The sequence below is a fragment of the Dermacentor variabilis genome, chromosome 4, assembly GCF_050947875.1.
Source record: "Dermacentor variabilis isolate Ectoservices chromosome 4, ASM5094787v1, whole genome shotgun sequence".
NCBI lineage: Eukaryota > Metazoa > Arthropoda > Arachnida > Ixodida > Ixodidae > Dermacentor > Dermacentor variabilis.
Genome location: NC_134571.1, coordinates 233,008,463 through 233,152,641, shown reverse-complemented (window position 1 = coordinate 233,152,641; position 144,179 = coordinate 233,008,463). Strand labels below are relative to the sequence as shown.

Sequence of the window (144,179 nt, the reverse complement as noted above, 5' to 3'; positions counted from 1 at the left end):
TTTTATATTACTAGAGAGAGGTGCCACATTATATATTTAAAGGCAGAGCAGCGCCAGTCAAAGCAGATGAGCGCTGGCGGCAAGGCCCGGTTTAGTCGTCTGCAGCGTAAGTATAAGAAAGAATTCAGTTGAGTACAAAACTCACATGCAAGAAGGGACTACGTTGTGAAACAAACAAATCACTCGGCGTGTTAAGTTTGCTCAGGCAGCATCGAGGTGTGATGACTTCCCAAACGGGATGCGAACTTTTCAGCGAGAAATTGAACAAAAATATCATATGCAGCAGCTATTAGCAATTCTCGCCCTGAACTACCTATTTTCTAAACACTTTTCCAAAAACGCAAATATCTAAGATGCCCTCGGGCGAAAAGAATAAAGCTGTTAAAGAAGCACTTCCTTGGTATCATTCCGATAAGACACAGCGTGATTTATACCCCTTACAAACAAGGCAGGGTGAAAACTTAGCGGCTCAAAAGAATCGACAAGAGTTACGCATGGAGCGACTAGCAACAATTAAGCATGTGTGAAGCCACGCATAAAATAGATGTAAAAACATGAAGTGCGCGACAGCTGGTGCGAGGATTTACCGCGCCACATGAAACCAACAATTTCAGTTCTTGCAAACTTCAGTAGTTTTAGCATACAACGCAATGCGCTCGTGCAGTCGTGCTGCCTAGCTAGCGCAACACGGTAAAGAAGCAGAAAACAATATAAGCGGCAAACAGCATTTCGAATTTTAGCTAAATGCCTTTAAACCTCATGCTGCACTGCAGACGAACTTCGTTGCTCACGCGTCTATGATCGAGTGAAAAAAAAAAAAACAGCGACGAAACAAAGGAAAGGATGAGAACAAGAAATTTCCCTTCGAAGCGACGATCCATTTTTGCTACCGTTGCTCCCGCTGATGAGGCTTTGCCGGGAATGATTAAAACCGTATCGCCGGCACGTTTTCACCGGTATTTGTGCCCCCCACCCTGCAGCAATTCTTCTTCAACATTCCCTGAAGCTTTGGCCACCCCACACGTGCGACTGATGTTGCCTATCTTGCTCTGAAAACGTGAATAAGACAGAGAAGCACGATCGACGACACAACAAACTACGGCGCGCGCCAGGCTCCTCTCCCGCGTGTTTTGCGCAAAGCCGCCACCAGTGGCGCGTCCGTCGGCATGCACGGCGCGTATACAGAGAATTTATCCTAGCGATATCCTCTGGAAAGAGGATGCGCTACGAAATGAATGGGCTTGTAACATGTAGCACAACATCTTTTAAGAAAGCGAGGACTGCTTTGGTCCTAAAGAGCGGTTCTACACCAAGAAACATGGCCGGATGCAGAGGGACGTGATGGCTGTATGCAAGAGGAAAATGTTTTCTCCTGTCTCTTTCGCCTTCCCGGCACTCCAGGAAGACGTGGAGGACGGAAAGCCTGTCGCCGCATCTACCACAGGTTGGTGGCTCGTTACCGGTCAGGAGAAAGTTATGAGTGCCGAATGTGTGTCCTATTCTTGTCTAGTGAACAGGACGTCTGTTCTACGTGTTTTCGTTGTTGGGTGCCAGAAACCTAACTTAGGAGGCTTAATTACGTGAAGCTTATTACTCGTTTCTGCGTCCGACAAGCGTTGCCAGTGGCTTCGCAGTTTGTTACTGAGGAAAGGCTTCCTGTCTGTGGCAGGGACTGCAGCAGAAGGAATACCCCGCGATGCCATTGATTTGGCCATCTCGTCAGCAAGCACATTCCCCTCGATTCCTCTATGGCCAGGAACCCAGCATAATACTACATGTCTATGTGATAAGTAGATGTTACATAAGTGTGTGTAGAGTTCATTGAAGACGGGATTTGTATGCTTTTGTAAAGAAATGAGTGTTTTTACAAGGCTTAACTAGTCTGTGAATATGACTGCTCTGTCAAGTTTTAGTTTATGTGTTTTACCGCAGACAGTACTGCATACGCTTCTGCAGTGAAGATACTTGTTTGGGGGTTTAGCACGTCACATTTAGAAAAAGAGGGACCAATAGCAGCGTAAGATACGCCACCATTTGATTCTGACGCGTCTGTGTAGAATTCGCAGCAGGAGTACTTTAATTGGAGTTCACGGAAGTGCATAGCGATTTCGAGGTCAGCGAATGCTTTGTGACCTCTACAAAGGATATGTCACAGCCTATCACCTGCCACTCCCAGGGTGGTAATAGCTTAGCTGGAGGCATTAGGCGATGGATCGAGAGGTCGGACATCCATTTCCGCGCTAAGTTCTCTGGCACGCAGTGAGAAAGGAAGTCTAATAGAGGGTCTATTCCGAAAAAGTGTTTCACACGTCAAGTCTTTAACGGTTGTGAAACACGGATGTTCCTTATTAGGGCGTACCTTGAGAAAATAGGTTAAGCTGATGTATGTTCTCTGAAAATGGAGGGAACACTCATTTGACTCGACGTATAGACTTTCGACAGGGCTTGTTCTAAATGCACCAGTGGCCAGGCGGATACCGAAATGGTTAAGGAGGCTTTAAGCTCAGAATGATAATAGCTATAATGTGGAGCATTATACTTGAAGTTTACTTGTTTTCGTTGAGCCATTTCACATAAAAGAATCTTAATAATGTGCATCACTATAGAAAATAGGTTCGAAATGTGAAGCTCCCACCCTCCCCAGGTGCATTCTTTGCCTGACCTCGTAATGTGTTCCCTTAATTGATAATTAGCCAATGGAAATTGAAGATTGGGTTTGCTTCTGTTTAAGCCTTCCAAGCCCAACAAGCAAGGCCTACGACTGGGTCACCTTTCATTATACATTCTCTTGAAAACATTTTCAAGATCTTCGGGACCGGCCGAGTTTACTATTACTCTTTCAAGGATCCGCTCATTTTACTCGACGATACGCACGAGGACGCGGCTAATCCCGGGAACTCACGAAAAGAAAGCTTCTAGTTTATGATTGAGCACAATTGTGGCGGCCGCATCAGTTTCTCCGTGATCCGAGTCAGGAATATTTGCGCAGCTATGATGACATTAAGACGCAAGGCGCTGCAGGAAATGGGGTGTCAAAACTGGTTCACTGGTTGCTTCTATCTCGAAAACGAATCGTGGTGACGGACTTTTGTGGTAGACAGGTAGCAAAGAACTGGTATGGGCCCGACCCTTTAAGGAAACATTTGAGTGACAGTGCGAAGACTGCAGTTTCACGTATCTGTCACACTGTATATATATGCATATTGCGGCGTTCGGAGACTGCTGTAAACGCAGCGTGTGGCGACATAAACGTGGGCATGTACGCTTGCAGCGCTTGTCGTGTGCTGCTCCAGAGTGCAAACGGGGGAGAAGCGTGCGTGTGCTTGCTGTCCCACTATAAAGGCTAGAAAGGTTCTCCCGAGGTCCTCCGAGCTGTGATACAACGGGCTCGAAACATCGCCGGAATCATCTTAGGGACCCTGGACCGAGGGTTCCTCCCACACTGCTCTCGCCATTCAAATATTATTAATAAAGATGTTTTACTCTCTCTCTAGTGTCGGGAGAGGGCGCCCTTTCTCGAAACGCCGGAGAAAACAGTTTGGATGCTTGGCGGGGTAGTTCGAAGAGGGCGCTGCGCTTCGGTGGTGGGTTACTGACGCCAGCCGAAGGAATGCAGACACAAGTCGTCGAGAGTTTTGGGTAGCACGTGCACCGACGTAGTTCACTTTGTTCCAGCCTTTATTTACGTTGGCACCGTAGTGCCACTGCTTGGTGCGATGCGACGTGCCGAACTTCTGTGACAATGCCTTGGACATGGTTTCACTAACTCAAAATAATGCCACACATTACCCGCTCGCACATTGATCCAAATGCATTTGAAAAAATTCGCGTGAACTTAGCCTTCCATTTATTTAGCGAGGAGATACTAAAGGGGATTTTTTTCTATAAAGTTCATTTGGACAGACACTTTAGAACAACTGAGCCTACAAAAGAGCTTGTGAAGCTTATGGAAAGGTTAATATTTATAATGACTTCAAGAACGCAATCTAAAGGCCTCCGACCCTATTCTCCAAAGCAAAGTTTCTTGGAGAGCTCATTGCATTCCTTGCAGAATGGGAATGATTAATGATTAAAACCGTATCGCAGGCACGTTTTCACCGGTATTTGTGCCCCCCACCCTGCAGCAATTCTTCTTCAACATTCCCTGAAGCTTTGGCCACCCCACACGTGCGACTGATGTTGCCTATCTTGCTCTGAAAACGTGAATAAGACAGAGAAGCACGATCAACGACACAACAAACTACGGCGCGCGCCAGGCTCCTCTCCCGCGTGTTTTGCGCAAGGCCGCCACCAGCGGCGCGTCCGTCGGCGTGCACGGCGCGTATACAGAGAATTTATCCTAGCGATATCCTCAGGAAAGAGGATGCGCTACGAAATGAATGGGCTTGTAACATGTAGCACAACATCTTTTAAGAAAGCGAGGACTGCTTAGGTCCTAAAGAGCGGTTCTTAGCCCAGGAGTTCTTAGCCCAGGAACTGCCCTTGGTCTGCGTGTGACCATAAAAAGCGCTCTGTCCCTTTTAGACTACTTAAGTAGCTCACTACGCTACAAGTACTTGTTAACAGCTAATCTTAGTCAGTACAAAATGGAAAATATGTTTGGTGTCGTAAGGCAATCCTTTGGTTGTAACGACCATCATTCACCTGAAGTTTTTAATAAAATTACTATAAACAGCTCGTCATTCTACAGTCTGGCAAGGCCTCCTAAAAATGGGAACTCACCAGGAGACTTTGTAACCGCGCTCTTAAAGCCATTTGATGTTGGTAAACGAAAGACTGACCACCTAACAGAAATTATTGATGAGCTATTGGATGATGGCAATTTGGAGTGTGCAGAATCTGTGTTAAAAACACAAGGCAATTGAGCAGTTGGATCATGACAACTGTGTCGAAAAGCACAGTGACAGTAGGTTATTATATTATATAGCTGGCTATATATGTTGTCAGAAAGTCTTTAAAAAAAATTTTTTAAAAGAGTGTGCCTTTCACTTTTGTATTTTTCCCCTACAAGCAGATTATTGTGATGGAAATTCCATACTAACAAGGCAGTTTGATCATGGGGGCTTGATCTACACTTCCAAAGCTGTTGAGGAGCTTGTTTGTAAAGTTGAGGACACATTTACTGTGTATCTCAGCAGGAGTCAGCTTCATGCTGAGAGCGTGGCCTGCTTTCTTCATTTGATTCATGGAGCGAAGCTTAAAGGAATGGGTTGCAGTGAGCCAGGGCGGAGTTTGACAACAAACATATAATAACGTTCTATGCACTGACGAGGCTGCACTCCTTTGCAAAAGCAAAGAATATGGAACGGAACGCAAAAAGAGAAAAGCAGAAGGTCCTGAAAATGAGGCTATGCTAGTAGAGCGACAGTCGCGAAAATGCTCCTCGCTTTTTTTTTACATATACAAATACCTTTATTTCAACATCAGGGATGTTAGGGGTGCACCCAAAAAGCCTATGACTGGCTTGACAGATTAGCGCACCCCTTTATACCATACCTACCTTCGTTGTGCAATAAAAAAAAAACTTGTGACATAGCTTTTGAAAGCGCTCCCCAGACAGCGTTTTTGTGGACCATAGTATGCAATTTTGTAGAGCTGCAATAAACTATATGCACGAGACGAACAGAATGCATTCAATTTCCTCTCTGCACATTTGTGGGCTGATTCCATGGTGTCGCATTTCCCGTAGAAAAAAAATACCAACCCCATTTTAATACGACTGCTTGTGTAGCTTCTGTCACTCTAGTTAAAATGGTAGCACAACAGAGACGAAGACAAGGCACATAGAAACACATGACGAGCGCAACGTCTCGTTTCTGTGTCTCTTCATCTCAGTTACGCTGCCGTCATAACCACTATGGGAGAACTAACCCAAAACAAAGTATTAATTCACCGCTCGTCGCGATAAGCATGCTCGCTAATTTTGTAAGGTTGACTGGTCCTCATAGATTATTGCATGCCTGTTTTCTGAACTTGCAAATCGGCGGAAAGCGCCGGTTACTTGCAAGCGCCCGCTGAAAAGCGCGCCGGAGCCCGCAAGAGCAACCCGCCAGTAAAACCCCTTGATAATTTGAAAGTAGCGACACTCTCCTCCTCACGGCGCTTGCCTCCTCGATTCTCCTCGCCCGCCGGCTGCGCACGGTGCGCTATTCCTCCTGGGCTCCCGCGGACGGGCCGCAGGATTCTATGGCGGCGTGTTATTTTGGGCCAGTTGCGCGCCCCAGTGGGGTTGAAAATTTTGAGAAATGCTAATAACAGCATCGATAATGCTGGAGGCAACGTTTATGAGGAGGTTACTTTTTTCTTGAAGCAGTATGAACGGGGTATACCGATGTAAAGGGAGCTTTGAGGCGAGTTCTATACTCCCCACAATTTTCCTGCCACATGATCAGATGCTTTACTTCTTCCGTCTGATCTAGTATTGCTTGTGGCACATCCCTTTGTGTGTGCCTTATTAAGCGAAAGCCTTAGACCTCTGTTTCAAGGTCCAGTTGTGAGGTACAGAAAATATCACGTGACCGAAGGAAGACGGGAAGCGAACCAAAATATGTGCAGCCGCGTATAAGAGATGATTACTGATTAGCAAAGTAATGATTGATTAGTGATTGGATTAAGATGAATTCGGGTGTATTAAGGAGAATTAAGGTGAACTAAGATGAATTCGGGTGTATTAAGGAGGATTACGGTGGATTAAGGTGCATAAAGGAGAACTAGGTTGGATTAATGTCGATGAGGTTAATTAGGGTGGATAAGGTGCGTTGATGTGCATTGAGGACGATTATAGTGGATTTCGGTGGATTAAAGTGCATGAAAAGGATAAGGGTGGATTAAGAGGGATTAAAGGGACCCTGAAACGCTTTTGACGATTTTCTACAAACGTATTGAGTCGTTAGAGTAGGTCCTTCTGATCATTAATTGACACATCGTCTAAGTGCTCCGCGTAAAGCGTGTAATTTATTATAAGGTTTTAAATATGCACATCGCTGCCGATCGCAGCGCACTGCTCGGCGGAATTTTAAGCCGCCCCTACGCATATGACGGAAATCACCCATACGACGTCAGTGGGGCGAGCTATCCGATTGGCTGACAAGGGCGCGTGATCGATAATTTTTCCAACTTTATGGTAAACAAATGATCTTCGTAATATTGGAATGTTAGTTAATTTGTTTTTATGAAAAGAAAGTAACATAAAGAGAACGTACAAGAATAATTTTTCAGTACACTTAAGCACTTCCGGCACACAGCATGTGTCGTCTGCTTGTGTTACAACGTACTCCATTTTGAAGAGAGCTCCGCGGTCAGAGTCGGTCTCAGTCTTTTCGCGAGCACTATGATTCGACTTTGTTGCCTTGTGGACTGCAAACGTAGCGACTGGCAATATGTCAAGCTGCGACATCGTGTCCCTCTGCAAGGCAGCGTACGAGCGAACTGGCTGCTGCGCATCGGACTGCCGCTATCCCATCGGCGCCAGGATTTGCGCGTTTGTGGCCGTCACTTTACACCGGAAGATTACTAACGCAATAGCGTTTCCCGAGTCCGGTATTAGGGAAAACGCAAGCGCAAGGGGACAGAGTCTGGCCGCTTGACTTTGCCGTAACGGGATGAGCCATGAGATGAGCAGAAGGGCAAATGCGAATGGTCTGCACGGTGCAGCCACCTGGTGGCACAGAGCTCAACCATACACAGTAGCAGCAAGGAAGTGTATTCTTCTTTGCTGCTGGTGTGTATTTGTCGCAGGAGTGTAATCATCAACACGTTGTTTTTATAAATCTTTAAAATGTTTTACACTTGGTTAGAGCAAATTAGCGCTTTGTTTGGCTGGTTAAACGCTGCACCAACAAGTGTATGGACCGTGCTGACCGATCAGGCCGCTCACGTACGTCTACGCTAAAGTTCCTTCATCAGCTTGAGTTTATGCCTACAGTCATTTGCCGAAATGACCAGCTTGCCTGTGGTTACCGGAATACAAGACACGTTCGGCGCTACGACAGAATGCTCGCAACGCACGCTGCTTCGATAGCAAGCGGCTAGCGGAGCGGTCTCGCGTGGGCGGTGGCGGGCTCCAAAACAACCAGAAGTGGACGATGTGACGTCGCATCGTGACGCTGAACCAGTGAAGGCGGAGCTTAGCCCCACTCGCTCGGCGAACGAGTTGAGGAGGAAAAGCATGGCTGGGGAGGAGGGTAGCTTCTAATCGCTTGTAGCTCCATTAATACGTAACGCTTCACTTAAATTGTGGTGCGAATGTTCTACTTAAGCTGTACCCTACGCGTCTACAAAAATTTGTCCGAACCGTTTCAGGGGCCCTTTAAGGTGAATTAAGGAGGATTATGGTGGGCTAGGGTGGATTAAAGTTAATGCGGAAGCATTACGGTTGATTAAGGAGGATTAAAGTGCATTAAGGAGGGTTAGAGAAGATTAAGGTCCACGAAGGGGGATTAAAGTGCATTAAGGAGGACTTTCGTGGATTATGGTGGATTAAAGTGAATAAAGAAGGATTGAGGTCGATGAATGTGCATTAGGAGGATTATGGTAGACTAATCAGTCTTACTACTCAATGAACCCCAATTCACCTTAGTCCACCCTAATCCACCTTAATGCTCCTTCATCTACCTTAATACTCCCAATCCACCTTAATACAACCTAATCAACCTACATCGCCCCTAATGCACCTTAGCCTACCCTATGCGGTCTTAATCCTCGTTTATCAACCCTATTCCATCATAATCCGCCTTAATCCTACTTAATCTTTATTCATGCACCTTAATCCCACTTAATCCTGCTTAATGGTCCCAATCTACCTTAATACACCCTAATCCGCCTCTATCATACCTAATCCAGCTCCATGGTCCCTAATCCACCTTAATCTACCCTAGTCCATCCAATACCCGCCGTGGTTGCTCAGTGGCTATGGTGTTGGGCTGCTGAGCACGAGGTCGCGGGATCGAATCCCGGCCACGGCGGCCGCATTTCGATGGGGGCGAAATGCGAAAACACCCGTGTGCTTAGATTTAGGTGCACGTTAAAGAACCCCAGGTGGTCAAAATTTCCGGAGTCCTCCACTACGGCATGCCTCATAATCAGAAAGTGGTTTTGGCACGTAAAACCCCAAATAATATTATTATTAGTCCATCCAAATCCGTCTTAATCCTCCTTTATCAACCCTAATTCACCTTAATCTACATTAATCGACCTTAATATTCCTTTATCTACCTTTATCCTCCCTAATCCTAGTTCATGAGCCTAATCCACCCTAATCAGTCTTAATACCCTTTCATCAGCACTTCACCTTAATCCACCATAAACCGCCTTAATCCTCCTCCACGCACCTTAATCTTTATTGATGCATCTTAATCGTTCATAATGCACCCTAATCCACCTTAATCTTCCTTAATACACTCTAATCAACCTTAATCCTCCCTAATCCACCTTATGTCAACAACTAATGATTCATTAATTAGCTTGGGTAATCATTCTCTTATACAGGGGTGGACATGCTTTGGGTCCCCTCCGGCCTTCCTTGGCTCACGTGATACTTCCAGTTTACAACGCGACCTTTAAACAAAGATCTACGGCTTTCGCCTTAAAACTTAAAGAAAAGAACTCAATGTTGACTAGCTAACGCTCATCACCTGCAATAATACCACGGGTATACTTGCCACAAATTTTTTCAGGGCGCAAAGCAGAATCTATAATGCTGCACTTCCGAATCAATAACAACAGTTAGCGATGTGGGAGGTGATGGAGCCGCCCCAGAATATTAAGCATACTGAGGACAACCGCAACAAAAACGCTGGTGAGCAGGCCGGAAGAATGAAAAAAAATATACAGCATTACGGGATGCTTTGGTATAGCGAGCTATAAGACGCCTCAGCTCGCAAACAACGCTGTTCTTTGTCGGAACAGTTCTTTCGACCAATGTTACGCAGCCACTGCGTCCTGCGCAAGCCGTCGCGCTTTCCTTGTGGTATCATAAAAACGGCATAACCATTTTCACGGTTCTTGCTGCAGTTATATGCGCAACAGCCCGGCAAAGCGCTAGCACATAGAGCACGAAACACAGCGTACAACGTTCGCTACGCCGAGCTAAAGCGCCGAGCCAGCCGTGCTCAGGAGGAAAATGGCGCGTACGAAAAAGAAAAACACAAGCAAAACTCAAGATCCGAGCGTTTCCAAGGGCAACGGCAGGGAGACCAATCGTCGTGCAGAAAAATGGGGGCAAAACTAGTTGCCGCGGGGGAACGCTCAAGGGGCGAGGAGGAGGCGAGGAGGTAGCGCGGCGGCGGCAGAGTTCAAAGAGTGTCGCTACTTTCAAATTATCGAGGGACTTTACCCGCCAGCGAGCGCTGGCGCCATCTGCCGGAGCATAGCAAAGTATTTCAAGTCGTCTCGCGCCTTCACGACACTAGGATAACCTTCTAGCACGGAGGAAGGAAACTAAGGAGAGGCGCTGACGTCACTCTTTGTGAAGCTAAAGTGAAGCCGGAAGTTGGCGTTGCTCATGGCGTTGCTCCGCCTATCCGGCCAGCTCTCCTCTCTTGTTTACATTTCTCGCGAAACCACGCCGCGCTGCGCGCAACCGTGCTGCTCGGACCCGCGCGCTCCGCAGCAATACTAAGCAATCGTTAGTATGATTCCGCGAAAGAGGGCAAGATTTCCCGCGAATATTCCTTCGTCCGTAGCCATTTCCGTGGCGCGGTACATTGCGTACAGCGTTGCATGCGCGTTCATTTCACGAACTTTAGCTCGTCCTGTCCCACCTGGCCACAGCAACATCCAGTAGAACACGGTCCAGATAACACAGCGCAACAAAACACGGAGACGATCGCAAAGCTACCCGCACGGCGCCTTTGCCACGGTACGAAACCTACGGAGCTACACGTGTGAGCGCACAGAACAATAACAAAGCCGCCATTGTGGCCCGAAAGGCGGGGCCACTACAGCAAAGAAATAAAAAACAGCAAAAAAGAGAACCTACTACGTCATTTCCTCCACACTTTTCTCCTAGCGCGCGGAGGGGGTAGGGCCTCTCCCACGGAGGAAGGAAACTAACGAGAGGCCCTGACGTCACTCTTTGTGAAGCTAAAGTGAAGCCGGAAGTTGGCGTTGCTCATGGGCATTGCTCCGCCTATCGGGCCAGCTCCCCTCTCTTGTTTACATTTCTCGCGAAACCACGCCGCGCTGCGCGCAACCGTGCTGCTCGGACCCCGTGCGCTCCGCAGCAATACTAAGCAATCGTTAGCACGTTAGCATGATTCCGCGAAAGAAGCCAAAATTTTCCGCGAATATTCCTTCGTCCGTAGCCATTGCCGTGGCGCGGTACATTGCGTACAGCGTTGCATGCGCGTTCATTTCACGAACTTTAGCTCGTCCTGTCCCACCTGGCCACAGCAACATCCAGTAGAACACGGTCCAGATAACACAGCGCAACAAAACACGGAGACCAACGCAAAGCTACCCGCACGGCGCCTTTGCCACGGTACGAAACCTACGGAGCTACACGTGTGAGCGCACAGAACAATAACAAAGCCGCCATTGTGGCCCGAAAGGCGGGGCCACTACAGCAAAGAAATAAAAAAAACAGCAAAACAAAGGAGAACCTACTACGTCATTTCCTCCACACTTTTCTCCTAGCGCGCGGGCGTGCGTCTAATTGTCGTACAAAAATCCCTCACGTGACCTGATCCTAGGTGCCTAGGGACGGGATTGTTTAGGGACATTTGAGAAGGCATGGTGGCGGCACCCAAGGAGGTTAAAGAAAATAGCTAACCCCCTTGGTGGCGCCGAGCGACGGCGTGGCGTGTTCGTTCTCGGCGTGATCGTTCACCGGCTCGCGCGGACCGCGCGTTGTTCAACGTTGCTTCTATGATTGTGCTTGCGTTGCTTGTGTGTTGCTCTGTTACTTGGCGGAAAGCCGCGAGTAGTGGTGGTGCGGCAGTGCGGCTTTCGCCTCGGTGAGCTCTGGCAGTACAGAATCTGCGTTGTGTGACCCGTGCTTCCTTGACAATTGAAATGTCGAAGTGGCCTAGCGCCTCGGCAGCGAAGTTCTGCGAACCGCGATGCCGTGGCGTGCGTTGAATCTCCGGCCCTCGCCTTCCGCTGGTCGTGTGTCTCCGCAGTGGGTTCAGTATTTGTTGGCTAAAAGTCGTGCAGTAGTAGTGCTGTGGCATGTCGCTTTAAGTCTCGGTGAACTCTGACGGTGTGAGATCCGTATCTCTGAAGAATTCAGTGGTGCTGACGATTGAAATATTCAAGTGGCGTAGCCCCTCGGCAATGCAATTTGCGAACCGGCGCTGCGCAGCAGCGTCGCCGTGTTCGCCCCTTTTCGGCAGCGTCATCACATCGCACATGCACCTTTACTTGACGGGACTCGTAGGCGGAAGTATTGCACGTGTTTTTCGCCACGGCTTACGTAAGTAATATAATGCTTAAGGTGGTGTTTGCTCACAACTGTTCACGCGTCCTTGAAATAGGGCAGCGCATGTTTTCAATCGTGTTCAGCGCTAGTGCACTATCCGTGACTTCATGTGATTTAATTTTATCGTGGGCTTTACGACAATTACCGCGTAGTGCTGTGAACATAACGGAGCTTTAGTGACGTCACATGATCTGCCAGAATTCCACGAAATTCAGAGTAGATGTTTATTATTATTGGTACTAAGGGCGCGGTAAGCACAGTGAGGTGGAGCTTAATACTGTGCCCTGTGATGCTCAGCTGCATTTCTGCCCGTTTTTTGCGCTCTTAGTTTTAGCAACGGGACGCAGGGTTCGGTGCAAAGTGGGAACGAATAATGTGTATATACGTCTGCAATAACTTCACCGCAACACATTTGTTACCCGGAAGATACTGCCCCGCCCGCTTTACTATAATCTCCGGTGCTCTCGAACTCTCTATTTGCCGGTATTTTTATTTTCACATGCTGAATGGTCCTACCGCAATACATATATATAGTGAGGTGAAGCTTATTAATGTTGCCAAATGCTTTGACAGTGTCAGATCTAACAGATTTAGAATGGCATGGCCAGTACAACAGCTAACACCTTCACTTTAACAATTCTATTAGGACTGTCAAACTAATCTTACAGCACAGAAAAACAACGTAAACACCTCAAGAGTTGATTAGCAAGTAATACTGGAAAGTACAAGTCTAGTGGCCAAGGGTGTGGTGAAGTGCTTTAAACATTCAACCAACACACCTTAAGTGCTTAAAAATTTGCAGCATATTGATGCAGGCTGATCAGAGTTACTTTGATATTGGTTGTTTTACAATGAAAATAATAGTACTGCATAAGAGAACGCAAGCGACTCGTGTGCTGCTTGGTTATGCAAACCACACGGGTGCCAGAAATACCCAAACATGGTGCTTCTTTGTGCATGCTGCTTGCGTCCACTAATGTAAACCTCTCTAATGTCAGCAGTATAAAGAGAGGCTGTAAAAATATGGCTTTGAATTTCACAACTCCAATTTTGTTTCTTCTGTACTTGTACAACCTACGGTTTCGTGACAGCATCTGCCTAGCTCATTGCCAAATTTTGCGACAAAAGCAGTGATGATTCAGTCAGAGTTGCCTGTCCTAATATTACTCCAATAATTCTTTGAACAATTCATTTTTTAAGCACGAAACATGTCATGCCCAACTAGAAAATTCACCACAAAATAAGCTACTAGAAGTAGCTAAAAAATCAGCAGTGTTCTGAAGTCAGCTTGATTTGCAGCTACTAAAATTGGCTATTATTGAATTAGGGGAAAGAAAGAACAGCTTGAATAAACATATGTCTCATCAGTGTGTGCTGCAGGCTAAGGCAGTGAAAGGGAAGCCATTTTGGCATGGGTCTACCTCTGTCCCAAAACCAGGCACCGCAACCGAGGTGACTTCACTTGGCTTTGACATCTTCAAATTCACTTTCCCGAGCACAGAATACTCAGTCGAGGTGAGCTAAATGCACATCATCCACATTGGGGATGCAAAGACATACGGCCAAGAGGATGCCACCTTGACGAAGCAGACACCACAGACCTCGAATTAACAAATGACACCAACTATCCCAACTGTTATACACTCCATTCAAACCAGAAGGGCAGTACACTTACCTAGCATGGGCAACTAGGGCCTTCATCCAGAGTGTCAGTGCGACTCTGCCCCAAGAGGCAGCGACCATTATGTGATATAATACTTGATGTAGGGGTGAAAATGTACCACATTCACAAAATCGGGGTTTCAGGCTGGGACCATTTCCGTGATGCACTTGAGTGTGCAGAATGTGAAGGTGTTGAAGAATCGCTAGCAACACGCATCCTTTACTCACTGCAAAGAGCGACATGCTAACTAGAGCTTACTGGTGCAACATCCAGCCCTTACAAGCACCTGCTGCAACTTTGGGGTGAGCAAGCCAAGCTGCATACTGCGTACTTAAATTGTGGCTGCATGCAACAAACCCTGATCAATGTTCTGCACAAGACTGAGCAGGCAAGATGTCATAGTAAGAAACTTGCCAGAGACTAGTGGATTGACCACTGCGTGTCATTTGAATGTATAGGTCTCAGTAAGCTGTAATACATTCTCGGCTATATCAGGATGCACCAAATACTGTAATACTATTGAAAACACGCTGCTCGATTTTCAGTGCACATCTGAGAAATTTGAGGAACAAGCTGCAGGTGCTTTCCCCGACCACCTCACAGTGACTGACCGTCACCTGAGTTGTACGCACCTTAATGGCCTCTTGCCAAGGAATGGAAAGCCTCTATGTACGATCGCAGAACCTGTCGTTGCTCTCGAGCATGTCAACACTTAAAGTGCACATGGCAAAGATAGAGTCATTTTTCAGATGTTGAGGAATCTTGCCGAAACAAGGAAGCAAGCACTATTGCTTGTAATCAATGAAATCTGGAATATTGGAATTCCCCACAGAGTGGAAACACTTGGTCATGATGCCACTACCGAAACCAGGCAAGAAACCTGACACCATAGACAACCTTTGATCAGTCTCACTCACATTGACAGTGTGCATATTGACTGAATGTGCCTCGCGAGTCTGAACCAGCATCTGAGAAAGACAATTTCCACCTGTGCCAGATTGTTTTCTGACCTAAGGTTGACATGTGCCACAATAGCCTCTTTCTGCATCAAACCATCGTCAATGCCAGCCGCTTCGGAGGAAAGATATATGGGTTCTTAGTCACAGTCCAACCAAGAAGGATGTTGAGCACAGTCTGCAACGAGGAGGTACTTGTGGCCTATCGGGAAGCCTGCCCAGGCATTAGTGTTGCCAAAGCCTCTTATGCAACCAAATGTTTGAATATGAAGCTACAGTAGACAGCTACAGACTTTTACAAACTGCACAGGTGGAAATGCAGGTAAAACCCGGACCAGCACACTTGGTTGCTGTAGTGATTCGCTGATGAAGTAAGAAGGTGACTTAACAGTTGGTGATAAGGTACACTGAATGCAGGTATGCGCAGTATGTATACATACTGTTGGGCTGAAACAGATTAATTTTCTCCAAAGCAATATCAAAAGCTCAATTTTTTAGGATGCCACTCATGTGCTTTAGGTAAGTGTGGACATCATCATCATCAGTCTGGTTACGCCCACTGCAGCGCAAAGGCCTCTCCCATGCTTCTCCAACTGCACCGGTCATGTACTAATTGTGGCCATGTTGTCCCTGCAAATTTCTTAATCTCATCCGCCCACCTAACTTTCTGCCGCCCTCTGCTACGCTTCCCTTCCTAGCAATGTGGACAGGGTTATATAAAGCGGCATAGGCAAAATGATACAACTAGATACAGCCGTTAAGCGTAATATTTTTTTCTGGGCTAAATTCTTGCTGCTTGAACTCATTCGAGATCATGAACTGTAGCACCAAAGTAGTGGAACACTACCAGAACAAAGGCATGTAGCGTGCACATCTCAATTCTTCTTATGCCAGTCTTCTTTTTTACACCAATAGCTGCTATGGGCCAACTCCCCTGGTTCTGATGTCTACTGGTGTTGTCACTCTAATTCCCAAGTTTATTGCTAGAATATTGCAGATAAAGTTCTCATTGTGATGCGTGGATTCAAACAAATGATAAAAAGATTGGCAGTCCACAATTCTACATTTCAGCCACTTTCTGAAGGTACAGTCATGGCGAATACTGATCCTGGAGAGTGCGATCTAGCCAACAGGTGCCATGACTAACACCTGTTCAATGTCTGCGTACTGTATATAGAGCTGGCGTCCACGCCTTCCAAGTTCTTACACATCACTTTCCCCACTTGTGAAGGCAGTCCTATGTTAATTTTTCTTCTTACATGTAATGACAGTGATTGGGTGCATCTGCTTCATTAATCTTCTAGTGCTTGGCTTCTCATATTTACTGGATGGGGCTGGTTGATGGGGCAGAGCGCGAGACTTAGCAATGGGTAGCTCAAATATAGATTTAAGAAAACCAAATTAATTCAGCAGTAAGAAGCTGAAGGGTTGTTTTTCTGGAGACCAGTGACCAAGTCTGGATGTGAAAGAGGAGGAAGAAAACTAGTCTTTCCACTTCAACACTGGGAGGCACAACTCCCACAAATAAGTACGACTCGTACTTATTTTACTTCTTTAAAGGAGATTACTGACTTGCACTGGCAAGTGTTCACTTCAACAAACACTGAATGAAGCAAGCTTCCTGTGCATATTTCACCATCTATTGCATCACTCACATTCACAGTATGAGCAAAACTCCAATTTTCGTTATGCCACAACTTGCCCAATCTTGTGTTTTGCAGTAGGATGTTAGCAGTGCTATTAAGGCACTTAAATATTCGTAAATAGTAGTAGAGAATAAAGTAAGAAAACAGTGGCTTTTTGTGCATCGACTATGCATACACCTGGTGCTCTCATGTCCATTTTTTCCGCTATCTGCTAAACCATTCTAAACAAGAAAAGCTCATACACAGTTATTGTGCAGAGTCCGACAACTAAACAAGTATCCTTGGTAAGCAAGGTTTATTTATTTGGTGACATTTTCTGTGACCCTGCTATTGGGCTTTCTTTTCCTTTTCAGCTGTGCAGATTCATTAAGAAGTGACAAGACAGTTTAACAATTTTAATCATTGAAAGACTTAGCGAAACCTTTTTTAGGTTGTTTTTCCTTGCTTTCAGACTCTGCACATTGCATTTTAAGGCATGTTTTAAGTGTTTCTTTTTTTATGGAGAGGGCATGTTAACATCTTTTGCACCATGTCAATTATGTGGTGCCATAGTGTGTTCTTGGACGGTCTTGCCCTTTCATTCAGTACAATATAATGTCGTTTTTTGTGTCGTAGACCGTTTTACATTTGGGTAATAGTGTAGCATTTTGCTAAGTTTTGCCTCTGTCAACCAAACTTGCTACCCACTGCTGTTGACATGTGACACACATGTGACTTTTGTTCAATAAAAGGAAGTCTGTCACTTATACTGTGCACTGGTTGTCTTTTTGAATTACAATTTGTTGCCTATATTACTTCTTTTGTTGTATCTCAGATTAGGAATGGCTATCACAGTTGACATCGTTTAACCATATTGCATTTGTATAGCTCCAGTTCCTGTGAACAACATGCATCTGGTGGAAGAGTGGCTTGCACCTGCAGTTGGGCCCAATGAATAGCCAAATTTCTGCCCGTTTTCATGTTATTAGCATATTAGTAGAGGCAGTCGTTCTTATAGTAGCCTGTTTGCCCAGTGTAGAAGCCACTGCGGGTGTCAGGATCTTGTACACATCTTCAGCTTTGCAGGGGACACAGCATCTGGCACATAGTTTGTCACAGGCCATGTCTTTGGGGCAAGTTGGGTTTACTCACTTGCAAAGAGAGAACCAAGCTTGTTGGATATGAATTAAACCGCCTGTACACTCGGTGGCCTTCATTTTGTGTGACATATATGGTTATAGCTACCCTTGCTTTATGCACTTCTTGTCCAGCAGCAGTGTTGCTTTTGAAACACTCAGGATAGCTTTCAGCAAGCTGGACAGGAATAGCACTGAAAAACCAGCAGATGTTAGTTGTCGCACTTGTCATGCGAAGGTTCATACAGTATGATGAGGACGGAAATTAATGAGGGTGTTCCTGAAGGCCTTCTAGCACGTCATGAGTTTGGAGCAACGTGATGTATAGCACTTTTCTGATCGCATACTATAGGTTCAGCAGGTGTGGCCATGGTTTAAGTGCAGTGCAAGGTCAAGAAAACAGATATCTTAGAGCAGCACACTGGTAAAGGAGACGCTGGGAAAACCAGTGGGAAGCCTGTTGAACATCTGACCAAGTTGCTGGCTTCATCAGGCAAACTGTGATAAAGAGAAGGAAGTCATCAACACATCAGAAGGTTTTTGCATATAGACACTGTGCTAAGGTTCTCAGGCACGTCTCTTGTAACACGCCAACAAATCTTAGTGCGCAGGCTATGCATGACCAACTACATATGCCTTCTGTTTGAACAAAGAACTGCTCATTGTAACTGATGAAGATGGAGTGGACAAAAAAAAAACGGCAGCTCCACTAATCTGGTTTCACTGGTATCAGCAGTGCTTTGTAAGTATGCATCGCCATACTCCCCACTGCCTTCTTGGTTGACATCAGCAAGGACCGGCTCGAGGCAAGGGGTAATAGACATCTTTACAAGCTAAAAATGCATGCATGTATGGAGAGCACATTGAGTCCAAAAAGTAGGCACTTCACAGGGGCACTGGAGAAGAAACAGATTGACAGTGGGCAAAGACAAGCTTATGTGCTACTATACACCCAACACTGTTGCCATGTGACACCTCTGAAACAATCCTTCTCAAAGAGGAAAACATCCTTGTGCATCCATAAAGAGGGCGGATAGGCAAAGCCCCTTCAGCAATGCGGCCAGCTTCAAAAGGCCCACTTGGCACATCCTGAATGCTTCCTTCTTAGACTTTGCTGGGTGCAAGCATTCTACTGTCCAAAAGTTGTCATTGAGAGCACTGTTGGTTTGGTGGCAATACAGTTCAGAAGCGATTGCAACAAACCTCCCTTCCGAGTTGGTCTGGAGGCTCATGGTGCTCACGATGCGACACCATAAGACAAGCAAGGTGACCGGATGCCTCCAAGCCCTTGTTCGTTTATCACACTGTTCTGTTAGTAACAACCATCAGATCTGAAATCAACAAGCTCAAGTTCAGCACTCGTGTGGTTACTGTGGAGGATCCATAATAAAAAGCACAAAACAGAAAACTGAAGGGAAAGGATAAGGCACCATTTAACACTTAGTATTGCTGCAGCCCACCCCCTTTTATTTTGTCTGGTCATGCTACATTTTTTTTCTATAGATAGGCATGAACTTATCCTGTGCACAGCTTACTGCAGAGAGCATAGGTGATGTTCCCAATCGGTGTCCGATTTTTATATACACTATGTGCTGGCTCAAGGAGGCTCGAAACACTGCAATGGAAGCTTCTAGTAGAAAGGTGCCTGGAAGAAAAAAAAGCTGTGCTGCAACCATCTCGGCAACATCTTGTCCCCTTAATAAAAATTGTGCTTTCATATCAACTTGAGCCCTCCATTTTAGAGTAAGGTACCAGTACACTTATGAACAATGAATCAATTCTCAAAGAGCATGTGCAGTCCAGCCAAAAGCAGCGGCAAGAATCCGCATTGTGCTCCTGCATTGAAGGTGAATAATGTTACAAAATGGCGAATGTGCTTTAGTAAGCTTACCTGCAATTTGAATTTGTAATGTAATGTACAAAGAATTGTCAATGAAGCTTACCAAGAGCACAGATGCACTTGAATATTATATCACAATTGAATATAATGAGTAAACCTGTGTGCCCTTTCCACTCATAGTATGCTTTACTGCACGATGCTACACTCCTGTATTGCGGTGTAGCAAGCTATGAAAAAAACATTGCATAATTGAGCTTTTTAAGATCACCTTTTTCGCAATACATTTATGTAATGCGGTGAAGCATACTAAAAGTGGAAAGGGGCCACTGTCACTGGACATAAAAAGAGTTCCTTAATTATACACTCTGTCATGTCTGGCATCCAAGAACTGGGCGGCGTAGACGTAGCGTCGAAAGAACGTTTATTCCTGTTACTTGGCAGGCAGCCAACAGGTTACATACTGCGCGCGGTGGGCCCGTGCGAGCGGTCTTTTAAAACCAGCACGGGCTACCCGATAAGAGATAGCCGGGCAGAGAGCATGCGCAGACAGCACGCGATAACACGCGTGCTTGGTTTCGCGCGCACACAACATCTCCTTCCTCCTAATGAGCACAAAGTCCTTTTGCCGCATTATACAATGCAACTAATGCTATGGCTGATATCTGTCAGGAGGTCGCCGGTCCCTCTGTGGATAGCGTCGCTCCCCTGGAGGGTCGGTCGTTGCCGCAGGGGCCGCAGCTGGAAATGGCTCGTTGGCGCTCTCAGGATCCCTGAAATCTGGAATAAAATCTTCCGTGATGCTCTGCTTTGAGCTGTCGATGCTGAGCAGTAGCTGGTCTTGATGACGACGCCAAATGAGCACCCCATGATTCGTTCTAACGCGAACCTTGTATGAAACGGGGCCAGACTGCTGAATGATAGTGCCAGGGACCCATTTCTCAGGACCTCTGTAATTCCTCACGAGGACCTCATCATTGATGTTGAAAAGTCGCTCACGTGCCTTGCGTCGCACCATATCGGAGAGCTGTTGCTGAGCCACTCTTCCCCCGACAGAAGGCTTGACTGCGTCGAGTCTCGTGCGCAGTCGTCTACCTATGAAAAGGTTTGCTGGAGTTTCTCTTGTAGTCGCATGCGGCGTGTTGCGGTACGTCACCAGGAACGTCTGTAAGGTTGCCTGCAAGGAGTCTTGGGGTCGTCCTTTCCGCAACGCAGATTTCATTGTCTGTACAAATCTCTCCGCAAGGCCATTCGTGCTTGGATGGTACGCTGCACTCACGATATGACGACCACCGAAGCCTTTGACGAAGCTCTTGAATTCTTCGGAAACGAACTGTGGTCCGTTGTCGGTCACGATGGTCTCGGGTACGCCAAAACGCGAGAACAGGTCTTGGAGACACTGAATTGTGTGGTACGCCGTAGTCCTCTGCATGACATAAACTTCCGGCCATTTTGAGTGTGCGTCCACAGCAACAAGGAACATTTTGTCTTTCATGGGTCCAGCAAAATCCAAGTGAACTCTTTGCCACGGCGAAGTCGGCCATGACCATGGATGAAGCGGAGCCGGTGCTGGTTCGTTCCGTTGCTGTTGACACTCTTCACATTTCTTCACGTGTTGCTCTAGGTCCGCGTCGATACCAGGCCACCAGACGTAGCTCCTCGCGAGTTCTTTGCATCTTACGATACCGGGATGACCCTGATGAAGTTCCTCAAGCAAGAAGGCTCGGTGTTTTGAAGGCACAACTACTCTCATGCCGTACATTAAACACCCTTGATGAACTGTGAGCTCCAAACGCTTGTCGAAGAAATGTTTCAACTCCTTCTCAGCGACATGCGACGGCCAGCCAGCACTTGTGAAGTTCAGTACCTTGCTTAGTAATGGATCACGCCTCGTTTCACGAGCGATGTCTTGGCCTGTGACAGGCAGCGTTTCCAAACGAAGCGAATAAAAAATTTCGCTTTCTTCTTCTGATTGCTTTTCGCTGCTGTCGAGCGGCAAGCGCGATAAACAGTCTGCTTCCGCATTATCGGAAGATTTCTTGAATTCAAGAGCATAGTTGTAGGCTGACAGCGTCAGCGCCCAACGCTGCATGCGGGCAGCTGCCATCGCGGGAATGCCTGTTTTCGGGCCGAGAATTGTTTGCAGTGGTTTATGGTCAGTCACAAAAACCTACCGTAGACGTAGAAGTGAAACTTCTTTACGCCGAATACGAGGGCAAGGGCTTCTTTCTCGATCTGACTGTAGTTCTTTTCGGCACTTGACAAGGTGCGGGATGCGTAGGCAACCGGTCGAACTGATCCATTTATCATTTTCTGCGAAAGAACTGCGCCTATACCGTACTGAGATGCGTCGCAGGCAAGTTGAAGCGGTCGCTTCGGATCATAATGGGCAAGAACTGGAGGGGAAGCCATAGCTGCTTTTATCTCCGTGAAAGCAAGCTGGCATGACGCATCCCACGTCCACTCCGTTGTTTGCTTTAGCAGCCTGTACAACGGCTGTGCCAAAGTCGAGAGACGCTGAACAAACTTGCCGTAATAATTGACCATCCCAAGGAATGACTGCAGTTGCTGCTTGTCTTTTGGAGCAGGCGCATTTAGTAGTGCCAGTACCTTTTCAGGCGATGCGCAAACACCCTCGGCGTTGATGACGTGGCCCAGATAACGGAGCTCTCGTTGAAAGAACGAGCACTTATCGCGCCGGATGCGCACACCGCGTTCCTGCAATCTTGACAAGACGGCTTCCAAGTTACGGAAGTGCTCTCGCTTGGTCTTGCCTGTGACCAGGATGTCGTCAAGGTAGCAACTGACTCCTTCCAACCCTTTCAGCATGTTGCCCATAATTCTTTGAAATATGCTTGGGGCGGACGAAATGCCGAAAGCCAGACGGTTCATAGTATACAAGCCCTTATGCGTGTTTATCGTCAGTAGTTTCCGGGAGCCTTCCGCCATAACTACCTGCTGGTAGGCCCTACTCAGGTCAATCTTCGAAAATTCCTCCCCTCCTGCAAGCGCTGCGAGAAGGTCATCTATCCGAGGTAGCGGGTAGCGGTCTACTTCTAGACAGGGATTGACGGTGGTTTTATAATCGCCACACAGTCGGAGGCTTCCATCCCTCTTCACTACCGGTACCAATGGCGTTGCGTATTCGCTTGTAGCAACAGGCGTTATGATGCCAAGCTTCTCCATTTTCACAAGTTCCGCTTCTACTGCACGTTGCAGAGCAAAGGGAACGCTTCTTGCCTTTACAAACTTCGGCTGTGACCCTTCGCGAAGGACAAGCTCGGCCTGCTCTTCCGTGATGGTACCTAGCTCATCCTTGAAAAGTTCGGAATGGCTTTCTAGCATGGCTTCCAGCTTTTCTTGCCAGTGCTTTGATATTTCTCGAGAGAGACCAAGGTGATTAAAAAAAACTAGGTTCTTCCAATCCAAACGAATATCTTGCAACCATTCTCTGCCGAGGAGTGCCGGTCCTGTAGAGTCCACGACGTACAGGGGAAGCTCCACGCACTGGTCGTTGTGGCGCACGACGACTTTCGCCAGACCCTTCGGTTTTACTATGGCCCCAGTATACGTGCGCAGCTTTAACGATGCTGGCTGAAGTCGCTTACGTGGAAACAACCTCTGGAATTCGCGCCATGATATGACGGATACGGCTGCGCCGGTGTCAAGCTCCATCGTCAGTAGGACACCGTCAACGTTCACGGGTACAGTAAATGGGTCTGCGTTGAATGATTTAAGTGAGACAGACGACTCGTTTCGGACGGACGTGAGCATCTTCACACGTTTCCGGAGCTTTGCCTCCCTAGCTTTCTTTCCTTTCCTGCAGGCGCGTTGAATATGCCCTTTTCGGTTACAATTGTAACATGTATCGCCGATATGAGGGCATGCTTCGCTAGAGTGATTGGGTGACCCGCAACGGAAGCAGCTTGCCGACATCACAGACTGCTTTTCGCCTCGAACCTTATTCACTTCGTACGCCGGGGATGCGCTGTTATGCGTGAACGCCGCGCTAATCGTTGCAGTTTCCATGGCAAGAGCTCTATCTACGGCCTTTTGGAAGGTTAGCTTTTTGTCTTCCGTGAACAACACACGCTGAATGTCCTCGCGGAGCAGGCCGCAAACGAAACAGTCCCGGAGCGCTTCATCCAAGAAACTTCCAAATTCGCAACTCTGCACCAGCCTTCGAAGTTCCGCGACAAATTCGGTAATGGACTCACCGCTTCGCTGTGACCGCTTGTAAAATTTAGCACGCTCTGCGATGACAGACGACTGCGGTGCCAGGTGATCGCTCAGGAGTTTCAGGAGACTGTCAAACTCTCGTGACGACGGTGCGTCCGGTGCGCGCATTTACATTCGCTCGCCTGTGCAGCCGGTCGACTGCAGCGCCGCCCCCGCGGCACCAACGGGAACTATATATCTAGGTAACTTTTCGCCCTAGGGGAGCGTAGGTCCCTAGGTGTCGTGTAAAAAACGCACCTAGCTCCTGAAACGCCCTAGTCCCCATGCGCTAGCTCGCGCGGGGCCCATAGAAATATACCATAGCGCAGATAGTATGTGGTAGTATCAGCATGTATCAGTGGTAGTATTGTTTGTGCCAACTCGCCGGAGTAGCAGAGTAGGCGGTTCATTGTGCGTGCACGCAAGCAGCACGACCACGAACGAAGCGATATAAGGTGGAACGGCGCGTTTACGGCAATTGAAGTTGTGTGTGTGTGACGCGCTTGGTGTGTGCAAAGAGCAATTTAGTTGCGCGTGTGACGAATGTGTATGCGCAAATAGCACGACCACGAACGAAGATGGAACATCGCGTTTTGGCGTGCGCAAACAGCAATCGAGTTGCGTGTGTGACGCGTTCGTTCGCGCAAACAGCACGACCACGAACGAAGCGATGCAACATGGAACAGCGCGTTTTGCGCAATCTAGTTGTGTGTGTGTGTGTGCGTGGCGCGTTTGTGGTGTGCAAAGACCACGACGACGATCGTCTTCTAACTGCGCCAGAGCAAACCGATTGTTGGATTCTACATAGGTATTGAACGGGCGTTAAACCTAGAGAAACACGGGATTGCGACGCGACTAGCCGCGATGTATAGCACTGTACATGTACGTACGTAAGTTTACAGCACAGACTTAATTCGGAGTGAAGGGACACGCCACGAGTGATTTGTATGTGGAGGTTAACTCATACGTGCATTAATTAGCGGCGGTATAGGAAAAAAAAAGGGGGGGGGGGGTCGGGAGCGGAGGGAGGCGGGATTGCTGAGACAGGTGCTCGAAAGCGTTTCCACGCATGTTTTGTCGGTGTACTCGATGAACTAAATGCCGCTTTAAAGAAATTGTGACGAAATGTTGGCATGTGCGTAGTGGCACAGTTTAAAATGTGTCGGAGAGTAAATCCGAAAAGAAGCGAAGCATACCATGTGTAAAAAATGTGTGAAAACTACAGCTGCAAGCTTATGTTATGCAGCATTGACCGATGTCGAGATATTGTTCTCATGAACGTAGCATCCATCGCCTTTGCACGCATGTGCTGGCTTCGGCGCACTATCATCAAGGCATTGATCAAGGTTAATAAAACTGTGCCCACAAAGAGTGCGTCGCCCTGGTTTCGGTTTCGGTTCTCAACAGTTTGTAAATTGTGCTTTTTGTTGGCGATTCTCTAGACAAGGGATGAAAACGAAAACTGGCAATTAAAATAAGCAACACGTAGAATATTTTAAACGAAAAACTGTTTCAACATTTCTTTATGTAACTCTAATTCTAAGGCTCTAAGCGCCACCTATTTCCGGTAGTCAAAATGTGCCATGGCGGCTTCCTGTCAATTGGATGTGAGCGTAGCATGGGAGCTTCAATGGTACATCTCAGCTTTTTTGGTTATCTCCAGCTGTTCCTTATATTTCCTCGTAATAACTCTTTCTTGTACCCAATAGAATACCGAATATGAATCGTATAGAAGCTCAGAGGCTGCACCTGTCATTCACATAGACAGGTAAGGTAGCTGTTCGCGACCACTTTCAACTCATCTGGGACGTACATAATTTTTTTGTTATTTATGCATGCTTAGGCATCATTTTTCACGCCGCCTGAAGTTCTCGCTAAAAGTACGCTTTAAATGCACTGCACGCCTTAAATTGACACCCATCTGTAACGTGTTTGAGCCGTTATTTATAGCCCATATTTTGCGGACTACGATTTTAACCTCATGCGCACTACCGCCCGTTTGTTCTGTTGCGCTCGCGATATCAATGTTTTTAGATCCAGAAGGCTGCTTCCGCATGAAAAAAGAGACTCGCCGTGTTAGATTGTACACATGGAAAGCGAACGCTGTGACACATTCTTTAAATTGGCCGACTTTGCAAGCGGTGGCATCATTGCCGTCGTCGAAGTGTATATACAGGCACACTATAACAGAGACATACGTATTTACAGTGCCAAATGAACAATTTGGTGTTTCGTCCCTTGGCGCTCTCCTGCTCGGCCTGACAGGCAGGTGTCACGCAGTGCGTTGCACTGAAAGCGCATGAGCATACCGCGAAATCTACGCGAGCGTTTTTATAGACAAATGCTCGAAGATTTCTATCACCAGCTGCCACTTGAAAGTGCGTTTAGCTAGCAGGCCAGCAGTGTAGTGTCTGCGCTTTCAAGCATACACTTGATCATACGAAGATAATGAGACAAAGTGTAAACACATGAATGACAGATTCACTGTTTCTTGACACTCGTAAATCCTCAAACCTGCCAATTGTTCGTTAGTGCGTGAAAAAGTGGAATTTTGTGATGTTTAAAAGCAGACATTGGTTCATCCAAACGTGGCTTTGCCTAGGCCGTCGCATTGTATGAATGAATTATCAAATGCATGGGCATTGGAGCAATGAGGTGATGTAGCTGAAAAATGCACCTTTGTTCTCTTTTCACTTTGCCTCATGGTATTCTGTCTCAAGTTTAGCCATTGTCAAAGCAGCAATTTCGACTGGCACAGCAACACTCATCTGAATGGCATCTGTCAATGTCGTAAGTTGTCATTGCTCCTTTCAGCACATATGTTACATGGTCTTTGACATCTTCAATACGACCTAAATGTGTTTCACAGCTGTGATTGCCGCAGTGCATATAGAAGCAACGAAGTGATCCCAAATACTTTTGCAGAATAACTGAAATGTGGGCAAGTTCATTCGGATTCATGATTATGGTAGATTTGAACCCAACACTGTGTAACACTACTACACAGACTGGCGTTTCGGGTAGTTGAGACAAGAGTCTTATTAAAACCTCGTTGAGATTTGACAAACTGTTAGCTAGGTGGGATAAAGTAATTGTGATTCAGAATGGCAGCCTCAACATTGAGCACAAGGCAAGAGGTGAGTTTTTTATTGTGATCATTTTCTACAAGCATGCACATTAGCGTTACAGTAGTACAAGCATCTTTGTAGCACATCCTTCCCTGTATAAAAAGGATCATGTTGCTTACTGCTTAGCTGGTGTTATGCATTGTCCACTTCTATGGTGTTGATGCCCAGGATCTCTACAAAACGGAACCTCTTCGGTACAGTCGTGTGGCTGCTTGTGTTCGTCTCCCCTAGCCAGAGGCATGAAGGGGGGTTCACGGTCACTGACCAAGTCTGATGTATAACCCGACGTTTTGGAACTACACACGGGTTCCTTGTTCACTGAGTAGGACAGGAAATCGTCGTCACTTATGTAGCCAGCATGTGACGTAATGAACATGTGTAAATGGCAGGCATAGTCCTTGGTGTCCGGTTCATCGTAGCTGGCGTCAATTGAACGATTAGCAATTCTAGCAGCCGCCAGGATGACATGTTCTTTTCTTTGGCAACAACAGTGGCATTGTCCCAGTCAATCTTGTGACTATGTTCCTGCGCATGCTCGGCAAATAATAGTCGTGTGACTATTATTTCTTAGATCACGTTTTTTTTTCGTTTCCATGCCTGACCAGCCGAACTTTCATCGAACCCTTGATTATGCAGCCAGAGGCAGTGGCACTCGTTGTGTCCTGTTTGAGATGAATGGTCTTTTTGTCCGTGTCTATCCACTATCACCTGGGCTTATCTCCTGGCTGCTGAAGTGTGCCTGCATTTTCCAGGTCAACTACTCGGACATTAATGTCTGGATACAAATTGGGTAGATCTTGTATGCCATGCCCAACATCAGAGTAAGTTTTCTGTTTCTGCTTGCACTTTTGCTCATGCACTTTCATTTTCCTCGGGTCCGGGAGTTGTGGAAAGAAGCTGTTTGCAGTAGCTGGAAGTGTAGTCCTAAGCCTTTGGCTCGTAAGCATTTGCACTAGCGAGGAGCTATTTTTCAGAAGGCTCAGTCTATAATCGTGTGTCTTGTAGGCATCACCTGACGTCTCAAGGGAGTTCTTGGATAAGTTTATGGTGGCTTCTGTGAGATCATTGCGCTGTTGGTAGCATGGACTGCACGCCATTTGTTGGAATTCTTATGAATTCTGCAAACAGCGAGCTGCGCCCTTTTGGAAGCTACAGTTTGTTGCGGTTCACGACCACTACACTATTGCACGCCTTGTGAAAACAAAGAGGCATTGAGTCGCAACCACAGGTCCTGTCAAACTAGCCAGTACTAGCTCAGGATACCCTTACTAGTATTTTGTGACGATGAGCCACCACACCCCTCCAATAGAAAATATGTCCATAGTGAACTTCTGTAACAGCTTTTCTCGGAATCCCAATTGCAGGAGTGTCACCCTTCTCTTAGCCCTGTGGTGCTAGCATGTACGACATGACTTGAAGACATTTGCTGTTTGTATGTATTTATGATGCAGCACTTTGTCATCTTGATAGGCATTTTTTGATTTCAAAGTGGCCTTCAAGTGAGAAGTGCTGGGTGGGTAAGCTCCTGTAGCTTCTTGGGCGCGATGGTTTTATTGCCAAAATATCAACATGTCTTGGACTACATTGTCCTTGTAAAGCCAGAATTCTTTCAGAGTTTGCAACACCTTGTCCAGCTCTTTCGAGTGAAAATGCAAAGTTGGCAGCAGCATTAATCTAGCACTTGTTCTTTCTTCAATTGTTGTAAAGAAGGTGGGGAGAGGCAGCATGCATAGCCTTCAATCTTGGTAGGCCCTTGTGGTGCCTGTTATTCTCCTTCACATGAGAACTTCACAGTGTATCAGCTGCGGGAAAGTCTTTGCCTAAGATGTACATTATGCCTCATAATGCATCAATCATGTGCTCATTTTATAGATTGGGAAACAGATTGTTGCCCATTTATAGAATTTATCTCGAGCTTGCAAGAAAGAAAGCACTTCTTTCTATATCTGGGCATAGCCAGGCATTCTGTCTCTGCAAAATATCTTGAGGCGTATCTAGTAACATGTTGCCCATCGTCTTGCTTTTGGCTGAGCACTGCAACTAGACCACAGCACAAAGCATCAGCTGTGATTAGCAGCTGGTCTCTCATTTTGAGGAGCACCAGCCAAGCACTGGATCTGAAGAAAGTATTTCTTTCCATTTTGAGAATTCTGGAACCTGTGTGGGTTCCAGACAAACCATGCTTTGAAAACAGCATGCTGGACAATGGGTGTAGTGTTTGCATGTTAGGAGCGAATAAACCTAGATAGGTGGTCATGCCCATTAGCAGCAGTATTTCTGGAGGATGGTCTTGGCATGTCTGTGACAGCTTTGAGCTTGTTTTCGTTCATGTGCCCCAAGTAGGATGTTATTGTGATGCCAAACTTACATTTCTCTTTGTGGATGGCAGCTCTTGCACAGTGGGTGCCCTCAAATGTACTGCAGAGTTCGTTGTGTTCATGTTTAGTTGAGCACCAACTGATAACCTCTACCATATGACAAGCAACACATATAAGTTCTGGATGAATATCATTTATATACCATTGTGTTTGATCTGGGGCACACCAGATACCAAATCGCGTGAGCAGTTAAAGCGAAACCAACGGAATGGTGCTGTGAAGGTGGTCAAGAACTTTTTGTAATTTTGAGGGATTTGCCAAAACCCTGAATTTGGGCATCAATTTTTCATACACCAAGCTGTGACTTGTAGTATCTGAAGGGTATGGTCTACTGCAGGAATTGGCTCATAGGGCTTGCTTGTTCAGTTTTTGTGTAATCCATAAAAGTGTGGAGTGCTCCTGATGGCTTCGTCACCATAAGCATGCACCAAGGAGTTGGCTCTGTCATAGCTGTCGTAAAACCAGTCTTAAACCTGGAGAAGTTTGGCTTTCGTCTTCTATAAAAGCAGCCATACAAAACAGTGAAATATTAGTGCACAGGACACAGGCTCCAGTTTCAACATTGTCATGCAAGCTGCGCAAAGTATTTGAGGATGCGGCTTTGAATCTCCACAACCATTAACATTCTCAATCTGTCTAAGCACTCGACTTCAGCTTCACAATCACCTCTGTGACCTATTTAGCAAATTTATTTGGAAATAGCAGCATTCTGCCTGATGCACAAGATGGAACTTTATGTTGTGCTAGTCGCCTTACACACTGACCACAGTAACTTGGAGATCACCACCTTCTCGAAATGTCACGAACCACATTGTTTTCAGGGTGAGACAAGCAATCGTGTCTAATTATCATCTGTGACAAAAAATAACTGATGCCTGTGGCAAGGTGCCATTCAAGTGGTTGAGTTCCTCCAGGAGGTAGGGAGTGATACGAGTGAGAACCCTCAAAAGCCAATTATGGCCTTAGCCAAGCAGCCCCAGGTGACATAGTAAAGCTTTTTGGGCACAATGTCATTAGGCACCACCCTATATAATTTATTTGCTTCCACAACATCTGCATGGCTCGCGAGTGTCCGGTGGTAAATTTCTGAAGCCACATCAACCTCGATGTAGTATCCCTAGTTCCAAATACTTCAATCTGCATGCCACTATGTATGGTGGGGGTTACTGGGAAGGAGAATAACGAACAGCTACACATAGATAAAAACTCCCTAAAGGCTGTTATTGTGGAAGGACTGCCCAACATCAAAACACGCTATATGATACAAGAATGTTGCTGCTATCAAAGATGAATTCAGTCAGTAATTGAGGATGAAGATAGTTTTACTCAATAGCCTTATAAAAAATGGTAAAAGAAAGCTAATAAATTTGTAACATGTTTTGAATCTTGTCTGAAAAAAAAAATCATTAGTATGTCTTCAAATATCTCGCGCAGCCGGTAATCCTGTTCTACTTCTTCATGACCTTCAGGTACGCTAGAGAAGTCTTTCTCATCATTGGACTAAAAAATGTAGTTGAGCAAAAGGAGTAGACCTAGGTGGCTGACAGGATGGCTCTTCTTTAAGTGCTGTGCGTAGAAGAAAAAAACATGCAAACATCTTCAACACTGTAATGGGCACTAACTGTTAGGGATGAAACATGAAAAACCCTAAGGAAAACATTTAGGTTTGGTGGATATGTAGAAAATACACAGAGACTAAAGACAGTGAAGGACAACGAAAAATGTTTGTGTAAGCTTCTTCACCAATGCGTTTGTTGCCTGTAGACAACACCAGGCAGAACTCGGAAAGCGACCTTCACCCCAAGTCGACGTCAATTCTGCGTGCAATTTGTGCATATTGACACAAAGGTGTGGGGCTCCTGCACTGCAGAACAGCGCGCGCAAAGGTCGGCGTCACGAAAGATAATAAAGTGCGTAAGCTGCACGCTCTTGTTCTGCCCCACCATTAAAGAGAAGCACACATTTTGCAAGACTGTCTCCAATCTACGTTACATTTTTCGGCGGAGGTGTAAGGTACGTGCTACCACTCGCAGATCGAACGCCGTCTACAAGCCCAGTACGAAGTCCGGTCAAGCTGACTCCCGTGCAGGTACGGAAAGCTGTCGACTTCAAGGACTGCCACCTGAGCACGAGCCTCTACGCAATCAAGTCAGAAGGATGAATACATTGGTTCCACCTTCTTCATCGACCGCCCCGACCGAGGTCGTCCTCAACCAGCCACGAATCCCCACGTCCTTCCATGGGGACACCTTTGAGGATGTAGAGGACTGGCTCGATCACTTTGAGCGTGTCGAAGAATTCAACGTCTGGACTACAGAGCGCAAACTACGCAACACCTACTTTGCCCTCGAGGACTACGCACGGACCTGGTTTGAGAACCGTGAGGCAGGGCCCTATCGACATGGGACGAATTCCGACGGCAGCTAATCAGCACATACGCCAGCTTCGATCGCAAGGAGCGAGCTGAATCTGCAATGCAGGTGAGAGTACAGAGGCCGAACGAAAGCGTCGCAATGTTTCTCAAAGGTATGTGCCGACTTTTCCGACACGCAGATCCGTCCATGCCAGAAGAAAAGAAGCTAAGGAATTTGATACGCAGTGTCGAGCAAGAGTTATTCGGTGCCCTAATACGCAACCCACCAAATATTGTTGCAGAGTTTCTCGCGGAAGCCGTATCGATGGAAAAGGCACTGCAGCAGCGAACAAGGCAGAACCGCGACGTGTCGACCCTATCGCGTGATTCTCTCGCTATAGCCCTGGACAATATTAATCCCTTGTGGGAGCTCCTTAGGCTTATCGTTCGAGAGGAGCTTCAAAAGCTTCAGGTGGCTCCAGCATCGGTACAGCGACCTGCTCTGTCTGAGGTCGTCCGGGAGGAAATCAGGCAGGCAGTCCAAGTCCCAGAGCGAAGCGAGACACCACAGCACAAGGTACGGCAGCCACAACCTCGCATGTCGTATACAGAAGCTGCACGAAGTTCGTTGTCCCCGATTTTTCGCGATGTGAGCGACGTCCTGGACCTTCTTGGTGTGCGCGCCGTTGAACAAGACACTCGCCTCGTTGCACGCCATTCATGGCTGAAACACACCCACCCCACAAGAGCGACGTATGGCGCCTCGCAGACCGGAGGCCCTTGTGTTTTCATTGCGGTGAAGCCGATCACCTCTACAGAACGTGTCCCTACCAATGAGCTGGGCTCCGTGAATTTTCACTGAATGCGCCGTGCCCGTGCAATGGTGAATGCGCCCTGGAGATCGACGCATACCTCGTTTGCTTTGCCCCACGATTCCGTGAACCCCGGTCACCGTCACCCGTAAACTTGAGCGTTGTGGCTTCCGCGGCCATGCACTATCGCTTGTGCAGTCATACCTCATGGATCGCAAACAGGCAGTAGCAATAAATGGTCTCCTCTCAGATATGCAATCTGTAGGCTGTGGCGTTCCACAAGGTAGCATTTTGGGTCCATTTCTGTTTAATCTTTACATCAATGACATTGTACATGCAACTCCATTCGTTAAATTTATCATCTATGCTGACGACACCAGTATTTTTCTTGCCGGAGATAATGCAGCCGAACTCACAGATACTGCAAACAATGCACTGAGGCAAATAGAAAACTGGAGTAGCAGAAATGCGTTGCGAATTAACACAGCAAAGACTAAAGTCGTTGTTTTCAGAGGTAGAAACAAGAAGGTCCGTCTCACTAAGAATATATTCCTTCAGTCCGTACCCTTAGAAGTTGTGCCTTCATTTAAAACATTAGGTATATTATTTAATGAAAGAATGTCATGGGATGATCATGTTAGCTTTGTAACAAATAAATGTTCACGTATTATTGGTCTTCTTTACAAGAACCGTGAGATACTACCGCGAAATGTAATGCTAATGCTATATAATTCATTGATACAATCGCATTTCAGCTATTGCCATTTAACCTGGGGTGCAACAACAGCAGGCAATCTTCAGAAACTACACTTGTTACAGAAAAAATTTCTAAGAATTGTTGAAAATGTTCCGCATACCTACCATACGGCCGCACTTTTCTTAAAGTATAACTTACTACCAATTACTAAACTTTATGACTATCGTCTGAGCAAGTGTGTGAAAAACGAGGTGTTGAAGAACATATCTTTTCTATCAAAATTAGCTGGTTTAGAAAAACGAGATGCAATGTACAGCACAAGAAACATAGCACAATGGAACGTAAAAACATACAGAACTTTCTATGGTAATCAAACATTAGAAAATAAACTACCACGACTTCTTAACAAACTCGCACAAAACGATATTGATCTCCAAAACACAACACGCCACAAACTGTTCGAGTATTTTTTACACTACACCTAACCTTTTTTTTTTTTTTTTTTTTTCTGTGATTTGTCTACCCAATTCTTCTTTCTTTCACCATCATTGTAAGTTTTCTTTCCAGCCAGGACAATGCTGTTGATTTTATGCTGACTACTGTAACCGGATAACAACTCTGCTATATGTATTTTTTTTTTTTTTTCCTTTGTTATCTGTATTTCCTGTATTTTCTTTTCTTTTTCGTGTGTGTGAAAAAAGGAAAAGGGAGGAAAAAAAAAAGGGAAAGAAAAACAACCACTGTATTGCTGTCAAAGTGGGGGCCTGTGGCCTTGTCAAGCTGTCCAACGGCAGCTTTTACTACGGGTCCCCGCCATCATCTGTACCATGGTGGCAAAATAAAATTTGAATTTGAATTTGAATTTGAAACAGGTCTTCCAGCCCCATATTCAAGCTGAGAGCAACGAGATGTCGCTCACTCAGCCCAGCCTCCCGGGAAAACCGAGTCCAACGACCTGCGGAGGAAGAGGTCGCTGATGTTGCGAACGCTGAAGATCCTCCACTGCAAGGACCGCGATATGACGTAATTGAGACGCAAAGAAAGCAGTGTAGTTCCGTACCAGTTACCACAGATGACCACGAGGTCATGGCGTTAATCGAAACGGGTGCGGACACGTCTGTTATGAGCCAGAATCTCGCGCGTATACTGAACAAAGTTTCGACGCAATGGACCGAAACTCAGATTCGTACTGCAGGAGGTCATCTCATAACTCCAATGGGCCGGTGCACGGCACGTGTCAACATTCGGGGCTTCATGTACATCGGCGACTTCGTCAATCTTCCTGAATGTTCAAAGGACCTTATACTCGGCATGAATTTCCTTCAGGCGAACGGTCCATCATCGACCTGCAAGAGTCTAGAGTCAGCTTCACTACTACGCAAGCCATAGCGAACAGTAATGACAACGACCGTGACATCGCGCTTCGCGTAACTGACGATCACATCACGTTGCGACCCAAGAGCAGCATGCTTACCCTTGTCCAATGCGACATGGAGGACGCCGCCGAAGGAATTGCTGAGGCAAACATGCCCCTGCTTCTTGAGCGCCACATTTGTATAGCCAGAGGGCTTCTTCAGGTGCAAAACAAATGTTCAGTCGTTTTGCTAACAAACTTTAGCAACGATTATCGGCATGTACTGCGAGGAACAACATATGGCCGAACTGAGCTCATTTCTTCACGAAATCACTAACGTTACTGACATTGCCACATTGGAAACCGCATCGTCTCAGCAGTCTGGGTTCCCCAGCCTAAAAGAACGGATTCACGTTAACGCCGCTCTGCCAGACCATCAGAAAGACCGTCTACTGAGTCTCGCGAATGAATTTGTGGACTATTTTTCAACGTCATCCAAAGTGCGGCGCAAGTGTATCACAAAACACCGCATTATTACGGACGAGTCTGCATGTCCTGTCCGTCAGCATCCTTACAGAGATGCTCCAAGACGACGTGATCCAGCCATCCACCAGCCTGTGGGCCTCCCCTGTAGTGTTAGAAAGAAAGACAACACACTATGCTTCTGTGAAGATTACAGAAAGTTGAACCGTGTCACCAAGCGTGATGTTTATTCATTGCCACGCATCGACGACACATCGGATCGTCTACAACATGCCAAGTTTCTTTCTTTGTTGGATCTTAAATCAGGATATTGGCTAATCGAAGTTGATGAACAGGATCGTGAAAAAACAGCATTTGTGACACCTGATAGGCTGTATGAGTTCAAAATTCTCCCCTTCGGTCTCTGTTCCGCACCTGCCACCTTTCAGCGGACGATGGATACCGTGCGTGCTGAACTCAAATGGCAAACCTGCGTCGTATACTTAAACAATGTCGTTGTGTTCTCGAGCACGTTTGACGAACATCTCGCATGACTCGAGGGTGTCCTGCGATCCATACTGCCAGCCTCACCATCAAGCCTGAAAAACGCTACTTCGGGTTCCAAGAGCTCAAATTTTTTGGCCATGTCGTTGGTCCTCAAGGCGTCCGACCAGACCCCGACAAGTTAGCTGCTGTCGCTGAGTTTTCACCACTCACAGACAAGAAGGCTGTCCAACGCTTCCTTAGTTTGTGCGCATATTATGGGCGCTTCGTCAAGGGCTTCTCGAGAATTGCTGAGCTTCTAACAGGGCTTACATGCGACGATGCGCCTTTCATTTGGGCAGACGAGCAGCAGCAATCGTTCAATGAAATGCGCAAGCGTTTGCAAGAGGCCCCGATACTTGCTCATTTCAACGAAGACGCTGACACTGAAATCCATACTGATGCCAGCAATGAGAGTCTCGGTGCTTGTGCAGTGGCAAGCTGGTGCGGAACGACCCGTTGCTTATGCAAGCTGCAGTCTCACCAAGTCTGAGAAAAACTACTCAACCACTGAAAAAGAATGCTTAACGGTTGTGTGGGCAATTGGTAAATTCCGACCCTACTTGTACGGTAGACCCTTTAACGCTGTGAGCGATCAACCACGCCCTGTGCTGGCTTGCCAACCTCAAGGATCCTTCAGGCAAACTAGCCCATTGGAGCCCTCACTTACAAGAGTATGATATTACAGTTGTCTACCGATCTGGCAGGAAGCACAGTGACGCCGACTGTTTGTCACGTGCACCACTCCCTACGACTTCATTGGACCCTGACCATGACTTGCCATTTGTCGCCGTTATCGACGCCATAAAGATGGTTGAGCACCAGCACGCTGACGCTGAGCTGCTGCCGTGGATCAAACACCTCCAAGGAGTTGAAGGTGTTTTACCCTGCTTGCTCATGTGCGGCTTATCATCATACTACTTGCACAACAACGTCCTTTACAGGAAAAACTGCGGAAGCGGCCCCAATACGTACCTCCTTGTCGTGCCGTCGGCGCTACGCCACAACATTTTGCGAGCCTGCCATCATGAGCCATGCGCGGGACACCTGGGATTCGCCAAGACTTTAGGCAAGGATACGACAGAAATATTACTGGCCCCGGCCATATTCTTCTGTGCAACGGTACATGAAGACCTGCCATGATTGTCAGTGCCGCAAGAAAGCACCAGTTAAACCGACTGGCTTTCTCCATCCTGTGGACCTTCCTCAAGCACCGTTCCAACAAATAGGAATGGATCTACTTGGGCCATTCCCAGTGACCTCTTCGCGCAACAGATGGATAGTCGTCGCTACCGACTACTTAACCCGGTACGCCGAAACCGAAGCTATTTCGCAAGTAAATTTATATGAAGTGCCAAGTTCTTTGTACGCCGCATCGTCCTACGACATGGTGCACCGTCTGTTCTCATCACTGACCGCGTTACAGCATTTACAGCGGAACTTATGCAGGATGTTCTCCAGCTGACGCATAGCTCTCACCGCAAGAACACTGCATATCACCCTCAAACCAATGGATTAATGGAATGTCTGAACAGAACACTGGCTGATATGCTCTCCACGTATGTCGACATAGAGCACAAGAGGTGGGACGCGATCTTACCCTATGTGACTTTCGGGTATAACGCTGCTGTACAGGAGACTACATAGCTTACGCTGTTCGAACTTGTGTAGGCGCCACGTCAGGTCAACACTTGACGCCATGCTACCTATGGCTGATAATAGCCCGACCAGCGAACACGTAGAAGAGTTCGTACAAAGAGCCGAAGAGGCACGCCAGCTTGCTCGGCATCGTATCCGGAGCCAACAGCATACCGCCACCCTTCGATACAACCAGGGTCGTTGCGACATCCATTACAATACCGGCGGCTGCGTGTGGGTCTGGACGCCCGTCCGCCACCATGGACTCTCAGAAAAGTTGATCCGCTAGTATTTTGGTCCCTACAAGGTTACACGCCGCCTCAGTGACGTGACCTACGAAGTGGTCCCCTGCAGTTCTGAGCCCAGTTCACTACGTCGTCGTCCTCCCGCTGAAGTTGTTCGTGTAGTGCGCATGAAACCCTACTATATGCATACCTGAATGCTGAGATGCACCTGAGGAGCTCCATTTCTTATGTAGCTGAAAGAGCTTTTTGAACCGAGACGGTCGCTCTTCTCATGGGAGGCAATTGACACAAAGATGTGGGGCTCCCGCACCGCAGGACTGCGCACGCAAAGGTCGGTGCCACTACAGACGATGAAGTGCGTAAGCTGCACGCTCTTGTTCTGGCCTGCCATTAAAGAGAAGCGTATGTCTTGCAAGACTCTTGTCTCCAATCTACGTTACAATGTAATTGTTGTCGGGTGTAAAATTAAGCTTTATATTGCATGTTTTACACATTACTCATCTGATGCCTTAGCAGCGAAGGCTTTCCTCTGCCTTTCTTGTAAAAGAATTTTGGGAAGTGCCCACGTGCATCTACTTTTATTTATTTTTTTTGTGCACGGCACATGTGCTGTTGGCCTGGAACTGATTCACAATGGTATTAACAGCCATAGCGTTCAGGGCCCCGTGTCGCTGAAAATCCAGCAGTGGTGTTGGCGACCTTTTCCATATGAGAAAATTTATCCCGAACCATGCATCCTGATTCGTGCAGGCCCTCCACGTGGCATATAGGCGTTACTGAACTAATTAAAATTCTCAAAGTATAATGTGTCAAAATTTCATAAAGTATGGCTTGCACACAACTTTGAGACATGATAGCGTTGGATTGTAATTTGAATATGCGAGAAAACATCATTCTGTTGCGCGGAAACTCAAACACAAACCCCTTTTCCAGCTGCCATTTCAGGTATGTCTTAGGAGTGGCATGCCCCAGAAAGCTCGCCTTCGCGCATAGCGTTTGCCACCAGCATTTCAAGGGAAACATTACAGAAGCATAAGCTGCAGTTGCCCGGAAGCGTGAGAAGCAGCCAGGGATCTTTTAATGCTATCGTGTTCCACTCTTAAAGGCGCAGCTTAAGTGTCCTCCAACCTTTTTTTTTTTTCCGCTGTTTGGGGACAGCCTTCTTGAAGGTGTTGCTTCGTTTCCTTTCTGCTGTAGGGTGAATGCAATATCTGCTTTGAACAACAGCAAAGCCACGTTTTGATTGCACTTGATGCTGGCCGCACTAGCGCGGCATCTCTCCTATCCAACAGTTCACTATGATGTTATCACTGAAATAGAATACACAGGACACCTTCGTGTACCACTTCATCTACCTCGAAGTAATATGCCATAGCTCTATGATCATATCCTTAACATCCACTACTTTCTTGGATTCATTTCAGATAGCTGGAATGTACAGACTAAAAAAGCTCGGAAGCGCTTGCACTCTTTGGAGAATTTTGTATGAGCATTTTCAGGCTGTTCTGGTGACAATAAAAAATACTGGGTCTCCTGTAATCGAGAATAGATGTAAGCATGAAATGGCTGCCGACAAAGCAGATTGATTGTAGATGTTACTAGCCACAATCTTAAAATGGGTGTAGCGCACATTCGCAATGGCACACCCCACCCCCCGCATCACGCAACTGTACACTGGTCCATATGGAAGCAAGTTCCCTGTCAAAGACAGAACCCCATTGCAAGTCTCATCTCGGTCCACCATATGCGCCGTGGACCTCGCGGACTGCTGGCATTGAAAAGAGCACAAGCAACTGTGTCTCAGTGCCAAAAAATGACAAGTGTACAGTGCCTTGTATCTGCCTCTGAACGTTGCTATTAGAAGTGACAAATAAAACTTCAGCATACTAGAAGTTACAGCTTGAGTGATATTGTGAGCAAATATTTAGAACTCAAAAGCAATATTTTTTTAACTTGTTTGGGAAGTAACTAGCATATGTATTGCAGTCTTGACTGTTTGCCCGGATGAGCTGGTTTGAGTGCCAGGATAATGGCTCTGGCTTTTGGTTCATTGAAGGTGGCTGACAACAGGAGCTAAAAGCATTTCATGCTTAAAATATCTGCAGCAGCGGCACTGTTCGGTTAGTCAAGGACCTCATTTCATGGCCCTCATTCTGACACCTTCGAACACTGTTTCTGCCTTTGTAACGCTTCCTAGAATTTGTCCTTCAAATTCTTATGTGAAAGAACCATGCATCAATTTTGGCATATTTCTCAAACTGTACGAGCAGAATTGCTGCTGATTTCATAAATACAACCTGTAAATCAATACAGCAGAATTGTTAGTTGAAATATGTAATCCAAATCAAGGAGCCATTCTCAAGACGATGTTCCCGCTGGCACTAATGCGTGTCATTCCTGGCGTTGGTGAAATCTTTATTCTACATTATAAAGCATGAAACGTTCGCACATGCTCTTATTTCCTTGTTTTTTGGGCTTTGCTGTTTCAAGGAGCTTTGCCCTTTGAGTGGCAGCAGCCTGATTGACATAACTTCTCGCTCACATATTTAACATTTTTGCACGGATTGGTCAAGGAGTAGCCAGATTTTGAGAAGTACATCTTTAGCAGAGTCTATAGGTGCTGGCTTTTGGTGTGGAGAGACAAGCAGCTTCATAGCTTCCCTCCTGTCTCTTGTCATTGTGTCAGCAAACTGAAATGAAAACTCTCGAAACAGTATATTTGTTAATGAGGAATCTTTGCAAGGCACATTGTCAAGCACATGCCGATGAATTGCTTCAACCTTTTACATTAAACAAATTATGCCATGTGCTGTCAAGAGGCAAATAAAGCTGTTTGCTTTAAAAATTAACAATAATCTCCACAGTTTGTGAAGTGATTGAGATATTGTTACCTAGTACCTTCAACAAAGATGTTATGGGAAACAGTGCAAGGAACTAGCATACTTACACTAATTGCATGTATTTGGCGGAGTTGTGTGGGAGACAAGATAGCCAACCAATTTTCCTTTAATGCATGTGAGCTTTGTCATCTTCATGGTGTAATGTAATCTTTTCAGGTAGCAGATAAAGAATGTGTGGCAACATGAAATGGCCTTTGATGACACAGGCGAGTAGTGGATGCCACACTTCAGTTCTAATTAAAGTTACATCAGCACAGAGCATGTATGCTACGACCAAGTTGGGTCCATACTTTGGATTACCGTGTACAGTGTCACTCTCTTCTGCATTGCAGAAGATGGAAGCCAGTGTTTCTTTGCTGTTGCTATTTCAATTTAGTATATTTTCATGTTTTCATGCTCTGCAATATACAGCCAGAGGTTGCACGGTCTTGAAATGAAGACTACTTTTTGTGTTTTCAAGATAAAATTTTAGCTATAATAAACGGAATTTCCAAAAAACAAATTTTATGTTTGGCCTGCCTTCTTTTGGGTGATCAGACATGGGAGCTATTGAGGCATCATGGCTCATACGTGCTGCCTTTATGCTTGTGAGGTGTGTGCACAATGCTCCTTACATGTTGAAAAAAAAAATGGAGACCATCCATAATTGGTCTTGGGTTGCTTTCTTAGCCACAAGTGCTATCTGAAAATATAGCTGCTTTTTGTTACTCTTTCTGGCGGTGCGTTTTAGATACATAAAAATTATGATGGACGTGCATGTTCAGTGTGATTGCAGGAACGAAAAACTTTACTGAAAGATCCTTTGCAAGAGATGCAAGTGCTTGCCCATTTCATGAAAAAAAAAGGCTTTGTTTTCATTGTATACAGTAATCTAATGGTCAGGCAGACTTGATCACAAAAGCAAAGAGAGAAATTCAAAGCCTGCTGACCACATCGTAACTGTCTAGTGCATAGACAACACTTGCACGTTGGCCAACAGCATGGGAAAGGAGAAAGAGATTGCCATGAAGCACATGTGGTGAAAAGGAGAATGAAGCAAAAATTGGTAGCATTCAGAAAAAGCTAGATATTCTTGATGAGAAAACTGAAACATTGGACAAATAAATAATAGCAAACTTTATCAAGTCTTACCGCCGTATTCAGCAATATATATTGAAGCTCATGCTTGACTTGATATAAATGACGCATGGTGTGAATGCGCCCAAGATGCTCATTGCGTTTCTTTTGGTGTGTTCATGACAGGCGTCATTTAAATCGAGTCAAGCATGGGCTTCAAGTTAAGATGCATTTATGAATACGGGGGTTCGTGTTGCGGCATGGTGAGGCTCTCTGGAATGAAGACTTCATGAACTAGAGAATAGATGTGCCCGTGAGAACCTACTTTTACGTGTTATCGCAGACATCTGAATCACAGGAGCAGTCTGAAGCATGTGATAGGTTTGTGAAGACTTTCCGAGAAACGTGCATGGGTTTTCTCTGCAACAGTTTGCTACAATCGGGTTATGACTCATTTTACATTTCCTGATCACCTTGCATATTTCCGCACAATGCTTTCGTCATTACTGTTCAGTGGCACTGAAAAGGCAATACAGGCATGAATGTCAAAAGAGGCACTTGTAGGCAGGGTAAATGCAAGATTACCTTGTTTACATGTCCATAGTTTGTGCTTACAAAGAAGGCAGAAGAAGGATGCCAGGAAAAAAAAGCATTTCGTCTGAGGTTCCTCTCATTATGAAGCTGTTTACAATGATGAGAGCTAAAGACAAAAAGTGTGGTCCTAATGAATGGACACATTCTCCCAGTTGCAATTCATAGTTTAAGATATTGAGGGACTTCAATCGCACTTCAAAAAGAAGTCCATGATCAATAAACAGTGCAGGAAGCCAGTATAACAGTTTTCATTGACAGTGAATTGGCCCTAGGATATGATCCAGTTTGCATCTTCAATAAAATGGCTATTGATTGGCTACTATTGATCTGTACAATAAGTGCAGCACGCAGTACCATTTATGCCTTGGGCCTCACTTATGCCATGTCAAAATTGTGGAAATACAACAGATTCATAAAACCAGCTCTCTTTATCACCTTATCTTAGGGAGGTACTTGTCAATGTTACAGTGCAGAGCACGAACATTTCCTTAGGAGAAACCTTCCAGTTATTTATGAATTATATGGGAGAGGTTCATTACCTCTTGAAAACTGTTCTGCATAACACTCTTGCTTCTTCACACATCTATCATGATCCGCCAAATACGGGATAAGTTGGGTGCTGCAGATAAATGGTTCCTGCAGAGCCTAAAGCTACAGCATCAATAGGTAGCTAAATTTTCATTCTTCAAGTTTGGTCCAGTTCTCTGAAACATAGACATAGAACTGAAACTGTTCAATCTGAGTACCAATATTAAATGTGTTATTTTGGGGCTTCAATGATTTGCTGAAGTTGATGGAAAGTGAAGGACTGTATAAAAAACATGGCTGTAAGGTCAGCTATCATCTTCTGCGCATAAACTTTCAGATACTGCACTAAATATAATCTAAAACACATGAAAAGTTTTTATACATTAAAGTACAGCCACACTGGATCACGCTAGCATCATTATCATATGTCACTGGTGTGGCACTTCAACACAATGTGGGAACTACCATGGCTCGTACAATGCTCCGAAGGATACATTGCAATAGCGCAACTATGCTCAATGGCATTTGAACTGTTTCTTGCAATTTACAACTTCTAGCCATGCACTTATTCATTTATGACTTGGATGGTCGTGAAGCCTAAGTGCTTTTCTACCTAGCAATACTGCAAGCTTGTCTGCTGACACTAGCTGCACAAAAGAGCAACAGTAGCTTGTGCTCCAGCAGAACTTGAGGGCGGATTACAAGTTCTTGCCACACTATAGATGAGAAATATGAACATACTCCCAAGCTTCAATATCTTAGCCGGTGTAAAGCTGCAATACAGGTACTGCACTCCCTTAATTGCACTGCTTACAGCTGTCAAACTATACCTCTGGTGCTATGCACATATTGGGGATGGCAAGAAGTTCCACTAGACAAGGTATCAACCACACAGGCATTTAAAACATTGAGTTAAGGGTGTTTAAGACTGACTAAACACAATTTGCCACTTGGCTTGGATCTCGATTCCTTTCCCCTCTAGTGTCATTGACTGAAGAGCCACAACAGGAGTAGAGTAGCAATGCTTTGTTGTCTTGCCTGTTTACTAATAGCAAGAAACTACGCTCTAGCACTGTAGCATAATCAAAGAACAAAAGGTTAAGTGCAAGCTTGATCAACCAGCTCTCCAGTAGTCTGGGCCCCACGTCAGAGGGTATCGTCGTATGGTGTCAGGACTACAAAAGTGCATGAAGACTACTGGAGGCTGCAGTTTCAGTAGAAGGTAGGGGATAACCCCTAATTTAAGGGTAAGCCTTTGCTTTTGACAATGATCGGCCAAATTTAATTACGATTTCCCACTTCTCCGCCGGTGCAGAAATGCCATCGTCCTTTTAAGATTGACCACATTACAAAAACGTACGTACGTACGTACAGTCCTATACACTGCGGCTGGTCGCGTCGCAATCCCGTGTTTCTCTAGTTTTAACGCCCGCGCAGTACGTATGTAGTACTCAACAATCGGTTTGCTCTGGCGCAGTTTTAGAAGACGATCGTCGTCGTGCTCTTTGCGCATCACAAACGCGTCACACACACGCACGCACACACACAACTCGATTGTGCAACACGCGCTGTTCCACCTTGCATCGCTTCGTTCGTGGTCGTGCTGTTTGCGCGAACAAACGCGTCACACACGCAACTCGACTGCTCTGCGCACACCAAACGCCAAAACGCGATATTCCACCTTCGTTCGTGGTCGTGCTATTTTGAGCATACACATTCGTCACACACGCAACTTAAATGCTCTTTGCACACACCAAGCGCGTCACAAACACACCACCCACCCACACACACACACACAGCTTCGATTGCCGTAAAATCCGCTGTTCCACCTTGGTATCGCTTCGTTCGTGGTCGCGCAATGAAACTCCCACCCTGGCGCTCCGGCGAGTTGGCACAAACCCTGCGCTAGCGCATATATCTATGGGCCCCGTGGCGCGCGCATGGGGACTAGGGCGTTTCAGGAGCTAGGCGCGTTTTTTACACAACTAGGGACCTAGACTCCCCTAGGGCGAAAACTTACCTAGATATATAGTTCCCTTTGGTGCCGCGGGGGCGGCGCTGCAGTCGACCGGCTGCACAGGCGAGCGAATGTAAATGCGCGTCCGGTGCCGTCAGCGACTTGAGCAGCGCGTAGGTCTTCGCGCCGATGAGACTCAGGAACGCAGGAACCTTCTTTGCTACTGGAACATCGTTGACCAAAAGATAGGCTTTCAACCTTTCCTCGTACGAGCGCCAGTCACTCGTGGTCTCGTCGAAAGGTTCAATGTGGCCGATGTGACTCATGACTCACTTGGAAGTTTCGGCTGCCGTGATGCCAGTTTCAGGAATTTCACCGCAGGGAAATCTTCGTGGCGGGAAGCTTTTACACAGAGGCCAGGTTCTTCACACTGCGAATTCCGTACGGCGGTCATCCCATCTTCGTCGCCAATATGTCATGTCTGGCATCCAAGAACTGGGCGGCGTAGACGTAGCGTCGAAAGAACGTTTATTCCTGTTACTTGGCAGGCAGCCAACAGGTTACATACTGCGCGCGGTGGGCCCGTGCGAGCGGTCTTTTAAAACCAGCACGGGCTACCCGATAAGAGATAGCCGGGCAGAGAGCATGCGCAGACAGCACGCGATAACACGCGTGCTTGGTTTCGCGCGCACACAACACACTCGAGCAACCACCGCCTCTGAGGTCGCCTGAGTGGACATACTATGCTGGGTGATAGCGGTCCCCTCCCGCTTTTAGTATCCTTCAGCGCGTAATTAAAACGTACTGCGGCGAAGAAGCAGTACATTTGTATTGGGTGAATAAACAAATGGTTTTTACAACAGTACAGAAATAAACGCGCACCATGCATCAGTCTACCACATGTAAGAGCGTCGCAACAAAAGGTAGCTGATTCACACAAGCTGTGTAGCCCGCTTATCAGTCGTAAAAGCTATTATGGGAAATTCGAAATTTCAGACACACAGAAATATGTTTATATGTTTACGTTCGTACTCCTTGCGTAATAAGACTGCCAGAACTTCCACAATAGGAAGTAATTTACAACACACAAATGCAAACAACACAGACATATGCCTTGTTTTCAACTCGGTCGTCATGCAAATGACATATAGCACGGAAAAACGTGAACATGCTGTGTGTTAGCATCGTAAACTTCATACTAGGCAAGGAGCACACCACAATTCCGCGACAGCCGCTAATGAGACCGAAACGGGAGCACATATCTGTGAACGCGTGCAAATGGAGACCACCAAGGCACTCTGCTCCTCCAACACCCCCCCCCAGCTGCACGGCTGCATCACTCGTTTCAAGCACAGCACACCTAACACACATTCAGCGCTGAACAGTGCATGGGCGGTCGACGCAGTCACATTTACATGACTTGTAGCGAGCAGCACATCCCCCGATGTCCGTTAAGCAAAGTCGGACACGGCGACGCCACATCGCGGTTCGCAGAACTCCGCTGCCGAGGCGCTAGGCCAGTTCGACATTTCAATTGTCAAGGAAGCACGGGTCACACAACGCAGATTCTGTACTGCCAGAGCTCACCGAGGCGCAAATCACACTGCCGCACCACCACTACTCACGCCTTTCCGCCAAGTAACACAGAACCTACCACTAACACACAAGCAACGCAAGCACGATCACATAAGCAACGTTGAACAACGCGCGGTCCGCGCTAGCCGGAGAACGAACACGCCACGGCGTCGCTCGGCGCCACCATCATGCCTTCTCAAAAATCCCTAAACATCCTGTCCCTAGGCACCTAGGATCAGGTGACGTGAGGAATTTTTGTACGACAATTAGACGCACGCAAGCCTGCGACGTCTGGAACACGGTGTAGTCTAGTCAGGTCTAGTCAACAGGAGAGCACCGTGAACGAGAGTTATCTCTTGGCGCCGTTGCTAGGAGTGACATCACGGCGTCCCGCAGGCTCGTAAGCCAATAGCGTGGTGTTGCGGTTGCCATGCGTTGTACTTTCTGGATAGTCCAAATACGCCACCGGTGCGGGTGATCGAGGACGCTATGAGGAGAGGCCCTGACGTCACTCTTTGTGAAGCAAAAGTGAAGCCGGAAGTTGGCGTTGCGCATGGCGATGCTCCGCCTTTTGGGCCACCCTCCTCTCTTGTTTACGTCTTTCGCGAAACCACGCCGCGCTGCGCGTGGTTTCGCGCGCGGAGCGCGCGCGCTCGCCCCGCAGCAATACTAAACAATCACGATGTCTCATTGCACTGCCGTTGCCGAACCCATGTTAAAAGAAGTTCATAATGAACTTCGCAAATTGAGCCGTGAGGTCGAATCGGCTGCTTTTACCGGCTTTTATGAAAAAAAATTACCGACGATTACGTTACTTCCTAATGCGAAATTTGAGCGCAGCAAATAAGCTGTTTCACCTTTTCGATAGATTGAGGCAAAGAAATCGAGCAACACATGTATGCGCTATAACAGAATTTTTTTTTATTTTTCACACGTATTCCTTTAACAAAGACTCCACTAGGTAAGCTTCTGTTTCGGCGGCACGCACCTCTGGATTCTGACGGCGACGGCGCTGGGCCTCTGCTCTGGCAGCTCGTTTAGCAGCAGCAGCAGCAGCAGCAGCAGACGGAGGACTTCCATCGGTCGTCTCGCTCATGGCTCAGAAAGAACTGGCAGATAATTTCGCAGTGGCGAACGGCAGCGGCAATTTCGGCTCGGGCGGTGCACATATACAGATCCGCCGCCACCGATCTGGCTCTCTGATTGCCACCGCACAGGGCGAACGGCAGCGGCAATTTCGGCTCGGGCGGTGCACATATACAGATCCGCCGCCACCGATCTGGCTCTCTGATTGCCACCGCACAGGGGTTGCATTGGAGGAGGAGCGAAGAAAGGAATTAAGTTCGAGCCGGCGCTTTGACAACCGGAGACTCGCAGGAAGAGGGGGGAGGGGGGCGGCGTGTACACCCAGCGGCAAACGATGGGGGCAGAAGCGCGCGCAGCAAGCGGACAACACGATAAAGGGAGGAGGGAAGAGATAGCAGCGACTGACTGATGCCGCTGACGCCGATAGTGAGTCAACCCCAGCTGCGGAGTTGGTTTCAGGGACAACGCCGCCGATGCCGACACAAACAATATGATACCCTCGCTTCCGCAGCGCTAAGAACCAGGTCTAGCCGTGGGAAGGTGGTCACGTATTCGTCGACGTGCCAGGGCCTACGTGAAATAACCGGCGCGTCGGCAACTGAAGAGCACCCTATCCGCCACACAAGAACAGGGGGGGGGGACCCTTTCCTCCTCTTTCTGCATGGCGGCGACGGTGTTCTATGCAGTCACGTTATCTTGACTCTCTAGCGGCGTCAGCGGCATCCAGCGGTATCAGTCGGTCGCTGCTAGCGCTGGGGGGATGAAAGGGGGGCGGAGCTGGTTACGAGGCCGACGACAACGCCGACGACGACGCGAAACCCAGGAACGGACGCCAAAGAGCTGCGCTCTAATAAACATGCCTTAAATATAAGGCCAACCAACTGAACTGTAGGTACCGGCCGCTACCCAGCTCTTGCGTGTTTTTTAAAAAACGGTCCCCTTTATCGCTGCCTTCTACTTGCTTTTCTCTGCTTGGGCTTCCTGGGGCTCTCATACGGTCTTGCGAGCTAGACGTCTGGCGATGCGAAAAAAGATGTACGCATTCTTACTGCACTGCAAGAACGCACTGGAGACACGTACGACACACCAACCCATTTGCGATCCATTTGGAGTTTATGAGCACAAACACATTCTCGCTTGAGGAATCGTCGTGCTTTATTGAACAAACTTCGGGTGGCCGCGCATTACTTCGACAGCGCGCCGGCGAGGAGGCAGAATGTCATTTCTGACTCCGCGTTTAGGTTCATTGACTGCGGCTTGAGGTGCCTTCTTCGCACGGGAAGTGAAGCGTCACGGAACCAAAGTTTTGCTATAGCCGGCGCACAATGCAGAACAGTACGCGCGTGGAACCGGCCTACCTGCGACCATGGAACAGCCGTTTGCTGTGTTCGCAGGTACGCTCTGTGGAGCCTTCCTCACTCTTGCGGCGCATCCGCTAACCTTCCCTGCGCTTCGCGCGCGTACAGATAAGGTACGCCTGCGGTAGGGAGGATTATTTCCTTAATAAGTCAAAGCAGCCGCTCCTTTCCCATCTTCCCGGATGAAGAGTCGACTGGCCGGCGCACGGTGCCGAACAATACGCGCGTGGACCCGGCCTACGTGGGAGCATGGAATAGCTAGCCGTTCGACGTGTTCGCAGGTGTACGTTCTGTGGAGCCTTGCATATTCTTGCAGCGCATCCGCTAACCTTCACTTCCCTGCGCTTCTCGCACGCACAGATGAGATAAGCTTGTGGTAGGGAGGATTCGTTCCTTAATAAGTCAAAGCAGCCGTCCCGGATGAAGAGTCGACTGGCCATGACTGCTTTTTCTGCGTTTTTTTCCCAGCGAACGATGCGCGAAAGGCACCGTTTTTTCAGTTTTCGTTCCGCGCACGAGTTGTGCGGACGCTTGCCTAGGTATCCGCTCATCCAATGCCTAGTTGTTGTGTGCCAGGATGCAAGTCGCGCACGCCGAAAAGTGGACCGCCCATATCTTTTCACGTGTAAGTAAATTTCCTTATGTGGTTGGTGTTTTATCGGAGGAAAAACTAGAATTTATGATACACGCATTCACATAGCAATAATAATTCTATAGTTATAGTATAACAGTAAAATATTTTATTCGCACAGTATAAGTTATCATCTAATACATATGCGCATGATTCTTCATTATCAGGTTTCCCGGTGACACCGTTCGTCGGAAAAAGTGGATAGAGGCAATTTGGCCATCCTCCAGAGTTGATCGAGAGCCTAAGAAGCAAGCCCGTATTTGTTCAACTCACTTTCGGGATGAACATATAGATCGCACGTCGCTAAGTAGAGTCCGTCTGCGGGAACATGCAGTGCCGACGCTCTTGGTGAGAACTGATGCTTCTTATGTGGCGTGGCTCTTGCAATACATACACACATGCATATAAAGGGGGGGGGGCTTTCTTTAAACTGGTAAACAATGCTGATACCTGTATGCGACCAGAATTTTAGTAGAGGATGAAATTTTAGAAGGCAAATTTACACAAAATCAACCGACTTACCGAAACAAATATATAAATTTTCAGCAGTATACAGTACTCACTATACAAGTTTTCCAACTTTAACACGAGTTAAGAAACTATATGTTTCTCATAAATTTTAATTATGCATATCGTACCTGCTTCTCTGGTTATTCGTGGCACCCAGTACATGAGTTGGAGTGATGGAAAAAATTAACTGCGTGCATTTTAAACTTTATACTGAAAGCACAATTTCAGAAGTAATCTTGGCAAACCATGCCAAATAATTTTGTGAGAGCAAACAAAGGATATGTTGTTAGCAGTCCCAAAGTGACCAAGCACATATTCAGTTACTGCTATTTGACATCCCTTCCTTATCATGTGTAATATTAGTAATATGAAGTTTGCAACCTCCCAGCTGCCTCATCCAGTTTACCAAGGTGACAGTGCATCTGATGCAACAAGCCATGCTGCACACTCGCACTCTGCATCCTCTCAACTCACGCAAGGATGTGATGAAGGCTTGATGGTGCTTGCACAGGTGAACATTTCAATTCACTAATAATAGTCAGCAGTTGCTATTGAACGCAAAATTGTATCAGGCCATTTGGCACATATCAGTTTCAAGTAAGACTGCACAACGCATAATAGGGATGAATGCGGCTATCGCACGCTCATCCCTGTAAATTCCACGTCTCGCTTAGTCCACGTCATGCTGCACAGTTTTACTTCAAGCGGTTATTTACTCATTGATGTCTTGCCCTCAGGTTGCCACAAGTTTTGATGAACGCACAGCTCAGGCCAGCCTACCTACCCCTGGTTTGTCTGGCTTAGGTGCTGGTCTCTACAGTCAGACTACGTTTGAACAGGTGCACATTATTTCCTTCTGTGTTTCACTTTTCCTACACCTTTGTAGCACTTCAAGTAGGCAGTTTACGACATACAGCTGATTACAATAAGCACTCTTGTTTTCAGGCTGCCATGAATTTGGAGTATGAAAGTGCAGTCCAGACCAGCCTGTCTGAGCCCGGTCCATCCGGCCTAAGTACCAGTCTTCCTATTGAGCCACAACTTGTGCAGGTGAGCATCTATTCTATGTGCAATTCACCCAACACTTTTATTGTGTTATAAGCATACAGTGGTTGCAATTGAAGTTTGAACGGAAATGGCTGACATGTGCTCTTGCTACCAGGCTGCAATGGATACTGGAGACAACAGTCAAGTACAGGAGAGCCTCTATGTCACCGACCCATCCAGCCTAGCTGCTGTTCTTCAATTGGAGGTGACACCAGCACAGGTAAACACGTCTTTTCTGTAAAAAAAAGGCTATGCTAACATAGTTAGCACTTTCCATTTAGTTCTGTGCTTGCATTATTCTAATGTTAAGGGATGCATGAACTAGCCTAGCTTAATGTATTCTAGTCACAAGACACTGGTTTAGTGGCTGTGAAGTTCTGTCCTCCTCCCGTTTGATCACAATGAATACAGAAATGAAAGTAGCAGAAATATGTAACAGGTTTGTGGTCCCAACTAATTTTTCATAACGCTAATACCTAATAAAATCTATATGACTGCTGAAGAAACTGATTCAAGCTAGCATTCTTGCATGAGTTCAACATTGAGTGAGTGCGGTCACTGTTCTGTCAATACACACAAACCTATACATGAACTATTTTAAATACATAGCTGCTTTCTTTCCTACATGTTTGCTGAGTACTTCAAGAAGGCAGTAGACACTGTGTTGTAGGGCAAGCAGCTGATATACATAAGCACTCTTGTTTTCAGGCTGCCATGGATTTGGAATATGAAACTGCAGTCCAGACCAGCCTGTCTGAGCCCGGTCCATCTGGCCTAAGTACCAGTCTTCCTATTGAGCCACAACTTGCGCAGGTGAGCATCTATTCTATGTGCAATTCACCCAACACTTTTATTGTGTTATAAGCATACAGTGGTTGCAATTGAAGTTTAAACGGAAATGGCTGACATGTGCTCTTGCTACCAGGCTGCAATGGATACTGGAGACAACAGTCAAGTACAGGAGAGCCTCTATGTCACCGACCCATCCAGCCTATCTGCTGTTCTTCAATTGGAGGTGACACCAGCGCAGGTAAACACGTCTTTTCCGTAAAAAAAGGCTATGCTAACATAGTTAGCACTTTCCATTTAGTTCTGTGCTTGCATTATTATGATGTTAAGGGGTGCATGAACTAGCCTAGCTTAAGGTATTCTAGTCACAAGACACTGGTTTAGTGACTGTGAAGTTCTGTCCTCCTCCCGTTTGATCACAATGAATACAGAAATGAAAGTAGCAGAAATATGTAACAGGTTTGTGGGCCCAACTAATTTTTGATAAAGCTATTACCTAATAAAACCTATATGATTGCTATTACTCTCGAGAAACTGATTCAAGCTAGCAAGGGCATACATGCAAGCCTACAGATCTGCTTTGAAAACATGGCTGATTAGTGCTGACTGTTTGGCACTCATGTTTGGAGGGCGTTAGCCTGTTGCATGCAGTCACGCACTCGTGATAGTGTGGTATGGGCTAATATGGAGCACCTACAATATACACCTCATGATTTGCTGACACTTCCCTTTTTTCCATAGGATAAACTTAGCATGCAGCTTTCATATTGTTTGCAGTATGCTTCTACAGGTTAACAACAGTAAAAAATTCTGTAGTGTAATGTTGTTTTTAAGAAACTTCAGTCCACCATCTCATGATCAATCACGTTCGTACCTTGAGGTGCATTGCTCATGTAACAACTAGTGCTGTGCATTCATTGTAACAGGGTCAGTAGTGTTATCAGTCATCATCTCACGTGTTAGTCAAATCGCATTAAGGGTACAGTAGTGTCTGCCATAACTGGCTATGCAAGTCCCAGTAAATATAAGTACTTGTGCTCATTGCAAATCATTTAACCATTAATTAATGAGGTGCTATCAACTGCTTCTGCAGAAATTGCAAAGGTCATCGAATGTGGAAGCTGCTCTAACAACGCCAAAAAAAAAAGGAAGCTGGCAAAGGTAAGGGAGATCTACGGATAGAAACTATCTTACCAAAGCAATGTATGTGCATCCAAGTAAATGAATGTGAGCAGTTCTAGTAACCGGGCGTCCTTATTTTGACATTATCATTTTTTTAAATCACCTGTGGCGAAACAGCACAATTATACTCATCGATCTGGATGGCTAGGAAGAGGTGACAATTAATTACATAAGACATTAAAAACCATAATTGAATAATTAACAAAATTCCACTAATAACCTTTCGAGCTAATAAGTTTAGCCTACATATTGCAATATACAAACTGAAGCCGGTGATTTCACAAGGCACATCAACTTGGAATGAATTTTTAAACTTGCACACCTTTTGAAATAAGCACCGTCAAACTTGCGATGAAAATGCACTGTTCGTCTGCTTACTTTTCTTAACAATGTCTCTTTACACACTGAGGCACAAAAAAACTGCTGGAACACCAAAGCAGTTCGTCATGAAACTTGAGAATGCATATCCCAAAACTGGCGTCTTCATAATTCACTTGGAGCAGATGACTTCCGAAGGGATCGGCTACAAGTGATAAATTGCAACGTGTGCTGCACAGTAATTAGATAAAAAACTTAATTAGTTAAATATTAATTTTAATTCCTTGTACAATTATAGTCTGTCTGTGAGTAATCTAGCCCAAGATGAAGAACTGTGCTCCGTGTCATGGGCGATATAAAAACATTATGTTCATAAAAAATAAGCATTTATTGAGTTCAGTGTAATGCAACAACAGCAGACAGGGATATGTATGTAAGGGCATAATTTGATTCCAGACAATGCATACTAACTACACATGCTGTATTTATCTGCATGATGTATAAATCAATAAATGCATGTAATATTAGGTGTTTTAATATCTGTGCTTTGAGCTCACGAAGCTGGTTGGCTAGTCATGGTAAGATGTTCTTTAGAGAGACCATGATATGATGGCAGATGGTTGTCATGCATGTGTAAGTTTGACGTATTTTTTAGCATGAATGTGGATAGAAATAACAGGAGGGTTGCAATGTGGGCTTGTTGGTAATGCATATTCAAGGGGTGTACGGCAGTTCGATTAAAAGACGAGACAAAAGAAGACACACAGGGACACACACAGCACTGTGTGTCCCTGTGTGTCTTCGTTTGCCCAGTCTTAATCGTGCTACAGTACACCACTTGAATAAAGAACAGGAATGCAGGAAAAATAAAGCCTGAAATTTGTCGTTGAGCTTAGTTATATCATTGTTAACAGCACTTTAAGTTTGCACAGGTGTTACAGCTTACTAGTTGATAAATTGGTTATAATATAATAAATTAGGCTTTCCTTGTGACACTTAGTTTTTGCATTGTAGGTCGACACCCCTGAGAAAGCTTTCTTGCGAGCTCGTGCAGCAAGACTTGCTTCACAGCAGCAACAGTCAAGAAAAGCGATCAAAAGACTGCAGCAATCAAGGCGGCGTCTTCAAAAACAGAATGCCGAACTAAAATCAGTTCTGAAGACACTAACCACACAGAACATTTTGCTCAGAGAACAGGTTTCTGTGCTCGACAGTCTTGGTGCTGCAAATCAACAGCTTTTGCAACGACAGGTAGCAAAGCAGACAGGACAACAGAAACCAAAGGAGTACTCGCCTGAGTTGAGAACATTTGCTCTCACTCTCAACTTTTATTCACCACGGGCATACAGTTATGTGAGGAAGGTATTCGACACATGCTTACCACATCCTCGTACTTTAAGGAAATGGTATGAAAGCATTGATGGGAAGGCAGGGTTTTCTAAAGAGGCTGCGACTGCTCTAAAGCTGAAGTGTTCAGAGAACAGCACCCGAGGCCATCAAACGGTGTGCAGCCTCACAGTTGATGAGATGTCTATCAGACAGCAAGTCCAATGGCAAGGGGGCCACTTTGAAGGCTATGTGGACATGGGCACAGGAGCCGAAGGTGACTGCTTGCCACAGGCAAAAGCTGCCTTTGTTATGATGGTTGTCTGTATTAATGGGCACTGGAAGGTTCCTCTGGGTTACTTCCTTGTAGATGGACTTGTAGGTGAACAGCGAGCAAACCTAGTTAAGCAAAGCTTGCTGTCTGCACATGAGGCAGGGGCCATGGTTGTCTCAATAACTTGTGATGGTGCACCAGCAAACATAGCAATGCTTCAAGAGCTTGGCTGCAATTTTACAGATATTGACAATCTGCAAACAACCTTCCAGCACCCAGCAACCAAAGAACCAGTTGCAGCCTTTTTAGATCCCTGCCATATGCTGAAGTTGGTGAGGAATGCTCTTGCTCATCACAAATACTTTATCAACCAATATGGAAGGGTCGTATCCTGGGCATATGTGGAGAAGCTGCACAATTTGCAAGAAAAAGAGGGTGTCCATTTGGCAAACAAGTTGCGAAAGGCTCATATTGAGTGGCAAAGGCCACCGATGAAGGTTCGCCTGGCAGCCCAAGTGATGAGCCTGTCCGTGGCTACGGCACTTGCTGAATGCAGGATCATGCACGTGGAAGGGTTTGCCAATACAGAACCAACCGAGGAATTTTTAGTCATTGTCAACAACCTCTTTGATGTGTTGAATTCCCGCAGTATGAATCAAAGAGAGTGGAAGAAGCCACTATGCAAAGAAAATATAAATAATGTAAAAGATATGTTTAATACTGCAGTACAGTACCTTTTCGCTTTGAAAGAGCCTGTAAATAGAAGAAACTTGATAGAAACAGCGCGGAAGACTGGGTTCTTGGGATTTATTATATGCATGAAGAGTGTGATAGCCATGTATAATTTCCTTGTTGTTGAAAAGAAAGTACTACAGTACATACCAGTGCACAAGATTTGCCAGGACCATTTGGAGTTACTCTTTGGTTTAATTAGAGCACACGGCGGTCACAACGACAACCCCACATCACAGCAGTTTCAGGCAGCATTCAAGAAAGTGATAGTCCAAAATGAACTTTCTGATGTCTCGGGAAATTGTCAAGTCCTGGACAGTATTACAATATTGTCATGCAGTTCAGCCATAAGACGTTCACAAACCGATGTGCTGAATGCAAGCACACAGAGGAAGCAGCTTTTGACCGAGGAGTCGGTGGTTGAGCAGAGACAAATAGCCAGTGAACATGATTACTCTGCATCACTAGAAAAAATCAGTGATTTTGGGAGTCGTGGTTTGGCCTACGTCGCTGGCTACGTGGCATACAAGCTGGGCCAAAAGCTGATGTGTGAGCAGTGCACAGCGGCATTGTTTAGTACACCTGGAACAGCAGACACTGCATTTATACAAAGAAAGAGCAGAGGAAGGCTTCACTACCCATCAAAGAGTGTCATTTCAATTTGCCAAAAATCAGAATCGCTTCTTCGATGGGCTGTGCATATGAGAAAATTGTCATCAAAAACACTATTGCAGGACTTAGTACACCAAGTGCTTGAATCACTGCAGCAAAGAGAGCTGTTTGCAGAGCTACACTCGCACATGTTTGATAATTCTCCACTGGAGAATCATTATGTCCATCTTTTAAGAAGTGTAGCAGAATGTTATTTGAATGTACGCCTCTATCATGTCGGAAAAGAGACAACTCAGAGTTTCCACAGCAGTCAAGTGCGCCAAATGTTCACAAAACTGACTCAATTTAAAGGGCAATAAAATTTTGTTGCAACATTTCATTTACTAAGGAAAGTAATGACGTCATTTCAATTTTTCCAGTCAAGGTAATGCCAAATATGTGTTTGTGCTGAATGTGTACTGAAACCTTCAATGTTTTTTTTTCTCATTTTCCTGCTTATGTTTTCATCAAGTTTTGACTTTGCTTATGTTCCAATGCGTATGCACCGGTGGCGTTATTTAGTGCTTCATTAGCCCTGCATTCACTGTTTTTCATACATGCATGTTGAAATGTTCTTGTTGATTGCAAAATTGTTCCTATATCACACTTCCGTCTGTTGTTTTTGTTCACAAGTGTCTAAAAACATTCCCCTATGCAATGTGAAAGCACTGAGGGTATAAAAAATGAAATAATCGATTAGCTACTGAAGTTGAAACTAATACTGAGAAATGACTTCAGCGTTTTGATGAAGCATACTGTTTTTGTAAACAACAAGGTGTGTTTAATTTGGGTTGCCACAAATTCATGCGCTACTATACAGTTGAGTATTCTGACATGTTCTGTGCGTGCCTCTCTTTTCGATCTGCTATTTGTTAATAACACTGTCCATAATATGGCCATGGATATATGGCAGTTTGCTGATGTTTCAATCCTGTACCAGGAAATCATTTTGCCTTAAAATGGGCTCCATTAAACACATTTTTATCCCATGCTAAAAATAAAGAACTCTGACTGACCAATACCTAGAAGAACCTTTTACTCATTGCATCAGTCATCATGTACTATCCGTGGTATCTAGTTATAAGTGCCTGTGAGATATTTCCGATAGCCTAAGGAAGAATAATTCACACTTGAAAAACCATAGTGGAAAAAAGCAAGCAAGAAACTGGCGCACTTAAGAAGAGCTTCCGCAAGTCTGCAAAAAATAATATATCGGGCTATTGCTAGAATATGCCGCTGTTGTATAGGACGTATACAATTTCATACGCATTTATCTTGTGGTGCGAGTTGCTTCTTTGAACGTTTACTTTCTCCACCACAATATAAGAAATAAACAAAACACACATTAGTTCCATTAGGCATTGTCCAACACGGTCACATAATTTTAGGTGATTTTGTCACGTGACAGCAACATATTAAAACGTTTTTTATACAGGGGCTCAATGTCTGCTAGTTAAAACGGTAGGAAACCAAAAGAAATTGAAGCATAGGAGAAATGAACACTTCTTAATTGATGTACATGAATAAGAAAGGAAAATAAAAATGGATGAAAAGAACGGATTGTGTTGCCAATCTAAGTTGTTTTAATGCACATTTTTAGCGCATGGTTTAAATGTTCTATTGAACTGATTATATGAATACAATTGCCACGCCTTTCTCTTTGATTCATACCAATACACAGCAGTATCTTATGCGTATATTCCTTATTAGATTAGTCCCATTTATATGGCGCAGAACTCCTCACATTCAACTCGTTGATTCAGTGGTTTGCATTTGCTATGTTGTATTTAAATGATAATCTTTAACCCCTCCCATGAAAGGCTTGAAGATGAACAAACCTTTTCTGGACTTAAGACACAGGGTGTGCAAACTTTTACAGTTGCCAGTCACAAGTGCCTATAGGAAAAGTGACCGAATTAAACTAATGTTTTTTCTCTACGCTCAAATCGTATTAGACAAAGACGCAATTTGGAGAACTTGCCTAATAAACTCATTATGCAAACTGGCTCGCGAGGATTGTGCATTTCTTGCTCTTTGTGCACTTTGAGATTTCACTTCCACTTGTACATGTCATGAATGCCTTCCAAATAGTTTTGTACAGTACTGGTCTTATTTAGTTTTATTTTTAATTAGTAGACCCGTGTGCTTCTCTGTATGGTGCGCCGTTACATGAATGCAGCGCTTTAACGGCTACTGTGCACATCGACGTGCCAATCTAGGTCATGAAACACTACATGTTGGTATAAAGCAGGCGTGCAGCTTGTGAAAATGTCGATGTCGAGGGCAGCAAAATGCGCATATTCTGGGTAAATCTCTATCAGCACGTGTGTATTAATTGTGGTACACCTGTGCAGGTGTGCATGACCCTCGAACGTGCTCTGCCTAAAAGAGTCGGCGCTGTCGCGAATAATGCGAGAAACAAGCAACAGTTGAGCAACACGTGTTTTAATATGCACAAAAGCAAGTTGTTACTGAACACGAAGTTCTGAAACTAGGATTATGCATTCTTTAATAACGCACGTTCTACGTGCCGCAAATGCAACATGCGCTGTCAAAAGCAGGAATCACTGACCTGCAATGCGTTCACTGTACAGATTCTGAAACGCATCGGTTTCGGTCTGCGATGGCACGTTAGCATGATTCCGCTCATGTGGAGGCAAAATTTCCCGCGGATATTCCTTCGTCCGTTGTCACTGCCGTGGCGCGGTACATTGCGTACAGCGTTACATATGCGCGTTCATTTCACGAGCTTTAGTTCCATCTGTCCCACATGGCCACAGCAACATCCGGCAGAGCACGGTGCAGGTAACACAGCACAACAAGGCACGGTGACTAACGCAAACCCGCCCACACAGCGCCTTTGCCACGGCACGAAACCTGCCAGAGCAACACGTGTGAGCGCTCAAAACCGTAACAACGCCGCCATTGTGGCCCAAAAGGCGGGGCCATAGAGCAAAAAAAAATCAGAAAGCAGCAAAAAAAAATGAGAACCTGCTACGTCATTTCCGCCACACTTTTCTCCTAGCGCGCGGAGGGGGTAGGGCCTCTCCTTAGTTTTCTTCCTCCGTGCTGTAGACGCACGCAAGGCTGCGACGTCTGGAACACGGTGTAGTCTAGTCAGGTCTAGTCAATAGGAGAGCACCGGGAACGAGAGTTATCCCTTGGCGCCGTTGCTAGGAGTGACATCACGGCGTCCCGCAGGCTCGTAAGCCAATAGCGTGGTGCTGCGGTTGTCATGCGTTGTACTTTCTGGATATTCCAAATACGCGCCGGGGCCATAGCTGCCTTGGCGTGTTTTCTACACCATGAACCAAGAGCGCCAAGCGACCAGCTCTTCCGAGGCCCATGTTCTAAACCGGCGTGCAAAGGGCCTTCGGCCAATTCACCGGTCGGTTTCGATGGAGAATTTATCTACCGCAACGTCATTTTCCAACGAGCAGGAGACGCACTCGGCGATAGAGAACGCCGGCGCGCGTTCCTCAACAACAACGAAGACGCCGGAGGTGGATACCGCGGGAGTGGCCGCTGATCCCATCGTCGCCAATTTTCCCTCTCAACAGCGAGAGGTGGACACTCCGACCGGGGAAAGGATGGAGGAAGATGCTGCCCCGAACATTTACGACCACAAAACTGACGACGACACAGGTGGCTGTTGGAAGACAGTCATACATAAGCGACGCATCCGTCAAATGCGCGTTAAGACGCAACCCGCCGAGAACATCTTGGGCATTCCGGACGCCTCCCAGCCTACCGTACGCAAGCGCAGTCGGAATCAGAACCTGCCTCAACTTCCTTTGCACGATGAAAAGATAATTCAGGGGCCTCACGGAGGACTTTGCCTCGATAAGTGGACGCGCCCAGAGCTCGCCAGTGCTCTATGGAGTGCAGCCGGCTTGACCACCGATGATCGTCAGGACATCATATTCCGACTGCAACCTCAGCAGAACTTGACAATCATCAGCACACCCCAGTCACACGTAGCCGACGCATTGTACAAGGTGAGGGAGCTGAACCTTAGTCAGCGGGTCTATCCCATCACGACATATTTTGCGGCCCCAGACAACTCATGCAAGGGAATTGTTCCTGGTCTTTTGCCCGGGACACCGTCTTCCAAGCTAGTGGATGAGCTTTTGGCGCCTGGAACTCAAATACTTCAAGCACGAATGATGGGTCAAACCAACTTTGCGTTGGTAACATTTGAAGGACTTAAAGTGCCTCGCCACGTGCGTTTCTATGGTGCAGAACTCCGCTGCTACCCCCATCGACCCCGCAAACTGGTCCGCAAGATATGTCACAAGCTCGGCTATTGGGCTGATTACTGTACTACGCCGCACGTGGTCATTTGCGCGACGTGCGGGACTGACAACCCCACCCCGTCACATCCGTGCACCCCACACTGCAGATCCTGTGAAGGGACCTACCCTACAGCGGATCCAAACTGCCCGCGGCGTGCTAGGCAGACACTGAACAAAGCTTGGGTTCGGAAAGCTCTCGAGAAAGAGCAGCGTGAACTCCAACCCTCCAGCGACCCGACCACTACCACAGATACGGCGGAGACCCGAACGTCGCGAGCCCCGACGAAGGAGACCAGAAAAGTCCGGTCGGAGACCCGTTCGAGATCCCGTCGCAAGTTCAAGTCTCGGTCCCGATCCCGCGAGGCATCGGTGCGCCTCCCAGAGAAGCGCCCTCCTTCCCCATCTTCCCAACAACCCTACAAGAAGGCCCTGCAGACCAACACCCCAGCCAAGATGACCCTGGACGCTTCAGGGGTGCAGCGGACCCCGGAGAAGAAAACTGCAATGGAGGCGCCTCGGGAGGTAGGTCGGGCGGTGGGTCCCCCACAGCTCCCTCCGCCCCGTAAATCTCTCCATACCCCTTCCCTTATTACCAATTCGTTACCAAATCCCGATCCTCTAATAGAAATAGCCCGCCTACGTCGTGACATGGAGGCGCCCTGTGAGCGCCTGCAAAAACAAATGGACGCGCTGGTGGCAGACATGAGCACTAGTATGCAGGCGGCTATGCACAGGATAGAACGCCAAATGGAGGCCCTTCAAATAGGGATTACGGAGCAAGTGAAATCATGTATAGAGTGCACTTTCGCACGCATGCAAGTTCCTGAGCTTAGCGGTAACAACGAAAGCGCGCTTTCTGACCAAGGCTCTCGGCCGCAACCTTCAAATGTGGACACCCGGCGCCCGCATCCCTATGCACGACCGCCTGCTTCCTCTAGCGATGATGATGGCGCCGCGTAACGCGGAGCAACTAGTGGTGTGGCAGTCAGGGGCGTAGCCAGGGGGGGGGGGGCGCTTATGAGGCTTCAGCCACCCCCCGAAATTGTTTCGTGCTGTCCATGCACCGCTGACCAACGCAACCCCGGGCGCCGGAAATCATTCTGGATTTTGTCTAGAATGTCTTCTTCACGCTCGAAAAAACATTTCACCGCGAACATTGCGAACTCGGACGTGATTTTGCGACATCAATGCACCGGAAGTCACACAACGCAAGCAGCCCCATCCGAGCACAAAGTTTCGAGGGCGTTTTGATGGCGAACGGGCTCGCCGCGGCATTTCGCAGAGGCTGCGGAATATACGGAGCGCATGGATGTCAGTTCCGAAACTTTATGGGTATAAAGTTCTCATGAACTTTTGATGTGAAAGGCGCATTGTCATTTCCAAAGTTGTACTTTGGGTTTTCAATTGCTAAACTTTGTTGGTTTAATGCTGTTATAAACACTTGACGCCAAAGGTGTATTGACTTTTCTAAAGTGGTACACCGGAACATACAAGGCAAGCCAAATCAACGCACTATCAGACAAGTTGACAAAGCACGCAGCGAAGTTCGATGAGATGAAGCCTTGTGGTGGTTCATTTGTGCCGCCATCTCACACAGAAAAATATCAATGTTTGTTTTCAGCTACTCCAAAGCATCCATGTTTAGACACTAACGCCAGCAAAGGTAGCTACGTCTTTATTTATTTTTTTCTACTTTGACTTTTATTCACGAGGACACATTGAGCCTCTTCATTTTGTTTGTTCTCGCTACCCTACCCGCGGGCTGCCAGAGCCAGCGAGAGCGCATGCGTTTTTCTCGTGTTGCCCCTACCACCGCGCGGCGCACTTCGGTGCGCATTCGGTTTTCTCTGGCAGAGTGCATTTTCGCCTAGCAGGGTTTTGGACGCTTTCTGGCTAATAGACGAGAAAAAGAAACAATGGTCGCTCGCCGCCATCACTGTGGGGACTCGACGGATTTCACCGCGTTCCCTTGAGAGCAACATCTCCGGAAAGTCTTGTCTAGCCGGTGTAGGACACCGAGCAGTATGCACATGGTTCTCGGTGGACCAAACCTCTCACGTTTTCTTCGATATTCCTTCGGTAGCCACATTAGGGGCCCAAAGTAGGCATTCGATTGTTCCCAAAATACCTTCCTTTGCGGCTTTTTTTTTCATTTCGGTGCCCACGCCCCACAAAAGGAAAAAAAGATGTTGTGGGGCAGCGAATTGTCGCATGGTGAAAGTTCGACTTTGTTACTTCTTTTGCGGAAAGGAAAGCAATGGGCCACGGGAAGCTTCACTTGCCGGGTACTCTTATATTATCAATTATATAGACACTACCGGCGCATTCCTGCCGTCGCCGTCGCCCTCACGTTCCGCATAAAGTCCAAGGGCGATAACATCGGTACCGCGCACCGCATGCTGTATGTGCGAGTGAAAGCGTAGGGGGGCCGACAACAGTGGCTCAGTCTTGTGTGCGCAAAGGAGAAAAGCGGAGAGGAAGCGCGCCGCCTTCCGTTGCGGGCGATACATCGGGGGGAGTGGATGGGATGGGGGCGGGATCTAGGATTCCGTGAATCTGTGATTGTGCAACATATTTATTTGCCTTATTTCATGGATTATATACAGTGACTTTTTCTTAGATACGTAGATTTATTGGAGATTTATACGTATATTTAAATAACTTGTTGCGAGGTTTTGTGTATCCGTGCAGCGAACTTGGTTTCCAGTGACACGTTTTTGCCCTTTATCAACCTGTATCATCGCATTTGTATATTCCATTGTATCATAGAATTTCTAATGTACGAGGGCGAGTCAAATGAAAGTGAGTCTACCCACCCAGCACAATAATGGTTCAGTTCACTATCTGCGAAGCATGCGCGTAGCACACAGGCATCTCTCATTTACAAAATTGACACGCAGGTGTGAGGATAAATGTTCTTTAATGCTCTCATTCACTGGGTTGAACAAGGTTGCGTTACGTAATGGACGCTCCAGAAGTTTAGCAGCGTGGGGCCGTGAGGATTTTGACAGCTGAAGGAGTTTCCTAAAAAGAAATTAGTCATCGTATGGCTGCCATGTAACTCGAACATTGCACTTCATTGGCCACTGTGAAGAGCTGGAGCAAACGGTTCAAACAAGGATGTGAAAGTTGCAAAGACGATCAAAGACCGGGCCAAAGCCACCATGCAATCACCCGCAACAAAATTGCAAAGGTTGATGAGCTGACGAGACAAGAACGGATGATAAGCATCGATGAACCGGCTGAGCGTGTGAACATCAGTCACGGTTCCGTTCACGCCATAATTCATGAACATCTCGGTTATCGGCTCTTGTGTGCGCAATGGATGCCCAAGATTTTGAACCACCGCCAGAAGACGGAGGAGTTCGGCGCTGCCTTGACTCGTCTGATCTGGTATAACAATGACGGTGACCACTTCTTGTCTGCAATTGTGATCGGGGACGAACCATTGTGCCACTACTACGAGCCTGAAACACGACGGTAAAGCTTACAGTGGAAACACTAGAATTCACCACCCTCAAGAAAGCAAAGGCCTTCATTACCGCCGGAAAGGTGTTGGCTTTTTCGATCTTCAGGGGCCACTACTGATAGAATTTGCTAAATCTTGAGAGACTACAAATTATTTCCGATATTGTGAAACCCGGGAACGGCTACCTGTCGCAATCAAGAACAAGCGACGTGGAAAATTGAGGAATGGAGTCATCTTGTTCCAAGACAATGCCCGTCCCCTCGTCACTGATGTGGTTAATATAAAACTGGCGAAGTTCAAGTGGGAAACGCTGCAATATCCGCCATACAGCTCAGACCTGTCGCCTTGCGATGTCCACATTTTGGGGCAACTGAAAAAAAAGCAGCTCAAGGATTCTTGTCATTCGATGACGTGAAAGAATCAGTTTCACACTTCTGTAGCAGCAACCCAAGGAGTTTTATCAGACGGGAATCACGCGACTGGTTAGTCAATGGGACAAACGTTTAATTGCTCATGGAGACTACTTTTAAATAAAGTATTCCGTTTGTCATATATTCGCATTGGATCACTTTCATTTCAATCGCCCTCGTATATTTTGCAGAACTTCTGCTTTTTATACGCGCTCTTTGTTGCGACTGTAATTTCGGTGCAATTGCTCACGATACAGGACCGGCGACAGCTGCTCTTGCGTAATACATCGGAGAAAATGACAGCGTCATTGATATTTTTCACTGGCCGTTGCATGTGTGCAAGAATGTAAACAAGGATCTTGAATGACAAAGTTTCATAAACATATTTGTCCTCAACTTGTTCATTTCATGGGCTTGACATTTTTCATATCAGCGGCATGGAATGCTTTGCTGGTTTCGAACTGCTGGTTTCGAATTTACATATTAAATAGACAAAAACGTGGAAGCATTGATATCAGTTACTTGGGTACAATTTTTGGCACATAAGAGTACATTCTTTTATAAAAATATTATTATTTTACTTGATTTGACAGTGCGTAGCGTTCAAGAATTCGTTTGCAGCATCCATGGCAATGGCAATGCAGTTATTATTAATGTATTTGATTCCTCGACAAATTGTTTAAGAGGAAGCTTTAGCTCGGGCCCAAGTCCAGCACGATCTATTCAGGTACATGTAAAATGCACAAACGCTTTTCTGAGAACTCCTGGTTCGCTTTTAATGAAATTTGTTGCATTTGAGATAGAAAGTTGAATTCTAGTGTCTGTTGGAAGCGGAATTTCGATTTAGGGCCTGAATTTTGTTTAAAGTATGTTGAAAAATTCAAAATTTCGAAAACGTAGAAGCACGATGTTTACAAACTAATAGTTCTGCATCAAGAACAGACATCTAGGTTCTGTAAACAGTATCTGCTATAACAGTCAAAGCGGACAAATTTGATATGTCACTTTGTATGTTACGTGAATTGGTTACGTTGAGTACAATGGTTCTGCAAAAGCCGCATTTCCATAATACTACATTTTTCGAGATTCATGTGTAACATATAAATTTTTTCCGCTTAGATGCACTATTACGTGCATTTCACAGAATTGTGATATCTTTTATATTGTTGAGTTACAGAGCTTTAAACTTGATAGTTTCATTTTCTGAATATTTGCGAGTTTTGCCAATTTTTAATAAAGAATTGACAATCTAAATGAAAAATTCGGAAAAACTCTCACTAGAATTCAAGCTGTTCTTTTAAATGCAACAAACCTCGTCAAATTTGGTGCAGTGGTTGCCGAGAAAAACGAATTCTCCTTCTACGTGTATTTTGATAGGAGCGCCCGAACTAAAGCGTCCTCTTGAGGAGGAGGCAGAACTACAGTGTTCCCATACAACAGTTGTGACCTTATCTGGTCGCCCGCACTCGCTCGCGCTGACGGGAGTTTCACCTCCTAAATGTCTTACTCCGTGCACCTGCTAGACCTTACCTTCGTGCGCAATACTGGCCCAGTCGTTGCGCACGGGCCTTTAGTGAAGCACCTTGGTAGTGACCACTACATTGTAGCGACCACCTTGTCATTACGGGGTGTGCGCAGGCCCGAGCGAAATGTGCGAATAACGGATTGGGCGAAATTCAGGGAACGTCGCCAGGACCCACCTGAGCGCCAAGGGTACGAACGCTGGCTTGACTCTCGCACAAGATCTAGAGGCCACCACGAGCAAACTCACTGCGCACCACAACCGAGACACCAGACATAGACCCGCATTTACTTCACCTTTGGAACGCCCGCAGAGGGTTGACACGACGAGTCGGAGCTCTTAATCGTTCGCCCCCAGAGCCGTTCCTCTACTCCCCCTATCACTGTGCACGTGGATGGCACACCGATACCACAGGTTAATCGTGCTCGTATCCTCTTGCTACACGTCCAAGCGGATGACAGGTCAAACTACACTGTTTCCCTTCTATCCAGACAGATCGAGCAAATTCTGGCCATGATCCGGAGGGTCTCCAACAGGCGCTCGGGCTTTCGAGAAGAGGACCTGCTGCGCTTGGTGGAGGCATGCGTGATCAGCCGCCTTACATACCATCTCCCATTTCAGCGGTTGGCCCAAGCGCAACTACTTCGCATAGACGCAATGATTCGCAAAGAGACGAAGCTGGCCCATGGGCTCCCGAACTATACTTCCACACACCGTCTCCTTAACTTAGGGACGCATAACACACTAGGCGAGCTGCTAGAGGCACATTGGGTCAGCCATCGCCAGCGCCTCGTACTCACTCCTACTGGCCGCCATCTTCTCACACGGCTAGGATACTCTGTCTTACCCCTTGAGCCTGAAACCCGTCCAACGATCTTGTCATCAGCGATACGCCAAGCACTAAGTATTTATCCATTGCCACGTAATATGCACCCCGAGCATGACAAAGGGCGGCTCAAAGCCCGTGTACGATACATTGGCTGCATGCGTGCAAACATCCCGGAAACACGTACTTTATACACGGACGCATCACGCACTCAAGAGGGCTATACCTCGGTAGTTTTGGATGGCACCGGATCCCCGAGAGACTCTGCTGCAATGCGCGGAACAAATGCAGCTTACGGAGAAATTCTCGGTGTTGCTCTTGCAATTCGATACGCCATCCGTGTTCCTGAGGAAGTGTATATATTGACTGACTCGCAACAGGCATGCCGGGCTTTCCTATCAGGACATGGCATTCCGAGAGCGGCGCACCAAATTCTCAAACAGATCCCGCAAAATACACCAACCACACCTCCCCGCATCCACTTACTCTGGACCCCTGGTGATACCTCGCTGCCGGGTAACGAACGCGCACATAGGGTTGCCCGAGAAATTTCCCTCCGGGGGACTCGGCATGGTGAGGCGACTAGTTCAGAGTGGGGGGATCCCTTGCTCCGTTAGAAAGACATACTCCGCCATTATACACGCATTCGTCGCACCCACGCCGCACCACCGCCGTCCTTCTCGCGGGAGGAAGCAGTGGCATTACGCCAGTTACAAACCGCAACTTTTCCAAATCTTGTCTCTCTCAAAAAATTCTACCCACACTGTTATGCAGATCGTTGCCCTGGCTGTGGCAGCTCGCCCACAATCTTCCACGTCACGATTGAGTGCACTGCAAACCTCTTTCCTCCCTTGCCAACTCTCCTTTACCCCCTACGCAACAAAGAGCTGTGGGACGACGCACTCCGCGACGGACGTCCCGAGGTCCTCCGAGCTGTGACAAAACGGGCTCGGAACATCGCCGGAATCATGCTTAGGGTCCCTGGACTGAGGGTTCCTCCCACACTGCTCTCGCCATTCAAATATTATTAATGAAGATGTTTTACTCTCTCTCCCACGTGCCGCTTGTGCGGTGCACCAGAAGAAACCCTTCTCCACGTGCTACAACAATGTCCGAGACTTCCCGCAGATCCCCGATCGTGCACCCTGGCTGAGAGCCTAGCACTGACTGGTCTCACCGAGGAGGACCGAACTGCACGCGCCGAGACTACGAAGATCCGGCTAGAACAGTGGGAACGACTGGGCAAACGAGCCGAATAGGTGAAGGAAACCCCCAGGCAGACATCGCCCGGCTAGTACCGCCCAGTCACCGCGAGTGGCCGCTGATGCCGAACACCTCAGTTACACGAGCTCCTAAGACAGAGACGGCCGACCAGGCAGCCAGAGAATACAACAAACCGGACCAACCAGACGGACTCACAGAATGTGACTGTAACAAAACTGTGTTTTATGTTCTTTCTGTCGTTACTTTCTACGCCTTACTTTCTTTCCTTTTTGTACTTTCAACATCTCCTGTGGCATTGACAAACGCCTGCCCTGAGTGAAAAGGGATCAGGGCCACTTACTTACTTACTTAATTACTTACTTACTTACTTACTTACCACACAGAGTACCAGTAACAAAATGTATTCTTCTTTGCTGCTGGTGTAAATTTTTCGCAGGAGTGTAATCGTTAACACATTGTTTTTGTAAATGTTTAAAATGTTTTACACTTGGTTAGAGCAATATTAGCTCTTTCTTTGGCAGGTTAAGCTCTGCGCCAACGGGTGGCTGGACCGTGCAGACCGATCAGGCAGCTCACGTACGTCTACGCTAAAGTTCCTTCATCAGCTTGAATTTATGCCTTCACCGTTCCGTCGAAACGTTCTGCCAAGATGTGATTACCGGAATACCAGACACGTTCGGCGCTACGACAGAATGCTCGCAACGCACGCTGCTTCGATAGCTCTCGCTTGTGGTTGACGGCCAAGCCGCTAGCGGAGACGTTTCGCGTGGGCGGGTTCCAAAGCAAACTTAAACATCGCCCCCGAGGGCTCCGTGGTCGCTGCGCATGCGTTAGCTGAGAGAAGGTGAGAAAGGAGGACAAGTTAACTTTACCGGATGTGACGTCACATTGTTTGTTTTTGCTTTTATGAAATAACTACTCTCGAACTCAGGCGGCATGGCTCGCGTCTCGTTCGCGCGCGTACGTATGGATGTGGCCCGCTTTTTGTTTTTGGCGAATGCTTAGAAGCTTCAAGTTGCGGACACTGCAGTGGGCCAGGGCTTGATGACATTTGTTGCCCAGCTGCTGGTGCTACCGCGACGTACTTGGCGCAACGGTAAGTGTCGTGCGATTACCCGTTCTGTTGCTGGCACGTAAAAAACCGGTTGCGCATTCGAGCTGTGGTCGATGTGATCTCGAAATTCGAAGGAACACGAAACGGTTGTCGCAGGTCCCGCAGTGATCGCAGGATAATTTATTCGTTCGTGCCTTCAACACTGCAGTTCCTACGCGTTGCACCGATGTAAAAAAAGAACAAAAAAACAGCGACATCTTCCACGCGCCAGAAATGCATGCACTCAACTAGCGTGGATGTCGTCCTGTGATATTTATCGCGTTCTTAAGTCTATTTTCCTCCATCTCTATAGGATGACTACGCTATGCCCTTCTTATTTATCCATGCAGCGCATGACTGCATTTAATTACCTTTCTCACTGCTGACCGCGGTATGGGCGTCAGAGGCTTTCATTCGTTGCAGTGAGATAACGAAAGTGTATTTCCTTCACTTAAAGCTTCTTAGTAGCTCCTTTGCGAGCCGTGGAGTTAAATCATACAATGCGTACGTTGTGAGCGAGCTGGTAAACGAACCCACTTTACTGCTGCTGCTACTGTCGCTTTTACGGGAACTTTCAAAATTAAACATGTATTAGTATGAATCGGCTCACCAAGCTTTATATGCACGTCCGTTGCTTTCGTTCATAGATCATGTGCGTAGCTTTGCAACCGTGACCGATATTGTAAAAACAGCAAGAAGACAGATGACACAAGTAGTGTGTCTGCTTTAATTGTTGTCTGTGCTGTTTTTAGAATATCAACCAACTCCGCGCAGTCGTGCTGTTTACATGCATCTAAAACGTGTTTCTTTCTTGTTTCATGAGGAGCATTTGCTTCTAATTGTGGCAGTAACGTTGTGAATTGTCTTCGGCCCAAATCGCTTACTGTGTGAAAACTTGTCTAATTTGTTTCGCTTTGCTGCTGTCTTTACAACTTCGGCTTATTTCCTCTGTCTGCACCTTATATTTGTTGTGTTTATCGAGACCTGGCCTGTCTCTGCCTCGTTAAAGACAAATGGACACAAGTACTGGTTGCTGTTGGTTTGTTTGGTTTGCTCAGTCTGAGCGTGGTATGTATATCCATTTGCTAAAAGGGTATGCTGCTGCGTCTAATGTAGGTACTGCTCATCTAAAGGTAGATTTAATTAGTAGTTGGTTTGAGTGATGTATGACACCAGAGAGTTATTGTTCTAGAAAGGTGACAAAGCTGGTCCACAAATTTAAGGTATGGAGACGCTTAACCATTTAACTGTTCTAACTTGCCATGAAGTATTACACACATTTAAAATTTCAGTTGCAAAAGACATAGTAGAAGAAGAATCCAGAGGATTTGCTGCCAGATGTCTTGAGACAATAAATTGTAGAGAAAGCATTATAGTGTGAGCTGCCAGTGATTGTCGTCAACTCTAACCCATTTTTCACTGTTGCTTCATTGTCTGTTGCCATCACATGCTTGTCATAAACAAAAAATTGAGCTGCATGGTTCCCATGATTTTTCTCGCTCATAAGATACAAATGTTTTGATTTCGGCTGCCTTGGGGCCTCATGGTAGAAAACGAGTGTTTATTAGCCAGTTTCCAGCTTCTAAGATCATGTGCTTTGTAATGTGGGTGTTTTAAAGTATACTACACATCTGCCATCAAGGAGTGTGCAATAGAAGTCGGTGGTAACTCCGTTAGGATCCCAGTAAGCTATCGCAGGAGACGAAAGAGCTGATCAAGAAACGCCAATTTATGAAAGCCTCTAACCCTACAGCTAGAATAGAACAGGCAGAACTTTCGAAGTTAATCAACAAGCGTAACACAGCTGACATAAGGAAGTATAATATAGACAGAATTGAACATGCTCTCAGGAACGGAGGAAGCCTACAAGCAGTGAAGAAGAAACTAGGAATTGGCAAGAATCAGATGTATGCGTTAAGAGACAAAGCCGGCAATATTATTACTAATATGGATGAGATAGTTCAAGTGGCTGAGGAGTTCTATAGAGATTTATACAGTACCAGTGGCACCCACGACGATAATGGAAGAGAGAATAGTCTAGAGGAATTCGAAATCCCACAGGTAACACCGGCAGAAGTAAAGAAAGCCTTGGGAGCTATGCAAAGGGGGAAGGCAGCTGGGGTGGATCAGATAACAGCAGATTTGTTGAAGGATGGTGGGCTGATTGTTCTAGAGAAACTGACAACCTTGTATACGCAGTGCCTGATGACTTCGAGCGTACCGGAATCTTGGAAAAACGCTAACATAATCCTAATCCATAAGAAAGGGGACGCCAAAGACTTGAAAAATTATAGACCGATCAGCTCACTGTCCATTGCCTACAAAGTATTTACTAAGGTAATTGCAAATAGAATCAGGAACACCTTAGACTTCGGTCAACCAAAGGACCAGGCGGGATTCCGTAAAGGATACTCAACAATAGACCATATTCATACTATCAATCAGCTGATAGAAAAATGTGCGGAATATAACCAACCTTTATATATAGCTTTCATTGATTACGAGAAAGCGTTTGATTCAGTCGAAACCACCGTAGTCATGGAGGCATTGCGGAATTGGGGTGTAGACAAGCCGTATGTAAAAATACTGAAAGATATCTATAGCGGCTCCACAGCCACCGTAGTCCTCCATAAAGAAAGCAACAAAATCCCAATAAAAGAAGGCGTCAGGCAGGGAGATACGATCTCTCCAATGCTATTCACAGCGTGTTTACAGGAGGTATTCAGAGACCTGGATTGGGAAGAATTGGGGATGAAAGTTAATGGAGAATACCTTAGTAACTTGCGATTCGCTGATGATATTGCCTTGCTTAGTAACTGAGGGGACCAATTGCAATGCATGCTCACTGACTTGGAGAGGCAAAGCAGAAGAGTGGGTCTAAAAATTAATCTGCAGAAAACTAAAGTAATTTTTAAAATTCTCGGAAGAGAACAGCAGTTTACGACAGGTACCGAGGTAAGGGAATACATCTACTTAGGGCAGGCAGTGACCGCTGATCCAAATCATGAAACCGAAATAATCAGAAGAATAAGAATGGGCTGGGGTGCGTTTGGCAGGCATTCTCAGATCATGAACACCAGGTTGCCATTATCCCTCAAGAGAAAAGTGTATAACTGGTGTGTCTTACCAGTACTCACCTACGGGGCAGAAACCTGGAGGCTTACAAAAAGGGTTCTACTTAAACTGAGGACGACACATCGAGCTATGGAAAGAAGAATGATGGGTGTAACGTTAAGGGGATAAGATGAGAGCAGATTGGGTAAGGGAACAAACGCGAGTTAATGATATCTTACTTGAAATCAAGAAAAATGGGCATGGGCAGGGCATGTAATGAGGAGGGAAGATAACCGATGGTCATTAAGGGTTATGGTCTGGATTCCAAGAGAGGCGAAGCGTAGCAGGGGGGCGGCAGAAAGTTAGGTGGGCGGATGAGATTAAGAAGTTTGCAGGGATAGCATGGCCACAATTAGCGCATGACCGGGGTAGTTGCAGTTTATTCAAGCATTTTGCAAATGCGGCTCGCTTTTAAGCACCCCTTCTTATGTCTAAAAAAAAACAGAAATGAACATCCAGTAATCTTTTTTAACTTTCGCTAAGCTTATTTCATTTCATTTTTATTCCTTAAAGACCCCGTAACGGGGTATTACATAAAGGGTGGGTTACACAGAAATAAGCAGAAACCATGGGGAAAGATGATTGGTGACGCTTTCTATGAAGGTGGATGGACAAGGGATGGCAGCAGTGTCGCCCGGAAGGCCATTCCAGTCAGCAGCTGTACGAGGAGAAAATGACGTAGAAAAGGTAACGGTGCGTGCATGTGGGCGCGCGACTTGGAAGAAGATGACCAGTGCGACTAGATATGCGTGTTGTTGGAACAATGTATGGCGGGATACCCATCGAGCTATGAAAAAGTGTATAGAATAAAGAAAGACTGGCGATACGGCGGCGACATGAGAGAAGGGGTAAATTAGATTCTAATTTTAATGACGACACACTCACATCATAAGAATACGAACGATGAATGAATCTAGTGGCACGGTTTTGAAGTGACTCAAGGGCGTCTTGAATATAAGCTTGCCGCGGGTTCCAAATTGGTGAAGCATATTCCAGTTTGGTTCACACGAGAGTTTTATAAGCTAACAATTTTACGTTCTTAGTTGCGTTATGTAGATGACGTGGCAAAAATCCAAGTGTTTTATTTGCGGATGATATGACGTTAGTGACGTGCAAAGCCCAAGAAAGGTCATCGCAGAAAGTGACTCCCAGATACTTAAACGATTGAACTGCTTCGACAGGAACGCTGCTAATCGCATATGAAAAAACAAGTGGAAAGCGGCGGCGGTTGAAAGATAAGGTTTTTCATTTGTGAGGGTTAAGTCCCATTAGCCAATCATCGCACCATTGCTTTACATAGTTACGATCACTTTGAAGGGTTAATTGATCAGAAGCGTTGGCAACAGTGCGATAAATAACACAGTCATCGGCAAACATTAGGATATTACAAGATACATGCGTTGGTAGGTCGTTAATGTATATAAGGAATAAAAGGGGCCAAGTACGGACCCTTGCGGAACGCCTGATGTTACTGGAAGGGAAGCAGAGGTAGTATTGTTCACAAAAACAGCCTGAGAGCGGCTATTTAGAAATTCACGGATCTAATTTATGATGTCGGGGTGAAGATTTAACAGTGAAAGTTTGAGTAGAAGGCGCTTATGGGGTACTTTGTCAAACGCTTTCGCGAAGTCCAGAAAAATGGCGTCAGTCTGAAAATTGCAATCTAAGTTTGCATGTAAGTCGTGCGCAAACATGGCCAGTTGAGTTTCGCACGAAAAACCTCTGCGAAATCCATGCTGCGCAGGATTGAAGAAGTTATTCGAATCGAGAAAGTCAATGATATGTGTGTATAGCTCAGTGTTAACATACAAGTTAACATACAGTATTTACAGGTGAGGTTACGGAAAGCAGTAATAATTGACAGTAAACACTGCTTGGATGGTGAAAAACATGGGAATCAGGTCATTTTATTTTTGACAACCTTTTTTGGCATAGGAGGCTAAGCAAATGGTGATGTAGCAACACTGTAAAGACTGAATAAGATGGATGTGGAATGCCTTGATGACTTCTCTTTCTGTTTTCGATTTTGCCTTTGAAAGGAATTTATTCTGTTCCAGATAAGGGAGGCAGCTTTTGCATCTGCATCAGTGGATATTGTGTGAAGCACTTTTTCCATGCTTTTTTCACTACCTGAGCAAGGTAACTTTCTTGGTGCTTCATCACGCAGTTTATACAGTCAACGTCCATTAATTCTACCCTTACGAGACTGATGGGTCGAATCAAGATGCAAAAACCTGCTGAAGCACCGTTGATTCATTTGGCAATATGTGCTTGAGTAACACGCCTCTGAAACGAACGTGCATCAAATTTCTATTTGTCCACAGTATAAAACCAAAGTAGACACCTACGCGTACCTGATTCTTTAGAATGCACCTGATTTTCTAAAGCCAGCTTCGCCGCATTACAGCCATAATATGTGGTAAAGCATATGAATGCTACAACCATGGTTTTAGTTTCGCAATCGTTTGCACAGCTAGGCAATTTTCGTCTCAATGTCCTTTGAAAACAAAAAGTGTTCGTTAGAATCAGATAAGTACCCCAATCGGACATTGTCGGCTACCGTTACTGCTTGAAAATCTTTCTCGGGTGGGTCAAAAATAGGCATTTCAGAGAGGAGATGACATTTGTTTTAACGCATTCACTGTCCCCTAAGCTCTACTGAGACATACGCTGCCACTAAAAGGGGTCATTATTGGGGTCTGGTCAAGTTCGCATTATCCGGCGAATGCCAGTTGTAGGATCGAAATGATGAATGTTTAATCCCATAGAAATGCATGGGCGTCGGCCAGGATCGAAATAACTGGAAAAATTAAATTAACCGGAGTCAGATTACTGGAAGCTTACTGTACACCCTTTCCTGTTCTCTAAGAAGTTGCCATTTTAATATGTAGTTTTCTTCTATCAGTGTGGCAATGGTGCTAAATTTAGCATTTGTTTGAATCATCCATTGTTCCAAGGACAAGCTACAAAGTAGGAGCACACTTTGAGACTTGAAACATTTCCACATATAAAAGCAGGGCATGTTAACATCTGTACAATTAACATAAATTGGCTGTATTGTCTGCATAGCATGTGGTTGCTTTTTTGGAATGTGGTCTTTCTGTAAAACAAAGTTTCATTTATTTCAAATAAATTGCTGAACTATTGCTTGTGTGTTTTCCTGTGCTCTTTGTGCTGATTGCGCTTTTGAAAGCGCAGTGAGCGACTGCAGACTGAAATGCACAAGGCTTCAATGCACAACAGAAACAGTACCATTGGAAAATGCAGAATTCTCCATCTGCGGAGGTGGCTGGCTGATTGCCGTATAAGATGCTTTGTGAGCTGGCATTGACATCTAAATCTCAACTCATCTGCAAGCGTGCAAAATAGGCTTTGGGATACTTTTATCACAAGCAGAGAGACTAGAGTGACATATGGCACATACCCATGACGAGGGATCAGCTAGGATTCCCCATGAATCATCATCATCATCATCAGCCTGGTTACGCCCACTGCAGGGCAAAGGCCTCTCCCATACTTCTCCAACAACCCCGGTCATGTACTAATTGTGGCCATGTCGTCCCTGCAAACTTCTTCATCTCATCCGCCCACATAACTTTCTGGCGCCCCATGCTACGCTTCCCTTCCCTTGGAATCCTGTCCGTAACCCTTAATGACCATTGGTTATCTTCCCTCCTCATTACATGTCCTGCCCATGCCCATTTCTTTTTCTTGATTTCAACTAAGATGTCTTTAACTCGCGTTTGTTCCCTCACCCAATCTGCTCTTTTCTTATCCCTTAACGTTACACCTATCATTCTTCTTTCCATAGCTCGTTGCGTCATCCTCAATTTGAGTAGAACCCTTTTCGTAAGCCTCCAGGTTTCTGCCCCGTAGGTGAGTACTGGTAAGACACAACTATTATACACTTTTCTCTTGAGGAACAATGGCAACCTCCTGTTCATGATCTGAGAATGGCTGCCAAACGCACCCCAGCCCATTCTTATTCTTCTGATTATTTCCGTCTCATGATCCGGATCCGCCGTCACTACCTGCCCTAAGTAGATGTATTCCCTTACCACTTCCGGTGCCTCGCTACCTATAGTAAATTTCTGTTCTCTTCTGAGACTGTTAAACATTACTTTAGTTTTCTGCAGATTAATTTTTAGACCCACTCTTCTGCTTTGCCTGTCCAGGTCAGTGAGCATGCATTGCAATTGGTCCCCTGAGTTACTAAGCAAGGCAATATCATCAGCGAATCGCAAGTTACTAAGGTATTCTCCATTAACTTTCATCCCCAATTCTTCCCAATCCAGGTCTCTAAATACCTCCTGTAAACACGCTGTGAATAGCAGTGGAGAGATCATATCTCCCTGCCTGACGCCTTTCTTTATTGGGATTTTGTTGCTTTCTTTATGGAGGACTACGGTGGCTGTGGAGCCACTATAGATATCTTTCAGTACTTTTACATACGGCTCGTCAACACCCTGATTCCGCAATGCTTCCATGACTGCTGAGGTTTCGACTGAATCAAACGCTCTCTCGTAATCAATGAAAGCTATATATAAAGGTTGGTTATATTCCGCATTTTTCTATCACCTGATTGACAGTGTGAATATGGTCTATTGTTGAGTAGCCTTTACGGAATCCTGCCTGGTCCTTTGCGTGACAGAAGTCTAAGGTATTCCTGATTCTATTTGCCATTACCTTAGTAAATAGTTTGTAGGCAACTGACAGTAAGGTGATCGGTCTATAATTTTTCAAGTTTTTGGCGTCCCCTTTCTTGTGGATTAGGATTATGTTAGCGTTCTTCCAATATTCTGGTACGATCGAGGTCATGAGGCATTGCGTATACAGGGTGGCCAGTTTCTTTAGAACAATATGTCCACCATCCTTCAACAAAGCTGCTGTTACCTGATCCTTCACAGCTGCCTTCCCCCTTTGCATATCTCCCAAGGCTTTCTTTACTTCTTCTGGCGTTACCTGTGGGATTTCGAATTACTCTAGACTATTTTCTCTTTCATTATCGTCGTGGGTGCCACTCGTACTGTATAAATCTCTATAGAACTCCTCAGCCACTTGAACTATCTCATCCATATTAGTAATGATATTGCCGGCTTTGTCTCTTAAGGCATACATCTGATTCTTGCCAATTCCTAGTTTCTTCTTCACTGCCTTTAGGCTTCCTCCGTTCCTGAGAGCATGTTCAATTCTATCCATATTATACTTCCTTATGTCAGCTGTCTTACGCTTATTGATTAACTTCGAAAGTTCTGCCAGTTCTATTCTAGCTTAGGGTTAGAGGCTTTCATACAATGGCGTTTCGTGATCAGATCTTTCATCTCCTGCGATAGTTTACTGGTATCCTGCCTAACGGAGTTACCACCGACTTCCATTGCACACTCCTTAATGATGCCCACAAGATTGTCGTTCATTGCTTCAACACTAAGGTCCTCTTCCTGAGTTAAAGCCGAATACCTGTTCTGTAGCTTGATCTGGAATTCCTGTATTTTCCCTCTTACCGCTAACTCATTGATCGGCTTATTATGTACCAGTTTCTTCCGTTCGCTCCTCAAGTCTAGGCTGATTCGAGTTCTTACCATCCTGTGGTCACTGCAGCGCACCTTGCCGAGCACGTCCACATCTTGTATGATGCCAGGGTTAGCGCGGAGTATGAAGTCTATTTCATTTCTAGTCTCGCCGGTCGGGCTCCTCCACGTCCACTTTCGGCTATCCCGCTTGCGGAAGAAGGTATTCATTATCCGCATATTATTCTGTTCCGCAAACTCTACTAATAACTCTCCCCTGCTATTCCTAGTGCCTATGCCATATTCCCCCACTGCCTTGTCTCCAGCCTGCTTCTTGCCTACCTTGGCATTAAAGTCGCCCATTAGTAGAGTGTATTTTGTTTTCACTCTAACCATTGCCGATTCCACGTCTTCATAGAAGCTTTCGACTTCCTGGTCATCATGACTGGACGTAGGGGCGTACACCTGGACAACCTTCATTTTGTACCTCTTATTAAGTTTCACAAGACCTGCCACCCTCTCGTTAATGCTATAGAATTCCTGTATGTTACTAGCTATATTCTTATTAATCAGGAATCCGACTCCTAGTTCTCGTCTCTCCGCTAAGCCCCGGTAGCACAGGACGTGCCCGCTTTGATACAACATGAAATAGCTTTATATTCCCACTAATTTGATAGTACATAATACTGATATGTAACAAAAATAAACAACAATGTAACTGAAAAACGAACAGGCCTACTACGATTGAGCCACAAAGGGAAAGATGGAAACATTTGTGTTAATAGCATGAAAAATATGTGCCTAAGATGTCATCTTCCCAGCAGCAACAACATGATCATGCACAAACTAGCATTACTCTTCAGGCACACTCCAGGCTGCTCAAACCATTTTCTACAAGATTTGAAGCCCAACAGGCAGAAGGGGTAGCTGTCAAAATTTTTTTAGGCTGAATACCTTCAGCATAAAGAAGAAAGTTATTCTATTCCATATCCTCACATGAAACACAGCAATATTGTAACAAGCCATTTTCACACATTGAAGAAGGCATCAGCAATGTGATGAAGACAATTGAAGAAGCACTCATGTTCTTCTTTCCATTGTAATACAAACCTACACTTGGTCATATAAAGGTGCATGTGCCAAATTCAGCCGTGTACTGTTATGAGGCACATGGAACAGACATTCCAAGGAAGTGAAATATTTGTAATGCAGTTACTGTTGGTGTCTAAACAATTTGACCAGTCAGAAGGCCAATGCGCTAAATACAAAAAAAAATGCCTACAGGCCCACTATGCAATGCTTTTACCAAACTATCCAAAACTTCAATGTGTGCAAGTCCACAATGACCAGGAAAAAGAAGTAAACAAATTCCTTGCAGATGGAATGAAAAAGAAATGTTGCGACAATTGAGAAATGAATTCTTTGTACTTTGTAGTGGCACACAGATAGACAGTCGGTGGGCACAATTTGAATTTGAACTCATGGCAGTGCTGCAGGGGCAAATACCACACTCATACTTCCGAGAAGCGTTGGTTACAATGCTGAGTTGGAAGGGAAACTTTTCAAATACTTCTTCAGAAGTTCAAGCATCTGACCAGTAAGTAGTTGAGCATGACTAGGGGAAATATAATCAATTTCACAAATAGCACCATTCCAAAAGAACTGGCGCACTGCATTGATTTCTCAGGTGACAACTATTTTTCTAAAAGCCTCTGTGCGCGTTAATACAACCTCAACTTGAGGCAGCTTAAATCTAGGTCACATGGAATCGAAAAATACAGCAGCGAGTGTAACACTTAAATTTGCCATCTTGCGAACATGAGCGAAAACTTCAAATTGAAAAGGTTTGCTCGAAAGGAAAACTCACGGCCGTAAGTCTGCTGCTCGTTGCCAGTTGTGTTAATAAAAAAAAAAGAAAACTCTGCACGATGAATAGACAATTCGATATTTGAAGCAGCTCGTTAGTGGATATCAAGGAATGTGCACTGGAAAAGAGCGAAACATGTAACCGACTGACTGACGGAAGTAAGGCTCACAGGATAAGTTTTCTCTACCTACACCGATAATGCAGAACGTATTGTGCAATTAAATCGCCCGTAATGCGCAGCAATTGCCGCACTCGATTGAAGTCGCCATCGCAGCGACGCGCCATTTATTTCAGGACCAGGAAAAACAAGGTATTCACTTAAGTACAGCGGCGGTTTACCTGTCGGCAAGCCTCGCATATGACGAAACCAAATCTCACGGAGTCCAAGCGCACGATTGCTCAAGTCAAACTGCGCTCGCACGAATACCGCGCACGTTATACGCTTTCGACACGCACAAATGCGCGCGCAGAACGTCTTGCAGCTGACACGACGGATATGGCTAATCTACGTTCGAGGGTAGCTTTTTCAAAAAAGTAAAAACAAGCAACAATGTGACGTCACATCCTGCGAGAAATAGTTGTTCTCCTTTCTCACCTTCTCTCAGTTCACGCTTGCGTAGCGACCGCGGAGCCCTCGGGGGCGACGTTCAGGTCCAGAACAACCGCAAGTCGACGATGTCACATCGCATCGTGACGCAGAACCAGTGAAGGCGGAGCTTAGCCCCGATCGCTCGGCGAACGCATAGAGTTACTATACTGACTCTAGAGGACAAGCTACCCATAGGGCCGATGCATTACGAGACGGTCATTAGAGGAAACGCCAGTTCACGGGATTGGCCAGTCGTTTCAGCGGGTGCGAGAGAGAAAATGTGGGGGCTTTCGCGCTTGAAATTTCTCCCTTTGCCTAGGTACCACGGAGGAGCAGTTTCTTTGGTCGTTCTGTCCCTAGGCGTGCCCTGGCGTGCCGGCATTTTGCGATGTGTCGGCTGGCGATCTGAGCGTCGCGTACTACGCAAGTTTTCCTCGTGCGTTTCCTTGGGTGTTGCTGGCGCAGTGCACTGGCGCGAACGATTGTTGTCGTTTGGTCAGTGGTCTCCCGTGAAGGCGAGTATGATATGGCGTTGCCCTGTCACTACCAGTGTCACACGTATACTTCTTTTCGCGATCGGCACCGATCCGGATCGAAATTCTCGACTGTTATTGGGTCTCTCGCTCATTTTGTCCAAAGAAGGCAATCACGACCGCGAAATTCGATCAGGATCGGGCGTGATCGCGATGAGCAGTGAGCCGGAACACAAGATACACACACGGCGCACACTGTCAACAATTTCATTGCGAAAGCATTGCGACCTTTGAAGATTATAGCATGGCACTAATCACTTGATAGATATAGCATATATTACATATATAGCAAAATATATAGCATCTTCACAGTTTGCCCTGTGTGTGCGTTTTCGTTCCTTGTTTGTGCCCCTGTCACACTGGTATCTTACCGTCCTCGCGAATTTTTCCATGCGTCGAGCGCTTCGAGAGGGCTCAGTTGCGCGTTATTCAATTGCCATAATTTAAATATTAAAATACTACTAACTTGTAGCGTGGGGTCTCTTTTTCACGTTTCTGTGTCTTCGTCCTCTTCCGCTGCTGCCTTAGTATGTCAAACGGCAAACTTCTGACTGCTGTTGCAGAAGTCTTGGCGTCACAAGTTGGCGGCTGGACGTAATAATATTTATTTTAAGTCCAGCACGCTTAGGCCTCCGCCACTCCAATCCTACGGGCCATCCTGCTTCCAGCTTTGATCTCCCCACTACCCCTTGGGTGCCCTGGGGATCCTGCGCCGCCTGCTTTATTATAACCTCAGGTCCTCTCCTGAGGCCTCCGGTTGCATGTGCCCTCCTGGAGCAGTGCTTGTAAAAAATCCAATCTATCGTCGCGACTTAAAAAGCGATCCGCGACAACAGTCACAAAAAGCGACAACACCAGTCAGAACCTTGCCTGTCGAACCAAGTCATTCTCACCTAATTATTTAAATGATTAAGCGACTTATGTAGGTGTCGGTCAATGTCATATTAAGCGACTGGCGAATTTGTTCCCTTTACTGGATGGATCCTGCATCTCGGCATGCATTTTGTAGCTGTGTATTCGTATAGATGTAGGAGCTCGGTGGGAGATCTATTAGTGCAGGCAGCATGCGCTAACACCATGTGGCAGATGCTGCTTGATGATTTCTAGTATATCATACCCGCGCGCAGCTATCGTGTGCGCCACAGCCCTTATAAGTTATTTGGCTGAGCCATAAGTTCCAGCTTTGCTCCGACACCACGTGAGTGCTGGTTTCCCATGTCTGTCTGTCCACACAGTTCTTTAAGCTGACAATGACCGCTGTCATCATTGATTTTCATTTTTCGTTGCCAGGATCGTGATCCCCATCTTCACATTGCATTAGTACAAATAATAAGAAAACTTTGACCACTATTGTCACCACTTTGATTAAAGTTCAGGTCCCTGCAATAATGTGCATTTCACTCTATATATATCTATACATTTCTTTTCTTGGGAGTTCTTCGAAAGTATATTTTTTTCACTAGAAGGTTGGTAACAATGAGCACCTCACCGTCATGGACTACCAGTTTGGTGCAATGTCCCACTCATTATAAAAATCTTATAGATGGATCGTCATTTGAAGAAAACCAATTCTTTAACAAATGGTCCATTCTGCATTATGGTTCTACCTACCTGTCTTCTACAAGCTATGCATTCACATATGAAAGAACGGTATATAATGATAGTGATGAAGCGGTGTATCTGAAATAACCTTTGACATCATCACAGGAATTTGGAAACAGGTACCACATAGTGATAACTCTGATAATTATTAATCATGTCTTATACATGGCTGGACATGTTTTCGTTCGCTTCTGGCCTTCCTTGGGTCACATGATATTTTCTGTACCTCACAATGAGACCTTAAAGCATAGGCATCTAAGGCTTTCACCTTAAAATGGAAAGACGCAAAATTGATTGCTTCAATGTTGCTTCCCATGAAAATGAACTACGTGTACTTTGTTTAATTTATTCACTTGAGAAATGCACATATAATACCATCCATGTTAACATAGCAGTATAGACGGTGACTATGTGGGGGCCTCCGGGGCCCGAGCCCCCTCCGGAGATTTTCAGGGGGGGGGGGGGCTGAGCCCCCCACCCTGAAAAAAAAATTGTAATCTTGGTCCCCCACTTGATTAATGGCTAGCGTCATTACTATTGTAGTGTTGATAGCTCAGATATGTTGAAATAATTTTTGCTCTTCAAAATGAGAAAACACATGACATTGCTGAACTGTGGCTGTTTGTCAACTCTTGATATTAAACAATAGAGAATCTTCTTACCGCCCTCAAATAGTTTGTGCGTGGTTTACAAGCTGGAACATACATTCAACAAACTTTCTCCTCAAAACTTAACCGCTTCTCAGAATTACAATATTGAAAATTGTTCATGGCAGAACAGCCCTTTTTGCATCATTTTGTGGAGTCTTGATAATAGCAATCCCTTGCTATTGAAAGTTGTAACATTCTTTTGATTAACATTGAAGTTCGAATGCTTTCAAGTCCTTTTAAATAAAAAAATAGGAGGCTTGGGACATTGTGATATAGGGCCTGTCCAGACATTTTTAAACTGCTAGAATAAGAAGTTAACATTCACGAATGTTTGCACTGAGAAAAAGGTACCGAGTTCGATTTATCTAAGCAGTGGTTCATACGCACCTCTAACACCACCCCAGGAGGAGTCAGACACTGCCAAATTTTTTCCAATATACCCCCCCCCCCCCACCCTCCTTACTTTCTCCCGCACGCAAGAGGTATTCGCCAAATGCCAGTTAGGTCGGAAGAGACAAAATAGAAAGGCGTCTTTTTGCGCCTCTTGTTCATCGAGCAATGTTTCAGAAAAAATGAGGACATACAAGGCACTGTTTCCAACTAAATCTTTTATCCAAGAAAACCAATATACAGTAAACTACCACTTGAACGTCACTTAAGCAAATTATTCAGCTGTACGAACTTTTTTTGTATCCCCCATCGAAACCCCATTCAACCCAATGCAAATGCCTTTCAGTTTAACCAAATTCAGTACAGTGGCATTTCAGTTCTGTGATCATATTCTGCTACATCATCATCATCATGATTTTTATTTTTACCACTGGATACAAGGTGAAAAAGGGAGAGCCGGGAAAAAAGCCGAAATCTCTTCGGCTTGACAAAGTTCCGGTCTCCCAGACAGGCACGGAAGCGGCTGGTGTAGCAATACAATTACGCAGAAAGTGTGGATATAAGAGTTTTTTAAACACAAATACATATAGAAATTTTCATGTTATTACATGGAAACTAGTTGTAATACAGTTGTGTCAAATGACTCCCAGTATACAATTATAATCTGTTATCTTGCATATTATTATTTAACACAGACTCAGTTGCATATATCATAGTGGACTTGGAAGCACCGAACGAGTACGGATGCTGATCAAATTTTTTCTGATCGCACAGATGGCCGGACCGAGGACCGGATTCGTCGACGCAGGGTCTGAGCATGCACTGCATCAGGCCTATCTACTGCTACCTCCGGCTGTCTGCCCTGCTGGCTTCATCGGACAAAACAAGTTGCAGAAAGCTGTACCACGTGCACTGCACTGGGACCACCTGACCAGCACGGTAACGTCGACGGAGACATCGTGGCACCCGGATAAAAGCAGCAGCCTTTTCGACGTTCCCTTCAGTGGACTTGGAAGCACCTAACGAGCATGGATGCTGATCAAATTTTTTCTGATCGCACAGGTTAGTGACCAGCATTTAGTCTCTTCAGTTAGAGACAACGGCGTAACGTTAACGGTGCTCCCAAGTCCACAATGCTGTGTTGCTATTTTGCGGGGTTGTTTTAATGTTGTCCGCTTAATGTTACTAACATCCGGAGACGAACAAAATCCAGGCCCTTACTCTGATTCAGATAAATGTTCGCAGCGGGAACTAATGAAACACATTCTAAGAGAACAAAAGGAAATGAACAAAACACTGAAACAACTGTCTTCAAATATCAAGCATGTGGAGACAATAGTTGCAGATTTGCAAGAAATAATGACAGTTATTGAGAATGAAAGGGGATTATGGAAAGAATGCGAAGACAGGATAGTACACTGCGAGGAATCTTGTAAATCTACCATGATGCAAGTAGAATTTCTGGCATCGAAGGTCGATGATTTAGAAAATAGAAGTAGGCGGAATAACCTAGTAATTTATGGATTAAGAGAGAGCTCTGATGAAGATGTTAAAAAACTTGAAGAAGAAGTGCACGGTATACTTAAGAAGACCCTAGGAATAGAAATTAACTGAATAGAACGAGTTCACAGAATTGGTACAAAGCAAAGCCAAATGACACGCCCCGTTATTATCAGGCTATTCAACTTCGCTGAGAAAAACAAAATATTATCAAGCTGCTTCAAGGTGAAAAACACCCGGATTTCAATATCCGAGGATTTCTCAAAGAAAGTATGCGACACACGTGCTAAATTATGGTGTTCTGCAGTAAGTGACAAGGCGAAAGGGGCAAAGGTATCTCTGTCATTTGATAAACTAAAAATAAATGGCAACACCTTTATATGGAATGAGTGTGAGGTCAGAAGAATTGAACTATCTAAACCGAAAACTTCTGCACACGCTGGCCCAGCAGCTTGCGATGGCACGTGACAACAATGTACGAAATCTATCAGAGTGTTATCACTGAATGCGCGCAGCGTAGTCAATAAGTCAAGCCTACTTGAAAGCATAGTTGCAGCCCATCAACCGCACGTTATAGTCATCATGGAAACCTGGCTTCAGGAAAGCGTCCAGGATTCCGAAGTGTTTCCACCTTCTTATCGGCTCATACAGAAAGACAGAGAATCGCGGGGGGGGGAGGTGTAGCTGTCGCAATTAAATCTAACATAAAATTCACAGTTTTAAACAGCATACCTGACCATGAAAGCGTATGGTGTAACCTTACATTTAATGGAAAAAGCATATTTCTGGGTGGCGTATACCGACCTCCGAATGCGCCCCCTGAATACCTAGACGTTATGCATGATTACATTGCACAACACACTTATTCACGTTTCAATATTATTATCACGGGTGATTTCAATTTACCAGGAATCAATTGGTCTAATCTTTCGCACAACAGCTCCAACGCAAAAAGTGCTGAATCACTATTGTTCATGTCATTTACCTTCTCTCTAGACCAGCTAGTTTCCGAACCGACTAGAATAGCTGGTCCGTCATGTTCTGTGCTTGATCTGATGTTCGTAAGCAGTCTATTTCAAAATAACACATTAAATGTTGAAAATAGCATTTCGGACCATAAAACTATTGTATTTTCCTGTCCGATTTTAGGAAACTGTGAACGCGTTAAGCCATCGATTGCTGTTATCAGGGATTACTCAAGAGCGGATGACAATGCTATCTCAGAAAATTTAAACGCCTGCTTTCTGCAGGTTTCATTACTTCATGACGTAAATGAATTGTGGTTACGTTTTAAGCATATTGTACACTTTTGTGAAGAAAACTAAATTCCCTCCAGAAAGAAAAGAGTGAACAGAGAACATCCTTGGGTATCGCGCGTAATAATACATTTAAAACGAAAAATTAAAAGGAAGCGCAGAAAGAAAACCACACGTGACCTTCAAGATCTTGTACGCTTATTACAATATAAGATAAACATATGGCCAAGGAGCGTTTTTTCACTGTTACTCTGCCTTCTTACATGACGAATAAACCACAAAAATCCTGGTGCTACCTATCGAGGGAGTGGCACACCGTATCGCAGATTACTGTTTCAAACGAGACGTTTGTTCAGCCTGACGTCATAGCAAGCAAATTTTTTCTATCTGTATTTAACAGAACTACATTATCATTTCAAGAATCCAATGCCTGAAATAGATATCGACCAACAAGGAATTCTTTGACTCTTACAAAAACTGGATGTAAAGAAACCCTGTGGCCTTGATCTTATATCAGATGCATTTTTGCAAAAACATGCAGTTTGGACGTCAAAATACTTATATGTAATTTACAGGCGATCTTTGGAAACTTCAGTGATACCTGACGACTGGCGAAGGGCCAAAGTAATACCTGTGCACAAATCTGGCTCTAAACTCGACGTAAGTAACTATAGATCTGTTTCATTAACATGTGCATCCAGTAAACATGTGCATCCAGTAACATGTGCATCCAGTAACATGTGCATCCAGTTTTTTTTTTTTTGTTCGAACATATTATTTATAAGGCCATAATATTGCACTTAGAGAATAATAACCTGCTCTACAGCCGGCAACATGGATTCCGTTCAGGTCTAAGTACTATTACTCAGTTAGCTGAGTTAACCCATGATGTAGCTACCACAATAAATAACAGAAGCCAAATAGATGCCATTTTCTTAGATTTTTCAAAGGCCTTCGATGTTGTTCCTCATCCAGATCTTATTACTAAACTAATTGCCATTGGTGTACACGAGAAAACAGTATCATGGATCAAGAACTATCTCGAAAACAGAAAGCAATGCGTAGCTGTGAATGATATTACGTCTGATTACGTCAACGTTTTTTCTGGTGTTCCACAAGGCTCGGTTCTTGCCCCCCTCCTATTTCTGATCTACATCAGTGATATTCGTTCATGCGTTCAGCCGCCTATTCGTCGATGATTGCGTAGTGTACGCAACAGTGAATACCAGAGAGGATCAGGCAAAACTAGATGATTCGTTAGCTGCTGTACAAAATTGGTGCAACATTTGGGGGATGAAACTGAATTCATCAAAAACTACCAGTATCTCCTTCACTCACAAGAAAAATGTGCTTCAGTTTACATACACAATAAACAATATATCACTAAGAAAATACGAGGAGGTCACATATCTCGAGGTCACTCTTACAACGAAATTAAATTGGGAAACTCATATAAATAACATATATGACAAGGCCCTAGGTAAACTACATTTATTGAGAAGAAAACTTGGAAACACACCTCCTAGTGTTAAATTAAATGCATACAAAACCCTCATTAGACCCTCTTTAGAGTATGCTGACATTATTTGGGCCCCGCACCAGAAGTATTTAACCGAGAAACTAGAACGCATACAGAACTTAGCATTGAGATTTATATATTCACAATATTCACGTCAAACGAGCATTACGAACCTGCGCGTCAAGGCTAACATTAAATCACTGGCTCAACATAGAATGATTTCCAGATTAAAATTTCTATACTTACTTTATCACGGCTCCTATCGAATACCACAAGCAACATACATTCAAGCGCCATTCAGACTTTCTGCCCGAACCAACCATAATAAATCAATACGACACCATCCCAGCCATAATAACACTCACAAGTACTTTTTATTCCCACACGCCATTTCCCATTGGAACATACTACCCTCTAGAGCCGTAAATTGCCCATCTGCCAACGCAATTATTGACAGTATTGAGAATCTGGAATTCGAATGGTGATATTACCTGTATTTCATATGCAGCCTCTGTAGATGCATTCTTATGGTAAACGCTGTTTCTCCTGCTTCCCGGACGGCTCATTTAAACAGTGTATATATTTATTGAGTGTGTTCTTTTTTGTGTGTGCTAATGCTCTTTGTTTTGGATACACTAGTTTCACTTTATTCTTTTTTGTACTGTATTCCATGTTGTAACCACCCCTGCATGGGCCCGACGATGGCCTGCAGTATTGTAAAATAAATAAATAAATAAGAATGCAAAAGCAATATATGTATACATATATATACATATATAAATATAACAAATTTCACAGAAGTTTACAATAAACACAAGTTAAGTTACCATCAGGAAACATTCTTTTTTTCAGAAATTATTTTACATACTTGCAAATATATATGTGCATCTATGTTAAAAAACATAAAAAAAGAAAATCTGCATATAGGCTGCTGCTTTCGCGACAGACATCACGGCAACGTAGCCCAGGGCGTCATCACATCCTTGAATTTTAACAAACGCAAAGACGCCCTTTGCAGCATCCAGTTTACAACACGAAACCCTGCCACGTGGTTCGGGCACAATCACTGCAGCGGAAACCCGGATTCTAGTAATAGTAGTTACAAGTGTGAACGTATAAACAAAATGAGAATATATGATAAGTTTTGCGGAACTGTTGGAGCAGTTAACAATACACATCTATAAGAACAAATCCAATATTTTAGTTTTGTTTAGAGATAACACATCATGTTGTTGGTTAAAATAGTTAAGTAGGGACGGTAGTGTATGTTTAAGGCATTGGCAGCCATAATTAGTATGTGAGAAAGGGATCTGCCATGGTGCCTGGTGACGATATGAATATGCACTTCTATTTTGTTGTAGAGTTGCCGGGGCTAGGAATGAATCGAGTTTTCCCAGCATAGCATTTCTATAGCTTAGTAATGTTTTGAATTTATATATGTCACGGGCTCTGATTATTCTGTTTTGTTGGAAAAGCTCTTGCGTATGCTCGAAAAAAGAAACGTTCGCTATCGCCCGAATTGCTTTCTTTTGAAGTATTTCCAGCATTTGAATATTTTGCGCTGTAGTGTTACCCCATATAAGTGAACAGTAACTGAGGTGTGAATGGAGAAGAGCATGATAAATGAGACACTTAACTTGAAAATGTAATACACTTCAATTGCAATTTAACACACCAACAACTTTTCGTACCTTTGAGCAAACATGACTAACGTGTTCATTCCAGGACATATGCTTAGCGAGTATTATGCCTAGTGTTTTTATGGATGACGTAAGGTTAATTTTATACAGACCCCACACAATATTATCTGGCAATGTAGTAGAACTTCCCAGAGCATGAAAAATAACGCACTTTGTTTTGGTTTCATTGAGGATGAGGCCGTTTGCCTTAGACCATGCTCGAAGTCCATAACAAACGGAGCTTGCTATAGGCGTTATTTCTTTTAAATCTTTACCTGTAAAGAAAACAGAGCAATCATCTGCATACGTGACAAATTTACACATATCGCTCACTTGTACAATATCATTAATGTAATACAGGAAAAGTATCGGGCCAAGAATGCTACCTTGGGGCACACTCGCTGTCAAAGATTTTATCTGCGATCTGTTCTCATTAATTTCAGCAAACTGATGTCGGCTTTCTAAATAAGATCAGATAAGTTCAAGTGTTATTCCTCGGAAGCCATATTTTTCCAGCTTTATCAGCAGCAATTTCTGGTTGACCCTATCAAAGGCTTTGCTGAAGTCTAAGTATAACCCTAAAGTCAGAAATTTTTTGTCAGTGTTCTCTAGAATAAGCTCCTTCTGTATACTTAAAGCAGTTTCCATAGACCGCTTTTTCTTAAACCCGTGTTGACAGTCGGTTAGCAGGCTATGTTTTTGCGAAAATTTATTAATACAAAAGTTAACAATTTTTTTGAGTCCCTTTGATAGCACAGGAAGTATAGATACTGGCCAATAATTGCCCATATTATTTTTGTCACCTCCTTTGTGAACTATTACTCTCGCTACCTGCATATTACGCGGGAAAACTCCGGTTGACAAGAAAATATAAAAAATGTGCATTACTGCAGCTGCAAGAAAGTCTATGATGTACTTAATTGGCCTAATTTCTAAATCATCTACGTCTCGACTATGGCTATTTTTCAAGGATGAAAATGTTGTAATCACCTCAGGGATGCTAGTAATCTTTAGGAATAAAGATTCTCTTAATGAAGCGGCATGCATTGTATCTTGAATGTCGTGATCTATGCATCCTACTTTAACAAAAAAATTGTTAAAACGGTCTGCAAGTTCTGTACCACCTACAAAAGTACAATCAATGTTCAACGTATCTGTTTGTGTATCGACTGACCGATTTAGTGCTTCGTTTATTTTTTTCCATACTTTGTCACTTCTGCTATTACCTCCATGGAGTTGTTAGTTGAGTTTTCAGGCTAAACCCCATTAGCGCGATTTTGTGCGCGACAGCGACGAGCGACGGGTTCGCGCGACGGATCAGGCCGTCGCTTGAGCAGATCGCTCGGTCTTGTCGCGCGATCGCTCGGTTTTGCAAATCTAGAATTCGTCGCTCGTCGCCCGGAAGTGCTATGAGCGACTAGCCAATAGCGCAAAGCCGGAACTGGATGTACATTACTCCAGTACTTCCGATTGTCGCACGGAACGAGCAAACGATTGAATTTTTATAGGTGCAAGGATAAGAACCTACTGCAAGACTTTCAGAAATATTTTATGCTGCTTTTTACAGTAAAATACATCAACTTAAGTTAATAAAGCACGCGTCACGCTAGTTTCGGCGCCTATATTGCTGCCCTCATACCGGCAACACTGGGGAGACGTCGCTCGAAGTCATCGCTCGCATGGGGTGCAACTTGTAGGCGACGAGCGAACGCGACAGCCATCTCCATCGCGTCGCCTGTCGCTGTCGCGTGCAAGATCGCTTGCATGGGGTTTATACTTTCTTCTCTATTAGTTGCAGGTGTGCCTAGTACAGTGTTTTCACTTTAACCTCCTTATTTGCCTTTCTTCACTCTCATTTCCACTTGAGAATTTTGAACTTTGAGTGCCTATAACCTATATTAGGAAGTAGCCGCTAGCAACACTTGGGAAGCAGTGTTTTTTTATTTTAAGCATGAATGACATTGTCATTCACTGAATTTTGTGTGTAGTGCACAAAGCATCACATGGCAATAATTTCTTTGTTGAAAGAACTATAAAAGACACTGGTAAAAAATTACTGCATAATTCATTTGGGATAAGTAAGTTGAAAACCCTGTATTGTTTTTAGAATGCTTTTCTTCCCAATTGGATGTTTTACTGGAAAACATTTTGCAGCAGAAATTATGTTCCTGTGTCATCCTTCCGAAAGGCACAGTAAAACTTGTGAGCCCACTTAGTGTCTGCAAAACTGAATGAATTGGTTTTATGTGTAAGATTAAATTGCCCAAATTATACAGAATTTTTTAATGTTAATTATTAAGCTCAAGGATGTAATTAATGCTTTGAAACATTTGTTCTATGCTTCCATATATGTAAATGTAAGCTTTCACTCAGTGAACACACTAAATTAGAAATATGCCTGCTATCCATGCTCTTTGCGCGTTAAAGGAACTTGCATGCTTTTGCATGTTTAGGAAATTGCCTTTCATTCTGTTTATACAGCATAATTTTCTCACCTATACTAGTAGCTACAGTGTACTGAGGTTGAGTGCCCAGGCAAGGAACCCGGAAATTTTACGGGAATAACTACCCAAAATTACTGTGGATGGATCTGGCAGTGGGAGCGGTTCAGGAAGTGCACTGAAACTTGGAAATTAATGTTCAGTGTGACCTGCAGCATCCTGGAGTGAGGGTCTGCACTGGAAGGAAACTATGAAATATGTTAGCAACTAGTCAAACATTGTTTTAACCCCAATGAGTGCTTTTAATGGTGCATAATGGGAAAGGACAACCAGTGACATCGATGCGAGCCTTCAGACTCTAAAGTTTGCTCTATGCATTCCTCTGTGTCATTTCATCAATGGCAACAGAGCAGGCGCGTATGCAGTAACTTTTTTTGGGGGGGGGGGGGGGGCAACCATAGGTCTCCTTCCTATGCAAATTAGGGGAAGGGTACCTTTATTATACAAATATGAATAATGCCTCACCATAAAGACACATAAACCCGAAAAGAGAAATGAAATAAGGTGCATCTCACAGGTAGGCCTGTGAGATGCACCTCTCCTTTACATGGCAAACAAGGAACCCCATCAAATGGACTCACACTGGAAAGAACCGCAGGAAGAACAATGCCAAGAACAAGTAAACAAGTGAAAATGTAAATTAAAGATTTCTATAGTAGAATACATAGCAACCATGGCACATGAACCGCGCGGGGTTGTGTTACTTAGTCAGCCAATCACAAAAGCAAACAAAATCATCGTCATGTGGCCTTTTCAACAATGCGTCGTACTTGATAGATCCGGAGAGTCTGCTGTTCTTGAAGAGCCTTTTATCGGCAGAAGCAATGAGGTGTGCAACAGACATGGACAAAGTGTATGGAGTCTGAGCATTTCACTCTTCAAAAGTCTGCGGTACAGTTCATTTCGCTGCTGAACCAGTTTTACTCATGAAACTTCACTGCCAACTGCACTGAAACTTGAAAACAAATAGTTGCAGCAAAGCAAGCATTTTATAATTTTCAATTGAATAAAGAATTCGACTTTCGCCATTATTTTATTTATTTATTTTATTTACAATACTGCTACTCTCATTTGAGAGCGTGGCAGTTGGGCGATACAGTAGACATGTATATGAATACGCATTTAGGCAGAACAGTTAATTGAAAAAAGGAAGAAAAAAGAAAACAATTGCCCGAGGATGGTAATATAAGAAAGAAGCTGAGTTTAGAAACAAAAATGCAAGTTTTCACATGACAGTTAATTAACATGATTCTGGCAGTTAAGAACACGTAATTAACTAGTTTATACATAAAATAGGAGCGAACTGAAAGATAACACTTAACGCGTGAAGAAATTTTAAAGTTGTGTGAAGGGATACGCTTTAAAGCATACACTTTGAGAGCGAGAAGACACGAATGGAAAAAGAAAGAACAATCTAGGCAAGCAATCAGCAGGAAATGGCAGTTATAACAATTATCTTAGCAGTAGTACAGTAATGAAAATTTATTTTGGGAACACAGTGTACGATATGTCCACATAACGACAATCAAACAAAAATGGAAAAAGAAAAGTGGGAAGTCGAAAGCAACACAATGCGAAATTTCTGACGATGACACGTGCGATGATAAATTGTTTAATTTACGCACTGCAGCTTCCACTTGTGAAGTAAATTCGGACAACGATTCGATGGCGGTTATAGCAGGATCAAGTCAGTTCCATTCAGCAATTGTAAGGGGGAAGAATGAATACTTAAACGTGTCATTGTTGCATGTGTATTCTGTTAAAGTGTGCGCATGTTTGTTACATGTTTTTCGAGCCTCAGAAAATGAAATGTACCTGGACACATCTATCTTATAGTTATTTTTTAGAAGCTGAAACAAGAACTTCAGGCGAGCGTGTTTTGCCCTGGTAGATAGCATTTGCAATCCAGACTGCGTTAGAAGATTAGTCGGTGAGTCAGTGCGTATATATTTGTTGTGAATGAACCTTATAGCCTTTCTTTGTACTGCCTCTAATTTTGTTATGTTAGTTGTTGTATGAGGAAACCAGACTGTATTTGCATATTCGAGAACCGGCCTAACGAACATTGTGTAGGCCAGTAGCTTCGTTGATGTTGTAGAGAGCTCAAGGCTTCTTTTGAGGAAGAATAGTTTGCGTAATGCTCCTGCCGTGATATTCGAAATGTGTTTATCCCACCTGAGGTCTGAGGTTAATGTAACTCCCAGGTATTTATGTTGTTCAACTTTAGTTAGTGGTATGCCTTTAATCTCACATGTAAAGTTAGATGGTCTTGTTTTCCTTGTTACGGTCATGACCACAGACTTTTTTACGTTAATTGACATCTGCCAATTAGAGCACCAAATAGCTAGAGTGTTGAGGGATGTATTAAGTGCGATGTTATCGTTATAATTAGTGATTTCACTATAGATAACGCAGTCGTCAGCGAACAGTTTTATATTACAACCAATGTTAGCTGTGATGTCATTAATATAGATTATTAAGAAGAGTAAGGCCCAAGAACTGAGCCTTGGGGAACTTTGGAAGTAACGGTGACAGTGTCAGGTGGCATTTTTTCGTAGGTTACAAATTGTGAACGATTGGCTAGAAATTCTTATCCAGGCTGAAAGGAGCCCTTTCCCAACAACACTTTCAACTTTAGCGATTAATTTGTTATGGCATACACAATCAAATGCCTTAGATGGATCAAGTAAAATCATGTCAGTCTGGCCGCGGTGATTGATAGTATATGCAAGATCGTGGATTCGTTCTGTTAGTTGGGTTATTGTTGATAAACCACTGCGATAACCATGTTGGTAGGGAGACAAGAAGCCAATGCTCTCTAGAAAAACCGTTATGTGCTTTAAGATTATGTGCTCTAGAAGCTTACAGGATGTACTAGTTAATGAAATGGGTCTAAAATTTGAAATTTCTGTTGTGTCGCCTGATTTATGGATAGGTATTATCTTTGCAATTTTCCAGTCGTTCGGTAGCTGTGAAGTCGTGAGTGATTTACGAAAAATTATGCCAAGGTATCTACTGCACCATTCCGCATACCTTTTCAGAAAGTCGTTAGGTATGTTGTCAGGACCGCTGCCTTTTTTAGGGTCAAGATTAAGCAGAAGATTAAGTATGCCAGCGTCCGTAATGTGTAATTCGCCAATGCTTACGCCCTGTCTCGTTAGAATGGGGGGAATAATGTTATTGTCTGTAGTAAATACTGATTGAAAAAAAATGTTATATGCGTTGGCTTTCGCAGTTTCTTCCTCTGGGCTTAAGTGGGACGCTTCTCCATCATTGGTGCGAAAGTGCCTCCAGAACCTTCCGGCATTATTAGTAAGAAAGCTCGGTAACTTTACATTAAAATAATATTTTTTTGCTCATTTGGCTGCAAGCTTGAATTCCGCGATGGCATTAGGAAGTTTCGTCACCCTGGATTCGTCTCCTCCTTTAATTTTTATTGTTCTACGCAGTCTTTTCAGACGGCGCTTTGCCTGAATTACTTCTTGGGTTATCCAGGGATTATTTTTTGGCGGCCGCTTGGTTTTAGTGGGCACGTAGTTTGTGACGCAGTAGAGGACGATAGATTTGTACTTATACTCGCCTATTATACTTTAATAGGCGAGGGAAAATGTATAAAATTATGCGCTAATAATATTATTTTTGTGGTTACCGCCTTATTTGCCTAAGAGGAAAAGTTTGAAGTATGAATTATTTGCAGCCTCGCAGAGGAACAGTGGCTGGCGGTTATAAGGCCGTGGGCGGGGCTTCGCTGCATACTTAAGTTGAATCCGACTATAGTTTCGTTTTTTGAATTACCTCTAGAAGAATTATAGAGAAATATATATTTGCGGAACAACCACATTTATTTTGGATCCCTCGTTTACTGCTCTACCAAGTGCCAAAACTGACTCTTATTGTTATTTGGGAGGTTGTGTAACGATGCGTGGCCGCCAGTCCCGTGCAACCGCATAGAGCGCAGGACGCTGCGGCTCTAGACATGCTGCACCCACCGTGAAGGTTAGAAAAAAGCCCACATAAGCACAACAGAGAAGTGGCAACATTAGGCGGTTTGACTGTACAAGCGTCATTCAAGACACACGGAATTGCTCCCCACTTCTGGCGGCGTTTACAGTAACGAACGGCACACGCGTTATCAGCATGATAGCATTGCCTGTTACTTTCCTGTCGGGAATGATAACGCGCATGCCGTTCGTTACTGGAAAGTACCGGGCTCGCCGCGTTAAAGAAAGGAAATGCGGACAAGCAGATGACGATTATCGTTGTGTGGCAAAAGGGTGTAATTATGCTTAAGAGTGTATGCTAGCCACCATACCCTTAGTATAAACATATCTTCTCTGTAAAAAAAAAAAAGTGATTTTCGTCTGGCGACAAAAAAAAAGTCGCTTCCAAAGATTGTGCGCATCTATAGCCAAGCCGATCCATGCCTAAAGCTTCCCAAAATGGCCGACTGCATCGTCGAAATCGTTAATACACTCTAATCGTTCACTTGATTTTTCGCTGCATTGGAAATGCAAGCGGTTAATTTCGCCGAATGAAATGTCTCGACGCTTTTCAGCGGCCGTCTCGTGCTTCTGAAAAGAGCTTGCGGTATTGGCGTGAACAGACAGGCAAGTGGACGTATTTATTCTACAGTTATTGAACAGTTACTTATCGATACATCTTGAAGTTAGCCTACAAGCTGTCGTTAAAAGTTCCGTCTTTCAGTAGACCTTGTGCAGCGTACTCTCAGCTCAATACGAAATTCTTGACTGCGTTCTCGAGTTTTGTTTAACGGTAATGAGAAGGAGTTAGATAATGCACAGAGGCAAGGTTTTGTCTGGTCTTGCAGGAGTCCCAGGTGCTTTTTCCGCCGCGTACACTGTCGCAATCGTTACACGTCTGAGGAACCAGACTGGCGGCGCATAGGTAAAGCCGGCTGCCAGTGCAAGCCGCAGTCCCCTACATTGTCGCTATAAAGAGGAAATTTGTACGTGTACTAAGTGTACGCAACGTTTCTTTGTTTAGTATAATTTGGCGGTGCCTCCTGCAGACAAAATGTGGATCCCATACTGCTCCGTCGGTTTGGGCTCGGCAATGCCTCCGCGTGGCGGGCGCGTTTAAGAGAAAGCTTTAGCTCGGGTGTTCCAATCTAAATACATGTAAACGCAGTATTCGTTTTTCTCGGCAACCACTGCACCAAATTTGACGAGGTTTGTTACATTTAAAACAAAAGCTTAGAATCTAGAATTTCTACTGGGTACACAAAAGATTTAAGCGAAACAACTGAAGCAAAGCGGGGCATGGTGCTTTCAGTGCCCAATTTTTTATAGAACATGTAGTTTTCAATTATAAAAGGGACTGTAATGCGATGTCTTTAAGTAGGGGGTTGTCTTATATTCAGAGTCGACTTATGTTTCAATATGAACGGGAATGAAGTGTTACGCAATTCTATTAACGAAATTTACCTCTGCTGTTTAGTTTCCATATTGTGCCTAGAAGCAACAGTGCGTGCACTTTCAGCTGCTCAGTTTATCTTCAATGCTGCTCTCATTTTGTAGAGTTCATCACTTGTGCATGTGCAACACATTGGCGGAGGCAATACGAACTGCATTTCTCACTAGCTGGACAAGTCCGAATGGCAATGCACCTTGGAGAACAAGACTCGAATTGTGAAAGTCTGGTGGTAAGTCTGAATTAATATATTTTCATTTATATTTGGCGTTAACTTTCCAGCGCACTTTCTATCCTATTGAAGAAACATTTAGCCCCGTTTGGCCTGTTTTTTGAGGGCCTTACATCAGGCCCCCTAGCAAGTTTTAGTTTACACTGCAATTTAAAGCTTCTTGAGACCCGAATACAGCCATGGGACATAATTACTTTTCAAGCTGGTTATTATTGCCTCCAGGCATGTTACGAACATGAAAGATGTTTTTTTAATAACATAGTTTTAAATAACTGGCATCTTCTTTAAATGTCACAGTCATACGTAGACAGGCTAAGAGCTGCATCTCCAACAAGTGAACATCTCATGTTCGCTATGGTAAAAACTGTATTTCATTGCCTGAACACAGAGGTGAAGATGGAGTTATGTGTAGTAGACTGTTACTTGGCTGCTGCATCCTGGATTTTCATGCATTAATGAGGAATTCAAAACAGGCTTCAAGGTTGCTTCCTGCTGTTTGTGACAATGCAGAGGTCTAGATCAATTTAGTGTGAAATTTCTTGAAAGTAGATGACAAGAATATGAGTGAACCACTTTCGACAGTTCCACATGCATTGGACTTCATATCCACGATGAATGTTTGGAGTAATGACTTCAGACTTCTGGCATTGCTTTACCGAAATAATCTTTTAAACTGGTTTATTATTAGAGGAGACAGAAGAAATTGAATGCCCTCTTACCACACCACCATGAGGTGAGCGTGACTGCCAACAGAGACACACTCTCCCTCTGCCTTGAGTAGCATCCGCAAGCGACGTTCCTTCCTCGCCTTGTCACATACTTGAGCCGAAGAACCACATCGGGTTCACGTGACTAGCACCACCCGCTTTTTTTTTTCATATCCATTTTTGTTGCGTGGCACATTTTCCACCGTGGCATTGTGCATTCTGAATTGGGCGATTTACCGAAGTAATGCGTCATGGCGAGCGACACGACTGTGTTTTGCGTCGCAGTGTTTGTTTGTGTTGCCTTGACTCTGGCTGGGTGTGGCGCTTTCTCGAGAGGGAGGAAAGTGGCGTTTCATTTGACATTTCAGCTGTCTGTATGACATGCACAGATTTGTCATGAATATCTGTGTCATGTGCTCTAAGGCTGTAAACTTAAGAACAGCATTAAATACATTCTCTTAGTGGTGAATGCAACGCATATTTATCTTTTGCGCACAAAGAAAATGTGAACAGTGTACAGTGCTCCCACTTCTGCGTCAGTCTGATAAGAAGGCCAACAAAGAGTGATACTGCACTAAATCAAGTATCTTGAAATTTGGAGACATCCTAGGGATGCTTCTGCAGCAGACATGATTGACCAGAGAGGTTAACAATGTACAGCTGCTTGCGGTGACCAAATGCACAGCACCATCAGTTTTGTGCCATGCTATAATTCTATCAAAACCGCCTAGAATTCTTGCAGCTTTTTAAGAAAGGATTAGTGGCACATAACAGTGTGCCTTTTTTTTTCCTGTTTTTTGAATGTATATTTTTCTCCCACATAGCTGATGTGACTCAAAGGTTTATAATCCTGAAAGCTTGTTTGCTTTGTTATGAATGTTACCAAAAACTTACGTGTGCAAGCTTACCTCTGCCCACACTGAACGCAGACACAGTGAGTTTATTTAGTATGGAAAGCTAAAACAATGTAGTGGCTGCACTATTGTTATGAATCTGTCGTAGTGATAGATGTTGCTGATTTTATGTAGTGCTTGTTTTCATCACTCAGGATATCACCCAAAATTCTAAGAGGCAAAAAAAAAAAAATGTATATAATGTTCACAAGATATGGCTATGTGACGAGTAGAGACTGGGTGATGGCAGCCGATTGAGGGAACGAGCTCGCCTGCGGATCTTGCAACCACAAGAGGTTTAAGTAGATTTTATCGCATTAAAGTGTAACAAGTGACGAGAAAAAAAAAAGCCTGGGCATGTCATCAAAAGATACCACTGGGAACAAAAGTCTATGGATCTACACGTACCGTGAAATACCCAATTTTTTTTCTTACTTGCCATGTTGGCATACACTGGTCCATAGTAAAGTTGCAGAATGGGGCAGGCCCTCCATTTCATTCCTGCTTGACAAAGTTGAGATCTCTTAATTCCACTCTTTTTAACTCCCCAGAATGCCAAGAGTTGTACCATTCCTCCAACTTTAAATGAAATTCTTACTATACTGGCTCTTTCAGTATCTACCTATAGGTCACTATCTCTGCCGTGGTACTTGCCAACAAAATGGTATTCTACTTATTGTGAAATCCTGAAGTACTGGAGACTGTTCCAATGACGAGCTTTAATTGCACCTAAACACTAAGCTTTAGTTGCCAAGAATGATTCTATTCAGCAAGAGCATGCTTGGACTATGACACAAGGATGGAGGCCAAAAAGTTACTGCCCTTCCACTGCTGCGAAGTGGGGTGCAAGCGAAACTTGGGATCTGCGGCTCTTTGTAACGCCTCACGGCGAGGGCGGCACGTCAACGTCGACCCCTTTCTCAAGTTCCCGGTGGCATCAATCAAACACTGCCTGTTCTTTGGCCAAAGGCACAACACGTGGCCTGCTCCCACTGCCATTCCTTCAACACAGCCTGCTCTTCAGCAGAACAGACCAAACGCAGCCTCCCCATCTGACTGCTGGGCCTGAACTGGTGTGGGAAACTGCGGGTGTCAGGCGAGCGAACACACCCTTTCCCTCCTCTGGAGGAAGGGGACGCCCGTGATTGGCTCATGCCTTGCGCTGCTTCTACTTACCCACCTTAAAGGCAGCGTTTGATGAACTGACAGTGGCTGAATCGGTTAGCATGGTGATCTCGCAACCCAGAGGTCGGTGGTTCGAATCCGCAGCCTGATAAGCAATTTCTATTCTTGCGCAGCTTGGGTTTTTTCGCGCGGTAACACCGACACCAGTGAGGCAATACAAGCTTCTGTTACAAAGGTCACAAATGGTTGCATCTTATGCCAGTTCCTGTTCATGTGGACATTCAGTGTTATTTTTCACTGTCAGAAGTATCCTTGAAGAAAAAAGGGGAGGGGGGGCCAACGAAGTATCAACACTAAAGAAGCAAGGTCGACGTACATGGTAGTTGAAATAAATCGATGATTAAATGTTGATTATGCTGTCATGTACGACGCACAAATTGTGAGATGGATCTGGCGAGCTTCAAGCTCACCTGTCAGCACTCTCATTGGCCTGTTGAGCATGTGTAGCGTTGGTAAGATTAGCATTTTCTCTCTTCAGCGTTGACTGCTGCATTGTGGCGTGGTGGAGCACTGCCATTACGAATCCCCTCACAAACTATGAGCTACCAAGCTGCACTAAGACCAGTGCACCAGTTTCACGTCTGTGTGCACTCAAGGATGACAGCACGCATTGCATGCGAACTCAGATGTGCATACATACAAATTCTTGATTAAGTCTCTCATTGTACTGTTACACTAAGGTACGTTTTAATACTGCATAAAATTACTGCTTAATTTGCACATCACATAGCATTAATTATAAAAAATTCAGCATGTGCATATTATAGCCGGCTATAAAGAAAAAAAGTTACAGAGCTCCTTCCAACATATCATGCTATGTTTCGCAAGCTGTTCCAACAACGAAATAGATGATTGCACAATGGTGGCCGCTTTTCATAAGTTAGCTTCGCTGAAATACATCTGTGTTAGTGGCAAAGCATACGAATTTGGTTTCGTGTCTTGGTGAACTGTGCAAGCTATTTCCGGCCCAAATTTCTTTTTAAAGAGTTGCACGCATTCATCATCATCATCATCCTATTTTAAAGTTCAATGCAGAATGAAGGTGCCTCCCTGCAATCTCCAATTATCATTGTCTTGCACTAGCTAATGCGAACTTGTGCTTTCAAATTTCATCTCACCTAGTTTTCTGTCATCCTTGACAGAACTTCCCTTCCCTTGGCACCCATTCTGCAACTCTAATGGTCCACTGGTTATCTACCCTATGCATTACATGGCCTGCCCAGCTTCATTTTTTCCTCTTAATGTCTACTAGAATATCGACTATCCACACTGCTCTCTTCCTGTCTCATTGTCATTTATCATTGCATTGCTCTTTGTACGGCCCTTAACATGTTCTCGAGATTCTTCGTTAACCTCCAGGCTTATGTGCCATACTGCATGCTTAGAAGAACAATGTGTCTACCAAGTTGACATTTTCAAATTTCCTGATTTTTTCAGGTTTCACAGAACTTTGTTTTATGTCAAGATGGGCTGACACCATGTCACCTGATGCTGTCACTCTCTGGTAAGCATGTTAAAAAAATAAAAACAATCCAGTTTGAACAGTAAGGAGTAGTGTTTATTTTATTCAAAATAGGAAACTGAAAAGAGGGGTTTGTAAAATGCACAGCTACTAAAATATCTTCGAAAGAAACTCGGTGCCCTTTTACTCTGTGAAGGATGACCAGCGAAGCTGCATATGTGGGCCCCTTAATGGTGAACTGCACCTCTACCGCGGGTCGGCCTGGTATTGCACTACCTATGGGATTGGCCCATGTGTGGGGGAGTGCTTAAAGCCTGCTTCATCTCCGCCGCAGGTTTGACTGGCATTTCACGACCTTTGGGATCAGCCCACATATGGGGAGTGCTTAATGCTTGCTTCACTTCTGCCTCGGGTTGGCCTGGTATTGCACTTTCTTCGGGATCGGCCCACCGTATGAAAAATTGTTGGTCTATGCGCAAATGCGATCTGCCAGATCCTCACCATAGACAGCTTCACTGTAAAAAAAGTGGTCTAGCTCACGGCAAATAGAGTCAAACATTTTAAAATGCGAATAAAAAGAGATGCATACAAAAGCAAATAGCTATTTGTATCAACTGATAGCAAGCTCATTGGTATCATGCCCGAACTTTGTCACATATGAGATTCTCCAAGCAACTGGAAAGTCAACCTCAACTGTCTTGACATACTCTCAGCCTGCCCATAATGCCTCAGTGTTGCATTTCATTGCTTTAAGAGATTTATTTTGGTTTGGATGTGGGTAACCTGCATCTTAGCGTCAGCCAACACTTTGCTTTTTGAGCGCAAGCTCCTTCAAAGAGGCGGCGGCACAGTTCCTTTCCTGATCATTCCTCGACGCAATGGTCCTTCCTATTCTTGTCCTTGTTACGCTGCGTGTTCGCCCCATGGATGAAGCATCCTTTTGGTCAGTTGTACAGTCCGATTTTTCAGACTCCCTAAGGGCCGCTACAATGTCTGCATGTCTTTTACTGCCCTTAAGGGCCCAAATCGCCACAGGCACGTCCGTAAAAGCTCTGAAGGTCTGCCAGTACACTTATTAGGCATATAGGTGCTTGCACTCTGACAGGAGACGGCAAGTGCACGTGAGCCTAACAATATATGTGCTGCGTCCCATACACTTCACCGCGTAGCATCACTGTGCTGAGGCAAAGCTGCCTTTCGAGGACTAGCAATATGCAACGCGCCGTGCTTTACGAGGATTGCAGAGGCAGAGTGGGTACCTTTGCTGACAGCGGTGAATTCTTTCAATGAAAAAGACAGCACCGAATGTCAAGAACCGTAATAGCATACCTAGGCCTAGCGTTCCCGCCATGGTGATTACAGTGGCCAGTGGATCTGCGTGCGAGTGTCAGTTCAAGGTGGTGAGATAACATGGCGGTGTTGGCTTTGATTAATGCCATATCAAATCTGCAGTTGCAGCACATTCGGAGTGCGGATCAATGGTGAATATCTCGGCAACAGTGGGGACAAATTACTAGTGATTGAGGACCTTAACCAAAAAAGTGTTAGAGTGGGTTTGAAGATTAATATGCAGAAGACAATGTTGAAGAATTCACATCGCCAGTCAGCCTCTAGAGTCTGTACAGGAGTAAGTCAGTTGGTCGTAAGGGACCCTGATCATGAAAAGGCAATTTACCCAAGAATAAAAATGGGGTGGAATGCATATGGCAGGCATTACCAAATCATGGCTGGGAGCTTACCACTGTCATTGAAAGAAAAAAATTAAATTATGGGGTTTTACTTGCCAAAACCACTTTCTGATTATGAGGCACGCCGTAGTGGAGGACTCTGGAAATTTCGACCGCCTAGGGTTCTTTAACGAGCACCTAAATCTAAGTACACGGGTGTTTTCGCATTTCGCCCCCATCAAAATGCGGCCGCCGTGGCCGGGATTCGAACCTGCGACCTTGTGCTCAGCAGCCCAACACCATAGTCACTGAGCAACCACGGCGGGTGTCATTGAAAAGAAAAGTGTACAACTATTGCATTCTACTAGTGCTAACTTATGAGGCACACATCAGAATCGAGTAAATACCGTAATTAAACTTTGTGATATATGGTTCTTGCTTCAAAAGTTTCCTATGGCAAGCATAAATGGGAGTTGTCGACACGCAATCACACGTGTTGAATGCATACATTGTTTCCTAAGCATCGTCGAGCTAGACGTGCTGCCACTAAAGGAGTCGCTATTGGGTTCACCATAGGGGTCAACAGCGAGTCACTGTTCCAAGTTCAAGTTATCCTGTGAAGGCCAATTTTACAATCAAAATAAGAGATTCGGGACTGTAGAAATGTATGACTGCCGGCCAAGACCTTTGGCCAGGATTGAATTACTCGGAGTCGAATTAACAGAACTCGACTGTACCATATGGCAGTGGAGTTTGCAGCAAGAATGTATCTCCTACTACACATAGCAGTATATTGGCATGCTGCAGTGCTCAGTGGCTGCAGAACAGTAGACTCCTATAAATTTGATCCCGTCTGAAAGTCCCAGCCGACACACGTGCATTTCTATAGGTCCAAACTTCGGTTATTTTGATACTAAAATAGGCCTTCACCCAACAATTCCAACTTGAGCAGTCAGCATGCATGCTGACCCCTACAGTGAACCCAATAAGCGACCCCTTTGGTGACATACCTTAGAGGACAGTAGATGTGTGAAACAGACTTTATCTCCTGCAGGAAATGCCTATTTTCTGCCTGCCCAGGAGGAGCTCCAAGCAATAATCACAGATCAAAACGTCTGATTGTGGTATTCACCCATTTCTAATGTGCCATCTTAACAAAACTTCCTTGGCAATTTTTGTATGCTTTACCGCATAACCGATGGGTATTGCGGCGAAGCTCACTTTTGAAAATTGGTTGCAATGTGCAACACATTGGACCCCTGTCCATTTCTCTTTTTAATAAAAATTGTGTGCGCATTTGATTTCTCTTTCATTTTAGGGGCTTTTGTCCTTTCTATGCTAGTTTACACTTCGGACACAGAGACAGCGGGCGTGTGTTTCACTCTGGGGCATGTTAGAATCTGTACGTAAACCATGGCAAATAAATCAGTCATGTGTGTTGGCATTTCTTCTGCATCTTCTTAAATTTGACCCACCAGATAATTCAATCTGTTTCGTCAGTCCCGTCAGAGTCGAATTAACGGAATGAAGTCAACTGCATTTTGCTTGCTGCTCAGAAGTATGAGCTTGAATAAATAACATAGCATTACAACACATAGGAGACAAATGAAGTGCTGCAACATGTGCCAACTTGCCTAAGTTAGCACTATATAAGCTTGAACCCAGATGTGCCAGCTACATTAAGGTTGTGACAAAATGTAAAATCGCATGTGTTGGAGACTCAGTAGGTTGGCATTCCTTCTTGAAAAAGTGTTGCAGAGTGCCTGTTAAGGATTCACTGATTGATGCTGTCAAACTGTCAACAAGGCTGCCAAAAAATTATTCTTAATACAACCCTTTCATGGACACAACAAGGTAACAAATTGTTTTGTGTGTGAAGCATTAAGAGTATATTCGTGATCAAATATTGTTCTTAAAAAGTGACCTCAACGAGACAGCACACGAGACTGCACAAGATCTAACTCACCGTGTGAGCCCGGACTCCCTCTCGGCAGGATGGGCAAGCGAGTGCGATCCCCTCGTCACAACGATCTCACCCAGCATTACAAGTTAGTCAAGAGAACCATGCTGCTACCGCACAAAGCACCCAATAAAGCACAAGAAGTCACGTACAGGTGGCTTCAGACAGGCACCTACGCATACCCGGCCTTCCTGCACAAAATCTTTCCGGACGTGCACCCTCACAATGCGTGTCACTACTGTAAGGATATAGCTAGCCTTGATCACATGCTCTGGGCTTGCCCCCTGGTGCCAGGACCACCAAGGAAGAGTGGGACCGAGCTCCACACAGCTCGGACCTTGAAGCACAGCTCTGGGCTGTTCATCGGGCCCGCGACGCGGTGGAGGGGCATGGCCTCTCTGTCTCGACGTGGGAGTGGCCCACTGCGCGCTAATCGCACGTACCGACGGACGTCAAGAAATTTATTCATCCATCCATCATCAAAGCAGTTGTCAGAAAACATTCTGCAGGGAACAGCTAAAACACTATGCATTTCTCATTATAGTGATATTATGTGTGCGTGAGTTTAATAGATAATTGCAGGTGTGTGTATGGCAAATTCAGATGCTAACTTCACCAAAGTCATAAAAGCACACAGCACTCTACTTAAAAGGAATCTGAGCATTTGGCCACTGTTGTGTCACTAATGTGCACTGTCGTAGCCGTCATTACCAAGCAGAAATACACCCAAGAAACTATTTTTCGGACATGCATGAGAATTCGGGTATCCTTGCAACACTGCCACGTACCTCACAGAGGCAATTAATTATAAGCACAGCTGAAATTTCGGATGCTGAAATGCTTTGCCTTCAAAGTGCGGAAGGCACAACCATTGTAGAAAGTGTTGTATAATGCCGGTTTTCAAGCGTCAACTTTGCTGCAATATAGCTTGCTACGGGAAGAGGCTTATGCAATGTATCGTGGTGGAGCATACCAGCAGTGAAAAGGGGCCATTGTAAGATGGCATGATTTACATTTTTTTATTTACACACATACATACTCTCTTCTGTTACAGCACAAGCGCCAAGAAGCCTGATAAGTGTTGTGGTTGGTCTACAAAATTAAGAAAAATTAAATTATGGGGTCTTACGTGCCAAAACCACTTTCTGATTATGAGGCATGCCGTAGTGTGAGACTCCGGAAATTTCTACCAACTGGGGTTTTTTAACGTGCACCTACAGTAAATTTAAGTGCACAGGTGTTTTCGCCTTTTGCCCCCATTGAAATGCAGCAGCTCTGGCCGAGATTCGATCCTGCGACCTCGTGCTTAGCAGCGCAACACCACAGCCACTAAGCAACTAGGGCGGGTACAAATTAAGTTCCTTGCCTACCCAAACAAAAATGTTTGCAACATGATGTGCGTGGTATACCGTCCTTGGGAAGGCAAGCTTAATTGGTTGCTGTTGGCTTTGTGTCTTGCTTCACTCTTGAGCAGCGCTTACTGACTGCACAGTAATAATAAGCTCCACCAAATGGCTAGATTACTTCTGTACTACTCCAAGTGTTCCAAGAAGACTTTTGCAACATGAAGTAGAAAAAAAAATTTCTGCTCCTAAACTGCTCCAGAATGTCAACTTTGTGCTTGAAACCCTAAACTGTCTTGACCACCACTGAGGGGTTGATCTTGGACATCACTTATATACTTAAGATAAAATCTTGAGTAACACTTACTGGTTGTCTAAACATTTTGAAATGGTTTCACAGGTTCTAATTTAACACTTATATGCACTTTTTAAAACAACAGTGAATAACGATTTCGGTAACATATTTCAGTATTCTACAGTTTATTTGGAGGATTATGCGCCATCACTGGTCTGCAATTATGGAAGTTTAGAGATAAAAAAATGGGGGCAATAATGCCTACGTTTTACACATTGTCATTGTACAGAACACAACCTATGCAACTTGCTATAAAACTGATTTATATAGTATTTGAAATTACCATAAGAGTATGTAAACAGCTGGGGTTTCATAGTTCTAGGTTCTTGTTATGTTTTAAACTAGCACCTCCCTTTAAATGGCAGTAAAAGGCATGCATTAATCTTTTTTTTGGACTGCCTGATTTTCTAAATGTTTTGTTTTTGCAGTGCTCAGGGAACCACCCACCGCCACCAAGAAAAAGCACTTTTGACTGTAGCAGTAATCAGTGATTCGCCTAATTGGCAAACAGTTCAGGATGCCAAACAGCCTCGAGACAGCTGTACCTCTGACAGAAGGCACTAATACACAGTGCAATGCACTGTTTCTGCACTCTAGACTGTGGGATTCTCATCCCGTACCTTGGGTCAAAGGAACGACAATCACAAGGGCATTTATTGCACCTTTCATAGATCAATGCCTGCTAGCCGAGTTGCTATCCACAAAACATGCCGATGGGCGTGCGACAAATCGCGGAAGTCCGACTCACCGCGACCGGATAGCGAGCGAATATGTTCGCCCCTGGCTGGATCCCAATGCCTGGTCGTTCAAGCGTACGGTCACGCGAACGGTGGCTCTTTCGCACAAGGCCTCACGAGACGATCTCGCAGAAGCATGGATCGGCGCACGGGCGGCACGTCCGTGCTGCTTGCCGTCCCGAACCAAAGAGGAAACATGTTCTCCCTTGCGCCCCCAAGTAACCCTGCCATGAGGCGGCGTTAGCAGCGCAACACTCGCGCCATCTCTCGCGTGGCCTGGGGCCCGCGGCGAAGCCGCAATGCAGGAGACAGAAGCTATGCGGGAAAAACAACATATCAGGGGACGTGTGACAGTCTCGCATCCCCACAAGACAAATGTGATAAGAGCTGTATTATGTGACCTATTATAACTCCGTGGTGACAATACAGACAGGATATGCAGGGCATATAGCGATGAGGACAGTAGCAATGGAATGATATCACCAGTGTACAGAGCGCTGAATTCATTCTTGCTCCGTTACTGATAATTGAGAACTCTATCAAATGAAAAATTAAGAGAAATATCATGTGTGAAGGAATACTACTCATCATATCTATTGCAATTATTCTTGGACAGCATTCGCTCTTTCTTGCTTTTATTATTAAGGCATTTATATAGTACTGCTCACCTGCTGTTCCATGTGTTCCATCGACACATATACGATCAGTTCCAAGCCTCTTGAAAAGCTCCTGTTGTGGTGCGGTCATGATGACTAGCATAAAATCTCTGTCATCCAAAAGGTCCTCATTTTTTTCTCTAAAAAAATGTCACTTTTTGTCAGGTTGTCCTTTTTGTTTAAAGAAGAGCAATGGGTTTTCCTTTTCACTATGCATCCTCTCAACCCAGAGTTGCACGCTCACATAGTCATTATCGTGCAGCCGCTCGGTCTTCGAGACTCTGGCATCCCTCATTATTTTGCGGAGATCCTGCTTGCTTAACAGGTTAATGCGGTGGAATGTCTCATCCACGTTGGACCGCACATTATCCAGTACTGCATCCATGGACACGCCTTCTCGCAGCTTGTCTTGAGAGAGTAGAGAAAACGTGTATATTAGTTGAAGCATAAGTAAAAATTACCGAGCACGCAAGGAAGTGAAATGGGCACTGATGAACATTTTTAATATCATTATTTAGAATTCCTTTAATTGAATAATGAGTTACATTGACTTACAAAAACCTTTTGCAATGGTGTGTGTTAAATAGTTCAAGCTGTCGCAATTTTTGTTCTTTTTAGGTTAGGTTAGGTTAGGTGTTATGCAGCCTTCAGCTGCTGAAGAGGCGAGATTACATTTCTGAATTATACTACACGATTACATTACATTTGAAGAGGCAAGATTACATATTAAAGTGTTTAAATGTTTGGTGTCATTGATAAACCGTCATAGGGATTATCTGCACCAGTGTTATCAGGTACGTAAGTGAAGAAATTTATTGTGTGTACCAAGTTTACAGCTAGGCTGCCAATTTCATCCTTCACTGTTGGTAACCTTGTTCGCACAAAAGACATTACTGAACCATCGTAAAAGCATTGCACTGGACTGGACGTGTGCAGATTGTGGTTCAGATCCTACCCAGGGCAAAAATGTCTTCCACTTTAGTTCCTTTACTAAATATTGCCATTGTTATCAATTTCTATCCTACAGTTAGAACTTAATTTTCCAATTACATTCCATAGCATAAGTTATTGCCACTTCCATAGTGGCATGCCACCATAGAAGGGCAAAACAGTCTGCAATCGAAAACATGTGCAGCATTTCCAGATTAACTTAAACATCACTGTTACTGACTGAATTGATGCACATAATTTGATTAATGTCAATATAAAAATTGTCAATTAAAGCTTTCAGCAATTATTTTTAATGGTTGATTTATCAGTCATTCATCCATATTTACAGAGCAGACACACCTGTGAACGTATGCTTTGAAGGCTATGCAGTCATGTGGATTTTTGAGTTAAAGGTATTATTTCAGTCAAGTAGAGTACTGACTGGACACTTGAAGCTGTTTTACGAGTTCATGTCTAATACCCCTGTCACACGGCAAATCTAATGTCATTTACAACGAATGACGTTCGCTGATAATGCCATTTCTTTGGTGTCACACGGTAAAACGTAAGGACATTTACAAACAAATCAGTTCGCCAAACTCATTCGCATTCGTTTGGAACTGAATGTGTATCCTCGACACCATGAGTTTACCAGTGTTTCGCAAACAGTACGTGCTTCTTTTTTTGTTTTAACAAAAAATCACTATTATTCTATCCATTTCATTACCTAATTATTGCTTTAACGACATTGAAGTCCATCACATAGGTAAATACAGAAAACTACTCTCAGTCCAGTGACCAGACAGCCATCTTTAGCTTTCGCTGCAGCAGTCATGTTGGTTCTCACCGGAGCATCGGCCGCGGCCACTTCAATTGACTTGGCATAAAAGCGTGCGCGTTTTTTCCTGTGGCACGCGCCAAGAATGAGGATATTAGAAGCTCGCATGCACATCAGAAAGGCGATGACATGCAACTGTCCTTCTCGTACCTTTTTTAGCAGATGTAGCGGACGCGCCTATCGTTCTCTTCGCCCTGTTGCTTGCCTTAGCTCGACTCGACTTCGTTGGCAATGTCGACAAGTTAGTAATCGAACACTACGGTTTGAAAGCAGTGATCACATATTCTAGTGGAATTTAGCATACTGGAAAATAATTATTGGACAAAAGTGGGTTTGAGGCGTGTTTTTTTTTTTTTACTATCGTCATTGTCATCATTTTCAAATGACATTAGTTTTCGCCGTGTGACAGGGGTATAAGCCTAATTATCGTGATCGTTTCAATCATGTTTCATTCACGTAGCTGATTCATGAGCATCCAAATATTAAGGCACCATATTTTCCAAACCATAGGTGCCACCATATTCTTTTCTTTTTCGTCCAAGCGTATTGTAGAACAGTGTAACTTATATATGCAAGACCAACATGAGACATTTTTTTTTCTCCAGCAATGTACTTGCAGTTTACTTTGTCTGCTAGAATGTGCGGCTCATAAAATTTTTGTTTACTGAAGTTTAGTGCCCTGAAATGGGTAAGTACGACATTTTAGGATAAGTGTATAAACATGCACAATCGCATTTCACGATGCTGACCCAAGTTAAGACAGATGCATCTTATACAATGAGTTATATACACATATTTTTTCTTTGAAAGTTGTGAAAAGAGGGGGGCAAGGGGGTGACTTGTACAACAGTTCAAATTATAGTCCAGAAAATATGGCACATGGTTTGTGAGCCCTACATATAGTAGAGTAAAATACAACTTGAGCTGATGAAAGTTTCACATGGAAAGCACATCTGCTGTGGATGACCTACAGTAGTGGCGAGAGGTCGCAGTTTCATCGATGTCTGTAATACTTGCACTTCAGTTTAGGCAAAATGGCAGACATAATTATGTACAATGCACCTTAAGTAATCCCAAGTGGAAATTATTCCAGCTTACTGCTATTTTGAGACATTGAATCCCACTAGGATCATAAGTCATACCAATACAGTTAACTGAAAGCCTGAAAAATAAAACAGAAAAAGAAAAAGCCACAGTCTGCTACGTGGCCTACAGTGCACCAGGAGGCACTACACCTTCCTGCTTGGTACATGAAGTGATGCAAACAAGTATAAAATAACTAAAGTCGTTGCCTGCAATAAGAATAGCCATATAGGTCAAATATAGGCCACTGGCTGTGCCAAGGTAGTTGTTACCGCTGTGAAATTGGAGAACGGTTCCCTTTTTTCTCTCTCTCTCTGAACCCTTCAGGCATTGATACAATGTAGCAAAATGATAAACATGTTTATGATGTCATTAACTATAATGCCCTGCAGTCAGTAAAGGTGGCCTCGAATTATGTGGAAATTATGAATTATAAATGAATTTCATGTGCTCCAAGTTCATTGCATGGTCTGGCATGAGTATTGCCTTGTATTTGGGATGTTGAAAACTCAACAACCACTCTTTATGTATTATAAAGCAGGGCAAAAGCGGTTTCTTACCAGCAATAGCAGCTCTTTCCGACTTGGACAGAAAAACACGACCCAGTTCAAAGTCTTGGCCTCTGTGCTTGAATTGGAAAACCACACACACACCTGTGTTGTCTTCAGTCACAGCCATTGCCGCAAAACATCTTTTTCCACACTTGACACTTGAAGGCCGCTTCAGCTTTTGTTTACTTGTAGCTGTGGAAAAAGATAACCGGGTAGTTTATTCTAACTTAAGCACTGGACTTCCAACACATGCTTAGTGGTGGTTCTACTACACCATTTACACCATTTAGCTACAATTCAACTTGCCTGAAACCTGGCTACGCGAACTGTGCAAAGGTGTGGTATTTTCACGCTTTCAGGGCAACGCAGCGTTTTCAGCAGGGGTACTTAAATATAAGAAACAAATAGTGAACGTGCAAGTAATTCAGTTTGAGATGGATCATCTACTAGACTTTTCAAATATTGAGTAATATTTGCAGTAATGCAATGGATTGCCCGAGGTCAAAGCATTGCATGCAGCATTTTAAAAACACTTGGTTTGTCTCGAAACAAGAACAAATAAAACAAATCTGGGTTTTTACATGCCAATACCACGATCTGATTATCAGGCATGCCTCTCTCAGTATAAGTTTCGTCCTGGCTGTCAACACCAATCGAAGCAATTACTATATGCAATGCTAACAGGGTACGGTGACAAAAGCAGCATTCATAGCAAGCACAATGGCATGCACTAAGACCCATTGACCACTGGAAGGCACACAGTTTGCATTGGATACATGTGTTCTTGCACGTGGTTCAGAACTGTATGGCAATTTGTGATCTTTTAAGCACAGGAACTAACTTCTGTGCACACTTGTGATAGTTGCCGACTTGTGAAAAGAGGGGGAGGTTACTTGTGCCAGGTTCAAATTATTGTCCGGAAAATATTGTATATGGTTTGTGAGCCCTGCATATAGTAGAATAATATACAAGTTAAAGTGATGAAAGCTTCACATGGAAAGCAGATCTGCTGTGATCTTGTGGACTCGTACAGCAGTGCTTCATCAGTTATCAAAAACTCGTACTAATGATCTCGGAAACAATTGCCAATCGTACCAATATATTAACACCAAGCTTCCTGTAACTGCTTGCAGCCCATATCACAATCACCAAAAGCTAATTTCATGGCACACTACCCTGACCATTGGCCCTAATCAGCACTGCTTCATCAGGTCGGTTGGGTATCAGTAACTAGAGCTACAGTTAGCTGATGAATTGACTCATATCTATTTGCAGTTGAATCGACTCATATCTATTTGCAGAGGCCAGCAAACCACCTTGTAACAAAATTGAGTGCATGGAATGGTAGCAATGTTGTTTGTGTCCACCACTGCCATCTTTGCATCCACTTGTGCTATGGCACCTCCTTCTGGACGCCGTTCATAGCCTCGCGGCAGTCTCTTGTCGAGCTTCTTGCATTGTTATCGGGTGTAATACACTTGTGCATGTGCCATAGTGCATATGAAAGCACATGTGTCATTTGCAATGCACATAAGACATTCACCTTCACTTCTTTTGTTATGTGTGACAGAGCAAATTGTTCTAGTGCAGTTGTTAATTTCTTGCCTCTCCGACGCCTAGGCACACAGCTGCTTTCATTAGCCCACAAAATTTTTATTTATTTACAAAGGCTTTCTACCTACTCAAATGAAAGTACCTGCAACATACTGGCATGGTAATAATTGGCTGGTTCTGGGTGTTAAAATTTTCTTAAATGTGTAAGCATTTCTATGCTTACCAAACGTCCATCACGCAAGATAAAAATGTGGGCCGATCCCAGAGATAGTGCAATACTGGGCCGACCCACGGCGGAGGTGAACAGCCTTCAAGTACCCAGCAAAGTGAAAAGTGCATACAATATAGATAGAACATGGAGCAGTGAGTGGCTTTACCTTTGTTCTGCCTGTCGCTACCACGAGATCGAAGCAGCGCTCGCAAATCTCTCAGCACACACCGCACCCTGCACCTTTCGCAGATCGCTTTCAAGATATGGGCCCGCTCTTCAAGGCAAAGCGACGAGAACACGGAGTTCAAGATATGGTCCACGCGGCGCATAATGGTTTGACGTGGATGGATAAGGCACTAAGAGAGCAGTATCAGCTTATAATGATCAGAACGTCATCAGCACACCTGGCGCCGCCGTCTGCAGCAGTCCGTGTTGCTGCGACGCTGCTGTTTATACCGGTCATATTAACTTCCATAACACTTTTTTGTTCAAGTACCCTAAAGAGCCCAGGAGGCATAGGGGTGGGGGATGTTACGATTGGCCAGCGGGGATAGTGACCTTCTGGCTTCACTGCAATGAATCGCTTCGTGAAGCCAACAACACGCCCCCTTCGAATAGCCCTTCGGAGCCAGTAAGGCTAGACACGTTTGGCGGACAGGATTGTTAGCTGGTTCGCTGTCACCTTCAGGGACCAATTGGAGCAAGAAAACTCCTGGAAATGTTTGTTCTATGGCATTCCCCCATGTACTCTGGTAATAGTCACGGTCATGACAGATTCAGCAGCAAACTGCAGAGTCAGCTCAGGAACGACATGCCAGTTTGAGTCAAGCGTGACAACACCTGTCTATGAGGCCTCACTGGTTTTGGTGTGTTCAGTAAAACAAAAGTGCAAGAGAGTGTGTGAACCTTCGCCCTCAAAGGCGGGTACTTCGACGACTTTGGACGCTTTGATTGGATGAAGGTTGGATGGCAGCTTTCCCTGGCCTAGGGATCTAGTAAGGACAGAGAGTGTTTAAGCAGACATTTTCGGCTGTTCAGTGTGTATTTCAGTCATGCTAGACTGATCAGATGTAATGTTCTCCACCCTTCATGTAGATATTGTAAATAAATCCCCTACTCCTCATTCCTCCCTTCAACAACATCCTTAGCATGAATGAGTCGAACGATGGTATGGGCCAGGTACCCTTTTCATGGCAGACACCATCTCTTACAGGGATTACAATGAAAGGAGCAAAACATACCAAAAGTACACAACGAAACAAGAAATATGAATTGGAACAACATGAATTAGTGAAAAAAAACGACTTATTACAGGGTATATACAATGTGTGAAAAAACATACTAATGACAAGGTTCAAGGTTCCTAAAATACTTGACTTATCACAATGAGCTGTTTTACATTACAAAACAATGGAAAAAAATTTAAGTATACATTACTAAACAGGAAAGCAAAATTGCATATTAAATAAGAACATCAAGAAATGCAACTGGAACGGAACAGCAAGGTAAGAGGTAGTTCAGATTTCTAGGAACAACTTTAAATTATGTACAAATGAGTCGTGACAAATAGCGAGAAGAAGAGGTGAGTGGAAAAACGGATTAGTGTGGGCGAAGATGGGTGCGATTTTAAGTTGGTGATCAAGCCGTCAAGACACATGTCACGAGCTAGTCTGATATTTAGAGTCACGTGGGACAACCGATTGGAGTGAAGTTTATGAAAGAAGGACAATAGTGTCGGAAGCCTGCGTATATTGAGAGGAGCTAAATTAATCTAATATTTGATTTCCGTAACTAGATGTATGCGAGTAGTTTCTTGTGATGAAGCGAGCAACATTATTTTGCAGAGACTCTAGTTTGTGTTCGAGGTAGGCCTCGTGTGTGGATTCCAAATTAAGAAGGCATATTCGATTTTAGAGCATACTAAGGTGGTGTAAGCCAGAAATTTGGTCTCGGAGTTAGCCGAGTGCAAATAGTGCCTTATGAAGCCAAGTGATCTGGTTGCTTTAGTAGAGTGTTCTAGTTTGCCGTTTTTACACTCGGCTAAGCAGCTGAGCAGAGCGAAAGCGTGAATGCGCATGCGCCCTCCGCTTAGCTGCAAGCAGGCTGGTGGAGTCAGAAACACGGTCCGCTTACAAGCTGCCTGAGCAGAAGGTTGCTGCCATTTTTTTCTAGCAAGGGTGGTCGATGCACACACCCACTCTGGCACGTGCATCGAGGCACCTTGCCTGCCTTGCTCTTTACAAGACAGATTTGCACAGACGAAGACTTATGTCTGCTAGAAGGTGCGCATGCTGACCCATTTGAAAACCTCGCAGCGCGGTAGTATGTGATGCATGCTGTGCAACATGTTGGCATCAGAAAGGATCAGATTGGATGCAAGATGCAAGCTCGCTGGCTATCACGTGGCATTTCCCAAGATGGGGCTTTATTTTCCACTGGATAAAATGGACCAGTAATGCATTACAAGTTCACGTTTAGATGCTTTATGGACAAATAAGCTATATGTATTCATTTTACTTATAAAAGCTTTACTTACAAGTTTTACTTATAGGTGCTTTTATTTTGTTTCATTACCCTGAATTCGGCCAGAAGGCACTGCAAATACGAAAGGAACATCAAGCGGAAAGCCAGAGAGGCCGAGATAATCTCGTGGCTCGCGGCAATGGAAAATAAACCTGCTATGAGTAACTACTGAAGAGGAAATAACAATATTGGGAAAGAAACAATCTATTATAACTCAAAGGGAAGCTTATTACTTTCTGAAATGAGCTCGGGATGCCTTAGAACACGCACTTATACAGCAAGATATAAGAAGGAAGAAGCATGTGCTTGCTGCGGTAAAGCTAGGGAAACAATAGAGCATGCTTTACTAGAATGTGAAATATTTCTCCAGCAGTAGATTTAGGCACCACTGGCCTATATACCATTAATAAAATATATCCAGAGAGGGAGATTAAGATGGACTGCAATGATTGTAATGGCATCATTGGAATCAGACATATGCTGGCGGGGTGTCCCGCGACTCTCCCCAAACTCGTTGAAGAATGGACACAGTGGGAGAAAAGGATGCAAAGCCCATTGTTTCAGGACCAACTAAGGGCAGTCCAGGGGGCCCATGACGTCGCTGAAAGGCTTGGCCTGACAGTGCCAACATGGGAGCGGCCCGCCTTGGCTTGAGAAGTCTAGCCTCCGGACATCATTACAATAAAAGTTTTCACACACATACACCACTGGCCTGCTTGAAGCCCTTGGGTTCAGCAAGAGCAGAGGGAAAGTAAAAATGTATGCAGTAAAGATTGGTAAGCAGCGAATGGAAGATTGGTGGACAAAAAGTAGGGAAACGTCAAACAACAGAGGCTTGCAAAGACAAAGTTCAGAAAGTTTGGTTATGGGAAGTCATCGTGGGTTTCTTTTTCTTTGTTAACATAGGTAGAACATTAGGCAATACAAGAGCTTCATGGCGCAACCCACACATCTTTCCAAAGGGGACACTCGTAGCACCTATCCATCCGTCCCTCTGCTCCGCTAGGCTAGACATACAACTAAAACATGCAATCACCCACCACTCCACCATGTGGCTTAGCGGGGCAACTTGGAGCGGGGTGGACCGTAATGACACTAAACTAAAACACTCTAGTGAAAATCACATCTACGCAAATGTTCCATGACAGATCGGATGACAAATGAACACCCAGATATTGCGAATACCGAGGCTACGGGCATGTTTTATAATTATGCAATTGCATAACACGGGTTTAGCTGTAGTCCCGAATCTGATAGCTTTTGTTATATTAATGTTGATTTCCGCTTGCTTACTGCCCCACTTACGGAGATTGTCTAAGTAAGATGGAAGGTAGCAGGTGTCCTCAGGGTTAGTAGATCACGCAATCATCAGCAAATAGTCTATGAAACGCCTACCATTACTAATATCGTTAATATAATCTAAAAACAAAATAGGCCTGAGCATGGAACCTTGCGGTACTCCAGATTTGACATGATTTAATGGAGACAAATGGTCATTGATGAAAACTGATTGCTACCGGTTAGTTAAAAAGATTGTAGTCCACCTAGTTATCCTCACATGTTAAGATCTGTCAGTTTATGAATAAGCCAGAATTGAGGAACCTTGTCAAAAGCCTTCGCGAAGTCTAGAGATATTACATCGATTCGATAAAAAGAATGAGTGGAGTTATGCAAGTCATTAATTCAAATCAATCGTGTAAAAGTCCATGCCGACTGATAAAGAAAAAGTTATGTTCTGTAAGAAACTTCATTAGAGCAGATGAAATGATGTGTTCGAGAAGTTTGCAGCACATGCTGGTTAAAGAAATTGGTCTGTAATTTGATGGGTTAGACGAATCACCATATTTAAATATGAGAATTATGCAAGCTGCCTTCCAAACATTTGGGACGCATCCCGTGTCAATACATTGCTGAAAAGGCTTGGCTAAAATGCGACATATTGCAGGTTTGGATATCTTAAGAAGTTTAGGGCAGATGCCATCACGGCCAGGAGCAGAGTTAGTTGGAAGACAATCGATACAGGACTTTACTACTTCAGAAGCGATATTAATGTTGTGCATGCTTGAATGCAAAATAGGGGCCTGAAAGCTACTACCTAGGTACAGGAGTCTCGTCCGTGAAAACGGATGAAAAAAAACTTGTTGAATTCAATAGCAACACGTGCCAGAGAAAGAATGTTACCATCCTTAGATAACGGTACCGTCAAGTTCGATAATTTGGGTTTCCTAAATTTTTGTGTCATTGCTAAGCATGTCTGAAATGTCATGGTTGAAAAATTTATCTTTGGCTGTTGTTACGGTCCTGCATAAGTGTGCGTGCTCACGATAGGGCCTCCAATCTTCCACAGATGCTCATAGTTCAGCTCTGCAATATATAGGTTTCACATGCGTTGCAAACCAAGTGCTTTCTGTGCAGGCTGTTATTTTGAATTTTGGAATATGCTTTTCTTTTTAAGTGTGATCAGCCCATTATGAAGAAAAACCCAGTTTGTGTTTATGTTGCAATGAGGGAATGACTGCAAGAAGCCGACAGAAAAGGTGGAAAGGTCACTAACAAGCCCGCTGACATTCACGCGGGTGTAATCGAATATTAATTTCTTTCTATTTTCATGTTTCTTTAGGGCACCTATGAATTCACAATGCAAGATATTGTGGCCACTGATACCATCCAATACATTTTCCGTAACATTATTTGGTTCTGTGGCTAGTATGAGGTCAGAGTGAATCACCATGAGTGGGAACAGAAACAATTTGATGCAAATTGAAAGTTGAGAGCATGCCAGGAAAATATTGGCATTGACGTTTTTCTTGTGCCATACAGGGGTCGGCATCAATGCCATTCAATATTGGGATAGTCGAAATCGCCGACAAGAAATATTGGTGATGTCGGGTACTTGTTCTGGACAAAACTTAAAGACTTGTTTAGATGATCCGGAAAGTAGTGGGATGAATCAAGTGGACGATAGCAGACTCCAATGACAGAGGTAGAATGTGTGGGCAGACAGAGAGCAACCCTTACAATTTTGAGGCAGGAATTAGTTTCAATAACACAAGCTTCCAAACTAGATTTTACTGCGATTAACACACCGCCACCTCTCGATTCAGTTTTATGTTTTCTAAATAATGAAAACTGACGATACAAGGACGATCCAAAATGTCGAATGACAACCAGGTTTCGGTGCCTAGAACGTCTACTGAACAGGATTCAAGATAAGAACAGAGGTGATCTTGCTTACGAAATAAGCTGCGGAAGTTTGACAAAAGAATTGGCACACATGCATCACAGCGTTCATTTTTTACATCACTGGGTTTTCACGAGGACGTGACGTTTCGGGAGGGCACTTACTTCATTAGTGGTATGGTCAAAGACAAATTGTGTTGTTTAGTAGAAGCTTGCCAAACAAGTTTGAACCTTTCAGCGGGCTTCTGTTTGGAACGTCCGAAATCTCGGAGTTTCTGGACTGCATCCTCATTGAAAAATCCTTATCAGTCCACATGAGACGATTCAAACCTTTTTTAGTTTAAATGCATTTTTCAGTATGTGTTTTCTTTTTTAAGTTTAGGAATTTCACAATTACCAGCCAAGTATAGCCTTGTCTTTTCTGTCCTATTCTATGGGCACGTTCAATTTCACCAGCTGCAATGCCTAAATATTTAGAAACTAACTCAGTTACAAGCCCTTCCTTTTCCTGCCACGTCTCTGAGTCTTGCTCAATGACTGCTTTAAAGATAAGGTTGTTGTGACACAATCTGTTACTGAGGTCGTCTACCACCAAACTTGTGTTGCAATTGTCCTGATTTTATGCTTTCCAGTTTGTCCTGGGTGTCAAGCATATGAATTACCTCGTGACGCCAGAGGTTCCTTCCATTTAGGAAAGAAGTTCAGTAACATTCGTTTGGACGTCTTTTACTTTCCCTAGGATGTCTTTCTGAAATTTTCCATTACAGGCTGCCGTATCCTTGAAAATGAGTTGATAATGACATTGGGCTGCGTGGAGATGTGCAAGTGGTACAATGCTTAAGCGTACTTAAGTCCCAGAGGAGTTTCTGCATGAATTTTTCAATTGTTTATGAAGGTTTCTTACCTATTCAAAGAAAAGTGTTTGCAACATACTGACGTGGTACTAATTGGCTGCTGCTGGCTGTTGGCCTTGGTGTCTTCCTTTGCTGTTGAGCAGCATTTACTGAGTGCACAGTAATAATGAGCTGCACCAAATGGCTACACATTACTGCTGTACTACTCTAACTATTCCAAAAGGGCGAATTTTTCTGCTCCAACATGCACCATGACTACTTATTTCCTAGCCCAAATCCTTAACTGGCTAGGCCACCGCTGCATGCTGACACACCACCCACTGTGGGTGTGGGCTGTATTAGCCAAGTCTCAGTAAGACAAAAATAACTGTGGCACTGTTTTTTTTTAGCTTTGTTATTTAATGAAAAGGCTTTGAATTCAGGCCACCAGTGCCACAATAAAGTATTCCTATTCCAGCCGCACTACTTGTTAGAGCTGCATGCCACCTGCACTACTAGCTGGGCCAGTCACTTGAAATCCGTGGACTATAAGGTTAGAGTAGAATCAAACAGAAGACATTTTTTTGATATACTGGCTTTGGACGTCCCCAAATTTTTGGGATGGGCCTGCTATAAATTTTACGTATTCATAACATGGGAAGGTTATGACGACATGTAACCCAGGCAGGCAATGCTTTTGGAAACGAACTTTAAACTTTGCCACTCCGACAGTGGTGAATAGTGATCTGTTGTCATGTTGAGCAGTACTACTTGCATCTGACCGCTGGATGTATTGTGTCACTGTTCGTTATTTATTACATGTGCTTATAACATGTGCTCCAAAAAGATGTTCCAATCATTGGTGCAATCTACTAATACCAGCTACTTTCGCAATGTCTCTGTAGGCATCTCTTTAATCCTTTTATGTCTAACACGATACACGAGGACTCCCCTGCAATCACTGACACAGAAATAGTACAGTGTAGTTCTAAAACAAATGTGTTTAACTCATATTGGTGACAACAAATAGTTTAACATTGGTGCTATCATAGGTCTGGTTTGCGATTACAGCCGATGTCTTGTGGTTGATTATAGGAGTTCTTTAACAGCAAGGTCCAGCATTACTAGAGCTTTGTTTAAAGGGCAGCCACTTGGACAGTGGTACGCTTGGACTCGGGTGTAAGTAGTTTAATATTGATGCATAGGCTTTGAGGTGACCAGGGTCAGGCTAGTGTATACAATTTTTATCCTGTTCTATTTTCTTTCGCATCACTCGCACTTCATTCAGTGTTACTGCATACATGGTGCGTTGAATGATAGGAAGGAAATAGAATAATATGTATAATCTTGGCCAAGATTGCCTTGGAGTATGTTTAAGCCCAACTTTAGGCACACATGATTCCCAGCTTGGGTGAGCATACCGAGATAACTGTCCAGGTTGAGGTTCATTCCGATATGCTGTTAACGCTTCTTTGAGTAATCGTATAAACATGACTGAACAAAAATCTCTGTGGTTTTTAAAAACCCATCAAAGCCAGAGACTCAGACTGGTGGTCGTGATACGGGCATTTCACGATACCTTCTGAAGCATAACTTCCAGACCGGTGACAAACGAAGTAGAAATGCTTCTTTTTCAGGTGGCCGCAAGTCTCTGTACCTGTCCTTGCAATGAAGTGACTGCGTGTGTCTTTCTCCACCTTTTCCTTCAATGATTTGAAAGCTGATCAGGATAATAAAATAAAGCAAATGTTACATGTATGCAGTGTGTCAAGTGGAATCAGTTTATTGTAAGCCCACGTTGGCTGTGCAGAATATCTTATGGGGTAATTTAGAAGAAGAAAGAAGATTAAGTACCCTGGACACTTGTATGTTCAGTCTGCATTTCAGGGTGTGTAATGCACAGAACTAGCGTTACAAAGTTGAATCGTAGACATGTTGTGGAACTCAGTAGTTATGAAGAAGAGGTTCAGTGACATCTTTTCTCTTTTCCTGATGAGGATCAAGCATTTGTTTTTCTCAGGGCAAAATTTTAGAGCGAAGCATAATGGAATTGAAGAAAAAGAAGATATAAAAAAGTGACAAGAATGATGTTGCTTCTTGTACATTTTTAAACTATGCTTTGTTTGAGTACATTTTGCAGCTTTCATACAGAGATCAAACTCCTGCGAAGACAGTATGTATAGAAACTGTAAGCTAATTTGCTTTATTAATTTGAGGTTGACACTGTGACATGGCGTCTAATTATAGCAGCACAAAGTGACTGCCATCAAAATTTTTTTCGTGAGCAACGCCAAGAACTGCATGAAATGACAACTGAAAATGACAACTCTGCATCTTACAAATTTCCGTTCTGAACGAGAAAGAAAATACAGAGAATCATACCTTATCTATAAGTTCAAGGCATTGCAACAAATAGGCATAAACATTTCAAAAGGAGCTGTATAATCTATCCGCTATGCTAAATTTCAAGCTATAGGCAACAACACTTAGTTTGGTTTCTTGGTGTATCCTTCTTTTTTTTCTTTCCTCTTCTTTTTCTCAGCCGGCGTGTCAGACGCCGTTGACATGCCGGCTAACACGCGTGAGTTGGCACGTGGTTGACACCATGTTTTCCCCGTGTTTTAACTGAACAATTAGTAGATTTAAATTTTTTGCACATTGGGAATTCAGGAAATATAAAACTTCGACAGGAGCTATCATTAGAACTAGTGTACAGTACTTATAGCACTTCTTTAATCAAACAATGCAAAATTTGCGCTTTGGTTGACTCAGCATTTACTTATTGTGTTAAGATTGATATGAAGTGCTACTTTGTTTTTTCTGCTGTGTGTACATGTTTTTAGACGCAATCCTTACCATTGTATGGAGTTCTCGCTCACACAAAGCCATGTACTCGATTGCAGATCGACTTTAAGCAGAAGTGCAATCTTATACCTGTGCACTTGCCTCTATTCATTAGTGTGCAATACCGCGCAAGCCTGTGCATAACTATACGACGACTGTAAAGCATATGAAAGCTCCAGCACCAGTTTAGGGCACAAGATTAGACCAGATTTCTTGAACTGAAAAGCTGATTTAACACATTAATAATGTACAAGGAGGCTTGTCCATGCTACCTAACCTGACAACTATTGCTTCTAGAACCTAAAGAATGCAGTAAAAAGAGTAGGTGCTTGCCACAATGGGGAGAAACAAATATTTCTGTACCGTACTATAGGTGCTTACCCATTTTCAAGTTTACAAAGCGAGTGCTTTCCTGCATGGCATGGCCACCACTATGGCTAATATTCATGCTACCAAATCTGCATATATTGTATCGCATGGTTTACCTTACAGAAGTTGGGAACTAGAAGCAGGGTTCATACTTTGTATATTTGTTTTCTTTCTTTCATTAGTTAAAGTAAAAATAGCAAATCATTAACTTCATTCATGCTCCTCCAGTCACTTTTCTTTTATAGAATGTATTCTAGGGTTTTATGCGCTAAAACCACGATTTGATTATGAGGCATGCCATAGTGGCGCAGTCCAGATTAAGTTTGACCATGAGGGGATCTTTAAAGGGACACTAAAGCGAAACAATAAATCAGTTTAGACTAATGAAGCATTGTTTGAGAACCCTGCAGGCAGTGATTTCAAAAAAATAGTTTGATTATTAGATGAGAAAATGAAGGTCGAAGTATCAGTATTTGAATTTCGCGCCGAAACCCCAGTGCCGGTACGTTAGCGTGACGTCAGGGATTCCAAAGTATGTTTTCGCATTTGGGCCGCGTTGGCTGAATAAAGGTTCCTGAAACTTGCCATGTTTAATATTTGGTTCCTTTAGAACTCAATATAGTCAATCTGTACCGCTATATATAATTAGTAGGCCCTAGAAGATGCCATCAAAATCCACGACGTCACAGCCCCCAGGTGCGGGAACTCAAGTAGGCGTCGCCACCCGTAATTCATTCTTGCGCTTTTTCTGGCTTACCAAACGTCTTATCATTGTAACAGTGGTGTTTTTGGTGTTGTAGAACGGTAATTTACTGATGCAGAAGAAATAATTTTTCACTTTAATGTCCCTTTAACGTGCCACACAGGCGTTTCTTGCATTTCGCTCCCATCTAAATGCGGCCGCCGCGGCGGGTACATTTTTTTAGAACTTAAATATGCGATTCCTAAAAAAGATCCATCAGCAATGATTCTGCGTTGCTTCGATTCAAAACAGCAATGATAAGCATGCAATTTAATGTATGATGGTATAAGTTGCAGCTAGTGCATGGTCAGATAAAATGTTAAGCATGAAAGCACCATAAATGAGCACATTTCAAGCAATAAGTGAACAAGTGAATCGTTCACTCTGCAAGCCCGTAATGCAAAAATAACAGGTGCAGCGGTAATCACGCGTTGCTTTGAGAGAATAAGCAAGTGTCTTACCTGGCATTGTCAGAAAGTGATACCTCTCATATTCTGGCTCGAAGAAATGCACGCTGATATGGCGGTACTCCAGTTCTTTCAAAGTCAGGGCTACTTCACACTCGTCGCAGTTGTGCTTCGGGTGAGTGATTTTGTGCACAAGTTTTATGTGCCTCTGCAGACTGCGATTGTTCGCTAACCGCAGGTCGCAGTACTGACATTCAAAGGAAGCAACTTTCGCCATTGCGAGACCGCGAAGAGAAGCATGGGGTTTCCTAAAAACCGATTATATAACTATGCCCAGTGCGTGCAAGCGGGCCTTCTATATCTGCGGGTGCTCTGACCATGGAGGAAAGAAAAAGCTGAGAGATGCTGACGTCACTCTTTGCGAAGCATGAGTGACGTCGGAAGGCGTGGCAGATATCCTCTCTTGTGCATATCTCTCTCCTCCGGCCCGCAACCACGCACGAACTGCGTGGGCTGCACGGGCGCGCCTGTAGCAATCCGAAAGCATCTACTATTCTGACAAAAGATGCAATCGCGATGTAACGTTGGCGAAGTCCGAGTATTCTGCCCTGGCATTGAAACAAGTTTAAAATAAACTCCTCACATTAGACCGTCATGTTGGAGTCCGCAACTTTTGCGGGATTTTGTGAAAAGCAATATGGTTTATTGGTCCAGCCAACTGAAACTGTCCTGATGGCTTCTAGACCCACCATGTTGTATTAGTGGTTTTGGCGTTGCGCTGCGAAAGTGAGGTTGTGGGATCACATCTCGGTCGTGGAGGCCGCATTTCGACGGGGTTCGACGAAGTAAAAATGCAATGCCCGTGTACCGTACGTTAAACACATGTTAACGAATCCCGCGCGGTGAAAATTAATCCGCAGTTCACCGCTACGGTGTGCCTCATTATCAGTTCTCGGCTTTGGCACGTGAAGTGTCAAAATTTGAATGTTTGATTAACCGCAGGTACGGTGGCTGCCTAGTTCCTGCGTCATTTTAGATTACCTTTATCGTTCATTTCTATCTTCGTTTCCTCTGTTTGGGCTCCCTGGGGCTAGACCATAGTGGTTATGGCTAGACGCGGCGATGAAAAAATCAACGAGTCTAGAATTTCAGGACAACATTCATTTGGGCTAGATGGTGCATACTTGATTTAGGAAGGAACAGCGCCAACGAAGACGTTCACAAGTGGGGAGAACGACACAGGACAAGCACCATGTTAAAATTGGCTCCAAGGCGCTGTCAATACAGGTTAAGAAAATGTTAGTAAGCACCGGGGCGACACAGGATCCAATACAAATCCCTTGTCTTTGTCGATAAAACTTGTTCTCGAAAGAGATTAACGTCACATCAAGGTAAAATTCTAGCATTTTCATAAAATTATATATTGACACGCCAGAGGAGTTTTGGAACTCTACTGCACTGTTACTTCCTATAGCATCTCTGACAGAACGAAATAAGGCATCGTGGGGCACAGAGTAAAACAAGTCTTCAACATCTACTGAAAACACATAACCATTGGAAGTACATCCCTCAAGAAACCTAACAACATCTTTTGAACTCTTTGTGGTGTACGGATCTTGAACTTTAAGGGATGTAAGGTGCTTTTGAAGAAGCTTGCTTAACACAATCAGCCAAGTTCCATTTTCGCTGACCACTGTTCTGAATGGCACGGACAGTTTGTGCGTTTTGGCCGTAAAGAACATGGAAAGGGCATTGCTTTTGCTGTTACCAATGTCATTGGCCAGCGTGCTCAGATCTAATTCTTTACACATCGCAGCCGCCTTGCCTCTCACTCGCGTCGCACTAGCTTTCAGAGGGATGAAGTTCTTTGCAATTGCTTCGCCGGCTCTTTTTTGAAACTCTTCCTCAGTGAGCACCACAAACCCACCATCCTTGTCAGCTTGAAAAAGCCGGAGTCTATTCTTCCTGAAATACGACACGACTTTTCCCATAGAATCTTTGCTAGTCAACGTGTTAGTGCTGGTCGTAGATCTTATAAGCGTATTCACACCATCCAGAAGGCATCTTTCACGGTTTTCTTCCAACGCCTTTCCTGCTATGCGCCTATTAAGCGCCAGGAACTCATGTGCTTCTATCCATGGCTCGTGGCTGAATTTCGGACCTTTGTTCAACACCTGCCTGACATCGTTGGAAAGATCAACGTCTCCGATGACCGTCACCAGCCTTTCTGGGGGCTTCTTGTCCTTCTTCAGAGAAGACGACCGTAAACACTGGTTCTGTGTCTGAGCCCATCAAAATATATATGTATATATATATATATATTATAGAGAGAGAGAGAGAAAGAACAGCGCATTAGTAACTCCCAGTTATGGATATCCATACATTTGTTCCTGCGAGCAGGCATCATGTAATGAATGATTGTAGACCAAAAAATATTTCGCGTTTCTTTCCGGATAAATACATGAACATTAATAATGCCTTGGTTTTCATACTTATTAAGAAGTAAAGGAACATTACAAGTTATCGATTGCATTAGATAAATTGTTAGCCTTTTTGGCACGAGCCATCTATCCTGGCTGTAGTCCCGACAGTGATTTTACAAGTGAAGAGACTTTGTTAGAGGAAAAAAATATGAATAGAGTAAAGGAAAGCCATACAGACCTGGCAGTTTGAAATCGCATTAAATTTGGTGAAAAGTGGTGATGTTGTGTGGAGGTATGGAATGTTAGCAATAATTCCGACGTGCACGTTTCTGAAGAAAAAGCTTGTGTTAGTGTTCACAGTGGTGCCCCACACATGCATGCAGTAGTTAATATGAGACGCAAATAGTGCCTGGTAAATTTGTAATTTCAACTGTTCTGGAAAGAAATAATATTTTTAAGGTCGTTGTGGCTGGACCATCCCAATGAAGTGGAAAGGAGCGCGTTCGCTTTAGGAATGACATCGCAAGCCTCCAGACCAGAGACAAACAGGCTGGTATGATCCACATATAGAATGGTTGTTGCCTCGCTTTCTGCAAGGGTTCATCGAGCAATAAGGTTCGCAAAGAGCTCCAGCCGCACGGGAAGGTGTGAGGTGAAATCCGGCAACACTCATGCAGGCGGCTGTTCCCCCACTCTCCATTCCCCCCAGCCGCACTTTGCTTTGCTGCACCGCTCATTCTTGGTTCAGCAGCCGTCCGATATGGAGGTTCCCATTGTTGATCGCGCCAAGTACGAGATTTGTTCCGCAATTCGCTTTTTGCACGCCAAGGGGACTCCCCCGTGGATATTCATCATCAGTTGACAGAGGTGTATGGCGACAAGTGCATGTCCGTTCAACACGTCCGAAAGTGGTTTAGGGAGTTTAGTGCTGGTTGAAAGAAAGTCCACGATGAAGAACGGAGTGGAAGACCGTCAGTTTCGAAGGTGGTTATCAAGATGGCCCAACGCAAAGTGCTTCGGAAGAGGAGGATCAACACCTATGAACTTATTGCTCAGATTCCTGGAAGTTCTTACGGTACAGTGGAAAGAGCTTTGACTAAAGTATTGGGGTATCAGAAGTGTTGTGCTCAATGGATACCGCGGCTATTGACATCAGACTACAAGGAGAAACGCCTTGACTGTGCTCGCCAGTTTCTTCAAAATTGTCAAGAAGATAAGGGAGGATTGTTGGACTCCATTTTTATGGGAGACTAAAAGTGGGTGTTTCATTTCACTCCTGATATGAAATAAAAATCCCAAGAGTGGCGTCACCCAGAATCACCAGTCGCAAAGAAGTTCAAACTCCTTCTGCTGGCAAAGTCATGGCCACTGTTTTTTGGGATCATAAGGGAGTACTGCTGATCGATTTAATGGAACGTGGGACAACAATCAACTCTGAGAGTTATTGTGCAACACTATGAAAACTCAGGCAAGCTATTCAGAACTGCCGGCGAGGACAACTGGCAGCCAGTGTAACACTGCTTCACGACAACGCCCGACCTGACGTCTCCTGTCAAACCCAGGAACTTTTGACAAACTTTGGGTCGACTGTCATGCCCCACCCACCGTACAGTCCGGACCTTGCACCTAGTGATTATCACTTGTTCCCCAAGCTAAAAGAACATTTTAGTAGCCAACGCTTCCGGAGCGATGAAGTCGAAGAGGTGAAATGCTTCCTCAGTGGGTCGGCGGCAGACTTCTACGACACTGGGATACAGAAATTGGAGCACTGTATACAAAAATGCATAGAAAAAGATGGCGATTATGTAAGTTTCATCTTTCCAATAATGTAAATTTCTATGAGAATAAACAATGTTCTCTACTTCTAAAATTGATGGGAACCTTATTTCTGGATCAACCTTCGTATGCCTATCATGTCATTAACGTAAATGTCGAAGGGGACCTAAAATGCTGCCCTGTGGGACACCTAACAATATTGCCGTCCAAGGAAATACTATTTCCAATGACAACGCATTGCCTGCAATCAAGCAGATACGAACACAACAAAATATGTCATTCCATGTACACCGTTTGCAGTCAACTCTGTTATTAGAATCTTGTGTTGGCAGACTGTCAAAAGCCTTGCTGTAGTCAATAAATATCCAGACTACTAGGTTTCATTTTTCTAGCTTCTTGATTAACACCTGCTGAACAAGCAGTGCAGTTTCGGTAGAGCAGGTCATCAAAGCTGTTTCTCCATCGCCAGGGTTTGTGTCATGCTCTCCAACCATGATTCCTCGCTCCTTTGTGCCCTCCAGAGGGGCACGGTCATGGCCCCCCAAACAAGGGGCTTAAATCACCACAGCAATGAAATTGCAATTTTTCGCTTTTAATATGCTTCAGTGCAATACATTGCATAAGCTTCCCTGCTTAACTCAACTGTAATGCGGCAGAGGTGACTTTAGGAAGACTTTCTAGACATGCCAAACAATATGTGCATTCTGGTCAGAACTACACCTGACTTAACATTCCGACACGTCGGCATATGGATGGCCCTTGTGCAGTTTAAGAGCACGAATACGCATGCTGGTTGTGGCTTGAGGAAATGTGATTTCTTAAACAAGTTTCAATGCCAATGCCCTAGACTAAGCTTCACCGCAATGCAGTTGTGTTATGCACTGGAGCTTCTGTAATGTATTGCGGTCCATCACTGCAGCAACGTCAGAACCAGCTTTGAATGGGTGTCATGTGAGTTATTAGATGTCTCGGTGCTCATACTGTGACAGATGACGGCACATGTGCGCATGTATAGTCGGGAACATGTGCAAGGCTGTGTTGCAGTCTCGTATATGGAGCTTGCAAGATGGGCGAAGCAAGGGCCCAAATCACCACAACCCTGCCGGAAATAGCTCTAAATCCCTGCCTGTACACTTCTTAAGGGTTTCGGTGCTTTTACCGTAATCGGAGATTGCACATATAATACTATATTTTCAATACTGAGCTCATTGGAACATCTTCCTGTTCATGCTATGCACACAAAAATGAGGAATAAGGGAAAAATTATGCAGATCCCACAGTCTGTGGGAATTGATGTAAGTGAAGCTTTCCATGCTGGATGCTCTGATTGACGATAATTAGCAGTGTTGACGGCTAAAGCTTAATTTCTTCAACGTTTAGGCTAACACGAGATTGGCGAATTGATGTTAAACGTTACCTTGTGGGCACCACTGCTGTTTGTCTGTGTAATAGGCAGAACACACAGGGAGAGGTGTTTGCATGAGGCATTGTTGTGGGCCATATCTTATAACCCGAGAGGGTTAAGTGTTGTCATTTCCTCATATGGCACATCGCGTTATGGCAGAAGTTTTAAACTTGAATTGGATTATGGGGCTGTACGTGCCAAAACGACACTCAGATTATGAAGCACGGCATAGTGGCAGACGCCAGATTAATTTTGACACCGTGATGTTCTTTAATGTGTCCTAAAATCTAAGTGCACATGGGTTTTCTATTTCGCCCCCGTCGAAATGTGGCTCCCGCGATTGGGATCAAATCCATGACCTCTCGCAATGCCATAGCAGCAGAGCTAATGCAGCGGGCACAGAAGTGTTGATTTGACGGTCAACCACTTCTGTAGTGTTTCCTGGACGCTGCAGTGTGCTTTAATTAATGCGGCTCTGCTTCTGCACGCCGTGCGAGTTGCCCGCTTGACATATTTTCATTGCGTTTATTTTTTCAGAAATAGCAGCAACGTATTGTATTGTGCCTTGAACATAAGCACACCGCAACCGCTGTTGTATGTTAGTGGAGTTTCCTTGCCTTCTCATGTCACTTCCCCCATCTTATATGCGAACTGCCTCTTCTCCTCCCTCTTCTTCTCTCTACAGTTCTATCTGTGTCCCCTCTCGCCTCGCACATAAGCGCTGCAGTTTCTTCAGTGCTTCTGAGGGGAGTCACGGATAATTGCAGCTGTCAGGTGGCTAATGTGACAACGGCCAGGGAGCTCCAGAGGACATTGTGCACATTCGATGCGGTGGGGTGAAAACAAGCTTCTCCCATCTCCTTTCCTCTCTTACTTGTGCCTGTCATGTATATACACACTCTGAACCCCCCCCCCCCCCCCCCCCGATGTGGTGTGTGTGACATCAGCAGCAGTCCACAGCAGCAGCTGGAGTGGGAAAGTCAGAGGAAGAGACAAAGAAAGCTTCATTTTAAAACAAAATGCGTAAAGGTTTCTATGCTTACCCAATGAGGAAACCCGTCCATCACGTAAGATGATTGCTTTCAAGATAAGGCCCGCATGAGCGAGCGAATTGTAAGATCGGGCCTGCGCAGCCGTGCCATAAGCAGCGGCCGCTGATGTACAGTTGATAATGGTTTGCATCGAGAGGAGGCAGCATCATTGACCACATCTACGTATGACGTCTACCTAACGTGACAGTTCAATTACGTCACGTAGAACAGCACGCATTGGCCAATGCTCATCTTCCATGAAGCAGCAACATCATCCAAATGCACCATAATATAAAAGGAGTGAACAGTGCTACTACTGGCCTCTGCTTCATACTCATGCTGGTCTCAGTTTAACATTTTGGTGTTGCAAATGCGCTTCTCCATTTCATGATTTTTTTCGTGGCGTTTCTCGCAATTATATGAAACGCAGCAGCATATGACGACAAAACAGTAGGTGATCAGTCGCAAATGCTTATGCATCATTTAGATAACTCCCACAGGATACTCTGCATGTAATTTTATCTTTTTCCACTTTCAGTATGCTTCAGCGCTATGGTATGCTTGACCGCGTAACCTTGCTATGTCCAGTGTTTGTGACCCCTTCCCACTGTTGGTATACTTCATCACAATGCTAAGTGCATGGTTGAATGCATAACACCACTGTATTGGGATGAAGCTAACTTATGGGTCTGACATTACAGTTTTAATTTAGCGTACGCAACTATAGTGTATGCTATACGCTAAAGTATATATAGCGTATGCTAAGCAGCACACATTTCTTTAGGTTGAGTTGGCCTGTGAGATGTTCAGATCTTAAAGGCCATGTGCCGTCATTGCGGCTATCTCCCGACTGTAGCTATAGGTGGTGCTAACATGTCGGATGTTTCTTTCGTTAGGTTTCAACTCACTCGAAACGAGAAGCGATCTCGAAAACACCACAAGGTTATCCATAATATTCTGTCGTCGAAGCAGCCCGAGACTAAGCGAAAGCCATTTACACAGTCAGTTGCAAAGAACGAAGTCCATTTTACAAAAGCAACGCCAAATTCAATTCGAAGCTGGCAGCCGGGGCCGCCGCCATGTTTCACGCAAATTCCACAAACCACGCAAAGACACTAATGCTAAATCTGAGAAATAGTGCGCGTACGCTATACGCAATGGGTCGTTTAGCGTTCTGCGCATGCGCACTGATGACCCACTATTTTATAGCGTACGCTAAACTAAAACTGTCTATTATGCAGCACATTTTAGATGCTTGCTGGTTTTAAAGTCCGAAAGCTGAGATACAACAGCATCGCACACTATCACGTGAGGAAAACGAACCGCTGCATGCAGCAAGTAGCATCAGCATAAGCACTAGATTACAGTTGAACAGCTCTACAATGAAGACCACAATTAATTTGCCTGTAAAACAAAGAAACTTATGCGTCCCTGGCGGCTGATTTACGTTTATAAAACGAATGCCGCACCAGTGCCGCCACTGCCCCGCGAAGATGTCACCAGGGTAAGCTGTGCGCTAGCGCTAACAGCAGTGTATTTGAAGAGCATGCTGATATTACTAGTTCTGTTGCCCTGCTCCAGGATTCACTCACCTCGTATGCTACTTGTTGTGACGGCTCAACGGCTGACGAATGCATGGATAGGCCGCGAATGTCAACGAAGGCGACCAAAAATTTTGCAGCAAGGGAGGCTTAGGGGCACTAGACAATCGGGGGCTTTGCTTTGCATGGTTCCTGCATTTGGTTGGAGAGCAAGCTGGGAACCTCAATGGAGCATAGGGTGGCTACAGTAGAACGTGCTGTCAGGGATATTTTGCAGAGAAAAATTAGCGGTCTATTTCATTAAGTCTCTCTTGAATTCTTGTTAAAGATTTTCTTTTGTTGAAAGTGCTTAGCTATTGTGAGCAGTGAGCTGCGCAACCTTTAAAACAAAGTGACCTGCATAGCAAAGGATTTTGAAGGTGCGAGCACTTTGTTAAAAAGGCGTTTGACTACATAGATACATTCAGAGCAGCGCTTTCTACCCTTTAGCCCATGCAGAATTTGTAGGTCCTATTTGCGCCACCAGGATCTGCCGATGTACTGCAGTGAAGCCTTTAATATGTGTCCCAATGTCCAATGCTACGGAGTTCAATATATCCATTTAATGTCTGAGCAAGTTTGATGTATGAAGTTTCATATACAAGTAATTCTCTTGGTGATTCACCACCTGTTATTTAAGCAGTAATTCTATTTATAATTGTTTCATATAACAAGGTTTAATTGTAATGAATTATTGCTATACGACATTATTTCCATTACTATAACTAATACTCTCAAGCTTGGAATCTCCCAGCTTCCTCATACAGTTGGCCAATGGGACAGTGCACCTGACACAACAAGCCATGTCGTACACTTACTCTGTGCATATTCACAGCCCATGCAAGCTTGTGCTGAAAGCTTGTTGCTGCTTGCAGAGGTAAACGTTTCACTTGACTGTTGTAATGATCTCGCTGACTATGTGATGGAATAAACAGTTACTCCACAATAAAACATAGTATGAGGCCATTTTGTAAACATGAGCTTGAAGTAAAACTGTGCCATGCATCGTCGAAAAAGGAAAACAACATTACAGGGATGAGGATACTTATCGTGGGCTTGTCTCTATAGCTTTTATGTCTTGCTTTGTCCACATTATGCTGCACAGTTTTAGTTGAAGCGGTTATTGGCTGGCAGACGTCTTCCCATCATGTTACTACGAGTTTTGATGAAAGCAGTCTTGGCCAGCCTCTCTACCCCTGGTTCTCTGGCTTAGGTACTGGTGCCTCCAGTAGTTCAGATTTGAATGGGTGCAAATTAATTTTCCCTCTCAGTGAAATCATACCAACTTTCCCAGGTTACCGGGCTTCTACAATTCCTCCTAAGTTGAACTTGTTCAACAGCTTTACCGAGTACTTTAAGTAGGCAGTGTATTCTATGTCGTAGGGCAAACAGAAAATTAGCATAAGCACTCTTGCTTTCAGGCTGCCACAGACTTCGAGTTAAAAGTGCAGTCGAGATCAACATGTCCAACCTTGATCCCTCCAGCCAATGTGCCAGCCTTCCCTATGAGCCACTACTTGCGAAGGTGAACATACCTTCTTTGTTCCATGCAAAACATTTTGTTAACTGTTTCCAGGAAAAAGTAGTTCAAGCATAAATGGCCAACGCATGCTCTTCATACCAGGTTGCCATGGATAATGGAGACGATAGGAAAGTACAGGCCAGCGTCGCTATCCCAGATCCATCCGGCAGCTTTTCTGTCACAGGTCCATGTGTCCTAACTGCTGGTCTTCAATGGGAGTTGACACTGTCTCCTTCTATAGGGGGCATTTTCTGACATGCTCTTCTGTGGGAGAATGCCCCATTCATAAAAAGAAACAACAAAGATTGGACACAAAATGGTGCAGCTCATTAAAAGAAAATTACTTGCTGGGTTCGCCACTGGGCCGTATGCGTCGGCGCTCGTGACTCGACAAAAAGCAGCCGCAGCGGCACGCGCAAGCTCAGGCTTCACATAGTTTCGCGCCCATCGCAAGAGGGGCACCTCACGGCTACATTCGGATATTGCCGGCGCACAAGGAGGAAGTGCAGAAACATGCACGCTCGCAGTCTCAGAGGGACGCGCATGCGTGGAAACTCGATACCATGGGTGCACAGCTAGAAGGGAAGAAGGGTCGTTTTGCCACACGCTTGCGCACCCTGTAACATTTTGTGGGCGAGTGTACATGCTAGACATGACTGTAGTGCTTATTTTTGAAATGTGATCCTTTGGGATGTATAATACATATAATATGCATCTTAGCTTTGTTGTGCATTAAGAAGAATTTTTTTTACAAATACTATATAATTATCTGAAAAGGTGAATGTTTCTTTAGATTTCACACATTTCTTTTGCTACATTGTAAATGTATATCCTAATAGATTAGTGTTTCGTATGTTATACGTTTGCCGATAGGAGACTTACTGCTGCCATGCGAGGGCCTTCAGGCACATTAAAGCTGTATGTTGCAGCTTTTCGCCTGGAGGACACCCAACAAAGTTTGTTGGAAATAAAACCATTTCTGGTATGGTAAGTCGAAAATTCTATTTCAAGTCGCTGCCTCGAGACCCTTCGTGCCAACCGCCATTTTGGCAAGGCTGTGTGATGTCTGGGAATAAGGCTGCTTCGATGGATTTCAAGACCAGATAGCAGCCTTCCTTCACACACTCTGGCACCAAAAAGGGCAGCACAGGTGTCAGTGTTACTTGTGCTACAATTCCTTCACTTGTGCTATAAATAGCAGCAGCAAACTGCCAAGATGCAAAAGCAAAACAATGAATGAGGGCCATAACGTATTTCCCAGCTCCTGAAATCAGTTCCAGTTTTTCCAATAGACAAAAGCATGGCCTTCAAGATCAGCTTCGATTACCAGTGGGAACAGTTTCCGAGGGTGCCAATTCATTTCATCAAGACTCAGTGTTGCCACACTGCTTTTGATTGAAGTGTGAGAAAAAAATATTGAAGTGAACGTTTTATAACACATTGAATGCAGACAAATTTTCTTTCTGTTATGCTTTCCTTTTATTTCAAAGCAAAAAAAAAAAACCAAAAATCTAAGAAAGCAAGAAGCAAAACAGAAAGAAAAATATCTCAGTATAGGGCATCATTGCACAGTGTTGTGAAACCAGATGTGCACGCCTGTGAGGGTGATGATTGGCCAAGTGTGTGCACTATACATTCAGTGATGCTACAGGCATGCACTCTGCTGTTTGCGTTTCATTTGACGCTGATAGTACATCCACACAATGTAGCGACAGGGACAAGTGAGCAGTCAAGTGAAGCTTTTTGAGATCATGTTTAGTTGGATCATGCAAATAAAATGCATTAATTAATCATATGCCATTAAAGATACAAGCACAAGTACAAAAATTACTGTGCATGACAGGAGTGGCTGCGAAGATGTATAAGGCTCACACAAAGGCCGGACAGCAGACAAAGGACGATGATATTTAACTCATTTCGCCAGGAAAAATGACTTCGAAGTTTGTGCATTAAGTACGAAGAAAATCCGAGGATACCTAAGCACTTCTTATGAGTTGTGAATACTTTAATGTCCAACTGAACGCCACTGAGCAGTCCGAGTTATGAACTCCTCGCGGGCAAGCGGGCACGTTAAGACGCTTGGCACATATTGATTTAGCTTAGCCTCACCGAGGCGCAGTTAGAACACACACAAGAGCTTGAGTAGACAAGGAACAGGTGGTAACACAGGCTTGAGAGAGGGAAGGTGATGTTTTGTCGTAGCAATGCACTCTCCCCTCGCGAAGTAGCGCAGCAGCAGATGTTCCCCTTCACTCCCTTTCCTCTGCTGAGAGACACGAGCCAGCAAATGCAAGCTAGTGTCATGAGCGCGCCTCGTGTGCTCACATGGCGTCACAGTCAACGGGAAATTAGGCACCGTTTTGCTGCTACAGGTGGTGCCGGCTTTTTCACTGAAGGAACCATTTAACATTCTTGCATAAAAAAAAATCCTGTCACTGACCACATAATAAACAGCAATAAAGAAATTCCGTTAAAAGTATTGCATCAAACCAGCTTAGAGCACGAAAGATTGACCAAAGCTGTCAGGCTTGGCTGCTGAAAATTAATGTCTTGTAGCAAGGTTTAACGAGCGAAAATGATATGCAAGAATACTCAGAATGATGCGAATGCTCAGATGCTAAGCTCTGCTCTTGTGCAGGAGCTTGGCAATGCAGCTGGCATAAATGCCAGTCTTCTGACTACTACTCTGGTTTCATGAAAAGTAGGTTATTCTGGCAAGAGTATCACTGCAACATCACTGCAGTGCATTTTTACTTCACAGTGAGTAAGTACACTTTTACTTCACTGTGTCAGATAAACAAGTCGACAGACGTTTGAAGTGGTTCAACCACGATTCACAGCTGGAGAACAGGATAGCAACCATAGAATTTGGCGAGATGATTAGACAACAGGCAAAGGAGAGTGGACAAAAGTTGGAGGTGAAAGCTGTTCTGTTTGACTGTGGCGAGGTGTAATGGAGTCGTCAAGCAACAGGCAATGGCGATGGTGCTTCCTAGCGTGCTGATATTGTTCTGGCTGCAAGGCACATAATGGTGATTACTGCATTTTATAGTGTCCCATTTTTCTTTAGATGACAAAGTATTTAAATTTTTGTATTGGTTACATTTGCAGTGACATCCAAAATCCAGATTTGTACTGGGCAAAGACAATACTTAAAAATTAAGTTCAGTGGTTTTACATGCCAAAATCACTAAATGATGATGAGGGATGCAATAATGAGAAACTCTGGATTAATTCTGACTACCTGGGTTTAACATGCACCCAATGCAAGGCGCACAGCATCTTTTGCATTTTGCCCCGATCGAAATGTGGCCGCAGGGGCTTGGATTTGATCGCACGGCCTTGGGCTTAGCAGCCAACACCAAAGCCACAGCACCAGTAACATTAAAACAAAGCAGTGATTTGATAAAGCGTGTAAAAGCACAACGGTTTTTAAGCATTGCTTCATGCTAAGGTCTAAGTTCGGTACTGTCACACAACAACCACAATAATGAGATGAACAACGGGGGTAAAATGCTAAATTAAGCTGCAAAATTATGAAACAAAAGCCTTTGAAGCTGTGAAGTTCTTTAGGAACTTGCAAGGTGTGGACATTTGGACATGCAAAGGATGTAGCCTTTGGAAACAACTTGCCAAGTTAATTAGTTGTTTTTTACTAAAGCAATACTTCATCACAAAGCAAATAGGTATAATTTCAGTATGCTCTAAGACTGAATGCCCTATGATGAAAATTTCTATTGCATTTCTAGCAAGTTATATGGAGCAACCAAAGGTAAGAGACATTTGATGCTAGTGTTCAATAAATTTCAGTTATTAGACAGCACTCGTCCAGTGCCCTTCCGTGTGTCTTCCATTGCTTCCGCACTGATTAGTAAGTATGATGCTAGTGACTGCAATAGAATACGCGAAGGCCGAGAAAATAGCAATGGCAATGAAGAGCTATTGCTTGAACAAAAAAAAAAAAAAGCATAGGTGTAGTGCCAAAGCAGAAAGGAGAACATGAACGAAAAGTATGTGCAAAGTCATACATGACAAGAGAAAGCAGCAGGCAAGATGTGGTGAGCAGGGGGGTGGGGGGTGGGGAGGAGTATTCTGTAAGAGCCCACCTAGTGGACTGTCCATTTCGGCCGCTACTGATTGGCTAGGGCTGCTCGTCTCCTCCTCTCACAGAGCTGAATCCAATCAGCAGTGGCCGAAATGGACAGCCCACTAGGTGTACTCTTACAGAATACCCCCCCCCCCCAGGAGAAAATGATGAGATGGATTCTTGCCTTGTGAAGTGCAGCAACTGTTCTTTTTTTTTTTTTCTGTTCAGAGCGAACGTGAGTGAGACTGGAGATGTAATGGTGATATGAGGCTTTGATGTGGAGATAAGCTGTGGTCTGGGATGAAGCACAATTTTGGTTTCCAGCTGTGGATGAATTTCCAGGAGACCCTGCAGATAAAAGTTTTTTTAGCAATTAATAATTCACGTATCTGGCGAAGGAAATCGTTACAGTGAACATGCGGCATAAGCAATAGACAGCCAGGCACATATAGCAAAAGACAGTGCCACTGTAGAGGAATGGAGACAGGGAAGAGCAACAAAAAGTGATCAAGCATGTGCAGGGAGAAGGGTACAGAAAAACTACAAGGGATCACACAAAGGAAATCAGTTTGACAGTGACGACAAGAGCAGCACTTATGAGCACAAATTTCAGAAGAAAGTAGCAAATTAATTGGGTCATAAGTTGCCAAAGAGCAAGCACTTTCTGTCACGAATGCTGCTGATGCCAAGCATCAGTCCTGGCGCTGTTAAGGAAGTGACGGCGCAGTTGTGGCAAGGGATAGCAGCAGGTGTCTCATAAAAATCGCAGTACCGGGCAGTACTGGGCTACAGTAAGCCAAGTGTACCAGCCTGTGCTTCTTGAAATCTGTCGCCTATGTCGAGTTGAAATGTACTACTAAACTGGGTGTTCGTCGGAAAGACTTTCTTGCCCATGCGGCGCTCGTGCCGAGTCGGTGATGGCGGATTATTGGTTTAATGAACCATCTTTCGTCTCATTAAAGATGTTTTGCGTCTCTTCCCGGGCGAGGAATAGGGGCCATAGTGTAGACCAGGCATGCTCTCCTGAAGCAGTACCTTCGCTCGTGCAACGCTTTTTGTACGCTGCTCTCTGACTTTTAAATGGAATATTTGAATGGTCCCCTTCGATATAAATAAAGGTTCTTCAGCAAAACCATGTGCAATAAATCGGTAAGCGGGAGCCGCAGAGCTAGCGAAACGGAAGCAAAGCAGGCAAGTCGGACGTACATTTAAATTAAATTATGGGGTTTTACGTGCCAAAACCACTTTCTGATTATGAGGCACGCCGTAGTGGAGGACTCCGGAAATTTCGACCACCTGGGGTTCTTTAACATGCACCTAAACCTAAGCACACGGGTGTTTTCGCATTTCGCCCCCATCGAAATGCGGCCGCCGTGGCCGGGATCGGATGTACATTTAGACAGAGCGTTATTATAAGCTCAGGTGCTCTCGTGAGGGCTCCGTTTGCCGGTGACGTATGCCGTCCTGTCGCAGCACTGGTAAAAATCCATTATATCGTCGGGACGAAAAAAGCACCCCGCCACTTCTATAACACCAGTCGGAACACTGCGGCCGCCATCACGTTTCAGAGTGGTCTACGGCCATAAATTGCATAACGACTTTCGCTTTTCCCAGCTACAGGGTGCTAAATGTGTTTCGACATGCAGACATGCATGTTCACGCGTATCTCTTGAAGGGTGCAGTATGCACCGATAACCAACACATCATGGACACGGCGTAATGCTTTGGCATTACGCCGTGGCATTAAGTTATCCGATTGGTCCTCGATATCACAGGTTCACTGATCCCGTCGCACATTCCGTATGTTACCAAAAAGCGCAACAAACCTACCGGCAACATCCAAGGAGACGCAGGAGGAACACTTATGCACGACGCATGGCACGCACGTCTTCGTCAAGAAAGGAGACATTGATTTGAAGGATCGCCAGCCGACACACGGCAAAATGCGCGCCTAGGGACAAACGCATACGAAACAAGCAAATCGGCTTCTCCTCCGTAGTACCTAGGCAAAGGGAGAAATTTCAAGCGCGAAAGCCCCCAGATTTTCTCTCTCGCACCCGCTGAAACGACTGGCCAATCCCGTGAACTGGCGTTTCCTCTAATGACCGTCTCGTCGATGCATTGAAATCGGGAACCGCAAGAGCGCCGCCATGTTGCTACGCGCCGAGGTTGCTAGCTCCTGAGACGCTTGTTAGACTTGGTGGCAGTAGTCAGTTTTAATCCGGCAACAGTAGCAGCGTAGCAGCATGGCGTCTCGCTTGTAGTGTCGTGATGTGTGCGTGCAGCCGTGTTTGGGCTTTATAAGTTGGTTCTTTATTCTATGTTGCGGGACGGTGTGGGTGTGGTCCATGTTGGCCGTACAGGTGGCAGTTATGCAACCGAGGGATGATCCTGTTGAAGTTTCCGGCGGTATGCGGTTTTCAGCGGTCACGCCTGTTGCAAGAGTGTCACTCGACGAGGTTACGAGCGCGAAGCTGTGGTTAGATTCCTCGTTGGCGTTCCGTAATTCTCTTCGCACGGGCGCGGTATGTTGCAAAAGCCGCTTTCGCGATCTATCTTCGCGACGATAGATCGTTTTTTTTATTATTATAAGTACTGATCCAGCTGTAGGGCACATGTAACCGACAAACGGAAGTCTCAGGAGAGCACCTGAGATTATAACAAAGCAGGCGGCGCAGGAACTCCAGGGCACCTAAGGGACAGTGGGGGGATCAAAACTCGAAGCAGAACGGTACGTAGGTTGGGGCCGCCGTGGCAGGTGTGTGCCAGGAAGTGTTCGCACGGACAGCTCGCCTGGCACGCGCAGCAGCGCCTCGCAAGGTCGAGATACTTTAAAGGCACCTGCGCCCATGATCTTTCTTTTGCCTCGGTGCAGTGAGCACGATTAACGAGAATAATATGGAGGGCTTCCGGTGCAGTCGCGAATGCGTCATAACAAATGTAGCTCGCGTCGCCTGGCGTGTGTAGTAATATCAAAGTTGGTTGTATGAACTTTATGCATAATACGCTTTGTTACGGTACCTTAACGGAATGGGTCTAGAGGACGGTGTTGGTACATTTTTTCGTACCGCCCTAATCCTATACCCCCCACTACAAACACACACATACCCCCACCCCCTTTATTTATGTATACGTACAATTCCTTGCCATGACGGATCATAGCCTCCTTTATTTTTGAAAAATGGAGGAGGCTATGGACGGATTGACCAGTTCAAGTTGTCAACTTGTCAATAAATGTCATAAGAATCACTGTAATAAACACAATTCCACGATCGGATTGTTTAATTTTTTTGTTGTAACACTGAGGACTACATAGAACTTTATTTTGTATATGTGAGAGAAATATGTGGATATCACGAGCTTAAGCCAATGTGCGATACACAGACAAAGCAGCTGCTACAACATGAACTGCATTGAGGGCCACACAACACATACGTAATTAAAGGTGCGAAATATAGGGGGAAGCTTCAAAATACGCTCTGTAGCACTGCAAAGTATAACATATATTGTATGTGTACAATAAATGTCCAAAAAAACAATGCATCAATGTCCCATTTGCCTTCAAGTTTATTATCAAGTTCAAGTTTACTGAAGTTTATTATGAGCATATGTACAACAGGAATCTACTGACACACCCGCAGTCAAGGTGGCAGTTCGAGGCGTGCTGGCTGCCTCAGTGTAAGAAAAAGAAATTGGGTGAATGTCGACACCAGTGCCACTGCTTCTTGCCTCTGACCTGCACGTGCCTCCGCGGCATCTTTGTGCACAAGTGTGCTGGCGTGGCGAGGCGTAGGAGTCATCCGAGAGAAAGAGTATCGTTTACATGGAGAAGTGGCTGTTCACATTGCCTGTCGCTTTCCCTCAAATGTTTCCTTGGCGACTAGGGTGACACACCCGCAGTCAAGGTGGCTGTTCGAGGTGTGCAGGCTGCCTAAACGAAAGAAAAAGAAAGAAATTAGATGAATGTCGATACCAGTGCTATTGCTTCTTGCCTCTTACCTGCATTTGCATCCACGGCCTCTTGGCTTGCGGAATCTGTATGAGGGAGCTGCTGTGGCTAGTCGTAGGCATTGTCTAAACAAAAAGAAAAGGCCATTCAAATGGGGAATTATGGAAATAAATGCAGTTGTTATGTCGGCTTCTTGCACTCTTCTTGCCTAAAAGTTTTCAAAGATAGTGTCCAGTACACACCAGCACTTTGACTGCTTTTGCTTTTTACCTGCAGGTGTTGCTGTGATATCCTTAGTATGGCTGCGAGCAGCATTGCAACGCTTCGTGGAGGCATTTGAAGTGGCGGCCAAAAATATAAAGAATCATCCTGGTCTGCATGAATGCTTTCAATTTCTAAATGCAGTGTTAACTATCACTATTGGTGCAAGGCCCCCGCATCTATGCGGCAAGTGCCATAGCTCGAAACTGAATTTTTCCTTCAGTGTTTCACAAGGCGTCTGATATGTCCACATTAGATGTGATCCGTTTATTTTTATTTATCCCAGTGTGGGAAGAGCATCAATAATATTTTTTTTATTTTTGCGTGTCTTGTTTTGTGGTTTGTTTCTGAATTTATCAAGCAGCAGTTTCATGATGATAAAGTGACAATCAGCTTTTGCTTTGCAGAAAAACAATGCATTTCCTGACCCATTGTTTGCCATCCCATCACTCTCATAATTTTGCAGAGTATTCTACCTATATTGACTTGCTTGACCTCTACTAAACAGTCTTGCATTTTGAAATAGCATTCTTTCCTTAAAATTATTCGACACTTCTCATAATTTCTGTACCTTGGGCTTCTGATACCCTGCATTCACCATTATTGCTTATTTCTGACTAGAAATGTCTTCTTTAATTTAGAGCTTAAATTTTACCTTTGCAACACACGGAAGGGCTTGCCATTGCATATCTGCATAAAAGGGAAACATGTTTCATTAAACATTTGCAAAATCCAATTGAACATTGATGAATGCAGCTTGCAGTGTGATATTGCCGCATGAAGCCTTACTACGACAGGCAATGAAAACACTTCTATAGATAAATTTGTTTCATACGCATCGGGACGATGCGATTTCGGAGGGGGACTAATGCCGCAGAGAGCTCTCCACATGCCAGGTACGAGCACTCTCGTGAGGCACCTTTGCAAGCGTCTCATCGCTAAAGCCCATTACTCGTCGCATCGCCATTAGAAGAGCGCCAGCAACGCCTCGCGCGTGGCGATACAGCGCGTGTCTCCCGTGCACGCGCTCACGGCAGCGCCCGAGTCTGCCGTCCAATGAGAAGCCACGGCGTGGCTCTTGGCCTTCGGGGCGCGTGAGAAGTGCGTTCGGCGGAGAGACGCGGTTGACTGTGGAACAGGCTGCTGTTAACTCCTCTTTTAAAAAAAGTGTGTGAATGCTTAATATTGAGTTTCCGGGCACAAGTTCGCCCACAATAAACCAGTGTGTTTAGTGTGCTTCATTGAAGAGTGCTACAATATGACTGAATGAGCCATAAAAGTAACTCATCTCACTTGGTAAATTAAAGCACATATTAGTGTGATGTACAAGATACGTTACACTAACGTGGTGGGTTACAGCAAACTAATCGGTGCGCGAGAAAAAAATTATTTTTGCATACCCCTTGTACACACTGATTTAAGGAAAATGAGCTGGAGCTGTCCACAAGATCTACTTATTTTACCTGCGAGTATGGCCAACAAATATGTGTGCCAGCTGCTCAGTAGTATTTGAGATTATGTCAGTATTGCATATGTGCCTGTTGTCTAAAATAATTGAATTTTGAAAATGCTCGCAGGGATCTGATGTGCATATCTGCAGTTTATGGATACATGTAAAAGACTCAGCATCAAGTGCAAGTGAACGGTCCCGCAGACCTGGAGTCGATCATGCAAATAGATTCGCTGCACAAATTTGTGACCAGAAAAGATATTCCACATGAAGTGGCATGCGAAGAAGTGTGGAAAATATTGCACAGTTAATAAAACGCCTACGTTATTAATATGTGGGTTGATGCACTCGTTATGCAAAACGGAGGTGAGGCGTGCAGACAGAAGAAGGAGTATTTTAATTACTGGAAAATGTAGAGAGGTCGGCCGGATAATGGAGCATCTGGCCTGTTACTCTACGTAAGGGAAGGGGAAGAGGGGA

General features: G+C 44.6%; 3 protein-coding genes and 1 long non-coding RNA gene across 15 annotated transcripts in view; 1 reads left to right on the top strand and 3 right to left on the bottom strand.

Moving 5' to 3' along the window:
- Window positions 1-3,755, bottom strand: part of LOC142578537 (uncharacterized) — a 15,454-nt gene extending 11,699 nt beyond the window's left edge. Inside the window, exon 1 of the mRNA XM_075687910.1 lies at window positions 3,687-3,755. Within this exon, the coding sequence (XP_075544025.1) occupies window positions 3,687-3,755 (69 nt within the window). The remainder of the gene's footprint in view (window positions 1-3,686) is intronic.
- Window positions 3,756-80,321: 76,566 nt separating this feature from the next.
- On the top strand, window positions 80,322-130,748 carry LOC142580195 (uncharacterized). 10 transcript variants are annotated; one of them, XR_012827632.1, is made up of 8 exons: window positions 80,322-80,408; window positions 83,843-84,130; window positions 86,400-86,484; window positions 94,759-94,835; window positions 96,079-96,130; window positions 97,061-97,185; window positions 101,408-101,474; window positions 104,154-104,400. XR_012827632.1 is itself a non-coding variant. In XM_075691074.1 (6 exons), exons 2-6 carry the CDS (start codon window positions 84,101-84,103, stop codon window positions 101,979-101,981), a joined length of 489 nt encoding a protein of 162 aa, XP_075547189.1. In that variant the 5' UTR covers window positions 80,322-80,408; window positions 83,843-84,100; the 3' UTR covers window positions 101,982-103,348. The 10 variants fall into 10 exon arrangements, 2 of the variants coding, with proteins under 2 accessions (XP_075547189.1, XP_075547190.1); XR_012827633.1 differs by lacking the exon at window positions 94,759-94,835; XR_012827636.1 differs by lacking the exons at window positions 94,759-94,835; window positions 96,079-96,130 and having other exon boundaries at window positions 83,843-84,007.
- LOC142580197 (uncharacterized) lies at window positions 108,302-140,034 on the bottom strand. Of its 3 annotated transcripts, none has more exons than XM_075691078.1 (4): window positions 139,870-140,034; window positions 138,224-138,387; window positions 111,655-111,744; window positions 108,302-108,558 (listed from the first exon to the last, which is right to left on the bottom strand). In XM_075691078.1, the coding sequence occupies exons 3-4, from the start codon at window positions 111,677-111,679 to the stop codon at window positions 108,302-108,304; spliced, it is 282 nt and encodes a 93-aa protein (XP_075547193.1). In that variant the 5' UTR covers window positions 111,680-111,744; window positions 138,224-138,387; window positions 139,870-140,034. The 3 variants fall into 3 exon arrangements, with proteins under 3 accessions (XP_075547193.1, XP_075547191.1, XP_075547192.1); XM_075691076.1 differs by having other exon boundaries at window positions 111,562-111,744; window positions 139,870-140,032; XM_075691077.1 differs by lacking the exons at window positions 138,224-138,387; window positions 139,870-140,034 and adding an exon at window positions 121,433-122,248 and having other exon boundaries at window positions 111,562-111,744.
- A 1,190-nt stretch (window positions 140,035-141,224) lies between these two features.
- On the bottom strand, window positions 141,225-142,990 carry LOC142578162 (uncharacterized). The gene is made up of 3 exons (XR_012827202.1): window positions 142,905-142,990; window positions 142,039-142,113; window positions 141,225-141,970 (listed from the first exon to the last, which is right to left on the bottom strand). It is a non-coding gene; the product is annotated as an uncharacterized LOC142578162 (long non-coding RNA).
- Window positions 142,991-144,179: the final 1,189 nt, after the last annotated feature.

Bases quoted from the DNA above. Each gene is read 5' to 3' on its own strand.
- LOC142580195 (XM_075691074.1), top strand. From the start codon at position 84,101: ATGCTGATCAAATTTTTTCTGATCGCACAG. The intron at 84,131-96,078 runs GTTAGTGACCAG...GACGCTTTTCAG, and splicing joins AATTTTTTCTGATCGCACAG to CGGCCGTCTCGTGCTTCTGA. The intron at 96,131-97,060 runs GCAAGTGGACGT...CTCATTTTGTAG, and splicing joins GTATTGGCGTGAACAGACAG to AGTTCATCACTTGTGCATGT.
- LOC142580197 (XM_075691076.1), bottom strand. From the start codon at position 111,679: ATGGCTGTGACTGAAGACAACACAGGTGTGTGTGTGGTTTTCCAATTC. The intron at 108,559-111,561 runs GTAAGAAACCGC...TACTCTCTCAAG, and splicing joins GGAAAGAGCTGCTATTGCTG to ACAAGCTGCGAGAAGGCGTG.